Source organism: Pelophylax lessonae (assembly GCF_965119305.1).
Source record: "Pelophylax lessonae genome assembly, chromosome: 11".
In the NCBI taxonomy this organism is placed as follows: Eukaryota; Metazoa; Chordata; class Amphibia; order Anura; family Ranidae; genus Pelophylax; species Pelophylax lessonae.
The window spans coordinates 200,668,802-200,792,340 of record NC_138778.1 but is presented as its reverse complement, the minus strand read 5'-3'; the positions used below and the strand labels follow the sequence as shown (position 1 = coordinate 200,792,340).

The window sequence follows — 123,539 nt, the reverse complement described above, 5'->3', positions numbered from 1 at the left end:
TTGTTATGGGGGCACTTGAGCAGGCTTGCTCCCAAGCTATGCTCTTTGTGTCCATTCACCCCCCCGCTCTCTCCTAATTGGCTCACTGGCTGTGATTGACAGCTGCGGGAGCCAATGAGGAGAGAGAGAGACCCGGCACAGCCGCTGCTCTCATGCACATCACTGGCTTGAGATAGGGCTTAAGTAAGTATAAGGGGGAGGGGGCTGGGAGGGAGCTGCACTCAGAAGGTTTCTTAACCTAAAGCGGTGTTCCAGCTGTTAAAAAAAAATAATTAAAAGTCAGCAGCTACAAATACTGTAGCTGCTGACTTTTAATATATAGCCACGGATCTGACTTTTAATACTTAGCCATGGATCGGCTCTCAGGTGCTGTTGCCACCATTTATTCTATGGGAAATCGGCAATGAAGCCTTTCGGCTTCACAGCCGGCTCCCTTCTCCTTCCCTTTTCCCCTGCCGAGTCCATTGGCTCGGCGGCGGGGGAAGGAGAAGGAAGACAGAAATTCTGAGGGACAGTGCCGCGGCGCTGTCTCCCAGGAGTGGGGAAGGATACCTGTCAAAAATAGGTACTTGTTCCCCCCTCCTCCCTGCAAGGTGCCAAATGAGGGGGGGGGGGTGGGGGGCAGATGAGCGGAAGTTCCACTTTTGGGTGGAACTCTGCTTTAATGCATAGAATGCATTAAGTTAAGCCTTTAGAACTTTTTAAAAAGATAAGTGTGGGATTAAAAAAAATAAAACAAAAAAAAACGCAAAAAACATTCACACTCACCTAGGTGGATGCACCATCAATCGGATGCAGGCTTTGTCCCCCGCCGCCTCTACACCAAGAACTGAGAGATCAAAGTCAGCTGATCGTTCAGTTCTTGGGTCCTCTCTGAGCACAGAGTGACTGTCAGTCACTGCTCTGTGCTTTGACTGAGAGGCTAAGCCACCTGCCAGACAGGCATTTGGGCAGAGCCTGGACCGGCTCTGTGACGTCAGCCGACAATGGGCTAAATCTGGCTCACCTGAGTGTAAAACGAATGCATACCTATAATCCATAGGAGAACTATGGCCAAAGGAGCTTTTGCTCTTCACAAGTGGACCTTCACTTAAAAAGGTACCACTCATCCCCTTCCTCCAATTTGGAATGCTTTTCTTACTAGCAGAGAGTACCTTTTTGTGACAGGGACCCGGGCCGCTCCAACTTTCGCAATTCTTGCCTAGGTGAGAAATTGGAATGATGTCAGCTTCAGAAAATCACTGCCGACTTCCATAGCCAGGATAGTGGCTCTGGAAGGCTGAAGCCCAGCTAAGAATTGGCTATGCGAAAGACAGTGCTAGACTGCACAGGCTGGTAGGTGTCTATTTCTTTCCTCTTAGAAAAATGATACGCAGCAGGTGATGGAATACATGCACATAGACTGGAAGTAACTGCAAGAGTTTAGCAGCACTGAAATGCAATAGATGATGAAAAATGGGTAAAAACAGTATTTTACTTTAAAATGACATTTGTTCTAGTTCATTGTACTTAAAGTTTGTTACTCCAACATTTCCTATTCCTGTTATGTTCCTTCTGTACCATGTACATATATGAAAAAGTATCAGTGGCAGCCATGCCATAAGAGGCGCACAGGCCCCGCCCCCCCATCCCTATGCGCCAGCCCCTAATCTCTATGTGGGACGCCAGACACATGTATTTCTATGAGTTTCTTTTCTTTTTTTTTTTTAGAAGCACATGAGCCTGAAGCTCTAATTGGCTTAAAAAAAGTTGGGCTCGGGTGCAAAAATGGAGCATCAGCCGCCACTGAAAAGTATCCTGTTCTCTTTGTATTGCTTCCTTTGTGTGAAATCCTTGGTGTTCCTGCCAGTCCCTCTGCTTTCCTATTGAAAACTGACCACACCAAGCAGGAGAACACACCATGATCAGTTCTCTGGCTGTGCTGAGAACTCAGTGTGCTCTCCTTCAATGATCACACTTGCCCTGACAAGCCTCCATTGCACAGCCATTCACTGGGAAGGTCAGTGTGCTGTTGCTTCTCCTCCCACCAGATTCTTATGCAGCTGAGAACAGAGGAAAAGTGACCACTTCTAAAAAGGGAAAAAAATAAGTTTATAATATTTTTTTATATCTATACAAAAATGTTTTGCCTTTCATTTCTATTTTTAACTGGATGGATTGTTTCACATGGTGATCGTTTACAATCACTTTAACCACTTCCCGCCCGCCCTATAGGCGATTGACGGCGGGGAAGTCGTTGCATTATCCTGACCAGATGTCATATGACGGCGGCAGGATAATGCGCTCTGTGCTCCCCCAGGGGGGGGGGGGGGGCACGCAGAGCGGCGAATCGGTGATGCGGCGTGTCACTCTGACGTAGGCTCTTTACCATGTGGCGAGCTGTGTCCAATCACAGCTGGTCACATAGTACATAGGAAGAGCCGTTGATCGGCTTTCCTCGGTTCGTACGAGTAGAGGAGAGCTGATGTGCGGCTCTCCTGACAGGGGGGGTCTGCACTGGTAATCATATCATTGATTACCAGTGCAGACCCTCGGGGGGGTGCCACTAGAACCACCAGGGATGCCCCCCCATGACCCCAGGGATGCCCACCCAGGACCCCTGGGATACCCACCATCGCCACCAGGGATGGCAATCAGGGCTCAGGGAGCCCGCCAGTGCCCTCCCCATCAGTGCTGCCCACCGGGTGCCCTCCCCATCAGTGCTGCCCACCAGTGCCCATCATTGCCATCTATCAGTGCCGCCCACCAGTGCCCATTATTGCCCACCAGTGCTGCCTATTAGTGCCCATCAGTGCCGCCTATCAGTGCCCATCAGTGCCACCTAGCAGTGCCAATCAGTGCCACCTAGCAGTGCCCATCAGTGCCACCCACCTATCAGTGCCCATCAATTCCGCCTATCAGTGCCCAGCAGTGCCGCCTATCAGTGCCCACCAATGCTGCATATCAGTGCTACCTATCAGTGCCACATATCAGTGCCCATCAGTGCTGCCTATCAGTGCCGCATATTAGTGCCACCCCATCAGTGCCTCCTCATCAGTGCTCATCAGTGCAGGAAAAAACGTATCTATTTACAAAATTGTATAACATAAACAAAAAAACTTTTCGGTCTTTTTTTTATTTGTTTAGCAAAAAAGAAAAAAACTTGCGGTGATCAAATACCACCAAAAGAAAGCTCTATTTGTGGGGAAAAAATGACACAAATTTGGTTTAGGTACAGTGTTGCATGACCACGCAATTGTCATTCAAAATGCAACAGTGCTAAAAGCTGAAAATTGGCCTGGGCAGATAGGGGGTGAAAGTGCCCTGTATTGAAGTGGTTAAGCAAACTAAATATCATTTACACCTACTTTAGCACTGTAACATCCTAACATCCTGGGTTTTACCAGTTTACATTTCCTGCTTGTAAGCTGGCTCTTTGTATGTCTGGATAGGTCACCTTGAACCTGCTCGCCTGGTGTAAGGAAATGCATCAAGCCATAAAGTTATCGTGCGACGTTCTCCGTCTGTCACCAACATACTGTGTAATGGCAGCCTTCATTGGCATGGCATCTGTCACACGTTGGCATAGATATACAATATAATCATCAACTGGAAATGTATCATTTCTAACTCTAGGTAAATGATAAAAAAAAAATGTATTTGCAGTTAGCAATTTCTCTGAATTTCCTCACCCCCCTCTGTTCAGATTATGAGAATTCCAGCTCTCTTCTGACAAGTCTTAAGGAATGTTCTAATACCACCAATAATCAAAGAATGCTATCAACAAAAAAAACATCAGAAAGCTCATAAACCCTCATTAACCTAATTCTGTGATCCTTCTGGAGTTCCTGATAGCAGAAGCACAAGGTTTGAAAATAAATAATAGAATCCGAAAGTTCTGAGCAGTTTTGGCGGCTGGCATTCATATATAATGGAGTCGTTGTGGAGGAAAGAAGGATAACTTGTTATTATTTACATGGTTATTCATCATAATTAAAAAAAAAACATTTAGGCCCCTTTCACACATGCGGATCGTTCGTTTCATCAGTTCAGTCGTGTTTTTTCAATGAAAAAAGGGATGAAGTTTACATTAGTTTCTCATCAGCTGCTCATCAGTTTTTATATCTGTTTTTTTACATCCACTACCAATGCAAAAACCGATGCAAAACTGGACCGTTTGTTCGTTTTTCATCCGTTTTTATGTCCATTCCATTTTAGTCCTGGACCACACCTGTGCAGGTTGCTGTTTGCTTATTCCAGGTGCAATTGCATTTTTCAATACACGTTTTTGATCCATTAAAGTCAATGGAACCAAAAACCAGAAAAAAGTCCCTGGCCCTTTGCAAAAAATGTACAGATGTGAACTACATCATTAGAAAACCATGTTATATGGACTGTAGTGGGTTTCTGCAAAACTAAAATGCACTAAAAAATGCATAGATGTGAACCAGGCCCTAGGCCTTTGATCCACTTAAAAAAAAAACAAATGTTGACAGACGCAGATGTAAACTGATGTTCATTGTTTACATCTATTTTTCAAAAGAGATGCATTGATGTCCGTTTTTCATCTGTCAATGAATGGATGAAAAACTGACAAAGGGTTTGTATGTGTGAAAGGGGCCTTAGGCTAGGGTGACCAGATGTCCCCTGTCCCTGGTTCAAGTCTGTCCCCAGATTCAGGGCCGGATTAATGTAGACAGGGCATCCCATGCTGGCTGAGAAACAGCCTGGTGGCTCGAATGCCGATGCCCCCTGCTGGACGATCTCACTGTCACTCCTGCTGCTGTTCAGTGGAGGAGAGGCAGAGCCACAAGTTGACTGTGTGGAGGGTTGAGACGGAGAGATGAGCAGATGGGGGGGGGGGGGTCTGTTTGTACACAGGTGAGGGCAGTGGGGGATCAGGGTCAGAGCTGATACAGCTGCATGGAGAGATGGAGAATTTAGCTTTTGTGGGGGAAGGGCTAAGACAGAGGCGTAACTAGAACCTTCAGGGCCCCGATGCAAGAAACCATGAAGGGCCCCCCAGACCCCTGGCCGGGGCCCTTCCCTTCAAGCCCAGGGCTCTTCCCACTAATCCTGGGGCTCTTTAATCTCATTGCATGGCCTTTTATTATGGTCCCGCATCAGGATCCTTTCACAAGTTCTGCAGTGGGCCCCCTTCCTGCAATCTTGGGGCCTCCCCACAGTGGTGAAATGCCAGGGCCCGGTCGCAAGTGTGACCTTTGAGATCCTAGAAGTTCACCCACTGGTTTGCTACCGGGCCCCCTGGAGCATGGGGCCCGGTAGCGATTGCAACCCCTGCAACCCCTGTAGTTACGCCCCTGGGCTAAGAGGTGGCTGCAGAGATAATCTGTGAGAGAAGGGTTCAGAGGTGAGCTATGGATGTGGGGGCAGAAGTGTCCTCTATGCATAGCAAACCTCTGAACCCTGCACTCTATGCCTAACACCCTCCTGTATATTATGTAGTCCTGTGCCCAGCGCTCTGTGTATTATGCAGTCCTGTACCCAGCGCTCTGTGTATTATGTAGTCCTGTTCCCAGCGCTCTGTGTATTATGCAGTCCTCTACCCAGCGCTCTGTGTATTATGTAGTCCTGTGCCTAGCGCTCTGTGTACTATGCAGTCCTGTACCCAGCGCTCTGTGTATTATGCAGTCCTGTACCCAGCGCTCTGTGTATTATGCCGTCCTGTGCCCAGCGCTGTGTGTATTATGTAGTCCTGTACCCAGTTCTCTGTGTATTATGCAGTCCTGTGCCCAGCGCTCTGTGTATTATGCAGTCCTGTGCCCAGCGCTCTGTGTATTATGCAGTCCTGTGCCCAGCACTCTGTGTACTATGCAGTCCTGTGCCCAGCGCTCTGTGTACTATGCAGTCCTGTGCCCAGCGCTCTGTGTATTATGCAGTCCTGTACCCAGAGCTCTGTGTATTATGCAGTCCTGTACCCAGTGCTCTGTGTATTATACAGTCCTGTAGCCAGCGCTGTGTGTATTATGCAGTCCTGTGCCCAGCTCTCTGTGTATTATGCAGTCCTGTACCCAGCGCTCTGTGTATTATGCAGTCCTGTGCCCAGCGCTCTGTGTATTATACAGTCCTGTGCCCAGCGCTCTGTGTACTATGCAGTCCTGTGCCCAGCGCTCTGTGTACTGTGCAGTCCTGTGCCATTTGCCAATAAAAAAAAAAAGGAAAAATTTCCCTGGATTTCATTTTAAAAATCTGGTCACTTTACCTCAGGCCTGGTGTAGAGACGTCAGTTTTTCTGCACGCGTTTTGCAAGAGCTCAAAGAAAACAATGGCTCTCTATGTGCCCTGTTCACATCACAGCATGCTGATTTTTTCTGTGCAGGAATCTGTGAAGGATATGCAGTTTTCTGTGTGGAAAAGAAAACCTGACATCAAATCAACATTGGTGTGAATAGAGCACATAACTGATAAGCATGAAAACTGATGGGGGCGTGGCTTGGCGCGCAACGTGGATGGCTGCCTGAGAGCAAAGCTCCGGACCTGAAGCGGCTCCTTCTGCACATTCTGCAGCCTCACGAGCATCGATTCTTGCCGAATATGGGCAGAATCAGTAAACCAAACTCCCAAGGCAAGATTTTGAGGAACTCCAGGACCTCAAACGGCAAGGTGATTGCCGAAATCTTCAGGACACAGGCACAACTGAAAAAGCACATTACAGGATCCAAGATGGCGAGGAGACTGTCACAAGAGATGGAGGAGGACTTTGAAACTGAGTCACTGGCAGCTTCGGAGGACACAGTAAGTGAGACACCTTCTGCTGATAGACAATTGACATTTAACGATATGACTGCTATAGCCGCTGACATAAAGGGATCGTTTGCTGCTGCGATCACCGATCTTAAGGCAGATATAGTCAGTCTCAAAGAACAGATGGCAGGGGTGGAGAAGGCGGGCAGGCAAAGAGACAAGGCTATAGACAGACTAGAGGCCATCACGAGCACCCATTCAAACCATTTGATTGAAATGAATAGACATCTGGAAGATCTTGATAATCGTGGTAGAAGGAATAACATCAGGGTGAGAGGTCTTCCGGAGTCTGTAGATGGAAATAGTATTCGTTCTGCCCTAACCTCAATATTCAATAATTTATTGGAGAGACCGCAGGAATCCCCAATAGAGATGGACAGAGCCCACAGAGCCTTAAGACAGAAACCTGCCGATTCTATGCCACCCAGGGATGTGATCTGCTGCCTAACAAGTCACATATTGAAGGAAGAAATACTCACAAAATCTAGACAAAGTGATCAAATCCTGTTTAATGAGGCACAAGTTTTATTATTTCAAGATTTGTCACCAATCACCTTGAAGAACAGGAGGGCAGTGAGACCAATTCTTGAAGCGCTGAAAGATAAAAATATTCCATATAGGTGGAAATACCCCTTCGCTGTACAAGCTACTTTCCGCGGCAAACAATTTTATCTGCGTACCCCAGAGGATCTTCCCTCTTTTTGTACCAATCTCCAGCTGGGCCCCATTGACCTCCCAGACTGGTATGCAGAATTCTTGTTGCCAGCCTCACCAAACAACCTCTTGGCTCGGGAGGGACCGTCCTCTAGTTACAGATCACCCTCCACTAAAGAAGGGAGAAAGACCAAAACCAAAAGTCCTCACATTCAGTCTTCATCGCCTCCTAAAACTCCGAGATCCAGGAACTACAAATAAGCGTTGATGTGCCTTGATCAGGAATATTGTCACCATTTGAATTTTAACTTTGACTGTGGGACTTTTTTCTCAGGACACCTTTTGACTTTCCCCAGTAGATGGCAGTCTTGGATCTCTTTAACACATGTATCTCATTGAAGATGCTTTCCTACAGCAAATACCAGTTTTTCAGCATATTTCCTAGTCAATGATCAGAGGAAGTTTATATTTACCTATAGTTGTCTTGTTTAATAGATCCTTGGCTGATAAATTATCACAGGGAAACTGCTGCCGGATCACCTATGACTAATACCTACACAAATCTGATGGCTCACGATTTGACCCAGATTTACTAACATTGTCTATCACCAACCTCACTGCCCATGATATTGGAACTTCCCTGAGGTCCACTGATGTGACTGAAACTTGCAGATTGGCTATGGTTGGGTATTAGAACACACGCTTGTTCCTTTGGTGCATAGACACGGTCACCTGAGGGAGGGAACCCTGCTGCCTGCTAACTCCTTGTCTCCATGCACTTCCACAACCTCGGAGAGATGATCTGCGAAGTTATCATATACTCTTACATCTCTAACAAGCTTTTGTCGTTTTTCTTTTTTTTTTGTTTTTTTTCTTTCTCTCCTCTTTTTGTTGTGTTGTTTCTGATACTCAAGAGGTACACTTGCAGAGCCCTCCCTCAGAAACATATTGTGTTTGGATAATCCGGGAGAGGTAAGCAGGATATGGACGTGTCGCTATAGGAAGATCTCAGTTACCTCACCAGCAATGGCCACTTCAAGGTACTGTCTATTAATCTACAGTTGCGAGAGTAGACGTGTTATGTCTACCCTGCCCATGTTGTAGAGACTCTGGCAGATCTACGTGCTAGACACTTTATTATGATTTTCCATCACGAGCATCACTAAAGCATAAGCTCATATGTTAATAACATGGTATATTACTGATAGTACATGACGTTCAATGACTGCCGCCTATGTTTTCCTTCCCCTTTTTTTGTGTGCCTGGGACCTCCCCTTCAAGGTTTTAATTCTGTGGTGAACACGAACTATAATTGCTTTGGTTTATATTTCTTGTTTTTTTTTTTTTTTTTTTTTTTTTCTATTTTCCACTGCTGCAGAACACAATTAATAGAGTTGATTCAGCTATTATATAAGGAGCCGTCTTCCCCTCGGTTCGGGACATGTATCGTGATTCATAAGATCTCGGATACTGTTGGTGACATCCACCTTCGCTCCTTCCACACTACCCGAAAGGCTGTAGTCACAGTTGATATTTATAATATCTTATCTGACTATAAAGCCTATTGTTATAGTTGACAGGGAGTTTCTCTAGTCAACAGGTCTTGACCTGTGCCTTTCTTCTTTCTTCTTTCCTATTTTCTTTACTTTACTTTTCTGTTTTCTATTTTACCCCTTCCCTCCCACCCCTATCCCCATTGTCGTACACGAAATACTCTGGTGAAAATGGCTTTCTCACACCTTGGGAAACAACCCACGGTAATCTCATTTAACGCAAACGGACTCAACATTCCCGAAAAAAGGAGGAAGTTACTAAACGAACTTAGAAAAAGTAGAGCTCAATTTGTTTTCGTGCAGGAAACTCATTTTCATGGGAACAAAATACCAAAATTAACGGACAAACATTTCCCCACGATTTACACCGCGTCAAATCCACTTGCAAAAACAAAAGGAGTCGCCATTTTAATCAGTAAGAATGCCCCCTTTAATATAGATAAGCATTACGCGGATCCTGAGGGTAGATATATCTTCCTGGCAGGGACCCTAAAAGGACGTCCGATAACTTTAGCTAACGCCTATTTCCCAAATAAGGCCCATGTGTCCTTTTGCACTAGGCTCATTGAGGATCTGAAGAGTTTTGCAGTGGGATGCATAGTGCTGGGAGGAGATTTCAATATACCACTGGACCCGCTCCAGGACTCTTCTACTGGTAAATCCAGTGTGACCTTCAAAAAGATCAAAAAAATTAGGACCTTACTAAGATCATTGACCTTAGTAGACACTTGGCGCTCGCTACACCCTACAGACAGGGATTTTACACACTTCTCCGCACCACACAACAAATACGCCAGGATTGATCTTCTTTTTATTTCTCAGAGAGATATACCAGAACTAACAGAAGCTGAGATTGGGGTAACGGCGTTATCTGATCATGCTCCTGTTTCAATAACAATTGCTACAGATAAAGTCAGTAAACCAATATTTAACTGGAGATTAAATCCCTCCCTGCTAACTGACCCTACAGTCAAAGAGAAAATCTCAGACTCCATAATAAATTATTTCAATGAAAACTCCACGGCGGACGTTTCCCCAATAATTACCTGGGAAGCCCATAAAACCGTAATAAGGGGTGAGTTTATCAAGTATGGAGCAAGGAAAAAAAGAGAGAAGGAAAAACAAATAAATGACCTTATTGCCAAAATCACACGACTAGAGACCCAACACAAACTCTCACTTGCTACATCTCTCAGGCGGGAGCTGACGGATGCTAGAAAAGAGTTGGCAAATATTCTCAACAATAAAACTAAAAGAGCCCTCTATTTCAATAGGGCGATTTACTATGAGCATGGGGATAAGGGAGGCAAATATCTTGCTAGAGCCCTCAAGGATCTCCAATCTGCCTCTACCATCTCCTGCCTGAGAGACAAACAAAATAATAAGATACACGATTCCAGGTTCATTGCAGAATCCTTCCGCTCATTTTACGAGAATTTATATAATTTGCCACAGCAAACGCGCCCTGCAGATCTTAAAGGTTCGAGATCCTCCCTCATTTATCAATATATCCAACAAAGCGGTCTCCCTAATTTACCCGAGTCGGATATTGCCAATCTTGAAAAGAACATCTCTACTGACGAGGTTCATCAAGCTATCAGTTCCATGAAAAGTGGCAAAAGCCCTGGACCTGATGGACTGACTTCCCAATACTTTAAAATGTTTGAATCTGCCTTAACTACCCCCTTAACTAAAGCTTTGAACGTCCTCGCCAAAAACGGCAAACCATCCCCTGAATTTCTAACTGCACACATAACAGTGATCCCCAAAAAGGATAAAGACCCAACTTTATGTGCCAATTACAGGCCCATCTCTCTTCTCAATCTGGATGTCAAGCTGCTGGCAAAAATTTTAGCAAATAGACTTAGACCCCTGCTACACCTCATCATTGGGCCAGAACAGGTGGGCTTTATGCCGGGCCGGGAAGCCAGAGACAACATCATAAAAACACTAAATCTGATACATGAAGCACGCAAAAACAATTTAGAAGGGCTACTTCTGTCAACAGATGCCGAAAAGGCTTTTGACAGAGTGGCCTGGGATTATCTCCAGGCCACATGTCGCCATTTAGGCCTTGGTTCCAACATGATGGGCTGGATAGGAGCACTATATGCAGACCCCATTGCCAAAGTGAAGGTTAATAACACTTTCTCCACGCCCTTACATTTGAAAAATGGAACAAGGCAAGGGTGCCCCCTATCACCAATACTCTTTATTTTGGCCTTAGAACCTCTAATAAGACATGTCAACGCAGAACCGGCAATTCATGGCTTCCGGATTGGGTCCAGAGATTATAAAGTTTCTGCATACGCAGACGACCTACTTTTCTATATTACACAGCCACACATTTCGATACCAAACCTTAATTTGAAATTTCAAACATTCAGATTTTTATCTAATTTTAAAATAAATCACTCCAAATCAGAGGCCCTAGATGTATCATTGCCCATGGATCTAAAGTCACTAACCCAACGCAATTGCCCCTATAAATGGGAAACTAAGTCCCTCACTTACCTAGGCATCCAGCTCACCCCTAAAATAGAATCTCTCTTTGAAGCAAATTTTATTCCACTCTTGAGAAACATAAAGAAAGATCTACGTAGCTGGAACACTAAGAATTTCTCCTGGTTCGGAAGAGCGGCCATCTTGAAAATGGTTATTCTACCAAGGTTACTTTATTTGTTTCACGCTCTCCCGATTAAAATCCCGAACGCTTTCTTCCGCAACCTTCTATCCATACAAAGACAATTTATCTGGGCCCTCAGAAAACCCAGAATCAAGCTGAAATTCTTACAGCTACCTAAGATCAAGGGTGGAATAGGCCTACCCGACTTCATCAAATATCACCAAGCATCCCACATAACTAGGGTGGTTGATTGGCACTGCCATTCCCATCACAAAGATTGGGTAGATCTAGAGATAGGCTTAGCGAGGTACCCAGCCCATCAATTAATATGGACAGATCCCTCGAACTATCCAGCTGAGGTTAAGAAACATCCCCTAGTCTCTACCACCTTGTCAATTTTCAATAAAATAGCCCCAGGACACCAATTGGTTACTAACCCTGGCCCTATGACCCCAATCACCGGAAACCCAGACTTTCCCCCCGGTTTGGAGTTTAAAGCACATTTAACAAATACACAACAGACTAGCACCACGCTGAGGGTGAAAGATTGCATGACGAACTCGAGATTGCTATCCCTGCAGGAGTTCAATGAGATCAAACCTAAGGGTTACACAATTTCACATTGGAACTACATACAACTACATAATTTTATTCAGAATAACAGGCACAGGTCCCTTTTTTCAAAACCGGCAACTGCTTTTGAGAAAATCTGCGGGGAAAAGAGACTCTGCTTTAAAACCACATCTCAAGCTTATAAATGGATCGCTCATGCCCCTGATTCAGATCTGGAGGGCTATAAGAAACTATGGGAGAGAGATTTAAACTGCTCTTTCACTGAAAAGATTTGGGAGAAAGCATGTGTATTTACGCATAGGTGTTCCCTTAGCACCAAGATTCAAGAAACTTCGTTCAAAATAATGACTCAATGGTATTTGACACCTGTGAAATTAAACACGTGGTCCCCGCAGAGCTCTGATAGGTGTTGGAGGTGCCTAAAGGAAAAAGGGACCTTTGCCCATATATGGTGGTCATGCACTAAAATCCAAACATATTGGAAACAGATCATTCACCTGATTAAAACTATAGCAAACACCTCTATGCTGCTGGATGCAGCGACTTGTTTATTACATGTGAACACCCTTTCATACAAGATGTACAAAAACTCTCTGGTCAGACACCTGCTGAATGCCGCTAAGGCCATTATTCCTCTTTACTGGAATTCTCAATCCATCCCTTCAATTAAGGAATGGGTAGACAAAGTTAAACTGATACTTGAAATGGAAGAAATTGTTGCTATCAAAAAAGAAAACTGCACAGCTTTTCATGAAATTTGGAGACCATGGGTAGTGTTTACGCTATCCGCCGACTATACAAAGATTACTACTCATTAGTTGATTGATTTGAGGTTATACTACACCCACTGACATGATTTGAGCTCACTCATTCCCTTTGTGTACTCCCCCCCAATTCCCCCTCCTTACTCTCCCATCCCCCTCCTTTCTTACTCTCTCCTTTCTCCTCCTTCTCCTCTCTTTCTTTATATTCTTTTTCTCTTTACCTTGGGCTTTGGCCCCTTGGTGTGGGCCCTGGGTCTACACCCCAAATGTTTTTATTCAGATTGCTTTGATGTACATCTAGGTTTATACAAGCTGCACTTTTATGTACATTCCTGTACCACGTTCATTAGATGTATATCATTTCACTAATGTTTATGGCGCTTTACTTGATATGTTATTTTACTGTTATTTTTGTACTTTTTCATTTGAATTCAATAAAGCACCTTATTGAAAAAAAAAAAAAAAAGAAAACTGATGTGAACGTATACATAAAAACTCACTGAAACGTGCACTGATGTCTCTGCAAATGAAATCTACACGGTTAGTACACTGTGCTGGCACTATTGGACAGCTTGGCCCGCATCTAAACATAGGAGAAGAGGTGGTAAAATCAAGGAGGAATTGATGAATGCGATTTATGTATTAAATTAAACATATATTGGAAAAATAAATAAATGAGACATATATTATAAGTGTTATATATATTATAGGTGTGCGACTAAGGCCCAGTCATTTTGTATGTTTGGTGTGGGGTGTTTAGACTGAACAGGGGGGTATAAGGGCTTCCATATTTGAATATAGGTCATCACTGTGACCCAAAAAGACAAAATTTAGGTGCCGCAGGTAGAGAGGTGAAGTCCAACTGGTCCGCTGTGAGTGCAGGCAGGGACAGGGAGCTCATCCTAGCTCCAAGCTACAGCAATGTCAAAGGTCCATAAGTCGTACATCATGAAGCAGACCCATGTGCTTGAAGTGAAATGAATGGCAGCCTCAGCCATGACTTCATCCAGGCCACCCCCCTCAATAGTGATCGACCGATATCGGTTTTTCGTTGCCGATACCAATATTTTGGCCAATGCATATCGGTATCGGCCGATATGGGCCAATATTTTTTACATTTAAAGAAAAAATGTTTTTTTTTTTTTTTTGACAGGTACTCTTGTGGAGGGATCTGGGGGTCTAAAAGACCCCCCAAACCCCTCCTCTGCACTTAAAAGCATGTTTTGAATGCTGTCATTTTTTTAAATCTGGCGCTGAGTACCCAGAAGTGATGTCATGTCATCACTTCTGGGTTTTTGCATGGAGACCCAATCAGAGCCAAATGCGGCTTTGATCGCGTCTTCTCTTTGGCGGCCGTGCAGGTTGGTAGCCTGGGTCTCCCGGTGGGACGGGAGACCCGGGCGAGCTGTGGAAGGCGACGGGAGATAGGGGGGACGTCCCCTCCCACTCCTTGTAATGACATTACAAGACAGCTGACCATTGGCTATGGACGCTAGTATCGGGGTGATGCATCTAGCTGCAGGCATCACTCTGGTACAAGCACTTTCCCGAAATATCGGCAATATTGGTAACCTCCGGGCAGGGCCGGTGCTAGACTATTTTACGCCCTAGGCAAGACCAGCTACTTGCGCCCCCCCCAAAAAAAATAAAAAGGGAAGGGGTTAAAAACTCCTCTATGTCATACCCAGTGACCCTGATCTGATGGCTCCTCTATGTTATGCTGTCATACCCAGTGACCCCCATATTCGTCCATGTCACACCTGGGGACCTTAATGTCCCTCAATGCCACACCAAGGGACCCCGATGATCCTTCATGTCACACCAGGGGCACCTAATGTTCCTCCATGTCATACCCAGGGACCCTGATGTTTTTCCATGTCACACCTAGGGACCCTGATGTTCCTCCATGTCACACCTGGGGACCTCAGTCCCCCATGGCACACCCAGGGACCCCAAATCCTCATTGCACACCTGGTGACCCCGAAACCCTGTTACACCCAGTGACCCCTATCCCCCATGGCACACGTGGTGACCCTGATTCCCTTTGACACCAGGGAACCTCCATGTCACACCCAGGGACCCTAATCCCCTGTTCTGGGGACACTCACTGGGCGATATGAAGAGAGTGGCCCGCATTCTGCCCTCCTTCACCGTGATCCTGCTGATTCCTTCTCCTAGGATGCTCTTCTTCTGGACCACAGTGCTCACCACAGCTCCTGGTGAAGGGAGAAGCAGCAGTCCGAAAACTCTGCATGTCCCTAATCCCAAACCTCCTCAGACCATTCCGGTGCCTCGTCGTTTCTGCTCCAGTAAAGGTGCCACCCTCCAGTGCCAAGCTTGGGGTCAGGTTCAGCTCTCCTCCACTCCCTGCATAATACCGACCCAGGGAAATGAACGGCTGCCCACCAGCTCAGTGCAGAGAGTCACTTCCTGCCCAGGGTTTACACCATTCAGCTCCAGCCAAAGAGGATCATCATGCAGGCAGCACTCCTGTGGGCTCCCTTCCTGCCTCTTGACCCCCCCCCCAAAAAGCCAGGGCCTGGTAGTTTAGCCACTGCCCCAGACACCTGGCATCTTCCTCTGTCCATTCTTCCTCCCCCACTGCCGCCCCCTCCCCTCAGCTCACAAGGATCATTCATGATGGAAAGAGAGTGCCAACTCATGGCTGCGCCCCTAGGTTGCAATGCGCCCTAGGCGGCTGCCTAGTTTGCCTAGTGGAAGCACCGGCCCTGCCTCCGGGGGTGATTCCGATATATCGGAAAAAGTGCATATCGACCCTCAATATATCGGCTTTGCCGATAATCGATCCATCCCTACTATGTATGAATTACATTACATGTTAGAGCTGGGGAACAATCATTGTGTATATGCTAGAAACTGGAGGGGACAGCCAGCCCCTGATGGTGGCGCAGGACTTGGCGTAAAGTGGTAGAGCCAATAGGAAATTCTAAATTTGCTGGATATTTGAGTATATTTTATTAAAAACAAGCCAGTAATAAAACTAAAGCTGGCCATAGATGAGATTTTTAACAGGTTCGGGTCTCCAGGCTGATATAAGAAGCTCCCAGTGGGGGCGTCCCTAGTGAGGAAAGCCTGTGCACAGTGTACATTGCTGGTAAGATGATCTGTGAATGAGGGGGAGAGAATCCTGTCATTTATCAGACTCTCCCCCATTCACAGATCACCTTACATGCATTGTGCACTGTGCACAGGCTTTTCTCAATGGGGACGCCCCCACTGGGAGCTTCTTATACTGAGTTCAGCCTGGAGACCTGAACCTGGTATTCCCTGCAATGCTGGAAGCTGAGTACAAGGAAGAGGACCGGGCACCCTGCACAGATCTCCATGTGTGAGTGACGTGGGACATCCTTCGTATGTTTGGTGACTGAAGCTGTAAAAAAAAAACAGATTTTTGTAGCTTCATCATTATGTGAATAATTAATTCTCCAGCAGAGAATGTATGGTGAAGCAGTGGCGGCCTGTGCATAGGGGGCGCCAGGGCGCCGCCCCCCCTAAAAAGAAGGAAAGAAAAAAAAAAAGATTAAAAAAGGAACAATAAAGTTAAAAAAAAAAACACATTTGCCGGCCTATGTGGTGGCTATGGGGGGGGGGGGGGTGGGGTTTACGACCCAGCAGAGGCGCCAATTGGCTGCCTTCTGGGGCGTAAGCTGGGCGCAGGTCATAGCACTAGGACACCCCCACTTTCATGATATCCTGGCTGTGATTGGTCCAGTCTCCAGCCTGGACCAATCATCATCCAGGACATCCGATTGCTGACCCCGCTGACGTCGCAATGGGGGTGGTGCTGGTCAGTCACGCACCGTCACCGCCCGATCTCCTTCCCGCCGGACCGATCGGAAGACCGAGAGAGCCGCCGTCAAAGAAGACAGAAGAGGAGCAGCACCGTGGATGGTTACCGGAATCCCGCCGCCGTCGTAAGAAGAGGACAAGAGGAGAGGAGCAGCGTTGTGGACGTCTCGCAGGCAGCCCAGGAGAGCAGGTAAGTGATTGAAGCCGACCTGTGCCATGCCTGTACCATCACCTGTGCCATGCCTAAAACATCACCTGTGCCATGCCTGTACCATCACCTGTGCCATGCCTAAAACATCACCTGTGCCATGCCTGTACCATCACCTGTGCCATGCCTATACCCTCACCTGTGCCATGCCTGTACCATCACCTGTACCATGCCTGTACCATCACCTGTGCCATGCCTAAAACATCACCTGTGCCATGCCTAAAACATCACCTGTGCCATGCCTGTACCATCACCTGTGCCATGCCTATACCCTCACCTGTGCCATGCCTGTACCATCACCTGTGCCATGCCTGTACCATCACCTGTGCCATGCCTATACCATCACCTGTGCCATGTCTATACCATCACCTATGCCATGCCTATACCCTCACCTGTGCCATGCCTGTACCATGCCTATACCATCACCTGTGCCATGCCTGTACCATCACCTGTGCCATGCCTAAACCATCACCTGTGCCATGCCTAAACCATCACCTGTGTCATGCCTGTACCATCACCTGTGCCATGCCTATACCATCACCTGTGCCATGCCTATACCCTCACCTGTGCCATGCCTGTACCATGCCTATACCATCAACTGTGCCATGCCTATACCATCACCTGTGCCATGCCTATACCATCACCTGTGCCATGCCTATACCATCACCTGTGCCATGCCTATACCCTCACCTGTGTAATGCCTGTACCATCACTTGTGACATGCCTATACCCTCACCTGTGCCATGCCTGTACCATCACCTATGCCATGCCTGTACCATCACCTATGCCATGCCTGTACCATGCCTATACGATCACCTGTGCCATGCCTGTAGCATCACCTGTGCCATGACCTCAAAGTCACGCAAATTTTTTTTACCGCGTTTTTTGCCGCGAAGCAATACCTATTACATTTTTCTTTTTGCGTCCCCCCCAAAAATTTTGTTCACCAGCCGCCACTGGGTGAAAGTCTCCTATGTGTGCACACATTCCCCTTTCTCTATAGTGCCCCCTGGATGATGGGGGTGGGGGGGGCTGGTCATGTGACTGGTGTCCCCAGCAATCCTATAGAGAAGTCTCTGATGGTTGCTCCTAGCAGTGTAATGCTCCCCTGTCATCTCATTATAGGAGACGCTGATTGGTTGCCATGGCTATCAGGAAGCGCTCTTCCTTTTTATTGCCAGGATGAATGATGGAGACTGATACATTGTATACAATGGGAGGCTGCCCGTGACGTCATCGCTTCCATAGACGTGTGTCCTCGGGTGACATGTGACCTTCCTGCTCTTTCGCCCCGCCCTGTTTGGTCTCCGGTGTGATAGGCGGCGGCCTCAGCCAATCACAGCGGAGCTTGCCTGTCGGTACCCTAGCACCAGCCTATGGGGACCGCGAGTGGGCGGAGCGGCGACGGCGGGCGGGCCGTTCCCCGGTCCGGGGCCTCAGTCAGAGAATGGCCGCGGCGACCTGCGGCTCTCCCGGTGTTCCGGGTCCCGGGGAGCTGAGCCAGCGGAGGAAGAGGGGGAGTGACTCCCGGAGGAGGCAGGCGGCGCTCTTCTTCCTCAATAACATCTCCCTGGACGGGAGGCCGATGTGTCCGCCTCAGATATGGGAGAACCCCGAGCCGTCCCCCCGGATACCTCCTACCAACGGGCCCCGCATCGTCCTCTCCACCACCGGACTGCCCGAGACCCCCTCCTCCAACAGGATAGTCCCTTCCCTCAGCCTACCGACCAACGGGCCTGGGGGGGAGAAGAGCAGGTGAGACACACCCCCCCCATATTTACTGTGGATGGATACCCCTCCCCCCCATTTACTGTATATACTCCCTCCCCCATATTTACTGTGTATACCCCCCTCCCCATATACTGTGTATACCCCCTCCCCCATATTTACTGTGTATACCCCCTCCCCCTGTATACTTTATATACCCACCTCCCCATATACTGTATGTACCCCCTCCCCCTATATACTGTATAATATACCCCCTCCCCCCGTATACTTTATATACCCCCCTCCCCCTATATACTGTATAATATACCCCTCCCCCATATACTGTGTATACCCCCTCCCCACGTATACTTTATATACCCACCTCCCCATATACTGTATGTACCCCCTCCCCCTATATACTGTATAATATACCCCCTCCCCCTATATACTGTATAATATACCCCCTCCCTCCTATATACTTTGTATACCCCTCCCCTATATACTGTATATACCCCCTCCCTCCTATATACTTTGTATACCCCTCCCCTATATACTGTATATACCCCCTCCCTCCTATATACTTTGTATACCCCCTCCCCCTATATACTGTATATACCCCCTCCCTCCTATATACTTTGTATACCCCTCCCCTATATACTGTATATACCTCCTCCCCCACTATACACTGTGTATGTATATATATATATACCCCACAAAACTCCCCTATATATGCTTTGTATACCCTCCCCCTTTTATATGCTTTTTGTACCCCTTCCCTTATATAAATATGTATACCCCACTCACTCTCCCCCCTATTTGCTGTATATACCCCACATAACACCCCCTATATACTGTGTATATACCCCTTACTCCCCCTATATATACTGTTTATACTCCCGTTATAGATGCTTTATATACCCCTCCCTCCATGTTTTCTGTAAATACCCTCTCCCCCATATATGCTCCTCCCCTTTATATACTGTATATTACCCCTTCCCTTCTATATGTGCTGCATATACCCCCTCCTCCATATAAATGCTTTATATACCCCCTCCCCTTATATAAATATGTATACTGTGAATAACCCCTTCCCCTATGTATGCTGTATATACTGACCCCTGTATTTACCCCCTCCCCCTGTATATGCTGTATATACCCCATATATATATCTCAACAAAAATGAAAGGAGCACTTTTTAATCTAAGTATAACATCGTCAAAGTCAATTAAGCTTCTGGGATATTGGATATTTGAGAGGGAGGGATTATGTGTGTCCCTAGGGGCGTGATTCTAACTGTGATTGGATGTGGCTTGATGTGTAAGAACAGAGATCAACGGTCCTACATAGCAGAACCGTATGATCACCATTCTTACACAGGGGAGAATGACAGGCGGCTGTGTTTACATTAGCCGCCTGCCTCTCTCCCGGTGTAACGGACGATCACGAGTGCCCGACGGACATTATTATAGGCTTACCTGTAGTTAAAAGTGGAAAAAAGTGGTATACTACCGCTTTAAGAATAGCCATCCACCTTTTTCAAGGGACCAAAAGTAATTGAACAATTGAATCAAGTTGATTGTAACTGTAGTATTTGCATTTGGAATCTATTTCTGTGAAAATACATTGTATTCAAAGGAGTTGTCCATTCAAGTGAAACCGGCCATTGTAAGGCTTCAAAAACTAAATTAATCCATCAGAGAGATAACTGCAACATTAGGAGTGGCCAAATCAACAGTTCGGTACATTCTGAGGAAAGAAGAACACAATGGTGAGCTCAGCAACCTAAAAAGGCCTGGAAGTCGATGGAAGACAACAGTGGTGGATGATCGCAGGATCCTCTCTATGGTAAAGAAAAGCCCATTCACAACATCCAGACAAGTGAAGGAAGCTCTCTGGGAGGTGGGCGTATCATTGTCAAAGTCTACAATCAAGAGAAGACTTCATGAGAGCAAATACAGAGGGTTCACCACAAGGTGCAAACCATTCATTAGCCTGAATAGAAAAGCCAGATTAGACATCTAAAAAAAGTCAGGCTGGTTCTGGAAAAGCATTCTATGGATGGATGGATGAAACTAAGATTAATCTGTACCAGAATGACGGGAAGAAAAAAGTGTGAAGAAGGCTTGGAACAGCTCATGATCCAAAGCACACAACTTCATCTGTAAAACATGGTGGAGGCAGTGTGATGGCATGGACATGTATGGCTTCCAGTGGCACTGGGTCATTGGTGTTTTATTGATGATGTGACAGAAATCGGAAGCAGCCGGATGAATTCTGCAGTGTTTAGAGATATACTGTCAGCCAAGATTCATCCAAATGCAGCAAAGTTGATTGGACGACGCTTCACAGTACAGATGGACAATAATCCAGAACTGCAAAAGCAATCCAGGAGCTTTTGAAGGAAAAGAAGTGGAATATTCTGCAATGGCCAATCACCTGATCTCAACCAAATTGAGCATTTATTTCACTTGCTGAAGGCAGAAAGACCCACAATCAAAGAATAACTGAAGATAGCTGCAGTTAGAGCCTGACAAAGCACCAGAAAGGAGGAAACCCGGTCTTTGGTAATGTCCATGGGTTCCAGACCAGGCAGTCATCGCCAGTAAAGGATTCTCAACAAAATGTTAAAAATGAACATTTTATTTATGATTATATTAATTTGTCCAATTACATTTGAGCCCCTGAAAATGGGGGGACTGTGTACAAAAATGGTTGCAGTTTCCTAAAATTTATACTTTTATGTTGAAACCCTGGAATTAAAGATGAAAGTTTCCACTTCAAATTCATTAGGATTGTCTCACTTTAAGTTTATTCTGGTGGCATACAGAGCCAAAAGTATGGAAACCGTGCCTGTGTCCATATATATGGACCTAACTGTATATTTGTGTGTGGTGTATATACCCCTCTCCCCTATATATACAGTATATTGTATACCCCAATATTGCCTCTCCACCCCCACATATCATACCCATGAGTCTAAAAGAGAGTGGAGAAAATGCAACCCGTGTGTGTGTATATAATGTATCTATCAGGGGAGCAGGTACTATTAGGGTGTACATACAGTATGTAGTGTATGTATATATAATTCATATACAGTTCTAGCACACCTATCCTCTCATATTATCCCCCAGTACTATCCTGAGTCTGACTCTGAGTCGGTCAGTGTGGAGACACCATCTGTATACATTGTACATACAATATGTTCTCATAGTCCTCCCCACCGATATTTACTGTATATAGACCATAAGCTCCATGTCATCACTGGTCTATCTCTCAGCCTGTCATTGAGTCCAGCGAGACCCTATATATTTGTATACACTGTAATACAACCCCAATCGTATTATACCCCCGTATATTGTTCCTTCAAATTATACCCCCGTATATTGTTCCTTCAAATTATACCCCCGTATATTGTTCCTTCAAATTATACCCCCGTATATTGTTCCTTCAAATTATACCCCCGTATATTGTTCCTTCAAATTATACCCCCCGTATATTGTTCCTTCAAATTATACCCCCCGTATATTGTTCCTTCAAATTATACCCCCCGTATATTGTTCCTTCAAATTATACCCCCGTATATTGTTCCTTCAAATTATACCCCCCGTATATTGTTCCTTCAAATTATACCCCCGTATATTGTTCCTTCAAATTATACCCCCCGTATATTGTTCCTTCAAATTATACCCCCCGTATATTGTTCCTTCAAATTATACCCCCCGTATATTGTTCCTTCAAATTATACCCCCCGTATATTGTTCCTTCAAATTATACCCCCGTATATTGTTCCTTCGTATTATACCCCCGTATATTGTTCCTTCGTATTCTACCCCCGTATATTGTTCCTTCGTATTCTACCCCCGTATATTGTTCCTTCGTATTCTACCCCCGTATATTGTTCCTTCGTATTCTACCCCCGTATATTGTTCCTTCGTATTCTACCCCCGTATATTGTTCCTTCGTATTCTACCCCCGTATATTGTTCCTTCGTATTATACCCCCGTATATTGTTCCTTCGTATTCTACCCCCGTATATTGTTCCTTCGTATTCTACCCCCGTATATTGTTCCTTTTATATTATACCCCCGTATATTGTTCCTTCATAATATATCTCTGTATATTCCTTTTTCATAATATACCCTCCTGGACTGTTCCTTCATATTATTCAAGTCCCCCCCACCCTGTAGATTGTTCTTTCATATTACATCTCCTTGCATATTATTATATCCCTCCAGGATTGTTCCTTCATATTATTCAGAACCCCCCCCCCCCCCCTCCACCTGTAGATTGTTCCTTCATATTACAGTGCCTTGAAAAAGTATTCATTCCCCTTGAAATTTTCTACTTTTTGTCATGTTACAGCCAAAAAAGTAAATGTATTTTATTGGGATTTTATGTAATAGACCAACACAAAGTGGTACGTAATTGTGAAGTGGAAGGAAAATGATAAATGGTTTTCAAAGCCTTTTTACAAATAAATATCTGAAAAGTGTGTAGTGCATTTGTATTCAGCCCCCTTTACTCCGATACCCCTAACTAAAATCTAGTGGAACCAATTGCCTTCAGAAGTCACCTTATTAGTAAATAGAGTCCACCTGTGTGTAATTTAATCTCATTATAAATTCAGCTGTTCTGTGCAGCCCTCAAGGGTTTGTTAGAGCACCTTAGTGAACAAACAGCATCATATAGGCCACAGCAGTCAGGTCAGGGATAAAGTATGGAGAAGTTTAAAGCAGGGCTGGGTTATAATTATAAAAAAATATCCCAAGCTTTGAACATCTCACAGAGCCCTGTTCAATCAATCACCCGAAAGAGTATGGAACAACTGCAAACCTACCAACACATGGCCATCCACCTAAACTGACCGGGCAAGGAGAGCATTCATCAGAGAAGCAGCCAAGAGCCCCATGGTAACTCTGGAGGAGCTGCAGAGATCCACAGCTCAGGTGAGAGAATCTGTCCACAGGACAACTATTAGTCATGGACTCCACAAATCTGTCCTTTATGGAAGAGTGGCAAGAAGAAAGCCATAGGAAGTCCCTTTTGCAGTTTATGAGAAGCCATGTGGGGGACACAGCAAACATGTGGAAGAAGGTGCTCTGGTCAGATGAGACCAAAATTTAACTTTGGCCTAAAAGCAAAACAATGTGTGTGGTGGAAAACTAACACTGCACATCCCCCTGAACACTCCATCCCCACCGTGAAACATGGTGGTGGCAGCATCCTGTTTTGGGGATGCTTTTCTTCACCAGGGACTGGGAAGCTGGTCAGTGTTGATGGGAAGATGGATGGAGCCAAATACAGGACAATCTTAGAAGAAAACCTGTTAAAAGACTTGAGACTGGGGCGGATGGTCACCTTCCAGCAGGACAACGACCCTAAACATACAGCCAGAGCTACAATGGAATGGTTCAGAAGAACCAAGCATATTCATGAGAATCCGTGGCAAGACTTGAAAATTGCTGTTCAGAGACGTTCTCCATCCAATCTGACAGAGCTTGAGCTTTTTTTGCAAAGAAGAATGGGCAAAAATATCACTCTCTAGATGTGTAAAGCTGGTAGAGACATCCCCAAAAAGACTTGCATCTGTAATTGCAGGGAAAGTAATGACTTGGGGGCTGAATACAAATGCACGCCACACTTTTCACATATTTGTAAAACCATTTATAATTTTCCTTCCACTTCACAATTATGCGCCACTTTGTGTTGGTCCATCACATAAAATCCCAATAAAATACATTTATGTTTTTGGTTGTAACATGACAAAAATGTGGAAAATGTCAAGGGGCATGAATACTTTAAGGCACTGTATCTCTGTATATTGTTTCTACAAATTTTACCCACTGTACTCCGAAGACATTGGCCCTACTATGTATGTATGAATGTGAGTTGGGGACCTTATATTGTAAGCTCCTTGAGGGCAGGGACTGATGTGAATGTGCAATGTATATGTAAAGTGCTGCGTAAATTGACAGCGCTATATAAGAACCTGAAATAATAATAATAATAATATTGGTCCTTCATATTTTATCCTCCGTATATTGTTCCTTCATGATATATCTCCCGTATATTGTTCCTTTATATTTTACCCCCGTATATTTTTCCTTCATACTATACCCCCCCCTCCCGTATATTGTTCCATCACATTATACCCCCCCCCCCCCCCCCGTATATTGTTCCTTTTATATTTTACCCCCTGTATATTGTTCCTTCATATTAGGGATCGACTTATATTGTTTTTTCAGGGTCGATACCGATTTTCCAGCCACCCTTCAGGCTGATTGATACTAGGTGCCAATATTCTGCACATTTTAAAGTGTTTTTTTTTTTTTTTTTTTTTTTTTACACTGTCCTTTTTACTTTTTTTTTTTATCACTTTTTTTCCTGTCGCAAGGAATGTTAACATCCCTTGTGACAGTAATAGGCAGTGACCGGTACTCTTTATGGAGGGATCTGGGGGGTCTGTAAGACCAAAAATCCCTCCTCTGCACTTCAAAGTTATTTAAAAAGCCAAGTTTGACTGTTTTGAATACTGTCATTTTTTTAAAAAAATCTGACGCCTTTAAGGCTCCTGTACCCGGAAATGATGTCATGACATTGCTTCCAGGTTACTACATGGGGGGACCTGATTAAAGCCGTACCTGCTGGCTGGTCGCTTGCGCCTCCCGGTGGGATGGGAGACCCGGGCGGAGTGGTGGGAGGTGAGGGGGATGTCCCCTCCTGCTGCTTGTAATAACAGCCGAGTGGCTGCTTAGCCGCATTAGTTATTACAAGAAAGCCGATCTTCTCTAAAAAAAAAAAAAACCCGATCCCTGCGTAATGTCTGTAGCTGCAGGCATCACTCCGGTACAACCACTTGAAGCAATATCGGCAAGTTTGTGACTGATACTTAAAAAAAAAAAAAGTAAATATCAGCCTCTGATAATCAGTTCCACCCATAATTAGTCGATCCCTACTTCATATTATACCCCCACATATATTGTTCCTTTATATTATTCCCTCCTGGATTGTTCTTTCATATTATACTCTCCTTTTATTGTTCCCTCAGATATATATAGTTTTTTTTTATCAGTTTCTGCTCTTTTTTTATCTGCATTCTCTGTGTTGTGTAATGATAGAACAGGTAGAAAGCTTTGTTCTTCTACAATGTGTATGTAAAGGGGGGGGCATTGATTTCAGACATGTTGTCACTCCTCTATAATTGCAGATAGACCTGGCAGGAGTCAGATTTGTTTGCAAAGGATTCTTCAGATATTGCTTTCACAATCCTTCCTGTTTACCTTCAGCCTATTGGAGAGGATTAGGAATTCACCTGAATGAAGTCCCGACATGTAACTGCAGCTGGGTCAGCACTGATCTGCTCAGATCTCCTTACAGGAAGTGCTTAGTATAGAACCGGTGACCGGCCCATAGACAGCTGCTTTCCTGCTGGGAGATCTCACCTCCTTTAGCTATGATTGTTGGAGCTAAACTAAGTGCGTGACTTCCTTTTTTTTTTTTTTTTGCATTTTACAATAAGGGCGGGTTATTACTACTGTCAGGTTTTATTTGCCATCTTTGTCCCATTAGGAAGATTTCCCTTCATTCCTTGTCCAATAGCCAAACCAGAAAGTCAGAGAAAAGTGAGGGTTGTCACCAGAACTAGTGTCCCCATTGAAAGATTTCACCTCTATTCCTGTTCTTGGGGAACCCAAAATGTGGGTTTTGGCAAAAACAGGACAAATAGAGAGGGGGTTAATCTTCCTAACAGGGACACAGCAATAAAAACTGGGGTTCTAATCCCTCTCCACCTTGTCCAAATCTTACTTGTGCTCTTCTGTGTCCTAGAATTAGTTAGACTGATATCACTCAACCAGTCCAGACTCTGGAGGGATCCTGACAATAATGTCGCAGTGCACTCCATTCACACCTGAGCGTATCGTTTTCATGCGTTTTTGCAGGTGTTTGGAGGCAGGCATTGACCTCTAACAAAAACGCCTGTAATTGCCAAAAAAGAAGCTAATGTACTTTTTTGAGCTTCAGGCAACAAAATGCTCCTATGTGAACAGGGGCCAGTGAAATGAATTGGATTTTGCTTGTTGGGCGTTTTGAAACTTCAGAGATGAGCGTTTTATGAGCTGAAATACACTCAGGTGTGAACAGGGCTTTACAGACCGCCTCTCAAAGCATCACTGAGATCCGAAACCAGTGAGTGATTGAGGGGGCAGAGCAGTGAGTGGTTACTGACATGTACCCCTCTGCTCAGTGAAAACCAAGACCTGAGCAATCCTCAGTCATGTGATTGCTCAGTTCTCTGGGCTTAGAGTCAGCAAGGGACAGCTTAGAGCAGTGGTTCTCAACTCCGGTCCTCGGGACCCACTAACAGGCCAGGTTTGCAAGATAACTAAACTACATCACAGGTGATCTCATTTGCTGCTCAGTGATTGCAGTATTCTTGTCTGCATCTCCCCAAGGTAATACTTAAAATCTGTCCTGTTAGTGGGTCCCGAGGACTGGAGTTGAGGACCACTGGCTTAGAGGATTGAGCCGAGGTAGGTAGTGAAGTATGCGTGTTTTATTTTTTATAATCCTGTACTTCTCTTTTAAATCTATGTATTGATAAATATCCATGCTTACTGAATTGATATACAGGCCTTGTTCATTGGTGCACGGTGACTGTACCTTGCTGCTCCTCTGTCGGTGCTCTCATTCTCCATCTCATGCCTCCTCTCTGCAGATAAACAGGCTTTTAAGCAACCGTGACATCCTGAATTCCTATTTACATAGAATAATGCTGTCTGTCAGGCATGACTATCAGTGTGCACAGGGGCGTAGTAATCTGTAGAGGTGAATGCAGGATGTTATGGCCTCTTAAACCTTGTTTATCTGCAGAGAAGGCAGAGTCGATGGCTGAAATAAAGCAGAATTAATCATGGTGGGGGCAGCCATCATTGACAGGCTTACCTCTGGGTGTGCTCTCCTCCAGAGGTCTGAGCTCCCTACATCTCTTCTTGCTTTTCCTAATGGGCAGGCACTGATGATGTAACTGCTGTGCATATACCCTGGAGTTATTACATTGGCACCTGGCATCATTCCTGGCACTGTGCTTATGTACAGCAGGGATCCTCAAACTACGGCCCTCCAGCTGTTGTAGAGCTACGCATACCATGAGGCATTGGAAAACTCTGACATTCACAGACATGACTAGGCATGCCTGAACAACTGCAGGGCCAGAGTTTGAAGACCTCTGGTGTACAGAAAAAAACAATGCTAGTCATAAGTAGGAGTTTTTCTGGCAGTAGACTTGTAAAGTGTCTTCTACCAAAAGACCCAATGCTGGCAGATTCTATCTTTATAGGTTTATTTCTGCTTAAAAGTGTGTGTCTGAGCAAAAAAATCTAGTATATATCTCTCTAATACATGCCCACCCCTCCCAATGTTTTATACCTTTAAACACTGCGTGTACCTGTTGATCTGCCAGAAAACTCCTAACTTCCTGTTTGGACTGGCAACACGCTGTCCCCGCTACATTTGAAAGTGTGACTAAACCTATAAGAGCCGGTTCACATAGGCGCGACCCGACTTGCCGGGGCGACCTGTGAAGCGGCATGCACGGAGCTTCATGCACGGATGCTCGGAGCGACATGCACGGACTTCATATCATTGAAGTCAATGCAGGTCACCCCAAAGTAGTACAGGACCCTTTTTCTAAGTCGGAGTGACTTGTGTCGCTCCTATTAGAACGGGTCCTGTGCTACTCTATTGCAGGCGACCTGGTCGCCTGACAAGTCGCCCCAGTGTGAACGGGGTCTAAATTGAACTGTTTCTCAAAAATGTTACATTCAAGGCATGCCATGAATCATAAGATCATAAGGCTTTATGCACACTAGAATACTAAAAACTGCCTTAGAAACACTGGACAAAAAAATGCTAATGCTTTAGGCCTCTTGCACATGATACTCCTGTTTGAGCATCTCACAGCTTGAAAAAGCTCAGTACAGCTTTTTTTTTTTTTTTTCTGTGCAAAAATACAGCCCATTAATTGTAATGTGCCTGTGCACACAGGCGCGTAAATGAGCGCCGTGCATTCTACAGTATGAACAAAATAGAAAAATCTGCATTTTTGGTCAGTAATTTAAGCCTCAATACGCACAAATACGCTCAAATACATACAAAAATAATGTCTGGAAAAAGTAGATGCTCAAACAGGAGTATCGTGTTTTTTTTTTTTTTTTGCCAACATTTAGCAGTGTAGCCTAGTATGTAAGCTATTTAGTAGCTTCAGCATTAAGTAACAAGGGCCCCGGCATCCTGAACCAGTGAATAGCTGGTTGTTAGGGGGCTAACCGGGAAGCTGGATCCTTCGCTAACAGCTGAATGTAAAAGGAAAAACCTTGCTGGCAATACAAAAATACAGGGCAGGAAAGGGGGGGGGGGTGAGGGACTCTTATATGCCATGATGGGGACAAGGGCCTCTTCCCCACAACCCTGGGCTGTGGTTGTGGGGGGTCTGCGCGCACGCAGGGGGGCCAGATCCCTGCCTCCTCCTACTCATTCACCCAAAAAGTGTAGAACGCAAATAAAAACACAACACAAGTTTTTGACAATTCCTTTATTTTTAAAAAAAAATGTCCCCTGCTATAGATCCATCATCATTAACGACATCCGCACCACTGCCGACCAAAAGAAAAAAACAAATAAACCTCCAGTCCTGCTGTCTGCCAGCTTTTAAATAACTAAAGGGCAGGGCCTCCCAGTGAGGGCACACCTTATATTGTCACTGATGGATTTTTTTTTTCCCTTAATCTGGTTGATTCCAATAAGCCCCCCGCCCACAGACCCCCACAACCACCATCAAGGTTGTGGGAAAGAGGCCTCCCTACCCCCAAGCACCCCCCCTCCTATGAGCGCATGTGGCTTGGTATGGTTCAGGGCGCTCGCCTGTCCCCCCCCCAGTTAAAATCCATACCAGATAAGGGCCTGGTAAGGCTTGAGGTGGACCCCCTCGCCTCCTTTTTTTTTTTTTTCCTTTCAGATTTTTGTATTGGCGGCATTGTTTGTGGGTTTTTTTTTTCAGATCCTGTTATACAGCATAGTGCTTGTGCTGTTTAATTTGGCCTTCTGTACTACCTAAAAAAAACCTGGCTAATCCTGCCAGTTTCTACCCTCCCCTCTGTAAACTGACCATGGTATATCATGGCTGCTGAGCCCTGACACCGTGGTCAGTTTACATGCCTCAGTCATCAGCAGCCCTCCTGTCCTCCTCTCCCCCCTCCCTCCCTGCCTGTCTGCTCCTGTGTCAGTGCAAGCCCCTCCCCTCCTGCTGCTATTAAAACTTTTCTTGTCCTATATAATCCATTCTGTTCCCTGATGACAAGTGCTCCTGTCTGTGTTTTATAATGCCGCCTTTACCATATTTCAGAGCGGCTCCCCGTGACCGGCCGGCTCTCTCTTTCCTCTCCTCCTCTCGCCCTGCTTGACGTCAGCAAGGGAATCTCCGCTCCGCCCCCCTGCATCTGTCAGAAGGGGAGAGGAGAGAGCCGGCCGGCCACGTGATCACCGGGAATCTCTCTGAAATGCGGTAAAGGCGGTAGATAGATATATCTATTTATCACCTTTACCACATTTCAGAGCGATTCCCGGTGATCACCGGGAATATATATATATATATATATATATATATATATATATATATATATATATATATATATATATATATATATATATATATATATTATAATATAATTTTTTTTTTTCATTAAAAGACAGAGGATTATGTAAAGTAGTCAAAGTGAGTTAACATCCACATTAAGGATGTGGCTGACAGCTTCCCTGCCAACTCCCTAACCATTTAACCACTTAACGTCTAGCCACGTAGACCTACATCGGCTGACTTTTAAGGGGTTATACTGGGATGATGCCTCTAGCTAGAGGCATCATCCCGGTACCGTTGTTTGAAGCCGATGGTCGGCTTTCCGTCGGTAACGACCAATGCGGCTCGGGAGCCGCTCGATCGTTACCCGGGGGGGCGGGAGGGGACGCCGCCGCCTTCCGTGGCTTTGCTCGGGGCTCCCGTCCCACCGGGAGCCCCGAGCACCCAGCCGGCACGTCTGCCGGCTGGATGGAGTCCCGATGAATGCCGGAAACGGCATTGATCGGGTCTCCGATGACGTAACCCGGAGGCGGCGTCCATGACGTCACTTCCGGGTTACTGTGCTGCAAAAGGCGGCACATTTGAAAAACGGCTGTATGCAAAAATGCCGTTTTCTGCGTTTTGCATACAGGGAAGTGTAGTGGAGGGGTCGAGGGTCTTTTAGACCGTCAAACCCTCCATAAAGAGTACCTGTCACTACATATTGGTGTCACAAGGGATGTTTACATTGCTTGTGACAGCAATTAAAGTGATCAGATTTTTTATTTTTTTTTTTTTAAAAAGAAAAAATAAATAGGAAAAAAATAAAATAAAAATTTAGCCGCCCCGTCACCGTTAGCTCGCGCACAAAAAAAACGTATACGCAAGTCGAGCCGCGAATGAAATCGCTGTTCAAACCACACATGTGAGGTATCGCCGCGATCGCCAGAGCGGGGGCAATAATTAAAAAAAAAAAGAGCTACACTCTAACTCTAAACTGGTAACCGTTAAATTTTAAGCGTCGCAAATTGAGATCTCTATTGACCGTAGTTTGTCGCCATCCCACGGGGGGGCGCAATTTTAAACCGTAACATGTTGGATATCTATTTACTCGGCGTGACATCATCTTTCACAATATACAAAAAAAATGGGCTAACTTTACTGTTTAGTATTTTTTAAATGCAGTGAAATGTGATTTTTTTTTTTCAAATTTTTTCCAAAAAAATGGCGTTTTAAAGACCGCTGCGCAAATACCGCGTGGCAAAAAATTTTGCAATGACCGACATGTTATTCTCCAGAGTCTTTGCTAAAAAAATATATATAATGTTTGGGGGTTTTAAGTAGTTTTCTAGCAAAAAATACTGGTTTTAACTTGTGAACAAAAAATTTCAAAAATAGGCTGTGGTAAAGTGGTTAAACACTGGCTGTTAAGGACGCCGGCAGGCCTCCGCTTCAAAAAAAAAAAAAAAAATATATATAAAAAAAATATATACTCTGATAAACACTGGACACTAGCGTTTAGGAGAGTTTATGAGCTGTCAGCGGTTTTTCTTTCAAAAAACTGCTGTTCCAGAATGTGATGCCAAAGGGTTTTTTATTTTTTTCCTCTACTACTACACTCTCTCCTGCCAAAAAACGCTGATAAAAGCCTGTGTGTGCATGAACAGATAGGGTAGGATTCAGGGGAGTTTAGAGGCAGTTAAAAAAAAAAAAAATAAAGTATGAAACCCAAAACCGCTGCTGTAAAAACGCCAACTGTGCATAAAGCCTAAATGTCAGTTGCTTGTGCTCTCAACCGAACTGTCAAGCCAACAAATGGCTGTTTTAACTGATGACATGTTCAGCACCATGGCAACTGCAGATCGAACAGAGGCTAAGATGACAGCTTCTTTGGCTGTAAGGAAGATGTGTACCTACGGCATCTGTGGAAGTTGTGCCATAGATCTCTGCTGGGTCCCATAGACTTGCGGTGCTTTTGCGCATTCATGAAATCCCACAGCGCGCATGCACCTGTCAGTAAAACTGGCTCCTGGGATGTGTGACATGAACATCCCAGGGGGCAGCGGGGAGGCCCAGTCATTCTTGCCTAGGCAAAAAAAAAAAGGAAGAGCTGTGGTGCAACACTAAAATGGTTGGAAACCTTAAACAAATAGGGAGTATTCTCTAGTTGTGAGGGAGGGAGGAGGAGTCGAGAAGAAAATGTTATTTTAATAGGTAAATTCTGCTTTAAATACTAACTGCAGCTTTGTAGTCACTTTAAAGCGGTTGTATCCCCAAAATAAAAAATAAACCTTGCAGGACAATAGCATAATGTGCTAGTATGCATTACTTACCTTAGAACGAAGCCCCGACATGGTCGCCCGGACACCGCTGAGGGAGCAGACATGTTCCCTCGGTGGCTCCGGAGCTGTGAGTGGCTGGAGCCGCGATGATGTCACTCCTGGGAGTTCACTTTCCTGGAAGGTCTGGCAAGATACGCCGGACCTTCAGAGTGCATGCACCACTGGTGTCAGGCTGTATGCAGGGTGAATATCTCCTAAACTGTGTAGGTTTAGGAGATATTAATTCTACCTACAGGTAACCCTTATTATAGGCTTACCTGTAGGTAAAAGTTGAAAGTGGACTATACTACCGCTTTAAATAGTGTGTTTAGGCCAAGGTTGTCCAAAGTAACTATTACCTTTACTAATACTTGTGGCTGCAGTCAGTGCTGTATACGCTGTATGTAGCATCAGTGACATACAGTATACAGCACTGTGTTCAGGCAGCAATTCCTTCCTGACACAAAATCAAGTTGGGCTCAGCCCAAAGGATGCCTTGTATTAATAAATACAAAGCTTCCTCTGATTGGCTGAGCTGGGGTAGATGACATCTCAATCTTCACCTTCGCTAAACAGAGGAAGCGTGTTATACAATGATAAAATAAAAGACTTCATGTTAATGGTTGGGAAGTGCTCAGCCTGACTAGCAGAGGTAATGCTCCCGTAGCAGAGTCGGTGTTATGCCGAAAACTCCAACTCTCCAGCGGCAATGATTGCAGATTCTGACGAGTTGCTGTTTTCACAGACCACCTGCAGCCAATACACTACTGTACACAACCAGTTGCCTGTTTTCACAGAACACCAGGTAAGGAGGAAAAAAGTTGTCTCTGCCTTGGAGGCAGCCATATTGGTTAGTAGCAGGCGGGCTAACAATATCCACTCGTAGTGTTTACTGTAGTGTATAGGCAGCCGGTGGTCTGTGAAAACAGCAACTAGTCAAAATGTCTAATTATTGCTGCTGTAAAGTGACCAGAAGTGACGTGGTTGGAGATTTTGGCGAGTTGGAATTTTTGTCAGAACACTGGAACACAACTCTGTATACTGTATGTAGCTGGTGTATGTATAGTGCTGACAGCGGGAGCATATTAGTGAAGGAGACAAGCCTGGCACACAATAGAAGATTTATTTTTCGTTCAACCCAGCGGGCTGAATAAAAAAAAAAACTGAGGAGATCCTGTACTAACAGTCTGATGTTAGTATAGGGATCTCCCTATTGAGCTATTGTGTTCTGACAGGGTGACGCGCAAGCCCCCCCTCACCAGGACACCGCTGGTCATCGGTCTCATCTGGCTAAAAGCGCTGATCGGATTACGATCGGCAGACCCACTGAGGATGCTTACAATTGCTGCAGCATGTGAAGCTCTCCTCTGTGATCTATCACTAGCTGGCTTTTTGGGTGACTGTGTTTCAGGCATCGGTAGCCCCCCCTTGTCATTGATTCCCCCCCCCCCCCCCCCCGCCCCCATCAGTGTGACTTTTATGGAAAGTTTTTAAACGTCCTGGAATTACCTGAGCTGTAATGAGTGTTTATAACCGGCCAGACAGGACCTGGGGGTTGGGTGAGCGCTCATTGCAGTCACATATTTGTGTTATGCAGCGTTTAGTTTATACCTAAAACATTAAGATAAGACATTCCTGTTTTCATGAGGCACAACCCTGAACTCTGCCAGTCATCTGTGACCAGGACAATTGGCACTATATATAGCCCTGCTGTGTGCACAGGCTGGTACGGGGTCACCCGGCACTGGAAGAGTATTAGTGAGATAATCTGTCTATGATGTCCTCTATACACTGAGCAATCCTTGTCACCTTCTTCATTCTACAACTCCCTGTCCCCCTAGTTTCATGCCATGCTCTTGGCTGTCTTGTCTATACCAGCTCCATGTAAAGCCAGTGATTTATTTTGGGTGGAATGTAGAAGATGGGGGAGGGGTTGCTCTTCCTGCTCCTCCTGTACAGCGAGGGCTGAAAGAACCTAAATTAAGACACATGGAGGCTTCCAATACTGACATCACCTTCTGAAAATGCTGTTTGTCTGGCTGTTGTACTGATCATCTTTCCGTGTTGTGTAGGTCACCGGCCCAGAACAAGTATGCAAATCACAATAATGATCTATCTGAATGTTCAGCAGCTCTGTATCAGACAGCCAAGCAAACTAGTATTTTCAGAAGGAGAACAGAAATGGCAACCTCCACATGCTCCCAGTACAGAATTCCTTTTTTTTTTTTTTTTTTCCGGATAGAGGTTCTAACCCCTCATCTTTCTATCCATATCCAGTGTTTGCTTTCTGTGTCCCCTTAGGAAGATTCACTCTCAATGTATCCTGACCACCAGTGTCACCAAGAATGAAAGTGAGGGGAAGTACACAATTTTCAATTGTTGCCAGAACGGGGATAAAGGGGAAATCTTCCAATGGGGACACGAGTTCCTGTGACAACAGTCTAAGAGGGGAATTGCTCACATTGGAGAGATATTTTCCAACTTCCTGCTGAGTTTTCAGGACAGGAAGTGAAGGAAAATCTCCCTAATCAGGCACAGATGGCAAAAAGGTTGACAGGACTTTTAACATTCTATCCAAACTTAAAGGGTTACTCCACTTTCAGAGTGAAACAGGTCTATCTTTGTTAAATTGGACATTAAAACACTGTGGGTAGCTTAGTCAACCCCCCCCCCCCCCCCCTCCCCCAATAGTTCTTATAATGGACATGGAGTTTGTTCTGTCAGATTTCCAATGTGATTCTGAAAGTGAAGTGACAGCTGATATCTGTTGCTACAGGCACAGGCAGCGGCTTACAGATTTAGAGCATGTGTTCCCTTAATACCAACTTTGGGAATGAAAAGCACATTATGGACCGCAGAACGGTACAGCCCTGTATGGCAGCCAACACAAATTACCTAGAGCTAGTATTCGTTCAGATTATAAACTCCACTTCCCAAGGAAAACGCAAAGCCTTTGCCACAAATAAGAGGCCAGCTCCTGTAATTGGGGGGATGGATCAGGCACTAACTGAGCCCATCCAGATGACTTTAAATAGAGAGAGGCCAAGTCCTGTTCTGGGGGGATAGATGGGGCACCGACTGAGCCCATCCAGATGACTTTCAATAGAGGGGACGGATGGTGCACCGACTGAGCCCATCCAGATGACTTTCAATGGAGAGAGGCCAGGCCACTAATGGAGAGAGAGAGAGAGGCCAGGCCACTAATGGAGAGAGAGAGAGAGGCCAGGCCACTAATGGAGAGAGAGAGAGAGGCCAGGCCACTAATGGAGAGAGAGAGAGAGGCCAGGCCACTAATGGAGAGAGAGAGAGAGGCCAGGCCACTAATGGAGAGAGAGAGAGGCCAGGCCACTAATGGAGAGAGAGAGAGAGAGAGAGGCCAGGCCACTAATGGAGAGAGAGAGAGAGAGAGGCCAGGCCACTAATGGAGAGAGAGAGAGAGAGAGAGGCCAGGCCACTAATGGAGAGAGAGAGAGAGGCCAGGCCACTAATGGAGAGAGAGAGAGAGGCCAGGCCACTAATGGAGAGAGAGAGAGAGGCCAGGCCACTAATGGAGAGAGAGAGAGAGGCCAGGCCACTAATGGAGAGAGAGAGAGAGAGAGAGGCCAGGCCACTAATGGAGAGAGAGAGAGGCCAGGCCACTAATGGAGAGAGAGAGAGAGGCCAGGCCACTAATGGAGAGAGAGAGAGAGGCCAGGCCACTAATGGAGAGAGAGAGAGAGGCCAGGCCACTAATGGAGAGAGAGAGAGAGGCCAGGCCACTAATGGAGAGAGAGAGAGGCCAGGCCACTAATGGAGAGAGAGAGAGGCCAGGCCACTAATGGAGAGAGAGAGAGAGAGAGAGGCCAGGCCACTAATGGAGAGAGAGAGAGAGAGAGAGGCCAGGCCACAAATGGAGAGAGAGAGAGAGAGGCCAGGCCACTAATGGAGAGAGAGAGAGAGGCCAGTCGCGTTTGTGACCAGCATTTGGGGTGTTGTTAACTTTGCACTGACACCCACTGCGTATTGCATTGCGATTGGAATGTGGGTTTCCCACAAGGCAGTGTAGTCTAAATGAGCCCATAAGATTATTAAAGTAAAACTAAAGGCAAAGGTGTTTTTTTTTTTTTTTTGGGGGGGGGGGGGGGTGGCACCATTAGAACACCCATTAGGGAGATTCACCCTCTCTATTTGTACTGTTTTTTCCTAAATAAAATCCTACATTTTGGGTGGTCACCAGAATAGGAATATGGGGTGAACACTTCCAATGGGTACACTGATTCCAGTTACAACCAGCCCTCTCACTTTGGAGGAATTTCCTCTCACTTCCTGTTTTGAATAGAAACCGAAAATAATAGTAAGAATGTTTATAGTAGTCCCTGGAACTAAAGCGGAATGAGTACACCTGTTTTCACTTTTTAGAAATGTTCTCTTGCTTTGTCTTGTGTTTCTGGCACAGGAAGTGAAGGTAAATTTCCCCAAGGGGGCACAATAGGTACTTCCTTTCCTGGATCTTCTTTCTGCTATACAGTTCAGCTCTGCAGCTCTATTGATAAATGAGTAATCTTCTCTTCCATTTAAACTGCACCTCATCATTCTGAATATAATAAGAATGTCTCTTGCAATCACTTCATGAAATAAAGCCTTGATGGTTTTCTAACAGGAGTTCCATTTGCCAGGAATTGCTAATAAAGGTCGTGTTTTATAAAGCTCGAGTGACTGTGCAAATAAAAGGGAATTTATATGTTCGATAAATTTTAAGCATCTCACTCATTATGTTGCCATTGCTCTGGCTGTTCAGTAAACAAGCACGAGAAACTCTAAATAGACTTCTAGACCGGATTATAAAGTGATCTTGTTGGCTTCACAATAAGGCATGATGTCATTTTTGATGAGGAAGCACAAATTTGTGACATCACCACGGGCACCGCTGGCTTCCTTTTGATATTCGGGAATAGACCGGGGTCTGTGCTGACCAATGCCAGTCACATATTGGCTGTCTAAGGAATATAGATTTCTTTCTACAAACCTAAAATCATTGAAAACCCTGATGATACATGTTCAGTTACTGTCTATGGTTTGCCAAGTCATCCTCTACCCATAATAACTCCTTTTGCTTTTGGGTAAGGAGTGACGGGTGCAGGACGTGTTCAAAACTGTATTTACCTTTTGCAGCTGTAATTATAAGATCTCCCGGATTGCCTCCTCACTCTACACACAGTGTGCTTGCCAGAGAACCTCCGATGAATTCCACTGTTAAAGGCTCTGGTGACCATCCAGTACGACAAAGGCCAAATGTTCCCCTCTGTGCGGCATTTGGACCCTAACAGTCAATAGGGGAATCTGTGTTTTGTACAGGGACTGCAATAGCAGTAATCTCTAGCAGTCCCTTGTAACATACTCTCTGCGCTGTTTACAACATGCCTGTAGCGTGTAGCATGTCCACAGATTCTGGCTGTCGCCTGTTGTATGTCTATAGAAAGCCTTCCCTAGTATTACATGGAGGGAACATAATGTGTGGCCATGTCGGGGGCTGCATCTGAGGCCCTCTATGCCTCTTTAGTTGACCACCTCTGATTTATGGTTTGGTTCTGGGAACACGCAATTCTGAGCTACACAAATGTGCAAACAAGGTATTTCCAGTATGATGCCCAGAAATGGATGACCTAGAGTGGCTCTTTAAAGCGGTAGTATCCCCATACAAAAAAAAAACCCCTGCAAGACAATGGCATAATGAGCTAGTATGCATCGCATAATGGCACAATATTAAATACTTACCTTAGAGCGAAGCCCCCACATGGTCACCCGGACACCGCTAAGGGAGCTGACATCTTCCCTCAGCATCTCTTCCGGGTTTGGCGGCTCCGGCGCTGTGAGTGGCCGTAGCCGCGATGACGTCACCCCCGCACATTCGCGCAGGGGTTCACTTTCCGGCACGGAGCCGGCAAGGAGCTCTGAAGGTCCACCAGACCTTCAGATCGCATGCGCCGCTGGTGTCAGCGGCTGCATGCAGGGCGAATATCTCCTAAACCATGCAGGTTTAGGAGATATTAATTTTACCTACAGGTAAGCCTTATTATAGGCTTACCTATAGGTAAAAGTTAAAAAGTGGAGTATACTACCGCTTTAAAGTAGATGTACACGTAATCACTAAAATCTTTTATTGATTGATCGTTTTTAACATGTTGATGTTGTTTCAGAAGTAATTTTGGCTATTTTTAAATCTGCAACTTTCTAAATAATCATTCCTGGTGATCCTACCATAAAGGCCATTGTACGGGCACTTCCTGTTATGGGGTGACGACGCTCTGTCCTTGTCTCCTATTTGTTTACCTCGTCACGTGTTCGAGATAAAAACTGCAAGTCACACTTTAAGGGTCCTTTCACACAGGCGCCTACGTGTTATGGATTCCGGTTGCTCAACGGGGGATCGATCCACTGATCCCCGCAGAGCAGGCGGATAACAGGTCCGTGTCCTCTCACTGTGCAGAGTGGACATGGACACAGTCCTGCTCTCCTCTATGGGGAAATCAGATGGAAATGAGCCGCCAGATGGATTGAAAAGCGGACAGCCCATGTGAAAGGACCCAAAGGCCTGATGTAGACGTGCGTTTGGGGGGGGGGGGGTTAAAAATGCATTGTTGAGCCATGTTTTTGCCATGCCCCCCCTCTTAAGCTGCATTAGGCGGCAGACTGGCATGTTTACATGTCTTGGTTGCGATGCTTCACTTAGTGCCCATGGCAAAATCTACCCGACATGTAGTAATTGGTGGGCAGCAAGCCTTCCAAATGCAGCACATTCAGCCAAATCGGGAATTGCTGCAAACGCCACGCAACTGCATGCAATAATTATTTATACTTGTTGGGTGTTATACTCACGGATTAGGATGGCACATAGACACAGCAATATAGGTGGTGCCATGTATATTTAGTTCATGCATGTAATACACGCTGTTGCAGCGCATTTGTCAGCAAAAAATGAGTTCACGCAACGCTTCCTCACCGCCTGTCATCCCCCTCTGAAGCGCAGTCCAAAGGCAGATCGTGCTTCAGAGAAAAGGTAGATTTAAACGCATGTCCAATCCTAAGCTAACACACATTGCATGTTCATGGTTTACCGTTGTCACCATCACTGTGCTTGAAGATAGGAAGTGGCTGTGAAAAGGCTGCACTACGAAACCACAAAGAATAAAATGTGATGATTTACCAAAAAAGGCAACGCTTTATTATACAAAATGTCAATCAGTTTATAATAACCCTTTCTGATCCTTTCAAGGTACATTAAAGAGAAAAACAAATAGACTGCAATATGTAGACAAGCTCAGGCAGGCTCTGACCAGTGAGAAATGTTGTAGAATGTTGGTTGATCTGCAGTGTCATCCCAATGATTGCTCCCTCTTGCAGGCTACGTCATCTGTCTCAGCGCTGCTCCCTAGAGGGTCTAGATGATATGGCAGAATTTACACCAGTGCCAAGGTATTAGTCCAGACAGAGGACCGCTCTCCACTAACCACACTAACTTTTATCTATATTTTCCTCAGAGGATACTAACCTATTACCTTCTGGGCTGGTCACCTTGCTGTCAGATCTCATGTTTTTCATTCTTTTTAAACCTTGGATTTCTGTGCTCTTCACTTACACATTCTCTTTCTATAGCTTTTTCTTGGGGTAAAACCGCAATGATCTTTATGGAAAATGTAAGTTCAACTTTATAGCTGCAATGGATTCATATTGCCTACACAACAATTTTAATTGAAATGCACACTTAGGCTGGGTTCACACTGGTGCGATGAGGGAAACCTTGCACAGCACCTGAATCACAGGCGGTTCACACTGACCTCTGCGAGCCACTGGGGGTGTTAATGTCACCCCAGATCGGTTCGCAGATTGCAGTGCAAACTGTGAAATAGTACAGGAATCAGATAGTACAGGAATCATATCGCATAGGTGTGAACACCCCATGCGATCCGATTCCAGGGTGGACCAAAAAAAGGGTCCTGCGCCATTTTGGTCTGAATGCGATGCAAATTCAGCCATACCATTTGTATGTTTTGAATTCGCATCACACAGACATTGCATGTAATCTGCACAGCAATGCGGTGCGAATCACATGCAATGTCTATGTTCATACCAGTGTGAATCCAGCCTAAGCGGAACACCAGGTTTCCTAAAATATTTTACTTTTAATTGGCTACTTCTTTCTAATCTCCTTGATGAAGTTCCGCTTTAAAGTAGAAGGCAAACGTTTAGATTTCTTTTTATTTTGGATAGATTTAGGCCCCGTTCACATAGGGGCGATCCGACTCGGGGAACTCGAAGTCTATGGCGGTCGCCTCCGGGTCGCCCCAAAGAAGCTCCGGACCCTTTTTCTAAGTCGGAGCGACTTGTGTCGCTCCTATTAGAACGGGTCCGCAGCTTCCCTATGGAAGGCGACCTTAGTGAACGGGGAACTAGTACAGGACCCTTTTTCTAAGTCGGAGCGACTTGTCGCTCCTATTAGAACGGGTCCTGTAGCACTGCATGAACTGAGACCGACCGCGACTTGTCAGGCTGACAAGTCACGGTAGTGTGAATGGAGCCTAAAGAGGGTTATGCCCCCTCAGTTTTTAATTTGTCATTTTATATGTCTTATTGGGGAGATTTTTTTTCACTTCCTGTTCTATGGCTAAAACAGGAAGTGAGAGGAAATCCCTCCTAGGTGAGGGAATCGCTGGTTGTCTCTAGACCTAGTGTCCCCATTGGAAGAAATCCCCTATTTTCCTGTTCTGGTGACCATCCAAAATTTGGGGGATTATTTTTCACTAAAGTTATAATTTAATTTCCTACATGGTGCATGACCAGAATTTAAAATCTGTGCATCCAGTGGCCGGTTTTCTTTGTATAAAGATTACTCATGGCAATCAGCAGTATTTGAAAATGTTGGTGGAGCCAGAAGGACACAAAACAGAATCAATAGAAGAGGCGAAATTCCTAAATATTACCTGGAGACTGGCTTAAAGGTGAACCTACATTTTGAGAGTCAGTCCACCAGGGATTGGTAATTCAGTTATGGGTAAGTTTTGGTGTGATGAATCACCCAATGGCTTATTTCATTTGTCAGCAAGGTGTTCCCATGTCTGCCTCACCCACCATAGTATGGAGCCCATGTGGAACATGAAAGAAGTGGCTAGAGTCTGGCAGAGATTTGCCAAAAATTTAAAGTAGAAGTAAACCCTCCTATGGTCTTCAGCCAAGGAAGCTACCATCTTGGCCTCTGTTTAATCCTCAGCTGCCATGATGCTGCACATGTGATCAGTTCTGACACCAGCCATTGGATGGTCTGACAGCTTGCATGTGCTGGAAATGTAACTGTTTTTTTAAATTGTTAAATCAATGGGTTTACTTCTGATTTTAAGATAATTTGGGCTGTCTGACTCTTAAAGTGATTCTGTAAAGCTACTCTGTCAAGTTAAATCTTGGTACCAGTCATGGCTACAGTGAAAGCAGTGTTTAATATTCCGTTATGCATTTGAAGTCTCAGCAGGACAATCCACCTTCTCCTTTACTTGATCCTCTCACTGCTGTTTTCCTGTCTTCCCTGGACACTTTCTGTCCTTTTTTTTTATTATTTTATTTTTTAGACGGTGTCCTCATATTTTTGTTTTTTCCAAACAGGCCCAAACATGTTCCAGAATCTCCACGAAACTTGAGGAAAATACATTTCATTAAAAGCATGAGGCAGTATGACACCCGGAGCAGCAGGTATGAATCTTACATCTGGACCCTGTCCTCTGATAGGAGGGTAATACATGGTACATCACTGTTCTTTTACTACAGGAATAATAGGACATAAGGCCCCGTTCACACAGGGGCGATCCGACTTCCAGGGGCGACCTCCGAGGTCGCGGTGCGAGCAGCGCGCCGCGACCTTGGAGCGGCCGGCACAGACTTCATAACATTGAAGTCTATGACGGTCGCTCCGGGTTGCCCCAAAGAAGCTCCGGACCCTTTTCTAAGTCGGAGCGACTTGTGTCGCTCCTATTAGAACGGGACCGCAGCTTCCCTATGGAAGGCGACCTGTGAGGCGACCAGGTGGCCTCACAGGTCGCCCCAGTGTGAACGGGGACTAATAGTACATGGTATCTCACTGGTCCTCTGTTAAAGGAATAATAGGAGTGTAGTACATGGTATCTTACTGGTCCTCTGTTAAAGGAATAATAGGAGGAGTGTAGTACATGGTACATATATAAATGACTGCCTTGTGAGCTGCTATAGTACACTACAAACAGTATACAGTGATGGTCCCAACCAAAACTTTACCAAATTTGCAAATAAATGGATAGTGAAAGCAGCGTACATGCTAACCACTCATATATGTGCGTTATTAACCAAGTTTAACACCTGTAGTGTGGCTTTTCCTAGCTATCGACCGATATTGCAGTGCTATGTGCATAATCAACATGGAACTAATAAACAAACACATTTTAATGTCCTTTTAAAAGTCTCTTAAAACATAACTCTCTTTTGTTTATTGACAGATACAGCTCTCCATTATTCAGAACCACAGGGTTATATTGCCCCCCTACAGGAGTAGGACACTAGGCTGAAAAAAGACTTGGCTACACCTATGGGCAGTCCTAGGTGGTATACTCCCCTTCTCTGCTATAGGCCTTCAGTTTTTTTTCTGCCTAGTCGGAAGTAAGGACCTAGTCCGCTGCCGGGATCTCTGGTCCTGGCCATTTTTTTCCTTTTTTTAAATGTTTTTTTTTTCTTCTTCTCCTGGGTTTTTGTCCTGCAAGATCTACAATTAACTGCTGGACTGGGCGACGGGCTGGATATCTATGTTGGTTGCAACATAGTCACACTGGCCGGGGGCTGGCCTGCGAGTTAAATGCCTTGCGAGGTCGCATATGACCGTGTCTCTACCTGAGTCGTAGCGTTCCTCCTGGCCGACAGCCCCCTTATTTCGATGGTGAGGAGGTTCTGTCCGGAGTGGTGCCCTGGTATGGTGAGTAGCTGTCCCCCCCTCTCCCCCTGAAGGGTTTGAGTTGAATGCGGGCCCCTCCCTGGGATGGTCAGACCTGTGGGTTCCCCTCAGACCCCCCCTTGGTTGGTGGTCCCTGTGGGTCATCTGGTAACCCCCCCCCCCCAAATCTGGAGTAGCATGGTGGTTTGGCATATTGACAGGGGTTGTTGTGCTGCACTGTAGTGGTGAGTGGGGGGGCTCGCCACCGGTGGCTGGGCTTCTCCGCTTGGGGGGGTTGGGGCACTGGCTGCTATTGGAGGTCATGTGCCTGGTCTCCCCTCGCTGAATAATGTTGGGGATCCCTGGGAGCCTCATAGAGCCAAGGGCGGCAGCTTTTTTTGTCGTAGCATACGTGTTTTAATGGACTGCTGCTATGTTTGTGTAGTCCGGCGGCCATTTTTTGTTGGTCCAGCGTGCTAATAGAGCGGCGGCCATGACAGAAGCTGTGGGAGCTCCTCCTTTATCCCTGGTGTTGACTCCTGGAATTTTTCCTTCCCCCCCTTGGATGCCGCGCGTAAAGCGGAGCTCTCTGGTGGGTTGGTGAGTCTGGTGGGGTCCCTCCCTCTCTCTGCTGCAGGTTGTGGGGTGCTCTACCTGCTGGTGACCCGGTGGTGCTACTGGCACAATGGGGGTGTCCCATAGCGGTGCTGCACATTTTTTGTGGGGGTCCCCTCTTTGCTTATGGAGTCTCAGGAGCATGTTTCCCCACCTGACCCCCTCCTAGAGGCTGCAGGACTGTGTCCCAGCACTGCATTGATGCATTGACGGCGGTCCTGGAGTCCTTTGTTTCCCAGGTGGAGGTGGCCTTTGAGTGGCGGGCTAGCAAAAAGCATCCCCCACCTTCCCTTGCCTCATCTGTCTCAAAAGATCCTGAATCTAACATGGCCGCCGCTACCATGGCCTACCCTGCGGGGTTTGCAGCCACGCTCTAAGGTTTATCAGATAGTGAGGATGACTCCTCCACACCTGTAGCTGCGCAAGAGAAGGCGCTAGTTGACTTAATGATTGCATCTGTGTGGGAAACTTTAAAAATGGAGGCTGCGGCAGAGGTGCGAGTCCCCTTTTGGCACCCACAAGCTGTCTCGCACGGCAAAAGTGTTTCCTTATCCCTCCTATTTTGACAAATTTGTCTCTAAATATTGGGAGCATTCAAAACACCCCTATGTGGTTCCTAAATGCTTGCAGTGAGGTACCCCATTGAGGAATCTCTCAAGAAGTGGACTGTCCCACCAGTGGTGGACTTCCCTGTTTCCAGGTTGAACAAGGCAACCAATGCTTCCTGACAGGAAGGCGGAGTCTGTGGCAAACAATATGTTCACTATTGCTGGTTCGATGCTTAGACCAGTCCTGACTATTGCCCTGTTGTTGCAAACACAGAGTGGGTTAAACTTTTGCGCCGTGACCTAGAGGGAGAGCAGATTCCCCCTGCCTTTGCTGAATTGACAGACCAGCTGGTCCAGGGGCTGCTGTTTATCTGTGATGCCTCTCTGGATGCGGCTCCCTTAATTTCTAAGCTATATGTTTTGGCATTGGTGCTTTGCCATGTAATGTGGCTTAAGTGTTGGTCTGCGGACCAGACTTCTAAAAAAGCTCTAACTGATTTACCCTTTCAGAGTGATCACCTGTTTGGGGCCACCCTGGATGACATCAGGAGTCTCACGGGGGGAAGGTACCTTTCTTCCACAGTCTGGGAAGGAAAAAAGAACCTCATCGCAGTTTTATCGTCCCTCAGGGTCCACTGACAGGGTTCAAAACCTTTCAAGTCCTCCTCGGGAGATTCCAAGCGGCCCTTGTCTGGCAAGCCGGGAGCAGGATTCTCTAGGCCTGTGGGCAAGGCTCCTTTGACATATAGAAGCACCCTCACCCATGCATGGGGTGGAGGACGCCTTCATTGGTTCCCAGGCCCGTGGACTTTCTTGGTAAACGAAAAATGGGTCCATCAACTGATTCTATCCTGTTACAAGATAAAGTTTAGTTCTTGCCCTCCGGTACAGATTGCAAGCTCTCTTTGGGGCGGTGTTGCTTCAGGGTGTGATTTGTTTCTGGAACGGTTTCAGAGTTTTTATTCAAACCTTTTCACGCTCCCAAAGAAGGAGGGCAATGTCAGTCCGATTCTGGACCTTAAGGCTCTGAACTGCTTTGTGTGGGTACAGAAATTCAGTCCATTCGCACAGTGGTCGCATCCCTTCATCAGGAGGATTTTCTTGCTTCTATTAACATCAAGAATACTTACCTGCACATTCCAATATGTACCCGACACCAGTGTGTTCTCAGTTTTGCTGTAGGAGAGGAGCATTATTAGTTTGCAGCGTTACCCTTTGGTCTCACCTCCACTCCTCTGGGCTTGCTTCTATTTCTCGGGTCTTCACAAAACTGTTGGCCCCGGTTCTGGTGTTGCTACATCAGCGGGGGATTGTGGTACTGGGCTACCTGTATGACCTCCTCTTGTGAGTGGAGTCCTCTGCTGCCCTTATGGACGACATAGAGATCACAATACAGACCCTGAAAGAGTTTGGTTGGCTTCTGAACTACCAGAAGTCTGCTCTGATTCCATCCATAAAATTGTATTATTTGGGTCTGGCTCTGGACTCAGCCCTAGCCAGTGTGTTCCTTCCTCTGGACAAGCTCCAGAAGTTGCATGCTGCGATTCACCTACTCCCTCCTGGTCCTCCCTCTGGACTTGCATGCGGGTGCCGGGCCTGATGGTATCTACCTTCCAGGCGTTTCTGTTTGCACAGTTCCATACCAGGTCCCTGCAAAGGGAGATCCTGGCAAAATGGGACATGTGTCCGAGGTCTCTGGACAATCCGATTCAGCTGAGGCGGGAAACCAGGAAGTCTCTGGTCTGGTGGCTTTGCTCTCAGGCTCTTAGGATTTGCCTTGCCCTGCCATTCTCCCCTTGTATTGGACAGTGATTGCCACGAATGCCAGTCAGTCCGGGTGGGGAGGTATCTTGAGCCTGAGCTCCACTCAGGGTTGTTGGGGTCTGGAAGAATCCAGACTACCGATCAATGTCTTGAAACTTTAAGCGATCAGGCTGTGCCTGGATCACTGGACAGATCGACTCTGGGGGCTTCCAGTACAAATCCAGTCAGACAACACCACGGCGGTGGCTCATGTCAATTACCAGGGTGGAACAAAGTGTGCTGGCATCCTCTGGTGGGCAGGATGCTTTGTTCCGTCTCTCTCCGCTGTACACATTCCAGGAGTGGAAAACTGGCAGATGGGACTATCTCAGTCGGCAGGCGTTGAACCAAAGGGAGTGGGGTCCCTTCACATGGACGTGTTTCATCAGATATGTCTACTGTGGGGCACCCCCAAGGTGGATCTGTTGGTGTCCCGGCTCAACAGAAGGTACAGAGATTTGTGGCAAGGTCATGAGATTCTCTGGCGGACGCCACAGATGCTCTGGTGGCCCCTTGGGGCCAGAATTGTCTGATCTACGCCTTTCCTTCTCTCAAGGTTCTGCCACTGCTTTTTAGCAGAATCGAGGCCGAAGGTATTCCCTTCATTCTGGTGGACTGGGATTGGCCTCGCCGGTCTTGGTACGCCAACCTGGTGAGATTGGTCGCCGATGCCCCTTGGAGACTGCCTCTCAGGGAGGATCTACTGTCCCAAGGGCCGATCTTCCATCCTGCTTTACAGTTGCTGGCTTTGACGGCCTGGCTGTTGAAAGCCAGGTGCTGAAGGATAGAGGTTTTTTCTGGGTTGGTGATTCTGACACTGCTGAAGGCTAGGAAGTCTACCTCTAGGAAGATCTACCATCGTACGTGAAAAGTGTACATTTCGTGGTGTAAGTCAATTTGGGTTCACCCTCGTGCTTTTTCGGTGGCTCAGACTTTAATCTTCCTTCAACGAGGAGTCGAGCAGAAATTTGTCCTTGAATACCATCAAGGGCCATGTGTCGGCCTTGGAGGTCTTCTCTTAGCAACCACTGGTTCATGCTTTTATTCAAGGGGTTTGACTCCACCGGTGCGGTCTCCTCTACCGCCGTGAGATCTGAGCTTGGTGCTTTTAGTTCTCCAGAAGCCTCCCTTTGAAAATATTTGGGAGATTCCCCTGTTTACACTGTCCCGGAAGCTGGCCTTTTTGGTGGCTATCCCCTCTGCTTGCAGGGTGTCAGACATTATCTTGTGTCATTCAGTTCTCTGCTACAGATCACTAGTGTGTGCTCATCGATCATCCAGTTTTCTGTGCTACCACCACCAGATGTGCTCTCACCTGGAGACCATGACATTACATGATACACAGGGTCAAAGGCCGCTTTTGTCCCTTCAGTGAACTACTTAGTATCTTCAAGATGTTAGTGGAACTCTTCACTGCTGCTTGGATCCAAATCCACTCTCTTTTTCTCCTTGCCTTCCAACCTGTACCCTCCCTTACAAGCACTCTCCAGCTCTCCCCTACGCTCAGCACCTGGCAGGCTGGCATCCATTGTGAAGATCTTTCAAAAGATAAGAAATACTGGGTTGCCAAACCAGTGACAACCTAGTCCTTGTGATAGATGGAGTTTTTCTGTCCAGAGATCAAATTGACTCAAACTCTGACTACAGAATGCTGCTGTTCTGAAGTGAAACTGGGCAAATGGAACTGCCTCAGAAGAGGTTGCCATCAGACCTAGAACTGTCATGTAAAAGCAGAGAGTTGAACTGGGAATTCAAAACTGAGATGGAGTGTCTAAAATTTCTTCTGCGGAAAGAACACTCTAGCCTGAGCTAGGTCCAGGTCTAGACCCACATACTCAAAATGATGAGTTGGTTCTAACAACAATTTATGAAGGTTCAGGATTCATCTATATGGCTGTAACATCTGGACAGTCATCTAAGTATATCGGTGTGCATGCAGCAACATTGCAGTAAGGTTAATTATTGGGTCTAGCACCTTGGTGAATACCCGAGCTGCAAATGAGAGGTTGAAGGGCAGGGCCCCAAAACAAAATGTAGGTATTGCTGATGCACTGGGAGATAGGTAGGTTAGCATCTTTGACATCTGCAGAAGCCAGAATTTCTTCCTGGTGAAGAAAAATGACAGATTTGGTAGATTCCATGCAGAATATTTGGACTTGAATACTGATAGAGTTTTAAGATCCAGAATGTCGAATGCCCCATTTGGGCTTTGGAACAGTGAACAGATTGGAGTACACCCCTCGAACAGTTTTGCCACAGGAACTGGGGCAACAAAAATTTGACCCAGAAGGCCCGATGGGCCTCAGTGGAGATCTGCTAATCTGTGTCCTGACACGGAAAGGTTGGTGGTGAGAAACCCAAGAAGAGATGGTAAGCAAAACTCACTGTGTTGCCCAAGTCCTTAGGCTTCTCACACTAGGGAAGATGGGTGAAATTGACTCCAGAAGCATCCTTGAGAACCGAAGAGACACTGTCCCTTGAAGGCTATGCATTTCAGATGCTTGTGTCACAAGGGTTATGCAGGCAAGCAGTCCCCTAAGCATATGCACTTACATGACACACAGGTGACAAATGAGACAGGAGGCTTTTAGCAACTCATCACAGCTAAAATGTAATGCTACAGATCATCTGCTCTATGTGTTCTGTAAGCAAGGAATGAACTGCAGCAGCGGTAAGATCTTTTAAAGGAATTTGACCAGTAAGACTTGGTTTGGCAATGTAAGATCACAACCAGATTTGAATGAAGGACCGGACTCGCCAAAGAGGACAGATCTCTAGAAAAGGCTTTTACCAGCATATCAGTTAGGTAGGATGCACAGCGCGCTGCCGCAGGTGGCTCGCTCCCGCTGTGACCACACACACAGCAAGAGCCCAGCGGCTGGTACCGCGGACTCGATGTCTGCCGACACCCGCCAATTTGTTAGTTACAGAGACATAACGGTGGTCTGCCTATGTAAACAAGGCAGATCACCGTTCTGTCAGTAGGGAAGGCATGGATCCAGTGTTCCTGCAAAGCAGGGACATGGATTCATGACTTCCCCTAGTAAAAGCACTTTCCACACAGTGCATAAACACTGGCTAGGCACACATTTATGCCCTTTGATTGCCCCTGATGTTAACCCCTTCCCAGCCAGTGTCAATATTACAGTGACAATGTACATTTTTAGCACTGGTCACTGTATTAGTGTCAAAAAGTGTCAGTGTCCAAATTTTCTGCCGCAGTGTTAGTCCAGCTAGAATTCGCTGATCGCCGCCATTACTAGTAAAAATAAATTAAAATATCCCAAATTTTGTAGATGCTATAACTTTTGCACAAACCAATCAATATACGCCGAATGGATTCTTTTTTTACTAAAAATATGTAGCTGAATACGTATTGGCCTAAATTTATGAAGACATTTTGGGTTTTAACATTTTTTATTGGATATGTTTTATAGCGGAAAGTAAAAAAAATGTCCTTTTTGTTTATATCACAAAAAATAGAAAAATGCAGAGGTGATCAAGAAAGCTCTATTTGTGGGGAAAAAGGGACATCAATTTTATTTGGGTACAGCATTGCACGACTGCGCAATTGTCAAAGTAACGCAGTGCCGTATCGCAAAAAATGTCCTGGTCATGAAGGGGTGGTAAACCTTCCGGAGATAAAGTCAGGCGTGTCCTCTACTGAAGTAGTATGGGCCTTGTTTAAGGCCAAACACTGCTGGATCTCTAGTGGAATAATCAATTTCTGTACAAGTTTCTTAAAGTATTAGTAAAAACTGATTTTAAATTTGTGCCTACAGGTAAACTTTAGGTCTTACCTTTTAGGTACGGTAATTATCTCCTAAACATGCACTCTCTGGCAGGGCCGGTGCTACCGCTAGGCGAACAAGCCAGCCGCCTAGGGCTCAGTGGCGGCCAATTGTTGCTGGGTTCAAACCCCCCCCCCCCTCCCCTGAGCATCCTGCCCAAATACCCAGTTGGTGTCCCTGCTGCACCGCTCAGCAACAGCACAGGCAGTGCAGCAATCAGAATTGTTTTGAAATATACAGTGGCTGACAGCATCCACTGCCACCTGCTGTTCTCAGCGCTAGGGTTTGTTGCTAGGACTGCCTATGTCCTAGCAATTACTTGCTTGCCCCACCCCCCTTAATTCAGAGGAGGAAGAACCTCCTCCGAACCGATCTAGTCCCAGTGCCCAGCCTTCCAGCTTCCACCTGTCCTGTAGCTGACTGCAGCAATGAGAAGGAACAGATCCTGATGTAAACTGGGGTCTTCAAAATACCCCCTCCTCCTCTTCCACAACCCCAACTATTCTCTTAAACCTCTCCACTCTCCTTACCCCACTCTGCTCTTCCCTTCTTACTTTGGAGACCCTACTAAAAGGGAATGGGCTCCAGGGACCCAGACGTGAGGTCGCCTTGGGGACCCAGACGTGAGGTCGCCTTGGGGACCCAGACGTGAGGTCGCCTTGGGGACCCAGACGTGAGGTCGCCTTGGGGACCCAGGTGTGAGGTCGCCTTGGGGACCCAGGTGTGAGGTCGCCTTGGGGACCCCAATGTGCGGTCGCCTTGGGGACCCCAATGTGCGGTCGCCTTGGGGACCCCGATGTGAGGTCGCCTTGGGGACCCAGGTGTGAGGTCGCCTTGGGGACCCCAATGTGAGGTCGCCTTGGGGACCCCAATGTGAGGTCGCCTTGGGGACCCCGATGTTTGGTCGCCTTGGGGACCCCGATGTGAGGTCGCCCTGGGGACCCTGATGTATGAGGTTCTCTTGGGATCCTGAGGACCATAATGGAGTCTGGAAAGCGTTGCATGCAGAACCCAGAGGCTGACGCAGTACTCCAAAAGCTAAGCTGAGGATGAATGTGCTGGAAAACTGCATTTGAGTGAAGTGCCTTGATTGAAGAAAAAAAGGTGCTAGCGAAAAAATAAGTCAATCTCTGACACAGAAGAGCTATAAAAAATAAAAGGTGCCCACCTTCCTAGGAAGGGTTATCTTGGGCTGGCTTACAGTTTGTTTTTGTTTTCCAGTATACAAGCCCCCCTTTAGGCTGCAATATTTACCTGAAGGTTAAAGACTTTCTATGCCCCTGAATATAGGAGAGCGAGAGAATGCCATCGCTAATATGTCTTTTTTTTTTTTTTTTTCATCGTTGGCTTCCACTCAGGGGTTTTATATCTTTTAACCTACACCAACTAACTGTAATGTGTCCACTGTAATCCATATACCTCGCCTTTCTTCTTTTCCCCTTTGTGTGTGGTGGTTGTGTTTTGAATAGACATTATCCATTGACAGTTTTTATTTCTTTTGTTTTTTTTCCCCAGGATAGTTTTTATGTGTGCAAAGCGATCCTTGTGTGCAGCCTTCTCTATTCTTCCATATGGAGAGAGCCTGCGGATCAGGTGAGTCTTCTGCTAGTTGTGTATCTTTTAAGCTGTGAAAAATGATGGCAGTAGAACTTTTACATAACAGGAGTTTCTATTGGCCAATACCTTATAACACCAAGAAGCCACATGAGCTTTGGCCATACACATGAAATGGTGCTTGGAATTTGGAACACCAAATTAAAGCATACATTTAGTTAAAATAAAAATAAAAAAAATCTGGACAATACTTGTATGTAATGTAAAGTGTCCCTGGTGCTTCTAATTGTCTTCTGCACCCCAATCCTCCCCCCAAAACCAAAATCTTCAGGGGTTAATTTGATCAGACAGGCCTGTCATAGGCATTTGTCAAGAGTGCCGACTGTGACTGCCCGTCCCTCCCCCTCTTCACTTAATAGAAGCTGTACTGCATCAATGAAAATTGATCAGTGAATGGAGGAGGCAGACCTTTTATTCGTCTGCCCGTCCCCGTCCATGGAGTGCTTTTTATTGATGAGTGCCTTTGTTAGGTGGAAGAATTCGGCTGCTGGGGTGTGGGCAGAGGACTTCGGATTTTAAATAAAACACCAGCCAGCAGATAAGGGGACACTTTGCATTGAATGGAAGTAGCATTCCTTCTGTTAAATTAAAAAAAAACTAAACTAAGGCTTTAATGTTTTGTGCCAACAGTATTTCCATAGATATGCTTGTTAAAGCCGTTCTAAAGGCAGGTTTTTTTTTTTTTTTTTTATCTTCATGCATTCTATTCATTAAAGCAGAACTTTACCCATAACAGCTTGATAAAACAACATTATGTTCTTTACCAAGGAAAATATATTCCACATTATTCATTTATGCTACCAAATTATCGTGTGCTGTAAATTGCCTCCAGCATTGCTCCTGTTTCTTCTTGCTGGAGGCCGCCATTTTGCTGAAGCCCAGAGCCTCTGCTGTAAATCATAGAGCGGAACTAAACCCAGCGATTTACCGGTTTTAAAAAACAGTTTGATTTGATTGTGTCATCACCCAAACTGTCAAACCATCAAATGGCTGGTGTTGTCTAACTGATCACATGTACAGCACCATGGCAGTTGCAGATCAAACAGAAGCAGCTTCCATGGCTGTAAAGGATAGGAGGATTAACCTCTTGGAGCCTAAGCCTTTTTCTGACATATCATGCTTACAAGTTAAAATATGTATTTTTTGCTAGCAAATTATTTAGAACCCCCAAGCATTGTATGTATTTATGTATGTATGTATATATATATATATTTTTAGTAGAGACCCGTTGCAATATTTTATGTCACACGGTATTTGCGCAGCGGTCTTTCAAATGCAATTTTATGTGAAGAAATACACTTTCATGAATTATAAAAAAAAAAAAAAAAGAAAACAGTAAAGTTAGCCCATTTGTTTTCTATAATGTGAAAGATAAAGTTACGCTGAGTAAATAGATACCCAACATGTCATGCTTCAAAATTGCACACGATCGTGGAATGGAGACAAACCTTGGTACTTAAAAATCCCCATAGGCGATATTTTAAACATTTCTACAGGTTACCAGTTTAGAATTACAGAGGAGGTCAATGGCTCAAATGATTGCTCTTGCTCTAATGATCATGGCGATACCTCACATGTGTGGTTTGAACACCGTTTACATATGTGGGCGCGACTTGTGTATGCGTTCGCTTCTGCGTGTGAGCTAATGGGGACGGCACGCTTTAATTTTTTTTTTTTTTACCCCTTATTTATTTTTTCTTTTATTTTTACACTGTCCTTTTTAAATAAAAAAAATATATATGTTTTTTTTGATCACTTTTTATTCCTATTACAAGGAATGTAAACATCCCTTGTAATAGAAATAAGCATGACAGGACCTCTTTAATGTGAGATCTGGGGTCAAAAAGACCTCACACTTCACATCTACACTAAAGAAAAAAAAAAAAGTAATTTTTTTCATGATGCAAAAAAAAAAAAAAGAAAAGGGCTCTTTAAGGCTAGGCAGCGACGTATGACTTCGCTCCGGTCCTCCAAGGCCATAGAGTGGAGTGAGGGCCATCTTGTCCTCGCTCGACTTACTGCCTGAGGGGACAGCAGACCAGATTGTCTTCCCTGCTACTGGCAGGTCCGGTAAGCGGGGAAAACGACCGAGAAGTGGCGGGGGCACCTCTCCCGCCGTCCATAAAGGTGATCCTGTGGTGAATCTGCCGCTGGGACCACCCTTATGTCAAAGTGGACCGCCCGCCCGTTAAAAAATGCCGAAGTTATGGCAGCTATGTGCTGCCATAACCCCGGTATTTAACGTCAAAGTACCGATGTAAAACTGCGACGGACGGTCCGTAAGTGGTTACGTTTGAATTGTGTTGTACAGTTTATAAGTCAAATTAAGAGCCGGTTCACACTGAGGTGATCCGTCTTCGGGGGGCGACCTGTGAAGTCGCGTGCAACGCTGTGCACCGCGACTTGCACGGACTTCACATAATGGAAGTCAATGCAAGTCGCTCCCAGGTCGCCCCAAAGTAGTACAGGACCCTTTTTCTAAGTCGGAGCGACTTGTGTCGCTCCTATTAGAACGGGTCCTGTACTACTACTCAATGGACCGCGACCGACCGCGACTTGTCAGGCTGACAAGTCGCCTGACAAGTCGCGCTAGTCTGGATGGGCTCTTAAGGTGGAATAAGTTTGAAAATGATTTATGTTTGTCTCATTTCTTTACATCACAGAAACCTGTGTGTGGGGGTGTGTAGACTTTTTATATCCACTGTTTATGCCTACAAACTAGTTCCACTGGTTAGGTGTCCCCGGCATGGTGACCAGGCTGTCACCTAACAGCTTGGTTCCAGTCTTCAATCGGGAACTGGTAGGATGGGTCCTGGATAAAAGCCGATCACAATGATCACATGAACAGGAAATGTGTCCATCAATTAGATTTCATGAAAGAGCTGCCTCCCGGTGACACGATAAGGCTCCTGGTTAGGGAGAAACCACCCCCATGCTGTGAAATACACTCACCAGCCACTTTATTAGGTACACCTGTTCAAATGCTTGGTAACAAAAATTGCTAATCAGCCAATCACGTGGCAGTAACTCAATGCATTAGGCATTTAGACATGGTGAAGACGACTTGCTGAAGTTCAAACCAAGCATCAGAATGGGGAAGAAAGGGGATTTAAATGACTTTGAACGTGGCACGGTTGTTGGTGCCAGACTGACTGGTCTGAGTATTTTAAAACTGCTGATCTACTGGGATTTTCTCTCCCAACCATCTCTCGGGTTAACAGAGAATGGTCAGAAAAAGAGAAAATATCCAGTGAGAAACAGTTGTGTGGAGGAAAATGATTTGTAGAGGTCAGAGGAGAATGGGCAGACTGGTTCCAGATGATGGAAAGGCAAGAGTAACTCAAATAACCACTCGTTACAACCAAGGTATGCAGAATACCATCTCTGAACGCACAACACATCGAACCTTGAAATAGATGAGCTACAGCAGCAGAAGACCACACCGGGTGCCACTCCTGTCAGCTGAGGAGGAAACTGAAAAAAATTGGACAATGGAAGATTGGAAAAACGTTGCCTGGTCTGGATTTCAGCTGCGACATTCAGATGGTTGGGTCAGAGTTTGGTGTAAAAAAAACATGAAAGCATGGATCCATCCTGCCTTGTATCACTGGTTCAGTCTGGTGGTGTAATAGTGTGGGGGATATTTTCTTGGCACACTTTGGGCCCCTTACTACCAACTGAGTATCGTATAAACACCAGATCCTACCTGAGTATTGTCGCTGACCATGTCCATCCCTTTATGACTGCAGTGTCCCCATCTTCTGATGGCTCCTTCCAGCAGGATAATGCACCATGTCACAAAGATCAAATCATCTCACCACTGGTTTCTTCACCATGACAATGAGGTCACTGTACTCCAATGGCCTCCACACTCACCACATCTCATCCAATAGAGCAGTGGTCCTCAACTCCGGTCCTCAAGGCCCACTAACAGGCCAGATTTTAAGTATTACCTTGGGGAGATGCAGACTAGAGTACTGCAATCACTGAGCAGCAAATGAGATCACCTGGGATGTATTTCTTGCAAACCTGGCCTGTTAGTGGGCCCTGTAGGCCAGGGTTGAGGACCACTGCAATAGAGCACCTTTGGCATGTGGTGGTATGGGAGATTCATACCATGGATGTGCAGCTGACATCTGCAGCAGCTGTGTAATGCTGTCATGTCACTATGGACCAAAACCTTTTGAATCTATGCCACAAGGAATTAAGGCGAGTCTGAAGGCAAAAGGGTGTCCAACAACCCAGTACTAGCAAGGTGTACCCAATAAAGTGGCCGGTGAGTGTATATTCTGCACCATTCTTCCTATATTACCCTTCCATAGCGGGATGTGGTTGTACTTACACAGCTCCACCACCTTTACAGACCCTCTGAAGAACTGTAGCCTTCTAGTTCTTCCTCTGTGCCAGGGTAGATGTGTCCTGGCATGAACTGGCTCCATGAAGCAGAATTCTGCTTAACATTCAGTTTACAACCTTGACATTTTGGTGAGGATTGTGAACTGACCAATAATGAAGCTGCAGTCATTGTGTATTATGCAGAGCGCATAATTTGTGGAAGAGCAGGAAGGAAAGGGGACGCTTGTGGCAGGGAGACGGCATTGTCCTGTATAACAGAGTCTTTGTCCATTAAGAACATAAGAAGTGTTTTAGCATCACATGAAAGAGACAGAAGTTTGTGTTTCTATTGTAGCTTCCTGTGAATATGGGTTGATCTTTAAAAGGCTGGCTAGGTGTAGATTTTCTGCAATTCTGTTCAGGGTAAGAACCTCTCTTTTGATCTCATAAAGTTCATGTATGGTAGAAGGCCACTGTGAAGCTGGTACCGTATTGGGCTGTCCACCAGGATGGTAGGGCTCCTAACCTGAGACTTGGACTTTTTTACACAGTGAACTACGCGTGGAGGGGACAAAGCAGCGGCACCCATCTGGAGGAGCTTCCTCTTACACAGACCCCACGTTTGGGATGGAAGGTGTGGAACTCGGGGCTGAAGGAGAGGTAAGAGATGAGTTTGCCTTCTTCTCAGTGGGTGTGGAATAAAGATAATGTTCACTTGTAGTTATTGTAATCCCAAATTAGCCACTTCCCCCCCTTCCTGCCCAGGCTAATTTTCAGCTTTAAGCGCTGTCGCACTTTGTATGACAATCGCGCGAGCATGCAACACTGTACCCAAACTAAATTCTTATTTTTTTGAGACAGAGCTTTCTTTTTGTGGTATTTAATCACCACTGGGTTTCTTATTTTTTTGCTAAACAAACTAAAAAACGACCGAAAAATTAGAAAAAAAATGTAAAATTGTAAATAAGTAATTTTTCTCCAGCACTGGTGGGCAATGATGGTCGGAACTGGTGGGCAATGATCGGAACTGGTGGGCACTGACAGGCATCACTGGTGGGCACTGACAGGCATCACTGGTGGGCACTGTTGGGGCTGCATCTTTAGGACACTGATGATCAGTGCCTTGATTGTCAGTGCAGATGTCCCCTATGTGGATTTGCCTGTTTTTGGCTTTCCTCACGTCCTGTCAGTGTGAGGGGAGGATTGCTGTTAACCCGAAAATCCTGTTAACATCCATGATCAGCTGTGATTGAAAGAGCCGCCCTGATTGGCTCTTTACCCCGATCTGTGATCAGCTGCGTTTGAAGGACACAGCGAACACAGATCGCAGCCGATGCATGCCGCAGGGAGCGCGCGCGAGCACGTCATATTATGCGCTATCAGCAAAGTGCGGCCACGTTGTAGCCATCATTCGGCTATAGCGCAGTCGCAAAAGGGGTTAAAGCAAGAAGCTTTCTTACATGAAGCATTAGATTAGTCTGCTTTATGATAAAGTGCAGTAAATCTGGCATAGGACTGGACCCTTTTCCAATCCTCCATACTGCTGATTTATAGTTAAGCCTCATATGTACTCACAGAACTGAGCAGTCAATCGCTAGACTAATTTCAGAAGTCTTGTAGCACACGCACCTTAGAGAAAAGAAAACCATACAGCGAACACCTTATTTCTCTTTCGTTCATTGACGGCCACAGCTCCTTATCTTCATAACCATTGGGTTATACTGCCCCCTACAGGAGTAGAACACTAGGCAGAAAAAGAATCTGGCTAGGCCTATGGGCAGTCCCAGGGGAAATACTCCCTCTCCCTGCTATAGGTAATCGTTTTTTTTTCTGCCTAGTCAGGTGTAAGGACCTAGTTCGTGGTCCTGGCAAACTTTTTTTCCTTTTTTAGATATTTTTTTCTCCTGGTTTTCTCCTGTGAGATCTGCAATCAACTGCCGGACTGGGCAAAGGGCTGGATAATCTAGATTCAGTGGTCACGCTAGTCTGGCCAGCTCTGCACTAGGTCGGCCGTGATGTAGCCCCACCGGTCGGGGGCTGGCCTGGGAGTTAAACGCCTTGCGAGGTCGTATACTACCAGAGAATTGCCCCGAGTCACAGCGTTCCTCCTGGCTGACAGCCCCCCACTGAGTGAGTAGCTGTCCCCCCTCTCCCCCTGGAGGGTTTTGGGGTGGACATGGGCCCCTCCTTGGGACATTCAAACCCCCACGTTCCCCTCCTTCCCATCAGGCACCCTCCTTTTCATCTGTCCCCCATCCTACCCCCCCACTACCTATGCTGGGGCTGTGTGGGTGGTCTTGTCCACCTCCTGGGGTGAAGGCAGGGCGCTATGCTGGCGATGGGGGCCAGGGGGTGCGCCAGCAACCGGGGCTATTGGCTGTGCAGGTGGGGGAGGGGGTAGTACCTGGTAGGAGCTCCTGTCCTTGAGGCCTTGGGATCCCTCCTGGGTCCCTGGGAGCCTAGTGGGGCCACCATTTTGCTGTAGCCTGTGTTTCTATGCACGGCAGCCATGTTTGTGTAGTCCGGTGGCCATTTTACGGTGGTTTGCCATTGAAAATAGCAGCAGCCATGACAGTGTAGACCTGTGGGTGGCGACTTCCGTGGTGGAAGCCCCTCCTCATCCTCTGGTGCTGACTCCTAGATCCTTTCACTTCCTGATCGCCGCACGTGGAGTGCAGATTATCCTGGTGGCTGCAGGTGCCTGTTTCTGCTGGTTGGTGAGTCTGGTGGGGTTCTCTCCCTCTCTGCTGAGGATCGCTTGGTGCCTGGCTACTGGGTGGTGCTGCCAGCGCGGTGGGGGTTGTTCCTTTGCAGTGTTTTACACTTTGTGGGTTACCCCTGGTGACATCTTACCCTGCTTCATCTGTCTCATCCGATCCTGATTCAGCCACCGTGGACGTAAGTCACCCTCCTGGGTCTGCGACCATGCGTCCGGAACCCTCAGATAGTGAGGAAGCTTCCTCCACATCTGGAACCGCGCACGAAAAGGCACCGCTGTTAACGCGCACTATTGTATCTGTGCGTGAGACCTTGAAGTTGGAGGACGCAGCTGCAACAGAGGTGCAGGTTCCCTTTGGCACTCACCAGCGGGTTGTGAAAGTTTCCTTTCCCCGCCTATTTTGACAGATATTTTGTCGCTAAAGAGTGGGGAAGACCAAAGTGTCCCCAAGTGATTTACTAGGCGTTACCCCTATGAGGAGTCCCTTATTAAGAAGTGGACCCTTTTTGGTTTCCAGATTGAACAAGGCATTCCGGTTGAAGAGTCCCCGGCTTTTAAGGATCCGGCTGATAGGAAGGCAGAGGCTGTGGCCTGCAATATGTACACTCTGGCTGGTTCGGCACTGAGACTGGTAATCACCATTGCCCTGGTGTCACAAACTCTGACCGAGTGGGCTAAGCTGTCACACCGTGACCTGGAGGGAGAACCGCTCCCCCCTGCCTTTGCTGAGCTGGCTCACCAGCTAGTCCAGGGGCTGCAGTTTATCTGTGATGCCTTTTGGATGCGACTCCCCTAGTGGCTCGGCTCTCTGTCTCAGCAGTGGTCCTTCGGCGTGTCTTTTGGCTCAAATGCTGGTCTGTGGATCAGACTTCTAAAAAGGCCTTGACTGATCTCCCCTTTCAAGGGGATCGTCTGTTTGCGGCTACCCTGGATTACATCATTAAAGGTCTAACAGGGGGAAAGAGTACTTTTCTTCCGCAGGCTACTAGGGGCAAGGAACCTCGTCGTAGACATGGGCCCTCCTCCTTGATTCATAAGAGGTTTTTTCGTCCCTCAGGGTCGACTGGCAAGGGCTCGGAGCCTTTCAGGACCTCCTCTGAAGGATCCAAACGAACCTGGTCTGGCAAGCCGAGTGCGGGCTTATCCAGAACCACGAACAGGGCTTCTTCAGCATGAAGGTGCACCCTCGCCCATATCTGGGGTGGGGGGCGTCTTCGCTGGTTTCCGGCCCCGAGGACTTCCCTGGTACAAGACAGGTACACGTTCATTCATTCCTGCTAGAAGATCGAGTTTCGCTCTTGTCCCACGGCAAGGTTCTTTTCTTCCAACTTGCGATTGTCCGTGGACCGTACTGCCCGTACCTCGGGCAGTAAAAGACCTGTTGCTGAAGCAAGGGGTGATTGTCCCGGTTCCGACTTCGGAAAGTTTTGAGGGTTTTTACTCAAACCCCGTTTACAGTTCCCAGGAAGAAAGGCAAGGTGTGTCCAATCCTGGACCTCACCATTCGCACGGTGGTGGCATCCCTGTATCGGGGGGAATTTCTTTCCTCTGTAGACACCAAGGATGCTTACCTTCTCATTCCAATATGTGCTGGTTACCAGCGCTTCCTCCACTTTGCCATGGGAGAGAAGCATTATCCGTTTGTGGCGTTATCCTCTGGTCTCGCCACTCCTCTTCGGGTCTTCACAAAAGTGTTAGCCCGGAGCATTGTTATGCCAACGGGGGATCACAGTACTGGGCTACTTGGGCCACCTCATGCTGCGAGCGGAGTCCTCTACTGCTCTGGTGGAAAACCTGGAAATCACCATAGGAAATCTGAGGGAGTTTGGCTTAAATTTCAGAAGTCTGCTCTGGTTCCTTCCAGACAACTGGACTATCTGGGTCTGACTCTGGACTCGGCCTTAGCCAGAGTGCTCCTTCCTCTGGACAAACTTCAGAAATTGCAGGCTGTCCAGCAGATGGTCATCCCTCAGGACTTGCATGCGGGTGCTGGGTTGATGATGTCTACCTTCGAGGTAGTTCCGTTTGCACAGTTCCATACGAGGTCCCTGCAAAGGGAGATTCTAACCAAATGGGACAAGACTCTGCAGTCTCTGTACAATCAGATCCGGCTGAGCCGGGGAATGGAGGAGTCCCTCCCTAATGTGGTGGCTTCGTGCTCTGGCCTGGGAAATCCGTCCTCCCCTTGTATTGGACTTTGGTCACCATGGATGCCAGCCGGTTCGGCTGGGGAGACGTCATTGTCAAAAATTCTACTTACACTGGAAGAATCCAGACTGACAATCAATGTCTTGGAACTCTGAGCAATCAGACTGTGCCTGGACCATTGGATAGATCGTCTTCAGGGATGTCCAGTGCGCATTCAATTGGACAATGCCACGGCCTTGGCTTATTCCAATCACCAGGGAGGCACAAGAAGTGTCCTGGCGGCTCTGGAGGTAGCCTGCACCCTAAGGTGGGCAGAACCGTTCATTCCAGCCCTCTCCGCCGTACGCATTCCCGGGGTAGAAAACTGGCAGGTGGATTACCTCAGTCAGCAATCGTTGGACAAAGGGGAGTCGTCCCTTCATCCGGAGGGGTTTCATCAGTTGTGTCTCCGGTGGGGCATCCCTGGGGTGGATCTGTTGGTGTCTCGGCTCAACAAAAAAGGTGCAGAGATTTGTAGCTCGGTCACGGGATCATCTGGCGGACGCCAACGACATGCTGGTGGCCCTGTGGGGGTCAGTATAGTCTGATTTTTGCCTTCCCTCATCTCAAGCTTCTGCCAAGATTTCTACGCATGATCGAGGGGATTCCGGTCATCTTAGTGGCTCCGGACTGGCCTCACCAGGCTTGGTACGCTGATCTGGGGTGGCTGGTCTCTGACGTTCCTTTAAGCTTCCTCTCAGGGAGGATCTGCTGTCCCAAGGACCAATCTTCCATTCTGCTTTACAGGGTTGGCTTTGACAGCTTGGCTGTTGAACGCCAGGTGCTGATGGATAGAGGTTTATCGGGGTCGGTGACTCCAATGCTGTTAAAATCTAGGAAATCTACTTGTAAGATTATGTAAATCTACATGTAAGATTATCATCGTACATGGAAGACGCACATTGCGTGGTGAGTCTCTTGAGGTTCATCCTCGCTCCTTCTCGGTGGCTCGGATCTTGACCTTCATTCAATGGGGGGTTGAACAGAAATTGGCCTTGAGTACCATCAAGGACCAGGTGTACGCTTTGGCGGTCTTCTTCCAATGACCCTTGTCCACAGAAGTCAGACTTACTATTTGTGCTGACGGATGGGCCTCGAAAGGGGTTGTCGTCTTCCTCTGCGACCATTTCCAGATTAATCAGACGGTTATTCAGGCCTATTCCATCAAGGGTCAGGTTCCTCCTTTCCCTGTCAAGGCGCACTCTACTCGGGCACTTAGTGTCTCCTGCTGGGCCTTCCGTCATCAGGCGTCAGTGACACTGGTTTTCAAGACGGCCACCTGGTTGTCGTGCACACTTTCACAAAGTTCTATATAGTGGATGTTTTGACATCTGCGAAAGCTTCTTTTGGCCACAAGAGTTTCCAGGCTGCTGTTTAGAGGACTTGATCCTCTTTGATGGTTTATTGTTTTTTTCAGGTGAGCTCCAGTTGTTTTGGTTGAGCTTCTGTTGCCTGGTTGGCTACTGTTTAGCCTGGGGAATTTTTTTGCTGTTCCCACCCCTCATATTTAACACTGCTTTGGGATGTCCCAATAGTTATGAAGATCAGGAGCTGTGTCCGTCAATGAACGAAAGAGAAAATGGGATTTTTGACTTACTGTAAAATCCATTTCTCTGATGTTCATTGACGAACACAGCACCCACCCCTCTGTGGAGTTGTAATTCTTCTGACACTGCTTGTAACAAAACTGAGTACCTATAGCAGGGAGAAGGAGAATACCTCCTGGGACTGACCATAGGTGTAGCCAGTAGGGCTGCACGATATTGAAAAAAAATTACATTGCAATATTTTTTCCCCAACAATCTATATTGGGATATTGAGAGCCATCAATCCAGGCTAAAGTCAAGCGGAACGTGCAGCCTTCTGACCATACAGGGTTAATGTTACTGTAGGGCAGTACTGCAGCCTTCTGATTGTACCATACAGGGTTAATGTTAATGTAGGGAAGTAGTGCAGCCTTCTGATTGTACCATAGAGGGTTAATGTTAATGTAGGGAAGTATCACAGGTTAAGAAGACAGTGTGGAAGGCAGAGAAGTCGGGACCACAGTGAGTAGAACATGTTCAGTCTGCCCTGGAGCTAGTTCTCCTGACTGAGCGGTGAGCGCCGTGAGCAGCGGCACAGCGAACCAATCACGTGATTGGTAGTACCAATCAGAAGGCTGCACTACTTCCCTACATTAACATCAACCCTGTATGGTACAATGTCTTAACCTGTGATACTTCCCTACACCATCGCATGTTCCGGCGATGTGACTATCGCTCACGCTCACATCGCGATGTCGATGTGAAAACCGAATATCGTTCAGCCCTAGTAGCCAGATTATTTTTCTGCCTAGTGTCCTACTCCTCTAGGGGGCAGTATAACCCAATGGTTATGAAGATCAGGAGCTGTGTCTGTCAATGAACATCAGAGAAATGGATTTTACGGTAAGTCAAAAATTCAATTTTTTTGGAGATGTTCTGTTTGTCACTGGAGATGTGATTTGCTTGACTCTGTAAAGAATATTTTTCCTGCCAGTAGCCGCAAAGAATTTTTTTTTTTTATGCTGCAGTGCACTCATAATCACTGAAGATCACAAACTGCTAGGAGCTGGCAACACCTGCAGTGTAGAGAGCTGCATGTCTTCAGACCTGGACTAAATCTGACATTCCTTTAGATGTGCATTGATTCTTCACAGCTGGCTTCTAAAACCTCATGTAATGGGGCTGAGACTAACGCGTAGTACATAAGATAAGAAAATCTGACGAAAAATTCTAGTTTCAGCATAATGGCCCGATAATCTGATCATTAGTACAGCGCTTTTGAGAGCTGAACATCACAGTTCATGCAAAAATAAGGGACTAACACAAAAATTGTCGTTTAATCGGTACAGTATTAATCTCTAGTAACCTATTGACTTTCAATAGCATGCAAAAAAAAAAGTATGATCATTCGTCCGACATTCTCATCATGTGCATAAGTTAAACTCATGCAGTGCCTTCCAGATTGTTCCGATTTGTGATCTCCTGTGAGTTCCTTTTGTCACATGATATGTTATTATGTCTGCTGGCGCAAAGTCATTGAATCAAACCGATACGGGAAGAAGATCCTTTTTTTCTCACTGCTCCTCTGTAGTCCTAGACAGGCAGAATGTAAACAGAGCAGTGTGTCTATAAGGAGTGTTTGGAAAGTACAGTTATCTAAGGGTGTCGGCTGTATCCTAAAATGGAAAGAATGTCCTCATTTTCCACATTTAGTTTCTATGGTTGTTGCAGTGACGATGCTTGTCTCTTGTTTTTCCAGGTTGTGTCCTATGCAAAGTACTTATACCCAACAAATGCCCTTGTTAGCCAAAAAGATGAGAGTCAGGGCAAGCCAGGACTCCAAGAGGCTTCCAAACGAAACTTCTCCAACAACCGCTTCATAACCGTATCCTCAGTAGCTGAATTAGGTAATGATTGTCCAGACTGCAGCCCATACTTTTCCTCTGCTGTAATGTGTTCAGTTATTTATACCTGATTACTAACCTTATCATGGGTATGGAATATACATAGCCATGTGGCAATTTAATGGTATGGCCCAAGACTAGCCAAAGTACTGGCTGAAGGCCACAAAAAGAGTGATCTAGTGTCATACAGCTTATGGTTCCCCTTCATCAAGGTTTGAGGGACGCATGAAAAAGGACCACCTTTTCTGTAATTCTTTCTACAGGCAACCATGTCCAGTTTTTATTGCTATCTTGGTCCTTACTTGGAAGACGCACCATTTCTATTTGTCCTGGTGACCCATTGTCACTTAAGCCAGCCATACATGGATTGAAATTCGGTCGGTTCGGAACAGAGTATGTATGGGCACCCTGGTTGTGCACAAGTCACTCTATTGATCGCTGTAGGTTCAACCAGCATGTCGGTTTTTCCTGAATGATTTGCGCCACTTGCTATAGATGGCAGCAATGCTCCCCGTTGGCAGAACACAATAGCGCTTTTGGAGGCATTAATAGTATTGATGGGAGAATTAAGCAATTTTCTTTCCCTCAAGGTGGGGGGAGGGGGGGAGAAAATTGCTGAATGTGATTGTAAAGTCTTGTGTTTTTTCTTTCTTTTTTAAATAAGCATATTATACTTACCTGCTCTGTACAGTGGGTTTTGCACTGAGCAGCCCGAATCATCCTCTTCTCGAGTCCTGGCCCCTCCCTCCTGGTGGGTGTCCCTACAGCAAGCAGCCTGCTATAGGGGCACCCAAGCAGGCACGCTCCCGATCAGTGGCTCTGTGTGTCCATTCACACACATGGAGCCATGGCACTGCCCCACCCCCTCTGTCCCTTGATTGGCTCACTGGCTGTGATTGACAAAAGCCAATCAGGAGTGCAAGTCCTGGGAGAGGCAAGGCTCTGGTGGATATCGGTGGATCAAGAGGGGGCTCAGGTAAGCATTAAGGGGGGCTGCTGCACATGGAAGGAATAGAATGCATGAAGGTAAAAATCTTTGTGCCTTTACAACCATTTTAATCTATATCCTGCCTTATAGTGCGATGGGAAATACACAATTTGACCACCAGAACAGGCATAGAGAGGAAACCATAGAGTGGGGACACTTTTTTTGTGACAACTAAGAGGAGAGTTTTCCTCCATTTGATAAGCTGCCCTCTACTTGTTGCGTCTAAAGGACCGAAAGTTAGATGAAATCTCCCCAGTGGGACTCCAATGACAAAAAACATGACGACAAGTTTTATCCATCACATACAAAGCAAGCAAAAACATGGCTTTAAGTACAATAGTAAGGTGTGCCAGTCACATCAGGACAGTGAATTTTAAGTCTTGAGTTGTTGAGCCTTTTAGTCATTCTGTGTGGAATACACAACATATGAGAATTGGGTAACAGGAAATGGTGTCTGGGAGGAGATTTGTTGACATACTATGGATTCCCGCTTATCTCTAAAATGTCTATTGCTTAGAATAAATGTAAACTGCAAAAATAACTGAAGAAACTGTGCAGACGTGTCTTTGCTGGATTGTTGTTTTGAATACAAAGCTTTTGTCTATGTGCTGGCAAATGATGTCAGGACAGTGGGAGAGCCCAGAGATTAGTGCACAGGGTGGCCTTTGGTATCTGACATCAGACTATTACTGCCATGCTAAGTATGCCAAATATTTGTTCATTTAGGTTCAGAAGCAGAGAGCTTTGAATATAATCCGGACCTACTGGATGACCCTCAGTGGCCCTGCGGTAAACACAAGCGGGTTCTCATCTTTGCTTCTTATATGGTAATTATTCTTTTGCTATAGTAAATAGCTCAGTAACTTACCAAGACCACAGTTTTCATGCCGATAACGCTAAGTCTATCCTTGCATTGAGTGTCCTCTACAGATAAACACTTCTTTCCTATTCCAGACAACGGTCATAGAATATGTGAAGCCATCTGATTTGAAGAAAGACATGAATGAGATGTTCAAGGAGAAGTTCCCAAATGTGAAGCTTACTCTGAGCAAGATTAGGAGGTGAGGAGACCATTGTTGTGCTGGAGGAAGATGCCTCATTTTAAAGCAGAACCACACTGTATCTGAGCACCACAAACCGAAAACACAGTTTATTTCATTTTTATTATTCAAAGCAAACTCGCCTATGCAACCAGGTCTCCATGCTTTATTTTGTTAAGAATCCACTTGACAAACACCCCCATAGCATTTCTAGCTGCAACCATCTTGAGTAAGGGCGGGTGATTGATGTAGCATTTCTCTACCCTTAGCTTAGGCAGGCAGGAGGGCATGCTTAGCTGAGAAAGCTCCTCCTCCAGATGAAAGAAAAAATGCCATGAAGATTCCTGGTATGTATGACATTTTACAGAAAAAGCAAAGAAAGAGGGTGCACCAGCCTAGCGCGTTACCTCTATAAACCTTTTTATTGTGATAATAAAATTAATGTATACTCGCAAACGGCTGCATATCACAAGCACAACCGAAAGATACACATCCACGCTTCCAGGTCAGCTGTACATGTTCCAATCTCGGGAAGTTGCCAATACAGCCGTGGCCAAAAGTTTTGATAATGACACAAATATTAATCTGCCAGTGCAGAGCTTGCTCAGGAAAGGCAGCAGGCGGGTGTGAGTACATCTGCACACACAGTGAGGAGAAGAATTTTGGAGGATGGCCTGGTGTCAAGACGGGCAGCAAAAAAGCCACTTCATTCCAGGAAAAACATCAGGGACAGACTGATATTCTGCAAAAGGTACAGGGATTGGATTGCTAAGGACTGGGGTAGTCATTTTTCTCTGATGAATCTCCTTTCCATTTGTTTGGGACATCCGTAAAAAACCTTGTCTGGAAAGAAAAGGTGAGCGCTACCATCAGTCCTGCGTTATGCCAATAGTAAAGCATTGCCAATAGTGAGACCATTCATGTGTGGGGTTGCTTCTCTGGGAGTGGGCTCATTTACAATGTTGCCTAAGAACACCGCCATGAATACAGAATGGTACAAAAACATCCTCTGAGAGCAACTTCTACCAACCATCCAAGGACAGTTTGGTGATGAACAATGCCTTGTCCAGCAGATGGAGCACCTTACCATAATGCTAAAGTGATAACTAAGTGGCTTGGGGAACAAAACATCGACATATTGGGTCAATTTCCAGGAAACTCCCCAGACCTTAATCCCTTTTGAGAACTTGTGGTCAATCCTCAAGAGGCGAGTGAACAAAAAAACCCCACAAATTCTGACAAACCCCAAGCATTGATTATGTAAGAATGGGCTGCCATCAGTCAGAATGTGGCCAGGAAGCTGATTGGCAGCATGCCAGAGCGAATTGCAGAGGTCTTGAAAAATAAGGGTCAGCACTGCAAATATTGGCTCTTTCCATAAACTTCATGTAATTGTCAATAAAAGCCTTTGACATTATACTTCAGTATACTATAGTAACATCTGACAAAAAGATCTAAAAACACTGAAACAGCAGACTTTGTAAAAATTAATATTTGTGTCATTATCAAAACTTTTTGCCTCAGCTGTAGACTTCAGCAGCTTACACGTTTGAAAGGAAGGGTCCCCACTTCATCAGAGCCAAAAATGGGTCCCTGACCGCTAGATTTGATATATCTTATTAAACAACACTTGAAAAACTCTTGCTCCTCCCACCAGCAGGTGGACTGGGAAAAATTACAGGTCACATGACAACCCTCTACTCTAGGGGGGGATGGCCCAGGACACAGCAATAAACCTTGGCATTAATCTAACACATGATCTATCATATATTTAGGCCTAGGCCGAGAAGCAACTGAAGAAATGTAAAATAAAAAATACACCTGCTGCTCCCTTCTATAATACACACTTCTACCAAGGGAGTGACAGCGTTTAGGTTTAATATGTTCATCTTGGCTGTCTGGCCTTTTGACATGTTACCTTTAACCCCTTCTTGCCCTCTCCATGTGGCTCTTTAACTGGCTCTTATTGCCAGGAGGCAGGGCAGAGTTCCAAATCGTGATTCTATGATTGTCTGTCACATGATCAGAAGCCTATTCCATTGGCTCCCGATCAGTGTGTGACCGCTCAGCCACTGTGCTTGGATCACACAGTGAGAAGTCTCTGAACACAGAAACCTCGCTGCCATGGTTGTGTATGTGTAGTGTGTGGGGGTTCACCATCCCTGTCACCACATGGCAAGCCTTTTTTTTTTTTTTTACTAGTAATGGCGGCGATCTGCGATTTTTAGCGGGACTGCAACATTGCGGCGGACAGATGAGACCTCTGACATTTTTGGAGGGACCAGTGACATTACTACAGTATTCAGTGCTAGAAATATGGACTGTTACTGTAATAACATTGGCAGGGAAGGGGTTAACCCAGGGCGAAAGTGTAAGCCTGGGGGGTGTTTTCTAACTGTGAGGGGGGTGGGCTTGTAGAATCAACACCGAGACATGTGATCCTAAATAGGTGGATCTATGTTCATTCCAGAGAGAACAACGGTCTGCTATGTTTACAACAGCAGACTGTCATTCTATCTCCATGGGGAGCAATCGCATATGCCTGGCGGCAATCACGGCCGCCAGCCCCGTGGATCAGCTTCCCTGCTGCCTAATGGGGGAGCATGATAGCACCCTCAGGAGTGGTCTCATGAACCGACGTATATGTAAGCCGGTTCGTGCACCCGAGCCAGCCTTCCACAGTAAATCTGCGGTGGGCGGTCGGCAAGTAGTTAGTGATCGTAAAGTCTCTCTCTTTTTTTTTTTTTTTCTTTTTCATAGAAAGCAAACATGTTATATATTACCTCCTCTGTGCAGTTGATTTTGCACAGGGCAGCCCAGGCCCTCCTATTCTCGGGTCCCTCTTCACAGCTCCAGGCCCCTCCCTTCTGTCAAGTGCCCTCACATTCAGACATGGAGCTGCCATTAGGCCCCGCCCCCTCTTCTGATTGGCTAACTGACTATGATTGACAGCCAGGGAGCCAATGGTGCCGCTGCTGTGTCTCAGCCAATCAGGAGGGAGGGTCCCGAACGGCCGAGGGACTTGTAGACATCGCTGGATAGAGATGGGGCTCAGGTATTAGGGGGTGATGGGGTGGCTGCGGCACACAGAAGGCTTTTTATCCTAATGCATTAAGATAAAAAAACCTTCTGCCTTTACAACTCCTTTAAGATGTTTTTTGAACACCATTTATTGTGATACCTAGCCAGTTTTTTTTATTGTAGTTGTGTTTCACCTAACGTTTTTTTGCTTGTTCCATCAGCTTAAAGCGTGAAATGAGGTATGTGGCACAGGAGTGCAGCATGGAGCCTGTGACAGTCGCCATGTCTTATGTCTACTTTGAGAAGCTGGTGCTACAGGGGAAGGTGAACAAGCAGAACCGCAAGCTGTGTGCTGGGGCCTGCGTCCTCCTGGCTGCAAAAATCAGCAGTGACTTCAAGAAGCCAGAGCTGAAACATCTGTTAGATGTAAGTCTGGGGTGATCTCACATTCATGGAATACATTCTTTTACACTTGTGTTCATTTATGATTTACAGCTGAACTCCAAGAAAACTGATTAATACACAAATACAGTACAGGATCGGTTTTACCTGTAAAAGTATTTTTTTTTTTTTTTTTTGGTCCATCCATTAACACAGCACAGCCCTGTCTGGCAGGGCAACCTGATTTTTCTCTGCAACAGTTTACAATCTAACACTGGGAAACATAAAAATTCTTCCTTGCCCTGGGGCTGCACCCACACTGCAAGGGTTAAGAGCTCATTTAGCTCTAGAGGACATAGAAAGATCACTGCTAGACTGGTCCCCCCCCCCCATGCTCCACAGGCCCAAGGCCCTGACGTCATCAAGACTGATGGACGGTCGTAGTAGCACCGAGGGATGGTCCACTACCGAAGCATGGGAGTGCCGTCTGCCAGGGGAGCATAAGATTCAGAAAGTAAAAATGCTTTTATTCTCACCTGGTATACGGAAGCAGTTACCCCTTGTAGGGTGGGCACAGCCCCACTGCAAGGGAGAATTTTAAAATTTGTAAAAAAAAAAAAAAAAAGTTGAGCTTCCTCACATCATGTCAGTTAGGCTCCATTCACACCACTGCGGTTTTTTTTTTTTCTTGCTTCTTCCAGAAACGCAGGACATTATTTTTAACATGGGTTCCTATGGAACACATTCACATCAATGCATTTCTATGTCTCTGCGTTTTTGGAAAGGGTCAGGGACTTTTTAAAACGCAAGACACTGCTTTTTTGATTCAATAGACTTCAATGGGGAAGCTGCAGAAAAGCATGCAGTGCATTTTTACAGCGATTTTGCCACAATTTGCGTTTTTTTTTTAGCTGCCCAAAAACAAATTTGCCAAAAAAAATAAAGCATAAAAAAACAAATCGCAAATTGCAGGGAAAAAAGCACTGCAGAAACGCTCAAAAGCAAACTACACAGATGTGAATGGAGTCTTAAGCTGCACTTTTCACACTATCACACCTATATGGTATGAACAGTGTACATATACAGCAGTTGTTTTCTGTATTTCTTGTTCACACCAGACGTGGTGCTTTGCAGAAAAATGCAGACATGATGTGAACAAGCTTTTACATGTCTTGTTCCTCCCCAAACCTGTGAAAGCAGAAGCAGCAGACTGGTGAGCTAATCACTCTGCTACTGCTTTCTCCTTCTATGGATTCCAGGACAATATCCCCCCAGACAATATCCCCCCTCTAACCCTAACCCTATGTCCAGGGGGATGTTTTCGGGGGGGGGGGGGGGGGAGATATTGTCCTGATACCCCTTCTATCAGCCTTTTCCTTGTTAGTACATAAGAACTGCAGCACAACTCAATGGCTCCTTATGCCACTCTCCCTCTCCCAATGTGAGCTCTGCTGTACAAAGACTGCCAGAGGCTGATAATAACATGTTAAATAAGGTACTTGTCATTATAAAGAAAAAAAATGAATGTAAGGTTGTGTTAATGATTACGGAGCTGCATTAATGTTAGTCTTTATATGTGCCTGGAGTTCATGTTAAGTAGCCATATGGAATGTTTTCTGTGATGACCAGTCTGCAGAGACAGGGATTTGCACCATTAGGCTCCTTTGTTGACCTCACCTATACCCATATCTCTCCCCAGTTATAATACTCCATTGTGTGTGTAAAGGCCCGTACACACTCGATGGAAATCGGACAAAATATCCTCAGATTTTTCCTCTCTCTTGCTCAGCATTCATTACCGTTTTTAGTTGACAGTGTATAAATGTTCACGAAATTTCTCGTCCGATTTTTTTTTTTTTTTTTTTTTTTTTTGGGACATTTGTTCCCAGATTTCCGGGTTGTCAGCAACTTCAGATCATGCGCGGTCTTTCGTATCCGATTTTTCGCAGACGTACTGCATACATATTAAACGAAAATTGGTCGTCTGGGGACGGACAATAAAAATTTTGGTGTTTGTCCCTCCGTTTTATTTTTTTCGTTGAAAATGTCGGCGTCGGCTGCTGAAAGTTGTGTACACACTAGCCGAAAATCGTACGATTTTACCTCGGAGGGGAATTTTCGGCAGATTTTCTACTAGTGTGTACCCCACTTTTAACCAGCTTGTAACTGGCTGACAGCTCTGCCAAGTAACTTCATGTGTAATCCTTGGGACTGGGAGACCAATACGGCCCCACTACTGAAAGAAACATCTGCGCACATGAATTTGTTTTACATTGTGTTTATTGCTTTATTTATGTAAGTTGTAAAATATATTTGTTTCAGTAACTCTCTGGATAATTATTTTTTTTCAACTGTACACTGTAAATGCTGCTTTTTTTATTCCCGTGTTCTATTACAGAAGCTTGAAGAGCGCTTCCGAGCTAACAGACGGGACTTGGTGGCATTTGAGCTGACGGTGCTGGTGGCCATGGAGCTGGCGCTGTACCTCCCAGAGGCCCTGGTATTGCCTCACTTTCGTCGTCTGACCAAGCAGCAGTAGAGGGTACCCTGCAGAGACTATCCAATCTGGCAGCTTTGTGCTCGGCTGGGAACGTTCAGTTTGTAAGGAGACTCCCACCGAGTCCAGCGTCTGATCACCAGCGGAGGAGTGGAGCCAGAAGTGGTTTTTACCTTTATATTTATTACAAGACAGCAAGCACAACTGTAGTTGGGAGTTGTAGAGTACTGATATAGTTCCTATTTTATTATCATATTTTTCTGATATTTGCATAATTGCACATTGTCAAAGAGCGTTCTTCCCCAAGGCGCCTGTTTTTTCCTGTTGGTAAAGGATTTCCCTATGGGAAGATGGCAAACGTATAGTCTGGAAGGGCAAATGTGCATGATAGTTTTACATTGTGTGAGCAATTTCTTCTTTTGCTTGTATGGATATTTTAGAACAGTACCCACTAGGGGGGCGTTCCAGTGCACTGGAATACTTTGTAAGGTGAGCAGATAGAAGATGAAACTCCATACCGTCCTGTATGAACAGAGAAGGGTGTCCCTCCTCTGACTCATTCAGCTGATAAACCTAGGGTGTTCATCATCAATGCAGTCAGCCTGATATCTCTATTGAAAAGGAACTAGAGTTCCACGTTTTTCCTGGAAGTGGTGGATATTAAATTCAATTTTTCAGATTTACCTGGCAAAATAAAATATACAGAGAGAGATATTGTATCTATCTATAGGTAGATAGATAATATTTCTGTACAAAAAATGTAGTTAGTCTGATGTGCAGATCTGCACCTAGTCACTCCAGGCAAATATCTTGTCACATTCTAAAGCAGGTATTACTCTGTAAGAAACTGTGACTTTCTTACCAAAAAATAGTGATTTGCAACAATCCCGATTCTGACATGTCATAAATCCTCTTCAACATAGGCAAACTATATTGTTTGGCATGTTAGGTGCACGTCATATAACTGTCAGAAATACATGGGATTAGCTGGCCCTCTGTGCCTAATAGTCCACCCTACCCCCTTTCAGATTTTGCTCACCCATTCATGCTCCGTCGCCCACCTCTTTGTTGTCGGAGTTCACCCTGGAGTAGGTTACCGTGTCCGATACCCTGGAGAATTTATGTCACTGCTTCCCCTTTGACTCACCTCTGAGCCTGGGGAGTGGCCTCTCTGAATTCCAGTTAGGGGTGGACAAACCCCTTTTTAGAACTTTTTATGCTGTCTTGCCCTTCAGATTAGCCTTTGGATCTTGTCATAGTTTTTGGGAAATCCTTCTTTATCTTTTTTGATGCCTTGGACGCTCTAACAGAAGGCCAAGAAAATGTTACGTGACCTTAGGCTTCTTTGCATCTCGATGGCTTCCCTTTTATATAGACAATCCAATTGTGTGATTTTCCTGCACATGTATTGGGGAATTCCTTTGATCCTAAAACTGTGAGAACATCTGCCCACATTTAGTACTCCTATCATAAGGGAAAAACAAGAAATGCTAGATCTCTGGCTGCCGCTGGCTCCAGTCAAGAATGCCTGCTCAGAACAAGTTGGTCATGGAACAGACAGAATCTCTACACTTGTTTCTGATTAACGACTCAAAGTATTAAAGCAATTCACCAAGACAGTCAGGCAACTAGCATTTTCAGGAAAATAGGCAAGCAGTCGTGTGTCGCCTTCTTGAATTCAAGTTTCTCAAGGTGGAGAGCCCCTTTAACACTTTGTGCATTTGCAGTCTGATTCCCAGCCTTTGGCCTTGAAGGGTTATTGTTTGACCTGCAATGGTCGGTATAGAAATAGGGGCTGCCATTGCTGACGTTCAAGCTTTAGGCCCCTTTCACACACGCTGTCCGTTTGTCCGTTTTTCATCCATCCGTTGACGGATGAAAAACGGACATCAATGCATCTCTATGTAAAAACGGATGTCAACTGACGAAAAACGGATAACAACTGACGAAAAACGGATGACAACTGACGTTGTGTGAAAGGGGCCTTAGGGTCATCCTCCTCATCTGGCGGATCCCTGATATCTACATTCTTGTTCTGCACCAATGGCTCACTTGTTGGTCTTGGGAGTTTTGATCTATATAGACAGGTCAGCCATGGCAGCTCTCACCCGACAGAGCACATCGTGTGCACGGGGCAAAGGGGTTTGAACAGAGAGGGATTATAGGCTTGCAAAATTATTGAACCAACCTGCATCCACCTAAATGATATTCCGTATTGATTGGGCTGGGTAATATAGGTGTTGGGCTCCTATTACATTAGTGAGTCTCGAAGGTTGCATGATTTCAAGTGCGACTTTGGAACACAACTTTGCAACTTTGATCTGACTTTACTCTCTAGACAAAAGTTGCATCAAAAGTCAGACCAAAGTGGTGCAGGAACCTTTTTCTGAAGTCGCAGCGACTTCTATAGTGTCAGTAGGAACGGCTCTCCTGGAAATGCATTGAATTTCACATGTCCTGCAACTTGGGGTCTCACAAGTCAAATCTCAAGTCACACCAGTGTGAAAGAAGCCTCAAAGAAATGTTCTAATCTTTGGACTGTCAGCTCTTGTTGTCAGGCAGCCAAGTAACAAATGTACAAATCCTAGTTCATTGTAGGTCATGGGTGTCCAAATCCAGGCTTTGAGGGCCACATTCAGTACAGGATTTTCATAGTTTGTGGCTCTGTAAACTGTAGCTTACTAATTGTACTGCTGCCTGTTAGAAGAATCCTAGCAATCTCTGTGAAACCTGACCCTCGGGGACTGGCGTTGGACATCCCTGTCATAGACAATTAAACCAATAACTAGCATGGAGCATGAGGTTTATTTCTCTTTCGTTCATTAACGGACACAACTCCTGATCTTCTTAACCATTGGGTGTTACTGCTCCCTACATGAGTAGGACACTAAAAAAAAGTCTGGCTATGCCTATTGGCAGTCCCAGGGGGTATACTCACTCTCTCTGCTATAGGTACTCAGTTATTTTTTTGCCTAGTCAGGAGTAAGGACCTAGTTCCTTGCTGGGATTTCTGGTCCTGGCCGTTTTTTCTTTTTAGACCTCCGGTGTTCAGATTGAACAAGGCAACCATGATTCCAGTTGAAGAGTCCCCGGCTGACAGGAAGGCGGAGGCTGTAGCCTACAATACGTGCACCCTGGCTGGTTTGGCACTGAGGCCCATATTCACCATATCCCTGGTGTTGCAGACTCTGACTGAATGGGCTACCCTTCTGCGCTGTGACCTGGAGGGGGGAGTAGCTCCCCCTGCCTTTGCTGAGCTGGCGGACCAGCTGGTCCAGGGGCTGCAGTTTATCTGTGATGCCTCTGTGGATGCGGCTCCCCTAGTGTCTCAGCTCTCTGTTTTGGCAGTGGTCCTTCGGCGTGTCTTTTGGCTCAAATGCTGATCTGCAGACCAGACTAATAAAAAGGCCTTGACTGATCTTCCCTTTCAAGGAGATTGCCTGCTTGGTGCTTCCATGGATGACATCATTAAAGGTCTCACAGGGGGAAAGAGTTGTTTTTCTACAACAGGCTACTAAGGGCAAGGACCCTCGTCGTAGACGTGGGCCCTCCTTCTCGGCTCATAGTTTTTTCATCCCTCAGGGTCCACTGACAAGGGATCATAGCCCTTTGGGGCCTCCTCTGGAGGATTCAAGCGAGCTTGGTCTGGCAAGTCAAGAGCATGCTTCTCCAGACTAGTGGATAGGGCCCCTTCAGCATGAAGGTGCGCCCTCACCTGTATCTGCGGTGGGGGAACGTCTTTGCTGGTTCCCAGACCTGTGGACTCCCCTTGAACAAGTCAGGTGGGTCCACAAGGTCATTCGGTCCGGCTACAAGATCCAGCTTCTTTCTTACCCTCCGGTAAGGTTCTTCCTTCCAATGTGCGACTGTCCCCGGTCTGCTTACAGGCTCCTTCTGAGACGGGCAAGATCATTTACTTTAAAGGGTGATGGTCCCGGTTCTGACTTTGGAGCGTTTTTAGGGGTTTTCTACTCAAACCTATTTACAGTCCCCAGGAAGGAAGGCAAGGTGCGTCCAATTCTGGACCTCAAGGAGCTGAACTGCTTTGTGCAGGTGCAGAAGTTCAGAATGGAGTCCGGGGATTTTTCTTGCCTCCTATCGACCTCAAGGACGATTCCCTTCACATTCCAATATGTGCCGGTCTCCAGCACTTCCTCTGCTTTGCCGTGGGAGAGGAGCATTATAAGTTTGTGGCATTACCCTTTGGTCTCGCTTCTGCTCCTCGGCTCTTCACAAAAGTTGTACAAATAAGAAGTAGGCAACCGCACTCCGGATTGAAAGTATGAAATACATAAAATTCATTTATTAAAGATCCAAAAAGTCCATAGTGACAAAAATCAGAGACAGGACAAATTCAGTTGACGCGTTTCACGAAAGTATATTCGCTTAGTCATAACCGTGTGGATACATGTGGAGATGCTGCCTAAACATCAACTGAATTTGTCCCCTGTCTCTGATTTTTGTCACTATGAACTTTTTGGATCTTTATTAAACGGATTATATGCATTTCATACTTTCAATCCGGAGTGCGGTTGCCTACTTCTTATTTGTACAGCTGCCGGGATTGCGGACCTAGCCAGCACCCTGTTTGATTGTTGGGATATTCACACACCGGAGTGGTTTTTCTCTTCCTCCTATGTTTGGCTCTTCACGAAAGTGTTGGTCCCGGTGCTAACATTGTTACGCCAATGGGGGATCACGGTACTAGGCTATTTGCAGGACCTCCTTCTGCGAGCGGAGTCTCTTACTGCTGTGGTGGAAAACCTGGAGATCACCATACGAGCTTGAGGGTGTTTGGCTGGATTCTGAATTTTCAGAAGCCTGGTCTGGTTCCATCAACACAGCTGGACTATCTGGGTCTGACTCTAGACTCGTCCTTAGCTAGAGTGCTCCTTCCTCTGGACAAACTCCAGAAACTGCAGGCTGTAATTTGTCTACTGCTGTCCAGCATATGGTAATCCCTCCGGACTTGCATGCGGATGCTGGGCCTGATGGTGTCTACCTTCAAGGCAGTTCCATTTGCACAGTTCTATACGAGAACCCTGCAAGGGAGATTCTGGCCAAATGGGACAAGAATCTGCAGTCTCTGGACAATCTGATCCGGCTGAGACGGGGGAACGAAAGAGTCCCTGATATAGTGGCTTCACTCTTTAACGTTTCAGCTGGGCAAATCTTTCCTCCCCTTGTAATGGACAGTGGTCACCACGGATGCGAGCCTGTCCGGCTGGGGAGGCGTCCTCGGCAAAATCTCTGCTAGACACTGGAAGTCCAGACTCCCGATCAATGTCTTGGTACTCCGAGAGATCAGACTGTGCCTGGAACATTGGATGGATCGTCTTCAGGGATCTCCAGTGCACATTCAATTGGACAATGCCATAGCCGTCAATTATTTATTTTTTGTATTGTGTACATGTCTTGTCTTCTGTTTGTTCATTGGATATCTACATTCAATAGGTGCAGCCTAGAGCACCCTCAATTGGTTATTGTACCTGATGCCTGTTAATAAAGAATTTTGTTCCTTTACAGTATCCCTTGCCTAACTTTTATTACATGGTTTGGCTATGTTGGCATACATCAGATGAAGGCATTACAGGGATATGTCTCACACTGGCTAAATTACATTTTTATTTTTTACATATGCTGTTTAAAGGGTGTATTGTTTTTTTCAGGTTACCTCCAGTTGTTTTGGTTGAGCTCCTGTTTATACCTGGTTGGCTATAGTTAGTCTTGGGAATTTCTTTTTCGCTGTTCCCACCCCTCATGTTTAACACTGCTTTGGGACGTCCCAATGGTTAAGAAGATCAGGAGCTGTGTCCGTCAATGAACGGAAGAGAAAATGGGATTTTTGACTTATCATAAAATCCGTTTCTCTGATGTTCATTGATGGACACAGCACCCACCCCTCTGTGGAGTTGTAATTCTTCTGACACTGCTTGTAACAAAACTGAGTACCTATAGAAGAGAGAGGGAGTATACCCCCTGGGACTGCCCATAGGCGTAGCCAGACTTTTTTTTCTGCCTAGTCTCCTACTCCTGTAGGGGGCAGCATAACTCAATGGTTAAGAAGATCAGGAGGTGTGTTCAGCAATGTAAATCAGAGAAATGTTTTTTACGGTAAGTCAAAAAATCCAATTTTTTGTATTATTGCTGTGTGATATGTGGATTCCTTTCTTTTTATTTTCTTTGTATTTTTTGAGATTTTTAGTTCTTTATAAAGTGCACATATGTGTATGACTTCCAGGTAGCCTCATTCCAAAAGAAAATACATTTTATAGTATAATGCATAGTTAGTTATTTAAAGAAACGTGCCTAAACTGAGCCTGGTCTGGTATCAGGGTTATTTTATTTATTGTGGGGTTTTTTTTTTTTTTTTTTGGTTAAGATATTTCAGGCACAACTAATTTCCCTTAGAGAGCACAAGACAAGCAGCCATTTTGTCACATGTATACGTTCACTGGGGGGAAGTGACATCACTGAGATGCTTTGCTATATTGCATAAAAAATGTCACCTGATAAGAATTCACAACTCTTCTAGTGGATGTCTGTAAACACTCGGAGTGTTTCAGTTTCTTTAGCTCTTTGGTCTTTTTTTGTCCCGCTTGTGTATGAAAGGTTAGTACTGGAGCCCCTCTAATAAAACCGGTTCCTGCCTTTTATGCTGCCATGGTTTTTTACATCTTTTCCACCTAACTCTACTGTAGCCTGAGCTTTTTTTTTTTTTTAAATCTTTTTATTGAAATTTTAAAAGAAAAACAGAAAAGGAAACACGCTGGGGTCAGAATTTTGTAGTCTCCGCTTTTGACGCATAAAGCAGAAATAGTTATCCATATAATAGTTAAATTTTTTCTTAGTAAACTCCCCTCTCTATCTTGTACCTACAGGTAAGCCTATAATAAGACTTATCTCTAGGTACAGTGAACATCTCCTAAACCTTCACCGTTAGGAGATATTTACATGTGTAGCAGCAGGTGATGTCACCGGCACATTCGTATTGTGCTCTCAATGCATAGGATGCTGTCCATTCAGAGAGCTGTGCTGCATCTGTGACTCCCGCGTGCATGCTCGGGAGTGATGTCATCGCGGCTCGGCCATTCAAATGACTGAAGCCCACAAACCCTGAAGGAAGACTGGGTGAAGATGGAAGCCCTGTTCCATCCATTTAGGGATCAGTTTTTTATAGGTATGTGATATGTCAGTGTGTGGTGCATACTAGCACATTATGACATGAGCCTGCAGAGGGACATTTTTTTAAAGATTGTTTACTATGGCTTTATTAAGCCTCCTTCTCACTTTTCTTCCGCAGCAGCCTAATAAAGAGGAGAAGTACTGCAATCTCTCTTTTGTGGTCTGACCCCCCCCCCCCCCCCCCCATGCAGAGTCACTACCTCTGTGCTCGTAATGGATGTAAGCATTGATGATTGCAGTGCATTAGTTATAACTGAACTGTGATGGTTGGAGTCAGTTGACATCATTGTGCTGTGGTGGACTGGTTTTATCACACCTGGAGAGGACCTCTTGCCCACAGCTTGGACTGGGATCCCAAGGAACTCTGTAATATCTACTATTGGCTTTAGATGACCAAGCAAAACTAAACAAGAAATGTGTGTAGAGGTGGAGAAACCATTGGCCATGTTTGTATTCTCAGTGCTCTCACCTGCCCCATTGAAGTGATTGAAGGACAAATTGCCCTCTTGTGCTCTCCAGGTAGTAGTTTTGCCTAATGCCCAACTCTAGCCAAAGGTTTTGTTTTTTCCATTTTTTTTTTTTTGGGTGATGGAGGGGGGAATGGCCGGGTTTGTTATGCATTCTTTAACCCCCCCCCCCTCCCCCAGAGAAATCAACCATCACTTCCTTTCGGGAAAGGAAGTGATGGGATATCTGTCCAATGGGGACCTAGTTTGCAACAGCAGAAGAAAGGGTTAGAACTTCTGTCAGGCTATTATTACCTTGTTTTCTGTCCTGGTGACCACCGCTTTCCTAATTTCTTTTTCCGCTTTCACAGAGATGTGAAATGAGGTGAAAGAAGAAACCATGTTATTGCTGGAGTTGGGTGTTACACATAATTTTTTTTTCTTTATTATTTAAGTGATGACTTGGCAGCTTTTGCTAGCACACTTGCTTTACTACCTAATTTAAGGGCAATAGGTTCAGAAACGTCCTTGATTTGTGGTCATTGACCAGTCTGTACATTCTAGAGCTTCCTGTGCCGTTTTCCTAATGTCAATGGCAGATTATAAGCTTACATTTATTTATTTGTAGGACGTCCGGGTAAAAGCAATTAGCACAAATATCTTCCAGCTTTTCGCTTTATTAGCCAGTAAGAAGTGAGATGAAGTAGGTGGGTGGCAGTCCATTCTATGTTTAGATGAATCCGGTGTCTGTCTAGAATACTCTGGATGTGGCTCCATTCTGCCGCTAATAACCAAACTGCAGCTTCTACCATTACAACACTGATGCCATTTTGGGAGACTGTGGAGTGTCGTTCACCACTGTGACTGTCCATGAGAGCAAGCTGCCATTTTTGTTGCTCATTCAAAAAAAAAAAAAATTGTAAAGATGATCTCTATGTTAGAGAATTATAACTGAGGCACATTTGTTGTGCTGCTTGTGACGAGGTGTAGTGTGAATGTCCCACCACTGCCCTCACTAGCCAGCCCTGATGTTTAGTTCCTTTAGGTTGTGGTTTGTGAGTAGTCAAGTCAACCTTTTTGCCAATGCAGGGTGGATCTGCCAGTTGCACACATCACAGGCCAATTAAAATACAGCTTGTGCTTTTTGTGTAAGCCAACCGTCTCCTTAAAGAATTACTGCACAATTTGGGTGAGGTGCATTACCCTTACCTCTGTGCCCCCGATCCATAAGCCTTCAGGTGGAAAGTTTAGGAGTGAGTACACAATATGCTGAGTGGAAGACTGCCGGTTCCTGAACTTTACATCCAACTGCTTCTGGATAGAGGACATAGAGGCATGATTTACTTCTTTCATCCTTGATTTGCTCTTAACGCACTTAATTTGTATCACTGTGACACGCAAATTCTGCCATTTTGAAGGGAACCTGTCCTGCTAACTGTGATAAAGTCACTACGGCCTCCCCGCCTCCTGTTTGTGAAACTGAGCTTTTGGGAAGGAGGGGGGAGCAGGTACATGTCAAAATTGGGTTTGCGATCGGAAGTTCTCCTTCCCAAAGTCTTTTGGGACACATGACAAGTCCTAGAAGACCTCAGGACCAGTCACAGAGCGCAGCGGCCACTCGGCTGTGGTGCCACAAGCTGTCACAGCCGAGTGCCCATAGTAGAGATTCCAGGCTGGGGTGAGTGCACCGCTTGATCATGGGACAGGTGAGTGGCTGTTTAATTAAAGTCAGCAGCTACACTTTTTGTAGCTGCTGAATTTTAAAAAACAAAAAAATAACGAACTCTGCTTTAAGTCTTAGAGGCTGCAAGTTCCCGGGATCCTTTGGCTTTGTTATTTAGCGTACAACATGCAGGTTAGTCATGACTTCTCACTCTTTATGCAGGTTTGTGGTCAGCAAGAAAGGAGATTACAGTGATAGTCTAGGAGTGTGAAGCTTTTAAAATAGTTTCCAGCGGCAGCACTCCGATGTCATGACCGTGACATGAGTCATTTAGCACAATGAGCCTGTGGATATTGCCATCTTGTGGCAGAAAGAGTGATGTGCATGTTTTATATGCTGGCATACTCCTTGTCCTGTTTGGAGAGTAAACGCTTTGTAATTAGAGAATAAAATGTTGGAGTTTAGCGTGGAATGTTTTCCATAGTGTGTTTGTTTTTTTTATACAGTGGTTCTGTTGTAATATTACTGCTTTGTAAAAGTTAGAGGTTTGATTGGGGGAGGGGTGATTTAGACTGAGGCTCCTCAACTTGAAATACTCAGCAGCATACATTTCATTAAGGGGTCTTCTACCCTTTAATGTAATATTTGGCCCAAGGGAGTGACCCCCTTCATTTTTATAGAGGGGATGGTTCAACCAGTTACTGATGCGCAGAAATCCCTTTAATAAACCTTAGGATTGCACGGTGGAATTCTTTTTTTTAAAGATTATTCCACTTGCAACTGAAAATTCAGTTTTAGGTAGATCTTCCTCAAGTTCTTCTGAAAGGATAAGTTCACCTTTGGAACATATTACATGTTCCACCTGTTTTAGGGTGGAACGTTTAACATGTTCCAGCATCTACAGCCTATGCCCTTCCCCCCCTCCCTGTGACAGCAGACTGCGAATCCTCTCCCCGCACTCACTGCCACAATTTAAAACCTGCGGGGCTCCGTCCACATGGCCATGTCATTCATTCACAGATTCCTTTGAATGAATGCCTACAAGTACCACACCCATTGCAGCTGATGGCTCGTAGTCTTCAATGAACTACACGGGTGATGGTAAATGCGCTTTTGTGGTGCACTGATCTTCCTGCCCGTATCAGGGGTACAGGCAGACAGCTTGCCGAGAGTCTGCAGGTGCCTGAGACTGCACCCGCAATTCTCTGCAGGGCAGGCTCCTTAGAAAAAATTAAATGCACAAAATGTGAACTTATCCTTCAATACAGTGGTCCTCAACCCTGGTCCTCAGGGCCCACTAAGGCCCCTTTCACACAGGCGGACCGTTCAGATCCGCCTGTCCGTTTTTTTGGCGGATCTGAACGGTCACCCCATGCATCTCTATGGGGCATCGGATGTCAGCGGAGACATGTCCACTGACATCCGATCCGTCAAATCTGGACGGATGGAAACCCTATTTTCCATCCGTCCAGCGGATCGGATGAGAACGGACCGATGGTCTGTTCACCATCCAATTTCCCCCATAGAGATGCATGGGGAACTGACAGCTGTGTCTCCGCACACAGCACGGAGACACAGCTGTCCTCCTGCTGCTCAGCGGGGGATCGGCGGCTCGATCCCCCGCTGAGAAAAACGGACTCCGTCCAACGGACAGAGTGTGTGAAAGGAGCCTAACAGGCCAGGTTTGCAAGATAACCGAAATACATCCCAGGTGATATAATTTGCTGCTCAGTGATTGCAGTAGTCTAGTCTGCATCTTCCCAAGGTAATACCTAAAATCTGGCCTTTTAGTGTGTCCTGAGGACCGGAGTTGAGGACCACTGCTTCAATGAGTGCAGCGTTTCCAGCAAGAATCCCCTTCCTTGTCTGTCTTGACTTCTTTGTTGCTGCATTGCTCTACCAAAATTGTTCTCTGAACTTGAGACGAGAAAACTGATTGGCTGCAGTCACTGTGATACATTTCTGCCATTTGTGTTAAAAGAAATTGTGCCCATCGCAACCAGTCAGATTCCTCTTTATAAACTGAAAACCAGAAACAGAGAAGCTAGTTCTAATGGTAAATACAGCATGCTCTTCCTTCACATTCTCTTCTTTGATGTCTGCTGTCTGTGATCTTGCAATAATGAGGTGCCACCATTCTGTGTTGAGGATGCAGCTGTCACATAGTGAACCCACCTTGCAGCCATTGTGGATGTCCTTATTCGCCACTAATGATGTGCTTAGTTCTTGGCAGATCGATAGGTTACTTCTTCTAAAAAATGCTTCACAATGCCACATGGCCTTCTCCATTGTGCTTTGGTGACGGGTGACCATGCGTCATCCGATGAAGTGACTTTTATGCAGAGCGAACAAGCAGTTTATTTTGGAGATGCATTTTACTGTAGAATCTGAAGCTGTTATTTTATTATTCATGTAGACAATGTATAGTATGTCTGTGTAAGCTAAGAAAAAGATTATATTTTGATATTCAGGTTTGTGTGTCTTTGCCAGATTGCATCTAATTTTATATATCTAAAATGTTATGTTTAATATAGATAGCTGCGGCCAAAAGCATATTGCGCTTAACCAATATCCAGCCTAGGGGAGCGAATGATGTCATTGGTTTCTTGTGAACATTGGTTTGGGCACAAAATGGCCACTGCTATGCTATATATAACTGATAATCCATTTTAATGCCAATGAAAATTTGCTATTTTTGATTTGTACTGTGCATATATTGTATATGTTTTACAGTAAAGGAATACAAAAAAAGCACCTTGTTTGTGAATCTCATTCCAGTGTTCCTGTGGATAATAATGCATTTGTGACAATGCTGATGTCAATAAAGTTTTTTTTATACAGATTTCAAAAACAAACCTTTTAGCATGAGTGTTTCCTTTACAAGTACATTGTTACCTTTTACTTCTTTGTTCTATGAACATAGTTGTGATGGTAACACAATTCTGTCCCTTAGCCTATCAGATTGCTGTTTACATTTCCAAAGAGGGACACAATCTGTCTTCATATATAGTGAGCAGACCGTAAAAGATCCGAAATTTCAGAATCGCTTATCTGCATAATTGTTTTAGGTCACTGACTCAAGATATTGAGCCAAGAGGATCAGCAGCATACTCAGGCAGCTTCAGGAGGAGAGGTCAGTAATGACATCCTCCATTTTTATTTTTATTTTTTTTATGAAGCTTGTAACAAAATAAGTCTTTGTTTGGCCTTGATCACACGGACATACTTAAAGCTGAGTTTTACCCAAAAGTGGAAGCTACGCTTATCTGCCTCAAAAACAGGTATCCACTTCTGTGTAAGGGCGTCCCGCCGCCTTTTGGGTCCCAGAAGACAGCGGGGGACCATTCAGAAAGCACTGCTCAACTTGTGCATGCGCAGTAGGAAAAAGGCTGTGAAGCCTCAAGGCTTCACTTCTTGCTTCCTCTTAGTAAGGATGCCATCGCCTGCACCCAGAGCCGAAGGACAGGTCAGCTTTGAATGCTGACATTTCGGGCTCCCTGGACAGGTAAGTGTCCTTTATGTTAAAAGACAACAGCTCCCATATTTGTAGCTGCTGAATTTTTTATTAATACATGCTGGAATCATAGATTCATATTAAGGGCCATGTTTTCCCACCTGGGATACAGGTGTTCTATGCCTCTACATCAGGGATCCTCAAACTTCAGCCCTCCAGCTGTTGCAGAACTATACATCCCAGGAAACCTTGTAAAACTCTGACATTCACAGACATGACTAGGCATGATGGGAATTGTAGTTCCTGAACAACTAGAGAGCCATAGTTTGAAGACCCCTGCTCTACATCTCTACATGGAGGCAGATCCATTCATATCTATTAGGATGCAGTGGCTGCATAGACAGCCTCTGGACCCAATCTGACAGCTGTACAGGTGAATGTTCCTGAACGTAAACAGTTTACGTTCAGGGACATGCACCTGTGGGACTGTCAGATTTGGACTGCCTGTACACACTGATGCATGGAACACTTACACATCCCGTTGAGGGGGGGGGGTGTTTAACACACCTCTTCATGCAGATGTACACTTAAGGATGTCCATATGAACAAGGTTCTTTGCTTCATGTGTAGCAGTCATTCAAAAGTCTTTTCCTCCCCATATTTGTTTATCTGCCTCCTCACATCCCAGAGACCACCGATCTCATGCGCGCACACACTGCTTGTGAAGCTGAAGGTAGACTTTACCACCTCACTTCTTCCCTGTGATACCCTATCATACCGTGATCGTCAATGCAATGCTCTGCAGGCACCTTAGAAAAAAAAATGCAAATATTTTTACCTGCAAAAAAAATTGTGCAGTTTTTTTTTTTTAAGGTGAACCTTTCCTTTAAATATATTCCATTGTAAGTGTTCTGTAGATTAGAGAACACCGCCCCATGCATTATAAAAATGAGGGGAGGGTGTAATGTAGTCCTGTCCTTGGGTGGAAATGCTGCTTCTTCAAAGATACAAGGAACCCCTGTGGTGCCATGGGACTTGAAATGTGTTATTGGCAAAGACTGCAGTATATGAAATCTTTGCGCTTGTGAATATGCATTAATATTATTATTGATTTAGGGTGCACTTACATGGATGTGGTAGTCTGAGATGGAACACACAGCCAAGAGGTAAATGAGGTTGGGAGGATTCAAGCTCTTGGCATCAACTCAAAACTGGAATACTACTTTTGGGTAAACTTGCATTTTAAAGATCATTGTTGGCAGCAAATTTTATAGTGGGGTCTATTATCTCTATAGTAGCTTGATCTCAGATGTTCAGCTCTGCCTACTGAAACAGGTAGGTTAATAGTTGCCTCCTCCTTCTTCCTGTTGGATCATTTCATTTATTATACAGCATAGAGAAAGAGGTAGATAGATTGTGGCCTCCTAATGGACCAATCTTGCAACAAGGGTGGTAGAACCCTCTAAGGCAGTGGTCTCTAAACTGTGGCCCGGGGGCCAGATGTGGTCCTTTGCCTGCCTTTATCTGGCCCTTGGGGCACTATTCCACCAACTGATGCTAATGAAGAGACACCATTCCCCCTCTGGACATCAATGGGGTACTATTCTTTTCACTGATATGAACAATCGGGGGACTATTCCTCCTAATAAAACCAATGGTGAGGCACTGATGCCGGGACATTTTCTACTTCCAATGGCCACAGTCTGGCCCCCCCTAAAACCTGAAGGACAGTAAACTGGCCTGTTGCTAAGAACGTTTGGAGACCCCTGCTCCAAGGGGTAAGGCCTCATTTGCATAAACGGCAGTCTCTACTGGTGGTAGAAGCAGTGACTCAGGTTTTCGGGAGATGACACTACCAGTTTGAATGCTAGGATTTTTGCATTTAATGGCAGCTGATGTGGTATGTACAAATCCCACTGCAAATTGACCTTGTACTATTGAGTTAAACAGGTGGCAGCGACTGTGCAACCTACCCATTAATGTCAATAGGGCTGTGGCATGGTAATTAAAGACATAGTTCACCTTTACAAAAAAACTGTCCATACAGATAAGGGTCTTCTGTAGATAAAAAAACAAACTGTGTACAGCTTTGACCAAAGTTAAATAATGCCCTTGCTATAGGTGAAAGCCATTTGCGTATCTCATGAAGCCTGACCAGAAACCACCTCGGAAGTTGGTTAGAGAGGCCTAGCTGGCACCGTTCACCTTCACTATCACAGGAGCAAGCGCTCAAATGCTGAGCTTAGAGATATTGCATCAGGGGAGAGAAAGCACATGACGGAGTTTAAAGCTGGGTTCACTTAGCCATCTCCAGCTGCAATACTTTTGGAGCTACTGACCCACAACATGCATGCAGCAACTCAAAGTTAGATTTCCTTCTCCTGCTGCTTGTCCTGGTTGAGGACTCCCAAAGTCAGACAAGAATCATCATCATGATCGTCAGTCGATAACCATTATCAGAAGGTTTAGCAATGGCACCCTTAGTATTCTTTAAAGAAAAAAAAAAAAAAGAAAAATAAATTTGATCTGCTGTCAGCCAATTAATCGCAGCTCACAGTCTCATTGTAAACCTACCTGCTGCAACCTCCCTCTTAGCAAAACAGGAAAGAATAGGTTGTATTAGGCTCCATTCCCACTAGTTCGACTTCCAAAGTCACATGACAAGTTGTGACTGGTGCCATTGAAGTCAATAGGCTGCAATATGTGACTTAGTCGCAGCAACTTGGAAAAGGTTCCTGCACTACTTTGATGCTACTTAAGTGCTAGAGAGTGTAAAATTGCATGAAATTCGCACTCGCAATTGCGGCACTTTGGAGCAACACAAGTGGGAACGCAGCCGTATTGTTTAATTTTACCAAAATAAGTTGATGCAATTTATTCACACTTTTTTGCAGCTAGATTGCAGTATTAGGATTCTCTCACACAGGCTTTCCGCCCAGCAGGCTCCATTTTGCTCAGCGGGGATTAATCAAGAAGGAGATTCCCCTAGGGGTGGGACTTTTTAGGCACAAATCAAATTATGTAACAAACCAATTTATATAAAAGTTAAATTCTTTATTAAATAATACAGAGAAGATAAAAGCAAGAAGGCAAGCTAGGACATATTGCACATAAGACAGTTGAACTCAAAACCACAAAACCTCCGGGCTGTAACCCGACGCGTTTCGGAGTCTCTCGGGCTCCTTCCTCAGGGGTGCCCTTGGAGGGTGGTCTGTGAATAATTAATGCATAATATATTAATTCCAACATTATGTATATAGTTGCAATACATTAAACGAAGAGTTTGGATAACAACTTGCATAGTTCACTGTGATAATGAGCATGGGTAGCCTGCCTGGCGATTAAAAACAAATGGGCAGCATATCACTATTGACCATCCGGAGTGCCGTATTCACGATGTTCTAGGTCTAAGCCAAGAGTCTAAGATCTTGAGGTGTTCAGGATTTTTGTGCAGACCAGTCTTGATGCCAGACTGGGTAGGGGCAGCTGGAACCTCAAATGACAGCAAATCTGCTAGGCAAGAATCGCATAATTATTGCAGGGTCCGATTAGAAAAGACCAAGCATGTGCAGGGTGTCAAAAAGATGATCTTCAGCCCCCCATGTCTCTTATATAAGATCAAGAGACGAGATTATAACTTATTGAATCAACAAAAAAATAATAATAAGTAGCCAAATAAAAATAAGGTATCCATATAAATATATCATGCTAGGTATTAAGACCATAGCAAAACGTACAAATCCCTTTAAAAAGATGGTAGGGGCTGAAGAATCCCATTAGGCACCGTGCACAGATCAAAAGTCATAACACTGATCAGATAGATCAGCAGTCTTTGAATTACAATAACTAAAAAACGTGATCCTTTTCTTACCTTCGAAACAGCTAAAGGTTGTTAACAAAGGATAGAGGTCCTCACAAGACCTGTGTGTCCGGCAAAAGAGCAAGCAGCTCTGACGCCAGACACACAGGGCTTAAAAAGCGTGGCAATCAGCTGAAAAGTGGATCAGCTGGATTACCCGCATTCAGCTGATAGCCGTCAGAGGTTCCCTGGGACGTAAGAGCCAGACACGCCCCCGACCCGGATATCCGGCGGAAGCGTGAGTGGCCGATGCGTCCCACCGACACGGAAGAATCACTTGTTAGCGTGAAGCGCAAACAAGTGTACTAGACCGCCGCTGCCGACATCTGATAGATGTCGGGATGGGGAAGCGGATGCCTATATCTGCGGGCGCCACAGTTAATTTTTTTCCAAAAATTAAATTTTTAATACTCGATAGAATCCATCCTAACCCCAGAGGAGGGGACTGGAACAAGACCCTCCTCCAAATGGAGTTACGTTGGATCTATCGTTTAAAGGCTACTGAGCCACCTGGACTGAATGACTTTATATCATTCAGACCGTTTCTTGAAGGTTTCACGTCTGGAGGCATGGAAAGATAATACAACAACATGCCCCCTACTTTGTTGAAAACCTGCACCTCGAAGGGGTTCCTTGAGGATGCCCTGCGGACAGATGAACGCTATGACAAACGTCCTTCTTCTCTTTTTTTTTTTTTCCCCCTTCCCTTCCCTTTGTTCCCTCCCTCCCCCCTTTCCTTGTGACACAATGTCTTCATTTATGTTATGTATACTTTTTGAATAACACTTATTGGTGCACTGACGTGCTATGTTAAAATTATTTGTATATATATGTTATTGTGTAATCTTTATATTTTGCCTTCAAATTCTAGCACTTCTGTACACAAATGGCTCAGCATATGTCTAAGCTATTCCATCAGGAGCTAAGTCCGATTCCCATGTTCTTTATATTAGGGAAATAAAAGTGTTCCAATTTATTAATATAGATCTTGGAACATTTTATACACACCGGGAACTATGAAGGATTAGTTTTTGTTTTTGTTTCAAACACTCTAATTCCCCGGTTCCTAATTCATAATGAAGCTATAACCCCCTTTTCCGATTGTGTTCAGTTTTTCAATGCTTTAAACAAGCATTGTCTTTGCAAGTGCATGTTTGTAGGATCAGCCCGGCACGGAAAGGCGGATGCCACTTTGTGGCGCCCGCAGATATAGGCATCCGCTTCCCCATCCCGACATCTATCAGATGTCGGCAGCGACGGTCTAGTACACTTGTTTGCGCTTCACGCTAACAAGTGATTCTTCCGTGTCGGTGGGACGCATCGGCCACTCACGCTTCCGCCGGATATCCGGGTCGGGGGCGTGTCTGGCTCTTACGTCCCAGGGAACCTCTGACGGCTATCAGCTGAATGCGGGTAATCCAGCTGACCCACTTTTCAGCTGATTGCCACGCTTGCCTAATGGGATTCTTCAGCCCCTACCATCTTTTTAAAGGGATTTGTACGTTTTGCTATGGTCTTAATACCTAGCATGATATATTTATATGGATACCTTATTTTTATTTGGCTACTTATTATTATTTTTTTGTTGATTCAATAAGAGTTATAATCTCGTCTCTTGATCTTATATAAGAGACATGGGGGGCTGAAGATCATCTTTTTGACACCCTGCACATGCTTGGTCTTTTCTAATCGGACCCTGCAATAATTATGCAATTCTTGCCTAGCAGATTTGCTGTCATTTGAGGTTCCAGCTGCCCCTACCCAGTCTGGCATCAAGACTGGTCTGCACAAAAATCCTGAACACCTCAAGATCTTAGACTCTTGGCTTAGACCTAGAACATCATGAATACGGCACTCCGGATGGTCAATAGTGATATGCTGCCCATTTGTTTTTAATCGCCAGGCAGGCTACCCATGCTCATTATCACAGTGAACTATGTAAGTTGTTATCCAAACTCTTCGTTTAATGTATTGCAACTATATACATAATGTTGGAATTAATATATTATGCATTAATTATTCACAGACCACCCTCCAAGGGCACCCCTGAGGAAGGAGCCCGAGAGACTCCGAAACGCGTCGGGTTACAGCCCGGAGGTTTTGTGGTTTTGAGTTCAACTGTCTTATGTGCAATATGTCGTAGCTTGCCTTCTTGCTTTTATCTTCTCTGTATTATTTAATAAAGAATTTAACTTTTATATAAATTGGTTTGTTACATAATTTGATTTGTGCCTAAAAAGTCCCACCCCTAGGGGAATCTCCTTCTTGGTTCAGTAGTCATTTTTGGGATGTGGCACCGTTGGGGATTTAGACAACATGAGCAATTATGTTTGTAGCGGGGATTAATCCGTTGATCCCTGCTAAGCAGGCGGATGACCGCTCCGTTTCCGCTCACTGTTCTGAGACTGACCTGTCAGATCCCCGCTCTCTATGGGAGATTGAATTAAAAAGGACTTCCTGTCTGTTTGCATCCGATCTGATCCTCCACAGACGGATGGAAAATAGGGTTTCCATCCGTCTGGATTTCATGGACAGGATCGGATAGCAGCGGGTGTCAGCGGAGATGTCTCCACTGACACCCGCTGCCCCATAGAGGTACATGGAGCATTCAATCAGGTCCACCTGAAAAACTGTCAGGGACCGGATCAGAAAGCCTGTGTAAAAGGGGCTTTTGTCCTATTTTTTTTTTTTTAATTTACACAGCTTACATAGATGCAGGTTGATATACTAAAACTGGAGAGTGCAAAATCTGGTACAGCTGCGCATGGTAGCCAATCAGTTTCTAACTTCAGCTTGTTCAATTAAGCTTTGACAAAAAAAAACTGGAAGCTGATTGGTTTCTATACAGAGCTGCACCAGATTTTGCACTCTCCACTTTTCATAAATCAACCCCAGTGTGTATTGTACAAAGCAAAGTTCAGCAGCATTGGTAAAGCTGGTCTCTACATACCTGGGAACACAGGGCTGCAGCAGGGGACATCTCAGGAAGTTCTAGTTGGTTTTGTGGACGATGAGAAGGTCCTGGATGGTGGAAAAGCTTTGCTGGTGCTGTAGGTAGGTAGTGCTCGCCCCTGAAGACTGTGTGTAGATGGAAGTTCATTCTCATTAGAACTTAAAAAAGATGCAGTATCAAATAATTCTTTTACTTTTCCTATCTGGCTGAAGATTTTCCCCAATAGTTGACCCTATCTGGAGTACAGAGACTTCAGGAATAGCTGACTGGCAGACTACCATCTATGCAAAGTAAAGCCCCGTACACACGTACCGATCGTCGCCCGAACGATCGGCCGTCTTTTGTCCCCGGGCTGTCGTGTCCGCTGAAAAGTGCAAAAGACTGCACAAGAATTTTGTCCGCCGACTACAGCCGACTGCAGAAGTGATGTCATGTAATGGTTAACTTTCCCTGTGTTTTTCCTTTTCTGAGCATGCCCAGTCTTGCAAATCAGCGGTCTGTCGGCCGAATTCTGTACTGACTGGCGAACAATCGCCGCTCTGGTGTCGGAATACACAAATTTTAATGCTTGCATGACAGATTCTTTTCGGTCGAATGTGCGCTGTCGGCTGTCGGAGGCATCATACTAACAAGCCTACAATCGGCAGATCGGTCGTCGGCCGAAGCTTTTCGGCCGACGATCGGTACGTGTGTACGGGCCTTAAGTAGATATAGATGAGTTATGCCTTGTTCATGTGGGCGGCAGTAAAAACAGATGGTGGTCTGTCTTTTTAGTGTCCCCCAATTGTGCCATGGCAATCAGAGGGGGTATTATATATTAATGTGGCTGAAAATGATACAGCATGTCTAACATGACAGGCCGTGCCATCGCTATAATAAGGCTTACCTATAGGTAGTGTCGGTACCTAAGGCCTCTTGCACACACTGTAGTTTAAAAAAAAGCTCAGTACAGCTTTTTTTTTTTTTTTTACTGAGGAATATTTGTAATGTGCAAATTTAATAAATCGGCGCAACTACTAAAATAAAAAAAGGAAGCTGCTATACCGAAAAAAAAATTCTCACTAAAAAGTTAACAAAATCAGCATATATCAAAGGTACAGTGCTAATATGTGCAAAATCACTGTGCAAAATAAGCAAACTAAAGTGCCTGTAAATAATCAAACTGACAATGTGCTAAGGCTGCATTCACATGTCAGCTTAAAATCGCGGGCAGAACCGCCGCGGTTCCGCCCGCGATTCGGAGATTTATTGCAAATCGCGGGACGCCTAGCGTTACCCGTTGATTTGCAATAGCCCCCCAAACGCCGAGCGATGTTGCCGCGATTTACGCCCGCCGAATCGCGGCAACATCGCGCAAACAAAATCGCGGGACGCAATACGCTCCAAAGAAGCTCTTGTACTTTTTTGGAGCGTATTGCATCCCGCGATTTTGTTTGCGCGATGTTGCCGCGATTCGGCGGGTGTAAATCGCGGCAACATCGCTCGGCGTTTGGGGGGCTATTGCAAATCAACGGGCAACGCTAGGCGTCCCGCGATTTGCAATAAATCTCCGAATCGCGGGCGGAACCGCGGCGGTTCTGCCTGCGATTATAAGCTGACATGTGAATGCAGCCTTATAAAATAGTGCAAAATATTGTCATAAAATGCAATGAAAAATTCCTTTACATATAAATGTATCAAGGTACCTCCAAAATAACAAAGGTGACCCCTACTGAAGAAGTCGTGACGTCTAGGATGAGTGACGCAACGCATATAGGGGGCGGAGACTTCCGGACGAACGGTAACCCGGCAGCTGGCTCACTTACATATGAGACAAGCGATTTAAGCCCACACAGCTTTGAAGTCAGGAGGGAGTGTTTGTGAGCGGCAGACTCCCACACTGACAGTGAATAAGTGGTGCTGGCCTAACACGCCCCCTTCCCCCTTGGCACTCCACTGGGACTTTTACAAGCTTCAGGCATTTTTTTTCTGCAAAAAATGATTTTGGCTTCTGGGAGATTCAAATGAACATCCTGTGTGGATGAGGCCTTAGGAGGACCCCAGCATTGCTTCATCCATACACCTAGAAGTGCCTGCCAGATAAATCTATTTTTTTTTCACTACTAAATCTTATTTTCTTTTCCAGATCTTTCCATTGATTAGCTGCTTACACACTGCTGCGTTGAGACGCTGTATTTCCCGCAATCTCTGGATTAATCTTTACCTCCGGGAAGACTTGTGAAGACATTTCGTTAATCAAAGAACCTACAATCCATATACTTTCTGTTTGTTCTTTTTTTAGTTAACAGAGCTGGCTGGAAGTAATAACAGGAAACCACATTTTTTTTTTAAATAAAAATGTAAAGCAACAGATTTAACTTTTTTTTTTTACATGCACTGTTCAGAAAAAAAAACATAATCAATTCCTAGGATTGCCTTAACCTTTTCTCAGCACCGCATCACACCTGGTAGAAACAAAACCGCTTTATGGGATCTAGAACACACAGAAAATGTTTACCCTTTAAGTCCCAGTTTGGGGCTGGGCTGCCCCAGTAAGGTCTCTTTCAGGCCATCAGTAATGCCTATTGCCCTCTGAAAAGTGATCTGTGGTGGACTGATTTTCAGAGGGAGATAAAGCAGCAGCTGGCAGGCAACCAGAAGTGGCCACCGCCTCCTCCTGAATATCCTTTTTTTACTGAATAAGGACTTCCTAACTTTTTTCTTTTACTTTTTAATTGCTAAATGCAATTTTACATTGCAGGACATGCTGCAGCTGCAAACCATGCTTTTGGATCTCATTGCAATGCCATGGATCTCAAAGGGAAAATTTGACAGGCAGTGCCGCCTATTATTATTATTATACAGGATTTATATAGCGCCGGCCGTTCACGCAGCGCTTTACAACTTGAAGACTTTGCAGCCCGAGTAAAAGTTGCAGCAGCATGTGTACAGTCATAACAAGCTGCAAGATTAGAATTCTGGAGGGCAGCCAGGATGGCAAAAAAAAAAAAAAAACACGTCCCAGCCACCTGTTTTTACCATCTCCTGGTCGCCAGTGTGACAGACTAGTAGACCGGACTATTATATTTGTTGGTTTTTCAGTGATAGCACAGATCATGGACTGAAAGAGGGGTCCACATGGTACTGGGACGCCCACATGTTACAGGCCTGGGACTGGAGTGAACTGGGGGGTTGCCCATAGTCTAAAGCCTGCTGCAGAGATGACGGTGCACCAAAAAAATAATAATAATCACAACAACGAATATAAACAGTTGAATAAAAAAGAAAAAAGAAATACACTGGATCTGAAATAACTAGGCTTAAAAAAACAAAACATTGGAAAAAAGTTTAAACTAATGTGGTACGGGTTTCAATCCCACAGATTTTATATGCATTATGCTGAATTATTATTATTATTATTATATAGTGCCAACAGTTTACGCAGCACTTTAGAATAGAAAATGGGGACAGCACAATGTACAATACAGTTTAATACAAAAGGAATAGGAATGTCAATACTGATCACCAATACTTACATCAGATCCCCAAAGGTCAATTTACTGCTAAGCACAGTAACTGAAAACAGTGAGATCCTCTTTCCTATGGGTTGTATTATATAGTCCTGAACTGAAGGGCCGATAGTGAGATTAGAACCTGGAACTCCATTATCATTCCTGGGTACTAACTCCCTGAACCAATTCTCAGGCTGAATAAGTCTGGCTTTTATCATCAACTTGTCCAAAACTGGAACTCAAACACCCATCTGCTGCTATTAGTTCTGTTCCACAATCCTATATAACAAAAAGAAAAATTAAAAAAAAGGAAAAAAAAGAATGTAAGTCCCACTTTTCACCCATCTGGATAAGACCGCTCCTTACAAATACTGTAGCTGGAAGGAAGCGGGGTTATTGGATCAGCTGGTGCTAATTCTTCATTAGTTGGCCAATGCTCTATGTGACTCACGAAGACAAGTGCAATATTTATCGAGAACGTTAGTGATTCATTTACTAAATCTTGCCTTAATAACTCTAAGTCTAAGAGCTGAGGGCTGGCTTAGAGGTTTAGCAGCCAGCCAATGACCCAGCAGCAATTGTGATGTTGCTGGTTTGATTCATGGTTCATCTTCTTGCATTTCTCTTCATATTACATGTAATGTTCAAAGGGTTGGCTTCTAAAAGCCTAAACCACAGCCTCTCTGGTGTGGAGGTTTAGCATCCAGCCCATTGGCCAGCAAAGTTTTTGAAGTCACAGGTTTAAATCTAGTCTTTTCCTTTTGACTCTGAGATGATGTTACACTCTTAAAATAGGGGAACAAACATAAATGATTGAGCAGAGGCAAGTAGCTCAGAGGATAAGAGTGTTGACCAGGGTGCCATAGACCTGAGCTCAAACCCACAAAGATGCCTGTAGACCTGAGGACCAACCCATGCAGGCACAGCAGACCCCCTGAGCTCAAATCTCTGAGGAAAGTCTGGAGGCCATGGACAGCCCACCAGTCTGCTCCAGGCCCCCACCAGCCTGTTACATGTGTGGGCATCACATTAGGTTGTGGACAGCCTGCCTCTTCACTCCACAGTCTGTGACATCAAAGCAACATACCGTATATAATCTGAATGGGCTGTATTACTGGGATAGCCCATGCCAAAAGCAGGGACTTAGGGTTTTTATTGGCCTCACCCCAGTACAGTACCTGGACACCATGATGATGGGACAGGATAGTGGGTCAGAAACATTCCCCACTGCCCCATCCCACCATCAGGGGGGTTGAAGGCACTGGGACACACAAGGCTTGACCTCTGATAGGTTTGAACTCAGGTCTCCAACATACCAGCCAGAGATCTAACTCTTTGAGCCACCAGCCATGCTCATTGTTTGATTTCAGATATACGCAGAATGTACACATAAAAAAAAAAGAGAAAAAAAAAAAAGCAATTAACAATATAACAGCACACCACCACCCATTAGGCTACGTTTCCACGAATGCGCTTACAAAGTTGCGCAATTTCAAGTGCGACTTGTTTGCGACGACTTCAGTGCGACTACCTTCTATGAGGGATAAGTCGCACTGAAGTTGTCCAAAAGTAGTGCAAAAACCTTTTCTCAGGTGGCTGCGTCTTGAGTCGCAGCAGTTAGAACGGTCCAAATTGAAATTAATAGGTTTTGACTTGACATGTGTCAAGACGCACAACAAGTCGCACTAGTGGAAACGGGGGCCTTAAGTCAGCCGATTCAGTTTAACTACATGGCAGGCAGAAATTATGATTGGATTAAATTGTTTTACTTCTTTCGTGACTGAAATGGGAAAACCCACACCAATATAGCTAAACCCAGCCAGGTATAATGTAAGCTTTAACATGTTGTTTTGAAGCTATTTAAATCTGCAGCTTTCTTTAAAAGAAACCCTGCTGGTCCTGCCATGAAGGTCCCTGTTTAGGCTCTTGTTAGGAGGTGACAAGTGTCTCTTAGCTGTGCTCCTGCACTGTCACATGCACCCCTGCTATAGACTGAAAGTGGTGGTGCAGACACACACACAATTGCATAGGAGTAGTCAGTTGCTATCACTGTCAGAAAGTTGGTCCAGCGCAATGGTGTGCAGCAAGTGTTGGAATTTTTTGAAAAAAAAAAATGATTATACACTGCAAATGAAAAGTGCCATCAAGTTAGGGCTAACCTCTACCCTAACCAGCTGGAATGGACAAGCCACCAATGGATCAGATCTCAAGTCACCAGAGAGTGCCAGTCTCGGAGCTATCACTGTCACACTAGGATACCCTGAATCTTTGGCCCATAAAAAGTTATAAAAGAACTACTAATCCAAGGATCAGTGCTCAGGTCTCCAGTACATTAATATTATTATATAACAGTGATGGCGAACCTTGGCACCCCAGATGTTTTGGAATTAAATTTCCCATGATGCTCAACCACACTGCAGAGTGCATGAGCATCATGGGAAAGGTAGTTCCGAAACAGCTGGGGTGCCAAGGTTCGCCATCACTGTTGTACAGGATTTTTATAGCGCCGACAGTTTACCCAGCGCTTTACAACTTGAGGGTAGACAGTACAAATACAATACACTTTAATACAGTAGGAATCAGAGGGCCCTGCTCGTTAAAGCTTACAATCTAAGAATCAGTAGGAGCTTTAACCTCTACTCCATGTGCTTCTCTCAACTATACTAAGATCATCATTCTATCAAAAGACATACTGTATAAGAGAACCACAAATAAAAAGAGAGGTGAATAAAAATAATAAGCCCTCTGGTGTCACATGACTCAGAGTTACCCTATCAAACATACTGAAAATCATTCTTGTGTGGTCAGACCATTTAGATACCCACAAGTCTCAGTCTAAAGAGTGGACAAAGCATTTGAACAACACACTCTTGTAAGATGTTTAGAACATCCAAGCCATCACCAACACAACTGCTAACTTTATAGCTGCCTACCCAGAGGATACTACTGTAGCACCCTCCCAGTTAGTGTAGGTTGCTAGGTACATTTATTTAGCACCTCTGCAATCAGTGGAGCAGGTGTCAATTGTTTTGATCTGCTCAGTGCCTCATAGGCTGCTGTTCTGATTACTTCCCCTAAAATAATCTAGACTCTAGAAGTATAGTGGGAGGAAGAACAGAGAGGCAGCTTGAATACTTAAGGGAATCCAGCTAATCCCTGTGGAGGTGTTTCCAGTAGGTGTCCGGAGAGCACACAAATAACCTAAAGCCTAGTACACACGCAACAAATTTCCGCCGACCGGTCGTCCATCTTTTGTCCAGAGTGGTGTTTTGTTGGTTGGAATGTGCCTAGACTGCACACGAATTTTCCGCATGACAAAATTCTACTTCAGAAGTTATGTCATGTGTTGGTTTGCTTTCTTTGTGTTCTTTCTTCTCTGAACATGCCCAGTCTTGCTCATAAGATTTTTCCCTGTCGAAATCTGTACTGACTGCACGAAAATCGGACGTGTTTTGACGGAGGACAAAAATTTTATAGCCTGCACACCAGATTTTTTTCGGCCAAAAAGTCGGAGTCGGTTGTCGGAAGCATCATACTAACAAGCAGAAAATCAGCAGATCGGTCATCGGACGAAAATTCCCGGCCGAATTTCGACTCGTGTGTAGGGGCCTTAAGGCTCGTAGCAGAGTGTGGGGATTCTGGGTCCAGTCCCACCAGAGGGGTCCCCTGTCTAAGGGATTCTGCCCCTCGGGCCAGTCTGCTGGAGACGCTGCTGAAGGTCATCAAGGACCCAGTTGTAGCCTAAACTGGGTGGGGGCTACTTTTACAAAGTCTGATTTTTTTCTATGGTCTGGAGAAGTTTACTAGAGGATACCTGGGGGAAGTTGGAGGAAGAGCGTCCAGCGTGGTATCAGGAGTCTGTGTCCCCCTCGCTGAAGGGTGCTGACCTTTGTGCTGAGCCCTAGTGATCGGGCGCAGTTCTCAGTTCTTCAAAGCAAGTCCTAGGCATTTTTCCCAGCTATTAGTGAACTCTGTGGAAGCACTCTGCCAAAATTAGAGAGGTGTCCTTGGTCAAGTCAGTCCATTTGGACTATCCCATGTTTCCACTTCACCCATTGAAGTTGAATCCATCAATAATAATAATACAAAGACACCCCTAGACTGTTTATCTAAGCCAGTGGAAAGGAAAACACCATGTGCCTGGCTGTGTGTGCACGGAATGGGAGGGAGCGAGATAATAAAAGCCAGCGACTCCTTCGGGGTACGCTACACTACCCTCCCCCCAAATACCCAATGCAGTGAATGCACTAAAGTAAAAAAAAAAAATAAGACTTTAAAACCACTAACGTATTGGTGTTCATGTAGGTGATGTTGGTTCCTGGGCAGGGGGCTTCAACACCCCAGAGGATCTCCATAATTTCCTTGGCTCGTAGTGTAATGTTGCAAAAATGTGATCGGGGCTAGGAAAAAGCAAAGGAAATCTCCATATCGATACAATACAATATCCCCTCATCAGGGTCATAGGTACAACCAAAAAACCAATAGCACTGAATATATAAAAATAAATTAGTTGGATAGCATAAAATAAAAAACTAATATAAAAGAACCTCAAAACAAGTGTGAAAAACCGAATAAAAAAAAAGAAAAATAACTATTTTAAATTATTATGTTCGAGATACTACCAATAATAATAATACATCCTAATTAAAATAGGGACAGAACTAGGGTTGTCACCTCATCCCTTTACACCCGACCACAACGTTAGTGCTAGAATTATTGCTCTCGCACTAACGTTCGTGGCGATACCTCACATGGGTCGTTCGAATACCGTGTATGTATGTGTACGCAACTTGCGTATGCATTTTTTTCTTTAGATTATTTATTTTACTTTACACTGTCCCTTTATATATATTTTTTTATATTATTTATTTTACTTTACACTGTCCCTTTATATTTTTTTAATATTATTTCTTTTACTTTACACTGTCCCTTTATTTATATTATTTATTTTACTTTACACTGTCCCTTTATTTTTTTTATATTATTTATTTTACTTTACACTGTCCCTTTATATATTTTTTTATATTATTTATTTTACTTTACACTGTCCCTTTATTTTTTTCTTTATATTATTTATTTTACTTTACACTGTCCCTTTATTTATCTATTTTTTCAATCACTTTTATTCCTATCACAAGGAATGTAAACATCCCTTGTAATAGAAATAAGGATTACAGGTCCTTTTTATAAAGTGATCTGGGATCAAAAAGACCTCATATCTTCTTTTTTTTTTTTCTCGGCGTAACACTATCTTTCACACCACGGAAAAAAATTGGCCCAACTTCACTGGTCTCCCACTTTCCAATTAAAAAAAGTGAATTCTCTCCAAAAAATTGCATCTGGAAGACCGCTGCGCAAATACGGTGTGACAAAAAACATTGCAACAATCTCCATTCCACTTTCCAGGGTCCCTGCCAAAAAAAAAATATATAATGTTTGGGGGTTCCAAGCAGTTTCCCAGCAAAAACAACCGATTTCAGCCTGCAAACATCAAATGTCAAAAATAGGCCTAGGCAAGTGGGTAGGATGCATGATGGTGCTCCTTGGATGTTGGGCCCCTCTATATGGTTAGGCTGTGAAAAAGTCTCACACATGTGGTATTGCCATACTCAGGAGGAGTGGCAGAATGTATTTTGGGGTGTCATTTTTGCTGTGCACATGCTATGTGTTAGGAATATCCTATAAATTGACAACTTTGTGTAAAAAAAAAAAAAAAAGTTTTCATTTTTTTCCCACATTTTCCAAAAACTTGTGGAAAAAAATGACATGTTCAAACGACCCATAATGCCTCATAGAATATACGTTGAGTGTTTGCTTTCCAAAACGGGGTCATTTTGTGGACTTTTCCATTGTATTGGTGCTCTAGGGCCTTGAAAATTATGATAGGTAGTAAGAAAGTTCTATGTGTATTTATGCTCCTAGAACGCCTGAAGGGGCTACTTGGATGTGGAGTCTCTTTTTGTGGCCAGGCTGTGTAAAAGTCTCACATATGTGGTATCACCATACTCCGAAGAAGTAGCAGAATGTATTTTGGGGTGTCATTTTTGCTGTGTACGAGCTATGTGTTAGAAATAGCTTATAAATTGACAACTTTGTGGGAAAAAAAAGAAAAAATATTTTTTTTTCTTCATTTTCCCAAGAATTGTGGGAAAAAATTATAACTTCAAAAAACTCACCTTGCCTCTTACTAAATACCTTGGACTGTCTACTTTACAAAAAGGGGTAATTTGGGGGGTATTTGTACTGTCCTGACATTTCAGGGCCTCAAGAAAGGAGATAGGCCGTCAGTACATCTGGTGTGATCAATTTTCAGTAATTGGTACCATAGCTTCTAGACTCAATAACTTTCACACAGACTAAATAATATACACTAATTTGGGTTAATTTTACCAGGGATAAATAGCAGTATAAATTTTGGCCCAAATGTATGAAGAAAATTTAATTTTTTGCAAAATTTTATAATAGAAAACTAAAAAAAATTTTTTTTTTCAAAATTTTTGCTCTTTTTTTGCTTATATCACGAAAAAAAAACCCAGTTGTGATCAAATACCACCAAGAGAAAGCTCTATTTGTGTGAAAAAAATGATAAAAAATTTTGTTTGGTTACAGTGTAGCATGACTGAGCAATTGTCATTCAAAGTGTGAAGCCCCGTACACACTCACCGATTGTCGGCCGAACGTCTTTTGTCCAGTGCTGTCGTGTTGGTTTAAAAGTTCTCAAGACTGCACACGAATTTTGTCGGCCAACAAAAACCAACTTCAGAAGTGATGTCATGTGCTGGTTAACTTTCCGTGTGTTTTTTCTTCTCTGAGCATGCCTAGTCTTGCTCATCTGGCTTTTGTCGGCCGAAATCTGTACTGACTGACGAACAATCGGCCGTTCTGGTGACGGCCAACAAAAATTTTATAGCATGCACACCAGATTTTGTTTGGCCGAAAAGTCGGAGTCGGTTGTCGGAAGCATCATACTAACAAGCCGATGCTGAATATTTACGGCCGACAATAGGTACGTGTGTATGGGCCTTTAGAGTGCTGAAAGCTGAAAATTGGTCTGGGCAGGAAGGGGGTCTAACTACTCTGTATGGAAGTGGTTAAACCATACGTAGGGATACATACACTGTGAGATATAATGACATCTCAGGTTCAATTGGTTTTATAAACCTGCTTTGTCTTTGTACAAGAAAATTATTTAACTTTGTATTCTGCGAAAGTATTGTATAAATGTAATACTTTGGAATGTGCATTGTTTATTGTACTGTTAAGGTTACATTCACACCTGAGCGTTTTTTATTGCGATATTTACCGCAATTTACAGGCGTTTTTTTGTGCAGGCATTTTTAGATTGAATAGAGACCAATGGAAAAACGCCTGTAATCTGCCCAAAAAGAAGCTCATGTACTTTTTTGAGCGTTGGGCGTTTTGCTCACAGCGTCAAAACGCTCAGATGTGAACAGGGGCCATTGAAATGAATAGGATTTGTCTTGTTGGGCGTTTTGAGTGCTGATCCTAGAGCAGAAAAACTCCCCAAAACGCCTACATGTGAACGGAGCATAAAAGTAAATAAACTTTATTCTGGTTTAAAAAAAAAAAATTATATATAAATAAGATTTAATAAAAGAAAAAAAAATAGGAAAAAGAACAGCAATCCATCCTTCTGGAGCTCAAGTGGCTAATAAGATTTTTAGATTAGGAATGTTAAGATTCAAAAATTAGGGATATATTTTTATTTTTTTTGTAGTCCAGCCAAACCACAACTAATGGAACTATTCATTCAGAAGTGAGAGTAACACACCGAAAAGAGTTGGCGCCCTCCATGTGATCGGACATTGTGAATACGGGACGTTCCTGGAGAGGTGTCTCTCATTTATGAAGTTGGAACCTTGTATCAATATCTGTAAGGTACAATGATATCCAAGTTTTATATAAAAAAAAACTAAGCTCAAACTGCACACAACAGAAATAGTTCACAGAAGGACTTCCTAAATAAATTAAAAAGACAATGAAGGCACCTAAGGTGACCACCTGACATGGCCATTAATCCCATAGTTTTCTGTTGGCTCTATACCAAGCCTCCAGGCTAATGAGGCTCATGAATCTAGACATACAGTAGGAGTCCATGTTTATTTTTCTCCATGTGGTCCACATGGAGTTGTCGAACAAGTCCATGTTCTTGACACGTCAAGCAACCATCTCTTCCAATGACCGGAATACCATCCCAACTTTATGTTCTCTCCTTGTGATTCTCTCAACTTGACAGCCAGGAACATGACCGAATGTCCTGTGTGGATATTCCCTGGTTGGTGGTAACCAAAGAGGTCTATGATCTGGCCAGCCTAAGAGCTGCTGCTGCTGCTGTCCTTGTGTGATCATCATCCTTATGGTTATCTCATCAGTGGTCATCTGATTCTTGCGGAACTCCCCTCGGGCCCACTCCTTCATATAGCGCCGGTCAGCAGGGTCCGGGATCTGCCGCACACCTCTGAGAATCCTCTGGTACAGACCGAGAACTTGCTGCCTGAGGAGGAACTGTCTGAGGCTGAGAGCAGCTGGAGGCAGCCTGGAGGACATCCTTCACAGCTTCACTATGAACCCCCTCATATTTCTTCTTAACCTTTAAAATCAAAGATCAAAAACAAAATTATTTTTGATCTTTCACTTTATATACTTTCCCTAAATTGGGCTTTATCTGCTTCCCTCCTGGCCTATAGTCAAATAACGGCGGAGCTCTTCCATCCTGCGTGAACATCATATGACATCCTCCTAGTCAAGGGCTGTGCTGTGGTGCGATCTGTCACCCATTGTGTCCACCGGCCACAGCGGATAACAGATCATTGTACCATTGATCATCGCTGTTATAAGCAATTATAGTGTGTAAAAAGAAAAAAAAAATACTGATCACTTCCCCAGAGTAGTACAGTGTCAGTATGGTAACACTGTATATTTTTTATAGTATGTAAAAAAAAAAAAGCAAAGCTGTTATGAATCTTATCAGCGTTGCTGACATAGCGATCACACGACTGACTGTGACCTGCGACTGACTGTGACCTGCGACTGACCGTGCTCTGCGACTGAGTGTCTGGGAATATCTGTGAGTACCTGAGTGTCTGGGAGTGTAGCGGAGTACCAGAGGGTGAGAAAGTAGAGTTAGGAAGCTGTGAAACAGCCACACAGGACAGACTTAAATTACTGAATCCCCATTAGATTAGATTAGTAGGTACAATGCCCAGCGGGTGTGGAGATGCGATTCGGTGTACATCTTGTGGTATGTATACGTTCCTCAATCATGGGGGCGAATACAAATACAATTTGTATTCGAGGGCGAATACAAATGCACAAAATGTAAGCACGTTGCTTCCCTGGAAGCTCAGGTCCTGAATCTAGGGAAGCAGCTGGCAGCACTGAGACGAATGTCCATACCGAAGGAGAGCTGGGATCGTACCCGACAGGGGCAGGCCGGGGCCTGCACAGAGGAGGGCGGAGTAACGGAGGTGCAGGCATCAGAGCAGAGTAGATGGGTGACAGTTAGGAAGGGTAAAAGGGAAAAAGGCAAGGAGGCCGATCCTGGGCTGGAGCACCCCAATAAATAAGCCCCGTTGCGTGATGTTGGGGAAACCAGTCAGGGACCAGAATTGCTGGAGCAGAGCGACGCCCCTAGCTGCCAGGGGAAGAACTCCTCCAGTGAGGCCGGGAGAAAGGGAAAGGAAAAACAGGTGCTGGTGGTAGGGAACTCAATCATTAGGAGGACAGACAGTGCAATCTGTCACAAAGACCGTGAGCGCCGAACAGTCTGTTGTTTGCCGGGCACTCGGGTTTGGCACATCACGGATCGGGTGGACAGATTATTGTAGGGCTGGGGAAGACCCAGCTGTCATGGTACACGTGGGTACCAATGACATAGGCTGAGGAAGATGGAGAGTCCTAAACGATTTCAGGGACTTAAGTTGACGAGTAGGACCTCCAAGGTAGTATTTTCAGGAATACTACCTGTACCTCGAGCCACACCAGAGAGCCAGTGGGAGATTAGGGAAGTTAACAAGTGGCTGAGGAGCTGGTGTAGTAAGGAGGGTTTCGGGTTCCTGGAGAACTGGGCTGACTTCTCAGTCGGCCACCGGCTCTTTAGTAGGGATGGATTACACCTAAATGGGGAGGGTGCAGCCGTACTGGGTGAGAGGATGGCCATAAAGTTAGAGGGGCTTTTAAACTAGGTGATGGGGGGGGGGGGGGAGGGTACAGATGTAGAATTAGCCAGCGGGGAGCAAGATTCAGAGGGCACAATTGGGGACATTAGCGGTAGGGTGTTCAAAACTCCTAACATAAGGTGGGTATGGGGAAAAAAAATCACAAGAGCAGCCTAAAAACATCAAACGAGGATATATGCAACCGGTCAAAATTACGAGGTTTATATACCAATGCCAGAAGCCTGGTCAACAAGATGGGAGAGCTGGAGCTGCTGATGTTTGAGGAGGACTAAGATTTTGTGGGGATAACAGAGACTTGGTTCGACAGCTCTCATGATTGGATGGCGACCATTCTGGGATATTTTCTTTTTATAGCAGGGATAGAGAAGGTAAAAAAGTGGGAGGGGTATGTCTGTATATTAAGAACAGTGTACAGGTAAATATGAGGGGATGATATTAATAATGGAGCTATGGATGAGGCAGAATCCCTATGGGTAGAGGTAATATTGGGCGTATGCTATAGGCCCCCCAACCAAAGGGAGGAGGGGGAAGCGGACCTCCTTTTACAGATAGGATTGGCAGCAAGAATGGGAAATGTCATTATAATGGGGGACTTTAATTATCCAGATATAGACTGGGCAAAAAGAACCGCGCATTCAGCCAAGGCTCGGCAGTTCCTAAATGTTTTGCAGGACAATTTCATGGGTCAGATGGTGAATGCACCGACAAGAAACAATGTGGTACTTGACCTACTGATTACCAACAATACAGACCTGATCACGGATATAGAAATATGGGGTAACTTAGGAAACAGTGACCATAGGTCAATAAGTTTCAGTATTAATCATAGGAATAGGATACACAAGGGTAATATAAGGACACAGAATTTCAAAAGAGCCAATTTCCCAAAACTGCGCTCGCTGCTAGAAAATATCAATTGGGATAGAACCCTGGGAACAAAGAACACGGAGGAAAAATGGGAGTGCTTCAAGAGCATACTTAACAAAGGGATTGGCCAGTGCATTCCAAAGGGAAATAAATTTAAAAGAGCAAAACTAAACGCTGGGTGGCTAAACTCCAACATAAAAATGCATATTAATACTAAAGAAAAGGCCTTCAAAAAATACAAGGCTGAGGGGTCTTTGGCAGCATTCAAGCATTACAAAGAGTGTAATAAGAAATGTAAAGACGAAATCAAGGCGGCTAAAATAGAACACGAGAGACATATAGCGGAAGAGAGTAAAAAGAACCCCAAGAAATTATTTAAGTATATAAACAGTAAGAAAGCGAAGGCCAGAACACATTGGCCCCATAAAAGACGACAGAGGAAATATGGACACAGAGGACAGAGAAAAGGCAGAAGTGTTAAATAATTTCTTCTCTTCAGTCTTCACAAAAGAATTGGGGGGCTACACTAACCCAGCTTGTAAGGCTAAACTAAATAATACGCCTCAGGAAGTGCCGCCATGGCTAACAGAAGATAGACTTAGAACTAAACTAGAGAAACAAACTAAATAAATCACCGGGACCAGATGGCTTGCCCCGAGGGTTTTTAAAGAGCTCAGCCAGGTGATTGCCAGGCCATTATTCTTGATCTTTAAGGATAGTCTACAGACGGGTATGGTGCCAGCTGATTGGAAAAAAGCCAACGTGGTACCAATATTTAAGAAAGGGCCGAGATATATCCCGGGTAACTATAGGCCGGTCAGCCTAACATCAGATGTCTGCAAGATTTTGGAGGGGATGTTAAGGGACCACATACAAGACTTTAGTAATGAAAATAGTATTATTAGTAGTAATCAGCATGGATTCATGAAAAATCGTTCTTGCCAAACCAATCTATTAACCTTCTACGATGAAGTGAGCTGCCACCTAGATAAAGGAAAGCCTGTGGATGTGGTGTATCTGGACTTTGCAAAGGCCTTTGACACCGTTCCCCACAAACGCTTACTGTACAAACTAAGGAAGGTAGGTATGGACCATAGGTGGGGTTAAACAGCAAATGGAAAATAAGGTAATATCAGCGCACAGAAAAATTCTAATAATTAATAGCTGCTAAACACTCAGGTCAAAATTACAACACCTGTATCATAAAATGCAAGAAAAATAGTGCACTTTTAATCTACATCTGATATGGCTAAGATGACATCTAAAAAAATGGCATATGATAAATATCAGATAAAACAGAAAATCGATATTATATGGAGACAGAAAAGTCCATGCAAAGCCCGTGAGATGGAGGTTAATAATCCTGAATGGGAACACAAGTGCTCACAGTGCACGGTTGACCACCACCAGGTAAATTGGCCCCTCACCTTACAGCAACTTGAAAAAGCCCAACACTTCTCTCTCAGAAAGGAAACAATGATCCTGGATCAGCTTAGACAGACCTCCACTGAGTACCCTTAATGAGCACAATGGATCAGCAGCAGCCCTCCTCTCCCAATATGACAGCAGCAATCCTGGGTCAGCACAGACCTCGAGAGACAGGCAGGTGAAGCTGGAATACTGGGTTGTATAAAAAAGGGGATTCACTCCAGAAATAAAGAGATTATTCTCAGACTCTACAAGACTCTGGTCCGGACACATCTGGAGTATGCTGTCCTGTTCTGGGCACCGGTCCTCAGGTAGGATGTGCTGGAACTGGAAAGAGTCCAGAGAAGGGCAACAAAAATAATTAGGGGAATGGCGGACATCAGCTATGAGGAAAGACTACAAGCATTGAACTTATTCTCTCTGGAGAAGAGACGATTGAGGGGGGATATGATATCAATGTACAAATACTGTACTGGCCCCCCTAGCATAAGGAACAAACTATTCAGAGAAAGGGAATACAATAAGACACGTGGCCACTCACTAAAAATAGAGGAAAAACGGTTTAACCTTAAAATACGTAGGGGGTTCTTCACTGGCAGAGTGAGCGATAAGGATGTGGAATTCTCTTCCACAAGCAGTGGTATCAGCAGGGAGCATTGATAGTTTCAAAAAACTATTAGATGGGCACCTTAAAGACCACAACATAAAGGGGTATACAATGTACGGTTAACAGCAAACACACACACACAGCATAGGTTGAACTGGTCTTTTTTCGACCTCACAAACTATGTATGATTGCCGGTCCCCAAGCACCAGGATCCGTATTCCGCTGATGCTGCGTTTGGTGGTGGTGGGGGCGGGGGGTTGATTGGGTTGGTTGTTGCACTACAATACACCTCCCCATGTCTGTACAGGTAAAAATGACAGTACATCACTTTACCAATACATGCCACGCAGTAAATGTACTGTGGGCGGTCAGCAAGTGGTTAATATACACTGATTTAGGTAATTTTTACCAAGGAAATGTAGCAGACTACATTTTGGTCCAAATTTACAAAGATCCTTTATTTGCATTTTTTTTTTTTTTAACAAAAACAAAAAGAAATAAAAACTTCCCCCCCCCCCATTTTTGGTCTTTTTTCTTTTCTATTTAGCAAAAAATTAAAAATCAACAAAAGAAAGCTCTATTTGTGTGAAAAACATATAACACTTTCAGTTGGGTACAGTGTTCCATGATCGAGTAATTTTTATTCAAAGTATGAGTGCTAAAAGATGAAAATTGTCCTTGGCAGGAAGGAGGTGAAAGTGTCACTAAACCCACATCATAAAAACGATGAATAAATGGTGTATTCCATGCTGTTCATACTCAGTCACTATGGGATTCCTTTTCTGTATTCTTCAAAACACCTGGTTGATCCCGCTGCTCTCTATCGCCCCCTTCTGTTCATGTCCCCAATTTAGCTAGGGATTTTGCAGCTCTGGTGGCAACTCTGCACATGCTCAGTTCCCAGTGAGTTTCTATGCTGAGTATTTCCTCTCTATCACATCTGAGCCAGCCCATGTGAATATAGAGTCACACATGTGGGTGTATACACAGTGGTAAATGACAGCCCAGTCCCTCCCTCCTCTTCCATGCCCACTAACCAGCTAAACACTATGGTGGGGGATATTACATGTATAAACCCAATTCCAAAAAAGTTGGGACACTGTACAAATTGTGCGTAAAAAAGGAATGGACTAATTTACAAATCTCATAAACTTATATTTTATTCACAATATAATATAGATAACATATCAAATGTTGAAAGTGAGAGACTTTGAAATACCATGCCAAATATTGGCTCATTTTGGATTTCATGAGAGCTACACATTCCATATAAGTTGGGACAGGTAGCAATAAGAGGCCGGAAAAGTTAAATGTACATATAAGGAAAAGCTGGAGGACCAACTTGCAACTTATTTGGTCAATAGGCAACATGATTGGGTATAAAAATAGCCTCTCAGAGTGGCAGTGTCTCTCAGAAGTCAAGATGGGCAGAGGATCACCAATTCCCCCAATGCTGCGGCGAAAAATAGTGGAGCAATATCAGAAATGAGTTTCTCAGAGAAAAATTGCAAGAGTTTGAATTTATCATCATCTACAGTGCATAATATCATCCAAAGATTCAGAGAATCTGGAACAATCTCTGTGCGTAAGGATCAAGGCCGGAAAACCATACTGGATGCCCGTGATCTTCGGGCCCTTAGACGGCACTGCATCACATACAGGAATCCTACTGTAATGGAAATCACAACATGGGCTCAGGAATACTTCCAGAAAACATTGTCAGTGAACACAATCCACCGTGCCATTTGCTGTTGCCGGCTAAAACTCTATGGGCCAAAAAAGAAGCCATATCTAAACATGATCCAGAAGCGCAGGCGTTTTCTCTGGGCCAAGGCTCTTTTAAAATGGTCTGTGGCAAAGTGGAAAACTGTTCTGTGGTCAGACGATTGAAAATTTGAAGTTCCTTTTGGAAATCTGGGACCAGTGCTGTGGAGTCGGAGGAAATTTTAGGTACCTGGAGTCGGAAAACAATGCACCGACTCCAACTCCTACTAACTTTAGATTGGAATTAAAAAAAAAAGCAAGTTTAAATGTCCCAATTCACAAAAAGTTATAATTAATGACTTCTCTACTGTAAGAATAAAGACCAATGCATGCAGTGCCTTACGTAACCACAAAACGAACACGTTAAGTGACCGTGAAGAAGCATGCTTTTCATGTGCTTCACTATATGGCACGCAACGCACAATTAGGAGCGGCAATACTTATACTTTTGTTGTTCATACACTGCATCTTGCCATAAGAGATGGATTCAAAGATTGCCATGCAGCTACACTAATTGGCAAATTACAGCAAGTAACTGTTGCAGCCAGGGTCCCGAAAACAGATGCAATTTTGAAAAGACGTGCAGGAAAAGGAGCCATTTTGGATCAAACAACTCTCTGGGGAAGCACTTATTTAATGGTGAAGCGTTTGCTTGTGAACTTAAAGACTTCATAGAAGAAATGGACAATGAAAATCTTGCATTAACTGAAAGCCAGTGGACACAAACAAAAGAGCTGGAGAACCTTCTTTCTCACCCTTTTACTGTCACCATAGGTTGCAATGTGACGATCTAACCCCAGGTAAATTCCTCTTGGAATGGAAGAGCATGTTATATCGCCTGAACAAAAATGGAGGGTTAATAGCTGAGGACATTGCATCTTCAATGATGAAAAGAGAGAGTCTTTTGCTGGAAAATGAAATCTTGTTAGCGGCTATTTACAGTGGGTACGGAAAGTATTCAGACCCCCTTAAATTTTTCACTCTTTGTTATATTGCAGCCATTTGCTAAAATCATTTAAGTTCATTCTTCTTCCTCATGAATGTACACATAGCACCCCATACTGACAGAAAAACACAGAATTGTTGACATTGTTGCAGATTTATTAAAAAAGAAAAACTGAAATATCACATGGTCCTAAGTATTCAGACCCTTTGCTCAGTATTTAGTAGAAGCCCCCTTTTGATCTAATACAGCCAGGAGTCTTTTTGGGAAAGATGCAACAAGTCTTTCACACCTGGATTTGGGGATCCTCTGCCATTCCTCCTTGCAGATCCTCTCCAGTTCTGTCAGGTTGGATGGTAAACGTTGGTGGACAGCCATTTTTAGGTCTCTCCAGAGATGCTCAATTGGGTTTAAGTCAGGGCTCTGGCTGGGCCATTCAAGAACAGTCACGGAGTTGTTGTGAAGCCACTCCTTCGCTATTTTAGCTGTGTGCTTAGGGTCATTGTCTTGTTGGAAGGTAAACCTTCGGCCCAGTCTAAGGTCCAGAGCACTCTGGAGAAGGTTTTTGTCCAGGATATCCCTGTACTTGGCCGCATTCATCTTTCCCTCGATTGCAACCAGTCGTCCTGTCCCTGCAGCTGAAAAACACCCCCACAGCATGATGCTGCCACCACCATGCTTCACTGTATTGGACAGGTGATGAGCAGTGCCTGGTTTTCTCCACACATACCGCTTAGAATTAAGGCCAAAAAGTTCTATTTTGGTCTCATCAGACCAGAGAATTTTATTTCTCACCATCTTGGAGTCCTTCAGGTGGTTTTTAGCAAACTCCATGCGGGCTTTCAGGTGTCTTACACTGAGGAGAGGCTTCCGTCGGGCCACTCTGCCATAAAGCCCCGACTGGTGGAGGGCTGCAGTGATGGTTGACTTTCTACAACTTTCTCCCATCTCCTGACTGCATCTCTGGAGCTCAGCCACAGTGATCTTTGGGTTCTTCTTTACCTCTCTCACCAAGGCTCTTCTCCCCCGATAGCTCAGTTTGGCCGGACGGCCAGCTCTAGGAAGGGTTCTGGTCGTCCCAAACGTCTTCCATTTGAGGATTATGGAGGCCCCTGTGCTCTTAGGAACCTTAAGTGCAGCAGAAATCTTTTTGTAACCTTGGCCAGATCTGTGCCTTGCCACAATTCTGTCTCTGAGCTCTTCAGGCAGTTCCTTTGACCTCATGATTCTCATTTGCTCTGACATGCATTGTGATCTGGAAGGTCTTATATAGACAGGTGTGTGGCTTTCCTAATCAAGTCCAATCAGTATAATCAAACACAGCTGGACTCAAATGAAGGTGTAGAACCATCTCAAGGATGATCAGAAGAAATGGAAAGCACCTGAGTTAAATATATGAGTGTCACAGCAAAGGGTCTGAATACTTAGGACCATGTGATATTTCAGTTTTTCTTTTTTAATAAATCTGCAACAATGTCAACAATTCTGTGTTTTTCTGTCAGTATGGGGTGCTATGTGTACATTCATGAGGAAGAAGAATGAACTTAAATGATTTTAGCAAATGGCTGCAATATAACAAAGAGTGAAAAATTTAAGGGGGTCTGAATACTTTCCGTACCCACTGTATGTCGACCCAATGAGCCGACTTTTGTTGAACAGTCTGCTACTGGGAAAAAGGCCCTCTATGATGTAGCATTTCGCATGAAGGGATTACGACCTGAAATACCTCCACAGGATGAAGTTCTTTTAAGCAATAGTGGTAACTCAGGATCATCTTCTTCCAACGAAGAATTGGACTTTGATTCCTTCTTAGACAAAATGAAATGGAAGTTGCTAAAGGAAAGCGACGTCACATAAGCGTTACAGAACCAGTAAAATGTCCAAATAAAAAAATTCCAACAGGAGTTTTATAAAGCACTAAAAGAAGTTGAAAAGTATGATCGCTCATCAAAACTTACTGTTGAAGAAGCAAGCCATCCTTGTTTATCCAGAGACCATTAGTGATGTGGCCAGAATAGTTACTGCAATGCCACCCACCCAAGTCAGTGTCGAAAGATTATTTTCAGTCCTAAAAATAATAAAGTCTGACTTAAAGCGGAGTTCCACCCAGTGAACGTTTTTTTTAATAAAAATACCCCCGGGACAGTCAGGGCTAGTACATTCCACAATGGCTAGCCTCTGATCTGTCCCGGGTTGCACTTACCTTTTAGAAGAAATACTTACCTTCGGTCCCACGATGCACTGCACCGGCCCCGCCGTCACTTCCTGTGCCGCAGCGTCATCCCTGCACAGCTTCTGGGCATGCCTAGAAGCTGTTTGTTTAGCAAGGTATGAGGGCGCTTGCACCGGAACTGACGTCGGGGCCGGTGCAGGCGCATTGATTCCTGGGAGCGATGACGTTCAGCTCCCAGGAATCATTGCATGCCAGGAAGTGACGAATCGCCGCGGCCGCCGAGGGGAGGAAGAGGAAGTAAGGTAAGTATACTTTCTTCTAAACCAGGTAAGTAAAAAAAAAAAAAAAAAAATTGCGATTATCCATTTGTTTTTCAGGTGACCCGGAGCGAGAAGATGGAGGTAAGTTTAATTTTAGGGTGGAACTCCACTTTAAGAGCCTCTATGAAAGAGGATCTGGCGGAGGCAATTCTCTTCCTTAGAACTCTACATTGAATTGATTTGCATTCGCTAAGCCTATAAATACATTTCAAGATTAATATAAACCATTTCTAGGTTTCACAGATTTTGTTTTTGGTTCATATAGATAAGCTTTGTTTTTGTTCTAAAACAACCAAATAATGTGGTTTGTATTTTTGAACTGGTAAAGTTCCTGTTCCTGATGTTTATGCCTGCTGCTACTATCCAGCCACTTGATTAATTATTAAAAAAATAAAACTTTGTTGTTTTCATTGTGTTTGTCTTTTGCTTAAACTGTTCAATACAGTAGACTGTTGGCTTCCCAGCCAGTAGTCCTGTGGTAATGACATGTATGTTGCCTTTCTTTCCTTCAAGGAATGTATAAAATACATTTGCATATTAATACAGAGGAGTCGGAGTCGGAAGTACAAAAAACTGAGGAGTCGGAACATTTATCTACCGACTCCACAGCCCTGACTGGGACGCCATGTCATCCGGACTAAAGAGGACAAGGACAACCCAAGTTGTTATCAGCGCTCAGTTCAGAAGCCTGCATCTCTGATGATATGGGGTTGCATGAGTGCGTGTGGCATGGGCAGCTTACACATCTGGAAAGGCACCATCAATGCTGAAAGGTATATCCAAGTTCTAGAACAACATATGCTCCCATCCAGACGTTGTCTCTTTCAGGGAAGACCTTGCATTTTCCAACATGACAATGCCAGACCACATACTGCATCAATTACAACATCATGGCTGCGTAGAAGAAGGATCCGGGTACTGAAATCGCCAGCCTGCAGTCCAGATCTTTCACCCATAGAAAACATTTGGTGCATCATAAAGAGGAAGATGCGACAAAGAAGACCTAAGACAGTTGAGCAACTAGAAGCCTATATTAGACAAGAATGGGACAACATTCCTATTCCTAAACTTGAGCAACTTGTTTCCTCAGTCCCCAGACATTTGCAGACTGTTATAAAAAGAAGAGAGGATGCCATACAGTGATAAACATGGCCTTGTCCCAACTTTTTTGAGATGTGTTGACGCCATGAAATTTAAAATCAACTTAATTTTCCCTTAAAATTATACATTTTCTCAGTTTAAACATTTGATATGTCATCTATGTTGCATTCTCAATATTGAAATTTTAAACTTCCACATCATTGCATTCTGTTTTTATTCACAATTTGTAGTGTCCCAACTTTTTTTGGAATCGGGTTTGTAGATTGATGGAGGCTTCACCTCCCTCTTATTCAAAGACACAGACAGGAGGGGCGGGACACAACCAGTGACTGGCAGGAATCTGCCCACATCATGTTATTGACAAAAAATAAAGGTTTGATTTCAAATGTATATTTGTATGTCAATTTAAAGCAATTGATATTATTTATTTTTACTCTGTATTCCAAAAGCTGTTTTTTTTAAACATGTGACCAGCAATAGAGGACTAGAAGCTCCCCCTGCTTATGTTTCCCTGCAGACAGGCTGGGAGAGAGCTGGGTCATAAGTAAAACAGCAAAATCCTCCGGTGGTAAAGTGGTTAACTAAGAGAAGAATGTAATCCTGTATTCTGTACAGCTGTGACACGTCCGGCTCAGATAACACCAATAAAAGAGAGAAATATAATTATGTCAGCAGTAATGCCCCGTACACACGTGCAGATTATCTGCAGACTTTTGTCTGCAGACTTACCTTTTCTATGTAGTGCAAGGGCCTGCCGGATTGCATACAAATTGAAAGTGTTTAGGTTTGACCTCATATTATATGGTTTTGGTAAGTCTGCAGACAAAAGTCTGCAGATAATCTGCACGTGTGTATGGGGCATAAGTCTGCACACTTACAAATAAAGATCAAATATTCATATTCAGTTAAAAGCCGACTATCTGATCTGCTGATTGGCTATAAACTCGCATGCGTTATCTATTTGAAAATACAGCATGACAATTGAGCGGTAAGTTATCTCAAGTTGGGTGAATGGTTCGGCCCGCATGCTTATGGGCCATACACACCATACAATTGCCTTTAGATTTTTTCCTTTAGATTTACCAAAACCATATGAGGTCAAATCTGAACAGTTTCAATTTATATGCAATCAGGCCGGCCCTTGCACTACATAGTTGATGGTAAATCTAACAACAAAAGTTGTATAGTATGTATCCAGCTTAAGAAGCGGGGTCGGGAAGCCGGACACGGCATCCTTAACAACCGATGAGTCATCAGATAATGGGTTTCCCTGCTGACAGCTGAATTAAAAATAAAAAAACAGTGTGGGACATCCCCCCCCCCAGCCCCTTTGGGTGCGATATGGATTTTAGGGGGAACCCCATGCCAAAATTAAAAAAAATATGTGGGGTCCCCCCAAAAATCCATACCAGATCCTTATCCGAGCATACAACCTGGCAGGTCAGGAAAGGGGGGGGGGCGGCGAGCGAGGGGGTGGCAGTGTAGTCACCAATAGTATCCAGCTATAGGATGAGTGGGGTCAGTGTGGTCACCCATAGCAACCAGCTTCAGGATGGGGGTGGGGGTAGTGTGGTCACCCATAGCAACCAGCTTTAGGTTGGGAGGGGGTAGTATCCAAAAAAACACACAGTGTGGGATCCCCCCCAGTCCCTTCGGGTGTGATATGGATTTTAGGGGGAACCACATGCCATAATTTAAAAAAAAAATGTGTGGGGTACCCCCAAAAATCTATACTAGACCCTTATTCGAGCATGCAACCTGGAAGGTCAGGAAAGGGGGGGGGTGAGCGAGTGCCCCCCTCCCCTTCTGAACCATATCAGGCCACATACCTTCAACATTGGGGGGGGTGCTTTGGGGTGGGGGGCGCATATGCACAAGGAAGTCACGTGATCGTGAGGATAGGCGTGGGAGAAGTCGGGTGACAGAGGACTGTGTTTGTGGAACATACAAAACGCATACGGGGGCTGCTGCTGCGTCGGATGATTTTTTAAGGCCCCTTTCAAACTTATGTGACCTAAAAGTTGCACAATTTTGACTGGACTTGAACCTAAGTCTATGGACATCAAAGCGCATTAAAATTGGCCCAAAGTAGCACTTTGAAGTGGTACAGATACGGTATTTATGGGAAATCATGGGGTACAACTTGTCATGTGACTTTGCAGTCCCAAGTCACACAAGTGTGAAAGGGGGCTAAGACCCCATTTACACTAGGGCGACTTGTCAGGCACTGAGGAGGGAGGGGTGTCTGTAGGGGGTCCTGTGACCTGAGGAGGGAGGGGTGACTGTGGAGAGTCCTGTGACCTGAGGAGGGAGGGGTGACTGTTGAGAGTCCTGTGACCTGAGGAGGGAGGGGTGACTGTAGGGGGTCCTGTGACCTGAGGAGGGAGGGGTGTCTGTAGGGGGTCCTGTGACCTGAGGAGGAAGGGGTGTCTGTAGGGGGTCCTGTGACCTGAGGAGGGAGGGGTGTATTTAGGGGGTCCTGTGACCTGAGGAGGGAGGGGTGACTGTAGGGGGTCCTGTGACCTGAGGAGGGAGGGGTGACTGTAGGGGGTCCTGTGACCTGAGGAGGGAGGGGTGACTGTAGGGGAGTCCTGTGACCTGAGGAGGGAGGGGTGTCTGTAGGGGAGTCCTGTGACCTGAGGAGGGAGGGGTGTCTGTGGAGAGTCCTGTGACCTGAGGAAGGAGGGGTGACTGTAGGGGGTCCTGTGACCTGAGGAGGAAGGGGTGTCTGTAGGGGGTCCTGTGACCTGGGGAGGGAGGGGTGTATTTAGGGGGTCCTGTGACCTGAGGAGGGAGGGGTGACTGTAGGGGGTCCTGTGACCTGAGGAGGGAGGGGTGTCTGTAGGGGGTCCTGTGACCTGAGGAGGAAGGGGTGTCTGTAGGGGGTCCTGTGACCTGAGGAGGGAGGGGTGTATTTAGGGGGTCCTGTGACCTGAGGAGGGAGGGGTGACTGTAGGGGGTCCTGTGACCTGAGGAGGGAGGGGTGACTGTAGGGGGTCCTGTGACCTGAGGAGGGAGGGGTGACTGTAGGGGAGTCCTGTGACCTGAGGAGGGAGGGGTGTCTGTAGGGGAGTCCTGTGACCTGAGGAGGGAGGGGTGTCTGTGGAGAGTCCTGTGACCTGAGGAAGGAGGGGTGACTGTAGGGGGTCCTGTGACCTGAGGAGGAAGGGGTGTCTGTAGGGGGTCCTGTGACCTGGGGAGGGAGGGGTGTATTTAGGGGGTCCTGTGACCTGAGGAGGGAGCGGTGTCTGTAGGGGAGTCCTGTGACCTGAGGAGGGAGGGGTGTCTGTAGGGGAGCCCTGTGACCTGAGGAGGGAGGGGTGTCTGTAGGGGAGCCCTGTGACCTGAGGAGGGAGGGGTGTCTGTGGAGAGTCCTGTGACCTGAGGAAGGAGGGGTGACTGTAGGGGGTCCTGTGACCTGAGGAGGGAGGGGTGTCTGTGGAGAGTCCTGTGACCTGAGGAGGAAGGGGTGTCTGTGGGGTCCTGTGACCTGAGGAGGGAGGGGTGACTGTGGAGAGTCCTGTGACCTGAGGAGGGAGGGGTGTCTGTAGGGGGTCCTGTGACCTGAGGAGGGAGGGGTGTATTTAGGGGGTCCTGTGACCTGAGGAGGGAGGGGTGACTGTAGGGGGTCCTGTGACCTGAGGAAGGAGGGGTGACTGTAGGGGGTCCTGTGACCTGAGGAGGGAGGGGTGTCTGTGGAGAGTCCTGTGACCTGAGGAGGAAGGGGTGTCTGTGGGGTCCTGTGACCTGAGGAGGGAGGGGTGACTGTGGAGAGTCCTGTGACCTGAGGAGGGAGGGGTGTATTTAGGGGGTCCTGTGACCTGAGGAGGGAGGGGTGTCTGTAGGGGAGTCCTGTGACCTGAGGAGGGAGGGTGTCTGTAGGGGAGTCCTGTGACCTGAGGAAGGAGGGGTGACTGTAAGGGGTCCTGTGACCTGAGGAGGGAGGGGTGACTGTAGGGGGTCCTGTGACCTGAGGAGGGAGGGGTGTATTTAGGGGGTCCTGTGACCTGAGGAGGGAGGGGTGTCTGTAGGGGAGTCCTGTGACCTGAGGAGGGAGGGTCTCTGTAGGGGAGTCCTGTGACCTGAGGAAGGAGAAGTGACTGTAGGGGGTCCTGTGACCTGAGGAGGGAGGGGTGACTGTAGGGGGTCCTGTGACCTGAGGAGGGAGGGGTGTATTTAGGGGGTCCTGTGACCTGAGGAGGGAGGGGTGTCTGTGGAGAGTCCTGTGACCTGAGGAGGGAGGGTGTCTGTAGGGGAGTCCTGTGACCTGAGGAAGGAGAAGTGACTGTAGGGGGTCCTGTGACCTGAGGAGGGAGGGGTGACTGTAGGGGGTCCTGTGACCTGAGGAGGGAGAAGTGTATTTAGGGGTCCTGTGACCTGAGGAGGGAGGGGTGTCTGTGGAGAGTCCTGTGACCTGAGGAGGGAGGGTGTCTGTAGGGGAGTCCTGTGACCTGAGGAAGGAGAAGTGACTGTAGGGGGTCCTGTGACCTGAGGAGGGAGGGGTGACTGTAGGGGGTCCTGTGACCTGAGGAGGGAGGGGTGTATTTAGGGGGTCCTGTGACCTGAGAAGGGAGGGGTGTCTGTAGGGGAGCCCTGTGACCTGAGGAGGGAGGGGTGACTGTAGGGGGTCCTGTGACCTGAGGAGGGAGGAGTGTATTTAGGGGGTCCTGTGACCTGAGGAGGAAGGGGTGTCTGTGGGGTCCTGTGACCTGAGGAGGGAGGGGTGACTGTAGGGGGTCCTGGACCTGAGGAGGAAGGGGTGTCTGTAGGGGAGCCCTGTGACCTGAGGAGGGAGGGGTGTATTTAGGGGGTCCTGTGACCTGAGGAGGGAGGGGTGTCTGTGGAGAGTCCTGTGACCTGAGGAGGGAGGGTGTCTGTAGGGGAGTCCTGTGACCTGAGGAAGGAGAAGTGACTGTAGGGGGTCCTGTGACCTGAGGAGGGAGGGGTGTATTTAGGGGGTCCTGTGACCTGAGGAGGGAGGGGTGTCTGTGGAGAGTCCTGTGACCTGAGGAGGGAGGGTGTCTGTAGGGGAGTCCTGTGACCTGAGGAAGGAGAAGTGACTGTAGGGGGTCCTGTGACCTGAGGAGGGAGGGGTGACTGTAGGGGGTCCTGTGACCTGAGGAGGGAGGGGTGTATTTAGGGGGTCCTGTGACCTGAGAAGGGAGGGGTGTCTGTAGGGGAGCCCTGTGACCTGAGGAGGGAGGGGTGACTGTAGGGGGTCCTGTGACCTGAGGAGGGAGGAGTGTATTTAGGGGGTCCTGTGACCTGAGGAGGAAGGGGTGTCTGTGGGGTCCTGTGACCTGAGGAGGGAGGGGTGACTGTGGAGAGTCCTGTGACCTGAGGAGGGAGGGGTGACTGTAGGGGGTCCTGTGACCTGAGGAGGAAGGGGTGTATTTAGGGGGTCCTGTGACCTGGGGAGGGAGGGGTGTATTTAGGGGGTCCTGTGACCTGAGGAGGGAGCGGTGTCTGTAGGGGAGTCCTGTGACCTGAGGAGGGAGGGGTGTCTGTAGGGGAGCCCTGTGACCTGAGGAGGGAGGGGTGTCTGTAGGGGAGCCCTGTGACCTGAGGAGGGAGGGGTGTCTGTGGAGAGTCCTGTGACCTGAGGAAGGAGGGGTGACTGTAGGGGGTCCTGTGACCTGAGGAGGGAGGGGTGACTGTGGAGAGTCCTGTGACCTGAGGAGGAAGGGGTGTCTGTGGGGTCCTGTGACCTGAGGAGGGAGGGGTGACTGTGGAGAGTCCTGTGACCTGAGGAGGGAGGGGTGTCTGTAGGGGGTCCTGTGACCTGAGGAGGGAGGGGTGTATTTAGGGGGTCCTGTGACCTGAGGAGGGAGGGGTGACTGTAGGGGGTCCTGTGACCTGAGGAAGGAGGGGTGACTGTAGGGGGTCCTGTGACCTGAGGAGGGAGGGGTGTCTGTGGAGAGTCCTGTGACCTGAGGAGGAAGGGGTGTCTGTGGGGTCCTGTGACCTGAGGAGGGAGGGGTGACTGTGGAGAGTCCTGTGACCTGAGGAGGGAGGGGTGTATTTAGGGGGTCCTGTGACCTGAGGAGGGAGGGGTGTCTGTAGGGGAGTCCTGTGACCTGAGGAGGGAGGGTGTCTGTAGGGGAGTCCTGTGACCTGAGGAAGGAGGGGTGACTGTAAGGGGTCCTGTGACCTGAGGAGGGAGGGGTGACTGTAGGGGGTCCTGTGACCTGAGGAGGGAGGGGTGTATTTAGGGGGTCCTGTGACCTGAGGAGGGAGGGGTGTCTGTAGGGGAGTCCTGTGACCTGAGGAGGGAGGGTGTCTGTAGGGGAGTCCTGTGACCTGAGGAAGGAGAAGTGACTGTAGGGGGTCCTGTGACCTGAGGAGGGAGGGGTGACTGTAGGGGGTCCTGTGACCTGAGGAGGGAGAAGTGACTGTAGGGGGTCCTGTGACCTGAGGAGGGAGGGGTGACTGTAGGGGGTCCTGTGACCTGAGGAGGGAGAAGTGTATTTAGGGGGTCCTGTGACCTGAGGAGGGAGGGGTGTCTGTGGAGAGTCCTGTGACCTGAGGAGGGAGGGTGTCTGTAGGGGAGTCCTGTGACCTGAGGAAGGAGAAGTGACTGTAGGGGGTCCTGTGACCTGAGGAGGGAGGGGTGACTGTAGGGGGTCCTGTGACCTGAGGAGGGAGGGGTGTATTTAGGGGGTCCTGTGACCTGAGAAGGGAGGGGTGTCTGTAGGGGAGCCCTGTGACCTGAGGAGGGAGGGTGTCTGTAGGGGAGTCCTGTGACCTGAGGAGGGAGGGTGTCTGTAGGGGAGTCCTGTGACCTGAGGAAGGAGGGGTGACTGTAAGGGGTCCTGTGACCTGAGGAGGGAGGGGTGACTGTAGGGGGTCCTGTGACCTGAGGAGGGAGGGGTGTATTTAGGGGGTCCTGTGACCTGAGGAGGGAGGGGTGTATTTAGGGGAGTCCTGTGACCTGAGAAGGGAGGGGTGTCTGTAGGGGAGCCCTGTGACCTGAGGAGGGAGGGGTGACTGTAGGGGGTCCTGTGACCTGAGGAGGGAGGAGTGTATTTAGGGGGTCCTGTGACCTGAGGAGGAAGGGGTGTCTGTGGGGTCCTGTGACCTGAGGAGGGAGGGGTGACTGTAGGGGGTCCTGGACCTGAGGAGGAAGGGGTGTCTGTAGGGGAGCCCTGTGACCTGAGGAGGGAGGGGTATATTTAGGGGGTCCTGTGACCTGAGGAGGGAGGGGTGTCTGTGGAGAGTCCTGTGACCTGAGGAGGGAGGGTGTCTGTAGGGGAGTCCTGTGACCTGAGGAGGGAGGGTGTCTGTAGGGGAGTCCTGTGACCTGAGGAAGGAGAAGTGACTGTAGGGGGTCCTGTGACCTGAGGAGGGAGGGGTGTATTTAGGGGGTCCTGTGACCTGAGGAGGGAGGGGTGTCTGTGGAGAGTCCTGTGACCTGAGGAGGGAGGGTGTCTGTAGGGGAGTCCTGTGACCTGAGGAAGGAGAAGTGACTGTAGGGGGTCCTGTGACCTGAGGAGGGAGGGGTGACTGTAGGGGGTCCTGTGACCTGAGGAGGGAGGGGTGTATTTAGGGGGTCCTGTGACCTGAGAAGGGAGGGGTGTCTGTAGGGGAGCCCTGTGACCTGAGGAGGGAGGGTGTCTGTAGGGGAGTCCTGTGACCTGAGGAGGGAGGGTGTCTGTAGGGGAGTCCTGTGACCTGAGGAAGGAGGGGTGACTGTAAGGGGTCCTGTGACCTGAGGAGGGAGGGGTGACTGTAGGGGGTCCTGTGACCTGAGGAGGGAGGGGTGTATTTAGGGGGTCCTGTGACCTGAGGAGGGAGGGGTGTATTTAGGGGAGTCCTGTGACCTGAGGAGGGAGGGTGTCTGTAGGGGAGTCCTGTGACCTGAGGAAGGAGAAGTGACTGTAGGGGGTCCTGTGACCTGAGGAGGGAGGGGTGACTGTAGGGGGTCCTGTGACCTGAGGAGGGAGGGGTGTATTTAGGGGGTCCTGTGACCTGAGGAGGGAGGGGTGTCTGTGGAGAGTCCTGTGACCTGAGGAGGGAGGGTGTCTGTAGGGGAGTCCTGTGACCTGAGGAAGGAGAAGTGACTGTAGGGGGTCCTGTGACCTGAGGAGGGAGGGGTGACTGTAGGGGGTCCTGTGACCTGAGGAGGGAGAAGTGTATTTAGGGGGTCCTGTGACCTGAGGAGGGAGGGGTGTCTGTGGAGAGTCCTGTGACCTGAGGAGGGAGGGTGTCTGTAGGGGAGTCCTGTGACCTGAGGAAGGAGAAGTGACTGTAGGGGGTCCTGTGACCTGAGGAGGGAGGGGTGACTGTAGGGGGTCCTGTGACCTGAGGAGGGAGGGGTGTATTTAGGGGGTCCTGTGACCTGAGAAGGGAGGGGTGTCTGTAGGGGAGCCCTGTGACCTGAGGAGGGAGGAGTGTATTTAGGGGGTCCTGTGACCTGAGGAGGAAGGGGTGACTGTAGGGGGTCCTGTGACCTGAGGAGGGAGGGGTGACTGTAGGGGGTCCTGGACCTGAGGAGGAAGGGGTGTCTGTAGGGGAGCCCTGTGACCTGAGGAGGGAGGGGTGTATTTAGGGGGTCCTGTGACCTGAGGAGGGAGGGGTGTCTGTGGAGAGTCCTGTGACCTGAGGAGGGAGGGTGTCTGTAGGGGA

At 45.7% G+C, this 123,539-nt stretch overlaps 1 protein-coding gene across 1 annotated transcript; it reads left to right on the top strand.

Annotated features, from left to right (window-relative positions):
* Positions 1 to 18,354: 18,354 nt before the first annotated feature.
* CABLES2 (Cdk5 and Abl enzyme substrate 2) lies at positions 18,355 to 72,997 on the top strand. The gene is made up of 10 exons (XM_082271625.1): positions 18,355 to 18,687; positions 39,952 to 40,023; positions 42,202 to 42,288; positions 51,765 to 51,842; positions 56,750 to 56,858; positions 64,390 to 64,537; positions 66,249 to 66,349; positions 66,477 to 66,583; positions 69,805 to 70,009; positions 72,363 to 72,997. The coding sequence occupies exons 1-10, from the start codon at positions 18,380 to 18,382 to the stop codon at positions 72,501 to 72,503; spliced, it is 1,356 nt and encodes a 451-aa protein (XP_082127751.1). The 5' UTR covers positions 18,355 to 18,379; the 3' UTR covers positions 72,504 to 72,997.
* The last annotated feature ends 50,542 nt before the right edge of the window (positions 72,998 to 123,539 follow it).

What these genes read in the sequence shown, in the direction of transcription:
- CABLES2 (XM_082271625.1), top strand. Translation starts at nt 18,380, where the DNA reads ATGGCCGCGGCGACCTGCGGCTCTCCCGGTGTTCCGGGTCCCGGGGAG. An exon ending in AACTCGGGGCTGAAGGAGAG is followed by an intron (nt 56,859 to 64,389) that starts GTAAGAGATGAG and finishes TTGTTTTTCCAG; the next exon opens with GTTGTGTCCTATGCAAAGTA. An exon ending in ACTCTGAGCAAGATTAGGAG is followed by an intron (nt 66,584 to 69,804) that starts GTGAGGAGACCA and finishes TTGTTCCATCAG; the next exon opens with CTTAAAGCGTGAAATGAGGT.